This window comes from Ranitomeya imitator, chromosome 2 (assembly GCF_032444005.1).
Source record: "Ranitomeya imitator isolate aRanImi1 chromosome 2, aRanImi1.pri, whole genome shotgun sequence".
Classification (NCBI taxonomy): Eukaryota; Metazoa; Chordata; class Amphibia; order Anura; family Dendrobatidae; genus Ranitomeya; species Ranitomeya imitator.
Genome location: NC_091283.1, coordinates 159,327,597 through 159,438,502, shown reverse-complemented (window position 1 = coordinate 159,438,502; position 110,906 = coordinate 159,327,597). Strand labels below are relative to the sequence as shown.

Genomic DNA, 110,906 nt, shown 5'->3' with positions numbered 1-110,906 from the left:
GCTAAACGAAAGCCATCATTAACACCTAAACAGAAAAAAACAAGGGTACAATGGGCTTAGGAAAAGCAATGGTGGACTGGAAAGTCATATTCAGTGATGAATCGCGAATCTGCATTGGGCAAGGTGATGATGCTGGAACTTTTGATTTAGTTTTCGTCGCCACAGCTGCATGATTTGCGTCTGCCAGACAGGCTGAATACATGTGGGAATTCCATAACAAACAGGCAACCCCCACATGTATTCAGGCTGTCTAGCAGTCACAAATCATGCAGCTGCGGCGACGAAAACTAAATCTCCGAGAACATCCAAATACTATTAGGGGTGTGTTGGGGTTAGGGTTGGAGTTAGAATTGGGGGGGGGGGTTCCCAATGTTTAGGCACATCAGGTGCTCTCCAATACGACATGGTGTCCGATCTCAATTCCAGTCAATTCTGCGTTGAAAAAGTAAAAAGGCTGCTTTCCTTCCCTTCCAAGCTCTGCTGTGCACCCAAACAGTGGTTTACCCCCACATATGGGGTATCAGCATACTCAGGGCAAATTGGACCACAACTTTTGTGGTCCAATTTCTCCTGTTACACTTGTGAAAATAAAAATTTGGGGGCTGAAAAATCATTTTTGCGGGGAAAAAATTTTTTTTTTATTTTCACAGCTCTGACTTTAGTGAAACACTTTGGGGTTCAAAGTTCTCACAGCACATCTAGAAAAGTTCCTTGGGGGGGGTCTAGTTTCCAAAATGGAGTCACTTCTGGTGGGTCAAGGGCTCTGCAAACGCAACATGATGCCCGCAGACCATTCCATCAAAGTCTGCATTCCAAAACATCACTACTTCTCTTCCGAGCTCCGACGTGTGCCAAAACATTAATTTTCTCCCACTTATGGGGTATCAGCGTACTCAGGACAAATTGCACAACAACGTTTGGGATCCAATTTCTCCGGATACCCTTGGGAAAATTATAAAATTGTGGGCTAAAAGATAATTTTTGTGGAAATTTTTTATTTTTTTTTTAATTTTCACGGCTCTACATTATCAACTTTAGTGAAACAATTGGGGGTTAAAAGTGCTCACCACACATCTAGAAAAGTTCCTTGGGTGGTCTAGTTTCCAAAATGGGATCACTTGTGGGGGGTTTCCACATTAGGGGCTCTCCAAACGCGACATGGCGTCCGACCTCAATTCCAGCCAATTCTGCGTTGACAAAAGTCAAACGGCGCTCCTTCCCTTCTGAGCTCTGCCATGAGCCCAAACAGTGGTTTACCCCCACATATGGGGTATCGGCATACTCGGGACAAATTGTACAACAACTTTTGGGGTCCAATTTCTCCTGTTACCCTTGGTAAAATAAAACAAATTGGATCTGAAGTAAATTTTTTGTGAAAAAAACTTATGTTCATTTAAAAAAAAAAAAAAAATTAGAATTGAGAGTCATCAGTGGTTGATACCTTTTAATGGATAACTGAATAGATGGTAACAAATTGCAAGCTTTCAAAACTACTCAGGTCCCTTCATCAAGCACAGATTAATACAAATTCTGAAGAATCACATTTAAGGTACCGTTACACTTAACGATTTACCAACGATCATGACCAGCAATACGACCTGGCCGTGATCGTTGGTAAGTCGTTGTGTGGTTGCTGGGGAGCTGTCACACAGACAGCTCTCCAGCGACCAACGATGCTGAAGTCCCCGGGTAACCAGGGTAAACATCGGGTTACTAAGCACAGGGCCGCGCTTAGTAACCCGATGTTTACCTTGGTTACCATTGTAAATGTAAAAAAAAAAAAAAACCAGTACATACTCACATTCCGGTGTCTGTCACGTCCACCGGCGTCAGCTTCCCGCACTCATTGTGTCAGCGCCGGCCGGCCGTAAAGCAGAGCACAGCAGTGACGTCACCGCTGTGCTTTACGGCCGGCGCTCGCAGTCAGTGCGGGAAGCTGAAGGCGAGGGACGTGACAGACACCGGAATGTGAGTATGTACTGTTTTTTTTTTTAAATTTTACAATGGTAACCAGGGTAAATATCGGGTTACTAAGCGCGGCCCTGCGCTTAGTAACCCGATATTTACCCTGGTTACCAGTGAACACATCGCTGGATCGGCGTCACACACGCCGATTCAGCGATGACAGCGGGTGATCAGCGACCAAAAAAAAGGTCCTGATCATTCCCAGAGACCAACGATCTCCCAGCAGGGGCCTGATCGCTGGTCGCTGTCACACATAACGATTTCGTTAACGATATCGTTGCTATGTCACAAAAAGCAACGATATCGTTAAAGAGATCGTTATGTGTGACGGTACCTTTATGCACAATACAGCCCAGAAATAATGCCATAGATAAGACAGGTGACGTGAAGTAGAACTACCATTATGTGAGAGTGATAAACAGTTGTGTCCATAAATATTGGAATAGTTCATAGATAAGGAGTCTGAATGTTTTATTGTCCTCTGATTGAGGCACCTGGGGCATCTGTGTTATGATGCCCCCAGACGGTCTGGGGAGCAAATTCCTTAATTGATGTAAAAAAGGCATAAATCCATGCGACACATTCATTGCTGCACTGAGTGTGTCAAAGGTTGTCAGCAGTTTATATTCCCAAACTCTTTTGTCTCTCTGAGATTTGAAATGACCCTTTAATACAAGTAATCTCATGTCCATAATGCTGTGATCAGGGAGATAAAAATGTATTGCCCCACAACTTTTAATCCTTATAACTTACTAACAAAAAAAACTTTTGGTTCCAAAATTGTGCTGATATAAAGTAGACATGTGGGAAATGTTACTTAAGAAGTATTTTGTGTGACATACCTGTGTGATTTAAGGGCATGAAAATTCAAAGTTGGAAAATTGCGAAATTTTTAAAAATGTTTGCCAAATTTCCGGTTTTATCACAAATAAAGGCAAGTCATATCAAAGAAGTTTTTCCACTATCATGAAGTACAATATAAAAGTAGATAAACACGGCACTATACAATATGTCACAAGAAAACATTGTCAGATTCACCGGGATCCGTTTAGGTGTTCCAGAGTTATAACCTCATAAAGCACAGTGGTCAGAATTGTAAAAAATGGCCTGGTCATTAACATGCAAGCCACCCTTGGGGTTAAAGGGGTTAAAAAAAGACATTGAAAAACTGGAGCAAGTTCAGAAAAGAGCTGCCAGGATGGTGAGCGGACTGCAAAGAATGTCCTACGAGGAACCATTAAATGAGCTGGGAATGTTTAGCTTGCAATAATGGAAGACTTAATGGACTACAAATATCTGAAGGGAGGTCACAGTGTAGAGGGATCATCCTAAGGCTACTTTCGCACATCAGGCTTTTTGTTTCAGGCACAATCCGGCAACTTTTGGAAAAAACAAATCCGTTTTTTTTTTACGCCGGATCCGTTTTTTTACCCATAGTTGTATTAGCGCTGGTTTGTGCCTGATGGCCAGATGTTTCATCCGTTTTTTTCTGGATCCATCCAAATAGTCGTTTCCGGCGGATGGGGGAACATGTCCACTGCAACGTTTTTGTGTCCGGCGGAAAAAAACGCACACTGACGGAATCAGCCAAAAACACATGAAACGGAGATGTGAAACACTGAATCCGGCGCCCGGATCAAGTTTTCAAAGCATTTTCCATACAAATCATGCAGATTTTCCTTTCTGGGGTCGGTGTCTTTCTCTCTCTCTCCTTCCCCGGAGTCAGAAAGTCAAAAAATCCATGCGCATTAAAGAAGACCAGATCCAGCTAAAAAAACGGATCCGGCGCATCAGTTTTTCACAATTTGCGCTGGATCCGTTTTTTACAAATTGGCCAGGTTTAGCCTGAAAACAAAAAACGGATGTGTGAAACTAGCCTTATTCTCATTTGCACATGGAAACAGGAGAAGCAATGGAATGAAACTAAAAGGGAGAAGATATTAGAAAAAATATAGGGATTTTTGTGTTACTCACCGTAAACTCTTTTTCTCCGAGACGCTCATTGGGGGACACAGGACTGTAGGTGTATGCTATTGCCGCCAGGAGGCTGACACTAAGTAAACATGAAAAAAAGTTTAGCTCCTCCTCCGTCGTACACGCCCTGACAATGGCCACCGGAGAACCCAGTTTGGTGCAAAAGCAGTAAGAGAATAAAAGAAAAAAATACATCAGCATTAATACAGAAACATCAGGTCTAGAAACGACCCCACCGACTGAAAAGTCAGAAACAAAACAAGAAAAAGGGGCCATCTGGTTAACAGGGAGGGTGCTGTGTCCCCCAATGAGCGTCTCGGAGAAAAGGATTTTAACCCCTTAATGACCGCCAATACGCCTTTTAACTGACCTTACATATAAGAGAATATCATGCCCATACAGGTATCAATCCGGCATCTGTTGGTTGTGCACTATAGCTGACAACTTTCTGCATCAGCCACGATCAGTGTTTGCACCGTCCAAATCTGTTTAACCCCTTAGATGCTGCTGTAAATAGTGACTACATCATTATATATGGTTAACAGAGTGTGGGGGCTCCCTCTTTATCCCAATTGGTGCCCTCAGATCATGATTTTGTGGTCCTGATGTTTGCCATGGCAATTCATGACCAAATAGCGGCCTTCGAGTCTGCCGGGTGTAGTAATCTGTTCAGAAGTTAGAGGCATTTAGGTGGTAAAAATGCCATACCACTTTGCATTAATTCCTGTAAAGCACCTGAAGGGTTAATAAATTACCTGACAGCAGTTTTTTATATGTCAGGGGGTGCCGTTTTTAAAATGGTATCACGTTTGGGGGTTTCCCAATATATGAGACCCCTAAAGTCACTTCAAACATGGATGAGTCCCTAAAAAATAAATTTAGTAAATTTCCTTGAAAAAATTAAAAATTGCTGCTACAATTTTAAACCTCCTAAAATGCTAAAAAAATAAAATATCATTTTACAAATGGTGCTGATGTAAAGCCGACATGTGGGAAATGTTATTTATTAATGTTTTGCTGTGGTATGACTATCTGGATTAAAGGGATAATCATTCAAATTTTGAAAATTGCAAATTTTTTAACATTTTTCTAAAATTTTTGATATTTTTTATAAATAAACACAAAACATATTGACCTAAATTTACCATTTTCATAAAGTATAATGTGTCATGAAAAAACAGTCTCAAAAATCACTGGGATTTGTTGAAGCGTTGCAGAGTTATTACCACATAAAGTGACAATGGTCAGATTTCAAAAATTTGGCTCTGTCACTAAGGGGTTAAGGTGAGTAACACGAAAATCCTTATTTCTCCTTCACCTCATTGGGGGACACAGGACTGTGGGATGTCCTAAAGCAGTCCCTGGGTGGGGAATTAACTCACTGGTATAGTATCCAGGCAACTGCCGGTCACAAGTGCGCTACCGCTGCCTGAAGAATCCTTCTACCCAGACTTGCATCTGCAGAAGTCTGAGTGTGGATATTGTAGTGTTTGGAAAAGGTATGCAAACTAGACCAGGTTGCAGAAAGAAGTACAGTCTCTAATAATCCAAAATTAGTATCAAAACGAAAAAAACAAAAAACAACTAATATAAACAATATCTTTATTTCAAAACCATTGGATTAAAAATTAGCACGACACCCAAACCCCTTGGAGTGGGAGTGGGTCCATAAAAGCCTGGCTTGGTAAAAGTAGGGCAGAAATGGGGGGAGAAAAAATGGGATAAAAAATCCTAGCTATCCCTATAAAATACTCCCTGCCTGTCTGCGGAGGTTGGCACCCTCTTGGACGCAATATGGCGCCCCCGCTCCTCGACGGCTCACCCTATACGCCCTATGAGTCCCTTGATGTGATGATGCTATATGACTATTAATGCACCTAAATAGCCCACACCACAGGGCCAAAAGAAAAAGAAAAAATGCACACACATAGACCAAACACCAGGTGGTAATTCACCAACGACAAACAAGCCCACACGGGCTGGTCTGACCGTACAAAGCCCTACGACCTAAAGTACTCCGTAAATAGCTAAGACTAGTACACCCTAAAGAGTCCCTAGCCAAACGTCCCTGCCTTGGTTATACTATTAATACTAATATATCCTTGTTCATGTGTATATGCCTAGGTGTTGGAGGTGCAATATTCATCCGCCACCTTACGTAAAAGTCGCCTTTCTTTAAAAAGTACTTGGTTTATCGTAGTGATTATCAGTTTAGGTGTCTTTATATAGTGTGTATTTTTTTCTTATGGTCTGACCGAAGCTAGAGGGGTTCATGATTACGGGTCACCGCTTTAGCCCCTCAGGCACCACCTGTGTATAGGATCCCCCTACTTTTGTAGGGACTTAGTGAGGGTTAGCAGGGACAGCCGCCGAGGAGCGGGGGCGCCATTTGCGTTCAAGAGGGTGCCAACTTCCGCTGATAGGCAGGGATGTTTGGCTAGGGACTCTTTAGGGTGTACTAGGCTTAGCTATTTACGGAGTACTTTAGGTCGTAGGGCTTTGTACGGTCAGACCAGCCCGTGTGGGCTTGTTTGTCGTTGGTGAATTACCACCTGGTGTTTGGTCTATGTGTGTGCATTTTTTCTTTTTCTTTGGGCCCTGTGGTGTGGGCTATTTAGGTGCATTAATAGTTATATGGCATCATCACATCAAGGGACTCATAGGGCGTATAGGGTGAGCCGTCGAGGAGCGGGGGCGCCATATTGCGTCCAAGAGGGTGCCAACCTCCGCAGACAGGCAGGGAGTATTTTATAGGGATATCTAGGATTTTTTATCCCATTTTTTCTCCCCCCATTTCTGCCCTACTTTTACCAAGCCAGGCTTTTATGGACCCACTCCCACTCCAAGGGGTTTGGGTGTCGTGCTAATTTTTAATCCAATGGTTTTGAAATAAAGATATTGTTTATATTAGTTGTTTTTTGTTTTTTTTTCGTTTAAACTAGACCAGGTTGCAGCCCTGCAAATCTGCTCTGCTGAAGCCTGGTGCCGAAGCGCCCAGGAAGCCCCCACTGCTCGAGTGAAATGAGCTTTGATTCCAGCTGGAACTGCCATTCCCTTAACGCGGTAGGCCTCCTGAATAGCCGAGCGTATTCATCTGGCCAAGGTAGACCTTGAGGCAGCGAATCCTCTCCTGCGACCCTTCGGGAGGACAAACAGTGCGTCCGCCTGCCGAAAAGGAGCCGTCCGAGAAATGTACCTCCTCAGCGCTCTCACTAGGTCTAACGTATGGAGAGCTTTTTCCACCCGGTGCGTCGGCGCCGGGCAAAAAGAAGGTAGAACGATGTCCTCGTTAATGTGAAATGAGGAGACTACCTTTGGCAAAAAGGAGGGTGCTGGTCTGAGCACCACCTTATCCTGATGGAAACGTAGAAAAGGAGCACGGCAGGATAGAGCTGCCAGCTCTGATACCCGCCTAATGGAAGTTATGGCCACCAAGAATAAAACCTTCCAGGAAAGATAAGTTAAAGAGACGTCCTGAAGGGGTTCGAAAGGAGCCTCCTGCAAGGCACCTGAGACCAAATTAAGATCCCAAGCATCCAGAGGAGTCCTATAAGGAGGAACCTTATGAGCGACTCCCTGCAAGAAAGTCTTTACCTGTAGATTAATAGCGATTCTGCGCTGAAAAAGAACCGACAAGGCTGATATTTGTGTCTTAAGAGTACTTGGTGCCAGCCCTGAATCCAGGCCGGCCTGGAGAAAAGCAAGAATGTTAGGGATGGAGAAACGTAGTGGAGGTAGTCCACGCTTTCTGCACCATGAAAGGAAAACCTTCCAGGTGTGATAAATACGAGCCAAGACGGATTTACGGGCGCTAATCATGGTAGCGGCTACCTCTTGGGAGAACCCGGCCTGTGTTAGAACCCAAGATTCAATGGCCAGGCCGTTAAACACAGGGCCCCTAAGTTCTGGTGGTAGATTGGGCCCTGAGATTGAAGATCCGGGCGGTTTGGAAGCCGCCATCGAACTCCGGCGAGCAGCTGCACTAGGTCTGCGTACCATGACCGACGCGACCAATCGGGGGCGACCAGAATAGCCGGTACTCCCTCTGTCTTGACCTTCCGGATAACCTTCGGGAGCAGCGCCAGAGGGGGAAACAGATATGGAAGACGAAATTGGTTCCAAGGTAGAACTAACACATCCACGGCGATTGCCTGTGGATCTCGATACCGGGCGACAAACCTGGGCACCTTGGCATTCCTCCTGGAAGCCATTAGGTCCACATCCAGAGTCCCCTATTGCAGACATATTTGTTGAAATACTTCAGGATGGAGAGACCATTCCCCGGACGCCAGGCCCTGCCCGTTGGGAAGGGATAACAGTGTTTTAGAGGCCAAGCGAGATACCGGAGGATCTAACAAAGGGGATTCCACCCATTTATTACGTAGCTCAGAAGCAAAAGGGTATCTTGCCTTCAAGGCCTTTTGACCTGAGAAACGTCTATCCAAATGTTCCCGGTGACGTTGGACCAAGTCCTCAAACTCAGGGTGAGATGAGAAAACCCTATGAGACTGCTTGGCCCTCTTGAAAGAAACCTTGTGATCCGAGGTCAAGGCGAGTTCGTCTTCTATTCCCAGGGTCTGGTTGATGGCCTCAATTAGGCTGTCTACTGACTCCTGAAAACCAGGTGTCTACTGACTCCTGAAAACCAGGTGTCTCCAAATTAAGGGACTCTTCAGTATCATAGTCCAAACCGAGATCACTGCTCTCTACTGGGGCAGGTGAACGAGAGGCGGAACTCCAAGATGCAGGGGCACCTGATGGACCGGGAGACGCTGTGAGGGTTCGCTTCCCCCACATCTGCCTAGTGCGAGCGCAGCCCCTGCAGGCCGAAGGCTCTTGAGAGTCAGAGGATCTCTCTAAGACAGATGAACCACTGTCCCTGACTCCAGCCAGGGTCTGAAGGGACTCGAATGCCTTAATTAGGGAAGCCATGGATTGCGACAAGGACGTGACCCATTCTGGTGGAAGCACCGCAGTTTCTGTCTGAGTCACAGGGGAAATCGCGGGGGGGGGGGGGGGGGGGGCTCCTGAGCGCGTTCAGAATCGCAGGCCTCACAGATACGATTACTCTGGGCATGCGGAAAAGCAGACCGACAGGTTACACATACGGTATATAAGACCATGTGAGATTTGGTCCTTCTAGACATGGTGCTCTGCAGATGCTATAATCAGGGGCTCTAGACCGACTGGAGGAATGCAGATATTGCTGCTGTCAGGCTGGGGGGAGTAGCACTTACCCCAGTCATGTGTCTCCGCATGTACTGTGGAACCGGTCTCAGAGAGATGAGTGTGCGCTGTCTTTCTCTTTTTTTAAAAAAGAGCGCCCTCATCAGTGGGCGGAGCTACCGGAAATGCAGCGTCCCTTCGGCCTACAGCAGGCCAAAGCCGAGGCCTGGATTTTTCCTCGGCGAGGAAAAAAGGGGGCAGACCCGGAAGATGACGCGCAGGAAGGGACAGGGCTTCCGCCCGCGGCCTACCCCAGTCAGAAGCCCGGGAGTAAATTTAATAATTGCCCCGGAAGTGACGCCGGAATACCAGCCCATGGCGCCACCCGCAAAAGACACACCGCCTGACGCCAGGGAGGTCGCGGGGCCGACAGTAGACAAAAGATTGCAGCACTGCTGGATGCCGCAAGCCGCCGAGAGAAAGCGTTGCCCGCAAATCCGTCCTGCCAGGTAAAAGATGCGCTGCCACAGGAGCCCCCTTTAGCCCCCCTCTGGATGTTAAGGTCAGGGGGGTTGTAAAAAAGACGGTGCAGGCACCCTAACTCCATCTTCCATTCAAAGGATGAGGAGAGGGACCGTCCGCTACCCTTCTATCAACGCTGTCTAGCACTGGTGATGCAATGGGGGCCGCACGGACAATCCACAAGCACCTGTACGGCCTATGGTTCTGTTACCTTAGGGTGGTCAGGGCTAAGTCCGGAAAAGTAATCCCACATGGCGGGAAAGGATACGTGGAGGAATACTCACACGTGCTCGCCTGTTGATGGTTTGGGGAGATCGGGCCCCTTCAAAAGGGTCCGTTGCCCCTGTCTTACTGCCACGATGTAGAGGAAAAAAAGGGGTTCAAAAAGGTCTGGACCCAGACGTGTGCCTCCTTCAGACACTAAGCACGAACTGGGTTCTCCGGTGGCCAGTGTCAGAGTGTATACGACAGGAGGAGCTAAACTTTTTTTTCATGTTTACTTAGTGTCAGCCTCCTGGTGGCAATAGCATACCCCCACAGTCCTGTGTCCCCCAATGAGGTGAAGGAGAAAACTTTTTTACAGTTAGGGTGATCAATGAATGGAACAGGCTGCCACGAGAGGTGGCAAGTTCTCCTTCAATGGAAGTTCTCAATCAGAGGCTGGACAGACATTTGTCTGAGATGGTTTAGTGAATGCTGCATTGAGCAGTGGGTTGGGCCAGATGACCCTGGAGGTCCCTTCCAACTCTAACATTCTATCATTTTAGGGCTCTATGACACAGAAACGTGCTCAGAGCAGTACTCCCTTCCCCGCCTCATTTTTGGTTCAGTTCGATTAATGTAAAGCGAAGTTCACAATTAAATTCTGATAACAGCAGAAGGAAACTTCATATAAAAATGTACTAGGGTCTCACTTAAAGATCAAGATCACTATATGAAAATACCACCAGGACCCAGTGGCGTAACTACCGCGGTCGCAGCGGTCGCCACTGCGACGGGGCCCGGCAGGTCAGGGGCCCGCCGCCCGGCAGGTCAGACCGGCAGCGATTTTACTACATAGCGCCGGCCGGCCTCCAGCCGGCCCTTTAAATGTTCCTGTGTTAAGTTGCCCGCACTGACAAGGGCCGCCCACGGCGGCCGGCGTCAGTGCGGGTCGCGGGAGCAATGAGCATGGTCGCGGTCCTTGATCCTGCCGCCTGCGTGTGCTCGTCTGCTGCTGCCCTTGCGAGCGCGAGCAAGCAGGAGACCCCGTGATTTGAAAAAGCTTGCGTGCAATAGGGCGCGCGCCTCCACCTGTGTCTGACGCTGGCCGGCCCGAACCAGCGTCAGAGAAGACTGCTCGCCACGCCAATGCTGCCTGCGGGTCCGGGATCCTCTACCACCGACGCTGGGACGGTCCTCCACCTGTGTCTGACGCTGGCTGGCCTGAACCAGCGTCAGAGAAGACTGGTGTACACCAATGCTGCCTGGCTGCGGCCTGGATCCTGTACCGCCGACGCTGGGACCTCCACCTGTGTCTGACGCTGGCTGGCCGGCCTGAACCAGCGTCAGAGAAGACTGCTCTGCCTCTCACCAATGCTGCCAGCCTGCCTGGGATCCTCTACTGCCGATGCTGGGACCCGACCCACCTCAGCCCTTTATCCTACCGACCTCCCCCCATCTCAGGGACCTGGGTACGTCCCAAGATGATTTTTTTTAAATGTGTATATACAGCAGTTGCACCTATATAATGTGTAAAGTCTGCTATATATACATTATATAGGTGATACTGCTGTATATAATCACCGTACCACCTATATAATGTATGTATAGCAGTTTATATACATTATATAGGGAATGCTGCTACTGATGTATATAGATTGTATAGGTGACACTGCGGTGTGTGTGTGTGTATATGTATATGTATATATATATATATATATATATATATACACACACACACGTACATATATACACAGCAGTATCACCTATATAATGTATATACACATCAGTAGCAGTATTCACTATATAATGTATATAGACTGCTATACATACATTATATAGGTGATACAGTGATTATATACAGCAGTATCACCTATATAATGTGTATATATATCAGTCTATATACATTATATTGAAAATACCACTATTGATGTGTATATTCGTTATATAGGCCATACTGGTGTGTGTGTATATATACACACACATGTACATATATACACAGCAGTGTCACCTATATATAACGTATATACACATCAGTAGTAGTATTGCCTATAGAATGTATATATACTGCTGTATATACAATATATAAGTGATACTGGCTGCTTCTGTATATAATGATAGTATCACCTATATAATGTATATACAGCAGTCTATATACGTTCTATAGGCAATACTACTACTGATGTGTATATACGTTATATATAGGTGATACTGCTGTGTATATATGTACGTGTGTGTGTATATATACACACACACCAGTATGGCCTATATAACGAATATACACATCAATAGTGGTATTTTTAATATAACGTGTGTGATATCTATAGTGTGTGTGTGATATCTGAAGTGCGTGTGTGTGTGTATGATATCTGTAGTGTGTGTGAGGCAGGGGCGTAACTACCACAGTCTGGCAAGTCAGGGGCCCAACAGGTCAGACGCACCCAACTCCCCCCGCCGCAGTGAACTATACCGGCGTTTATGATGCCCCATGTCCTAGTAGGTCCCCAGGTTCAGGTCATTGTGCTCCTCCGGGCCCCCCGTACACACCTTGTTCCTCCTCCCCTGGTCTCCCAATGCTCCTCATCTCCCAAGCATTCCCTGCCCATTGTCCCTGTGTGACTCGTCTGCCCTGCTCTCAAGTCTCCCCTGTCCCCTTTCTCACCATGTGTTCTCCATCTACCCTGTCCTTGTAATCCCTGTGCCCCCTTCTTCCCTCCTCCCCAGTCCCCCCGTCTTCCTCTGTCCCCTTGCAGCCCTTGCGTCCCTATCTACTCTGCCCTCTGAGTCCCCTTGTGTCCTCTTGTGCCTGTCTCCCTTGCACCCTAGTTCCCGTGTGTCCCATTGTGCCCTTCTCCCCTTCCTCCTAGTCCCTATGAGTCCCCTTGTGCTTCTATCCCTTGTCAGTGTCCCTTGCCCACTAGTCCCTGTGTGTCCCCTTGCGCCTGTCTCCCTTGTCCCCTTATGCTTATGTCCCTTGTCCCCGTGTGCCAGTTTCCCTTGACCATTAGTCCCTGTGTGTCCCCTTGTCAGTCTCCCTGGCCATCTAGTCCCCATGTGCCCCTTGTGTCAATCTGCCTTGTCCACTAGTCCCCGTGTGTCCCCTTGTCAGTCTCCCTGGCCAACTAGTCCCTGTGTGTCCCCTTGTGCCAGTCTCCTTTGTCCCCTTGTGTCAGTCTCCCTTGCCCACTAGTCCCCTTGTAACCTTCTCCCCTGCCTCCTAGCCCCCATGTGTCTGTCTTCCTTGCTCCCTAGCCCCCCTATGTTACCCTTGTGCCTGTCTCCACTAACCCCCTTGTGTCCTTGTCCCCTGCCCCCTAGTCACCATTTGCTCATGTCTTTCTCACTGCCCCTGTATGGAGGGGCTGCATTACACTATGAGGAGGGCTGCATTATATTCTATGGGGGTTACATTGTATTGTATAGCAGGGCTGCAGTATACTCTGTGGGGTGGATGTATTATACTATATGTGGGCTGCATTATACTGAATCGAGGACTATGGGGAATATATTATACTATATGAAGAACTATGGTGCATCATACTATGGGAAGTGAATTGTACAACATGGATGACGATGGCGGTGCATTATACTATATGGAGCACTATGAGCAGTGTATTATACTATACGGAGCACTACGAAGATTGTATTATGCTATATGGAGCACTATGAGGAGTGTATTTTAATATACGGAGGAGTGTATTATACTATATGGAGGACTGAGCAGTGTATTATGCTATATTGAGCACTATGAGGAGTGTGTTTTAATATACGGAGGAGTGTATTATACTATATGGAGGACTGAGGAGTGTACAATGCTATATGGGGGACTATGGGGAGTGTATTATACTATAAGGAGTACTATGGGGGTGCATTATACTTCTTATATGGATCCCCATGACTTCTATGTTAGCCCCTGATGAGTATAATGGTTTATTTTCTTTTATACATTACATAACAATGGCAGTACAGGGGACAAATATATGCCAGGATGCGGCACTGGATAGTTATGCAACTGAGGTCACACTATACAACTTTGCAATAAAGCTATAGTGTGCAACATTAATAGGGAAAATGTGAATTTGGGTGGAAAACATTTTGGCATGGTGGGGGGCCCCATTTGAAAGTTCGCACCGGGGCCCATAACTTTGTAGTTATGCCACTGCCAGGACCCCATCCTCCTCTAGTTTGTTTCTCATCTGCAGCAGTTGATATTTTGCAGTCGTCTTGAAAGGTTGCTGTAAAATGTGTTTATGGACGATATCCAGTTATTAATGTGATGTACAGTACAGGGCAGCGCCGGATCCAGCGGGACAATAATCAGTAATTGATGGTAGGACGGATGCCCGATGTAATGTGCCTCCTCAATCCTACATGTTTATTGCTCTGCTGTTTATTGAATTTGCAGTAAACTGAGATTCATCCCAACAATGCATCTCATTAATATACAATGTGCTCAGAGGATGCAGAAAACCAAAGAGAGCAACAATGCGGACATCTAATATGTAAAATGGAGGAAGCGCATAATATACCAACCAACATAGACACAAGAACATACCAGGTACAAAAAAATGTATAAAACCACCCTGTGCAAAAGAAGTATGATTACTATAATACTGCCCCTATGTACAAGCATATAACTACTATAATACTGCCGCTATGCACAAGAATATAACTACTATAATACTGCTCCTATATACAGGAATATAACTACTATAATACTGCCTCCTATGTACAAGAATACAACTACTATAACACTGCTCCTTAAGTACAAGAATATAACCACTACAACACTGCCCCTTATGTACAAGAATATAACTACTATAACACTGACCCTATGTACAAGAATACAACTACTATAACACTGCCCCTATGTTCAAGAATATAACTACTATAACACTGCCCCTATGTACAGGAATATAACTACTATAACACTGCCCCTACGTACAGGAATATAACTACTATAATACTGCCCCTACGTACAAGAATATAACTACTATAACACTGCCCCTATGTACAGGAATATAACTACTATAACACTGCCCCTTATGTACAAGAATATAACTACTATAATACTGCCCCTATGTACAAGAATATAACTACTATAATACTTTTCCTATGTACAAGAATATAACTACTATAACACTGCCCCTATGTACAAGAATATAACTACTATAATACAGCACCTATGTACAAGAATATACACTACCGTTCAAAAGTTTAGGTCACCCAGACAATTTTGTGTTTTCCATGAAAACTCATACTTTTATTAATCAAATGAGTTGCCAAATTAATATAAAATCTAGTCCAGACATTGACAAGGTTCGAAAAAAAGATTTTTATTTGAAATAATTTTCTCCTTCAATCTTTGCTGTCGTCAAAGAATTCTCCCTTTGCAGCAATTACACCATTGCAGACCATTGGCATTCTAGCAGTTAATTAGCTAATCTGGAGAAATTTCACCCCATGCTTCCAGAAGCCCCTCCCACAAGTTGGTTTGGATCGATGGGCAATTTTTTGTACCATATGGTCAAGCTGCTCCAACAACAGCTCAATGGGGTTGAGATCTGGTTACTGCGCTGGCCACTCCATTACAGATAGAATACCAGCTGCCTGCTTCTTCCCTAAATAGTTCTTGCATAATTTGGAGGTGTGCTTTGGGTAATTGTCCTGTTGTGGGATGAAATTGGCTCCAATCAAGAGCTGTCCACAGGGTATGGCATGGCGTTGCAAAATGGAGTGATAGCCTTCCTTATTCAATATCCCTTTTACCTTGTACAAATCTCCCTCTTTACCAGCACCAAAGCAACCCCAGACCATCACATTACTTCCACCATGCCTGACAGATGGCGTCAGGCACTCTTCCAGCATCTTTTCAGTTGTTCTGCATCTCACAAATGTTCTTCTGTGCAATCCAAACACCTCAAACTTGGATTCGTCTGTCCATAACACTTTTTTCCAATCTTCCTCTGTCCAATGTCTGTGTTCTTTTGCCCATATTAATCTTTTCCTTTTATTAGCCAGTCTCAGATATGGCTTTTTCTTTGCCACTCTGCCCTGAAGGCCAGCATCCCGGAGTTGCCTCTTCACTGTAGATGTTGACACTGCCGTTTTGCGTGTACTATTTAATGAAGCTGCCAGTTGAGGACCTGGGAGGCGTCGATTTCTCAAACTACAGACTCTAATGTACTTGTCTTGTTGCTCGGTTGTGTAGCGGGGCCTCCCACTTCTCTTTCTACTCTGGGTAGAGCCTGTTTGTGCTCTCCTCTGAAGGGCGTAGTACACACCGTTGTAGGAAATGTTCAGTTTCTTGGCAATTTCTCGCATGGAATAACCTTCATTTCTAAGAACAAGAATAGACTGTCGAGTTCCACATGAATGTCCTTTTTTTCTGGCCATTTTGAGAGTTTAATGGAACCAACAAATGTAATGCTCCAGATTCTCAACTTGCTCAAAGGAAGGTCAGGTTTATAGGTTCTCTAATCAGCCAAACTGTTTTCAGCTGTGGTAACATACTTGCACAAGGGTTTTCAAGGTTATTCTAACCATCCATTAGCCTTCTTACACAGTTAAACACAAAGTACCATAAGAACACTGGAGTGATGGTTGTTGAAAATGGGCCTCTATACACCTATGAAGATATTGAATTACAAACCAGACGTTTGCAGCTAGAATAGTCATTTACCACGTTAATGTATAGAGTGTATTTCTGAATCATATAATGTTAGCTTCATTGGAAAAAAACAAGCTTTTCTTTCAAAAATAAGGAAATGTCTAAGTGACCCTAAACTTTTGAACGGTAGTGTAACTACTATAATATTGCCCCTTATTTACATGATATAACTACCATAATACTGCCTCCTATGTACAAGAATATAACTACTATAATATTGCTCCTATGTACAAGAATTTAACTACTATAACACTGCCCCTATGTACAAGAATATAAATACAATATTGCCATTATATACAAGAATATAAGTACTATAATGCAGCCCCATGTACAATAATATAACTACTATAATACTGCCCCTATGTACAAGAATATAAATACTGTAATACTGCCCCTTTGTACAAGATTCTAACTACTCTAATACTGCCTCCTATGTACAAGAATATAACTACTATAATTCTCATCTCTATGTACAAGAACATAACTACTATAATACTGCCCCTATGTACAAGAATATAACTACTATAATACTGCCCCTATGTACAAGAATATAACTATTATAATACTGCTCCTATGTACAAGATTCTAACTACTATAATACTGCCTCCTATGTACAAGAATATAACTACTATAATACTGCCTCCTATGTACAAGAATATAACTACTATAATTCTCATCTCTATGTACAAGTATATAACTACTATAATACTGCCTCTATGTACAAGAATATAGCTACTATAATACAGCACCCATGTACATAAATATAACTACTATAATACTGCACCTATGTACAATAATATAACTACTATATTACTGCCTCCTATGTACAAGAATTTCAAGAATACAACTACCATAATACTGTCCCTATGCACAAGAATATAACTACTATAATACTGCCCCTATGCACAACAATATGACTACTAGAATACTGCCCCCTATGTACAATATAACTGCTATAATACTGCCCCTTATGTACAAGAATATAACTACTATAATACTGCCCCTATGTACAATATACTGTAACTACTATAATACTGCCCCTATGTACAAGAATATAACTACTATAATACTGACCCCTAAGTACAATGACTACTATATTACTGCCCCTATGTACAAGAATATAACTACTATAAAACTGCCTCCTATGTACAATATACTGTAACTACTATAATACTGCCCCTATGTACAAGAATATGACTACTATAATACTGCGGAAAAGAAGGAAAGTTCAAGCTTTACAAACATACAAATGTTTGTGGACAAGTACAAAAAAGCCATGCAAACAAAAACTACTATAATACTGCCTGCATATAAAAGACTATAACTAATACTGCCGCCTATGTACTAGAATATAATTACTATACTCTGCTCTATATTAATACTGAGAACTGCCCCTTGGTATAAACTGGAATTAAATATAAAAGACCCATCCCTGCAACCATATGGCTGATTTTTTATTTAAATAATAATTTAAAAAATATGTAATAGTTTGGGGGGGGGGGGGGGGAGGGGTAACGGGAATAAAATAAAAGCAAAAACTGGCCACTTTTGATATGGTGACAGGTCCTCTTTAAACAGAATTTATTCCTGATGTAGACGTCACAGCTGACTGAATTTACAAGTCTTCCGCTCTTCTCCCCAATGTGGGTGAAGATGAATTAGTCAATAACAGTAATTTTCCTTAAAGGTTACAGTGTTTTCGTGCCGCTCTCTGTGTACACAGCTCGATGTGGAAATGGTATAAAAAACAGATTAGAGGTTGTTTATGGAGAAGAGGATGAGGAGCATTCAGGGCGGTTAGTAAATGGCAGAATTAGAATAATGCATCGATTGGCTTCTCTTTAAATGGCCACAACCACAGGACTCAACTTGTTTGTTTTTTTTATGTTGGACAGAAAGTCTCATATTGTTAGAACATCCACCATTCGGTGTTGATTTATTCCTTACTATTTAATTGTAGATTTTCTGATACGCAGCAGCAAATCCCTTGCATAGTGATATATGATAAAGTTCTGGTTACATGCATTCCCCACTAGAGGGCGCCCAGGAACTAACTGCAGTCAGATTCAACTCTAGCGCTTCCCCTAGTGGTGGCTGCATGTAACAAGAATCTATGACAGAAGATTCTATGACATCAGAAGATTCTATGACATCAGAAGATTCTATGACATCAGAAGATTCTATGACATCAGAAGATTCTGGAATCTTTGCCTGAATCTTCCATAAAGAGGGAAGAGGACATAGCACGTGGACTGTCACTAGCCCAAGTCTTTAGCTATGAAGTTTTCAGTAGTCACTGCAGTCCTCGTGCTTTTCTGTCTCTATGTTGAAAAGTTCGGAACAAGAAAACATGATACAAGAAAATTTAAAAAATCAAACACATCTCTGGAAATTGCCCTGATAGGGTTAAACACCCACATCAATGATGGAAATGGTACAGAGCATGATGCCATGGAGGGGCCCAATGCAACTGAACATAGGCGACCCATCACTATCGCTGCCAGGTGGAGGGCCCGACCCCACGGAAGAAGTCACCTGGGGCCCACCAGCAACTCCACCAGGCGCGGTCACCAGGAGCTACAGAACAGGAAAGGTCTTCTGTGGCGCCTCCTGATGGCTATGAATATACCTCCAAGGCTTCATGGAGAGAAGCAAGATGCAAAGGAAGAAAAATAAGCACCTGATGCCAATCACCAAGTATCACATAGTGGTACCACGTACCCAAGCTGCACCCGCAATATAAGAATAAACATCACTGGTCTTATAACCTGCAACCTGGAGAATTATTACTGCACGGCAGAACGGATGATGGGAGGTGTAGTACTGTAACGCACTCTGGTGATATAGCATACATGACAGGATTAGATACACAGCTCAGCAGACAGGATCACACAGGATATGATTAGATACACGGCTCAGCAGACAGTATCACGCATGACCCTATTAGATACACAGTTCGACACAGTAGAACTCAATGGGATTAGATACACTCTAAAAAGACTATCACGGGATAGGATTAGATACAGAACTCAGCAGACAGTATCACAGATGGGATTAGATACACAGCTCAGCGGACAGTATCACACAGGATAGGATTAGATAGACAGCTCAGCGGACAGTATCACACAGGATAGGATTAGATACACAGCTCAGCGGACAGTATCACACAGGATAGGATTAGATACACGGCTCAGCAGACAGTATCACACAGGATAGGATTAGATACACGGCTCAGCAGACAGTATCACACGATGAGATCAGATACGTTGCTGGCTTATTTTCTCTAGCTATGACGTCCTGATTACATTACTATACCCGGCCTGTTTCTTGCTCGGGGTAATGGCGGCAGATTACTCACGACTTTACCATGTGCGTCTAGCACTTACTAAATACCTACTAAAGTGACAACGACCCGATAACTCGTCACGACTCTCACATTACGCAGGGCGGCTTCTCAGGAACACGGCAGACACTGTGTACCTAATCATTGCGACAGCAGCAGATGTATCTCCCACATACTGTAGGTCTGTCAGTCAGGAAATAAGGCAGCTAATATAGCTGTCACCCAGCTTTGTGAGAGGCCAGACCGGCCTGGCTATAGTGGCATGTAATGTAGGAGTTTACATTGTGGTAAGACCTTGCAATCATTGGTGTGCAGCAACATGGGTTCCCCTCAGCCTTCCTGGCATTACTGGGAGGCCTACAGGCCTGAGCTCACAGAAAACTCCGGAGCTACTCATGGCAACCAATCAGATTCCAGAACTTATTTTCACAGAGCAAGTAAGAATATGAAAGCTGCATTATGATTGGTTGCTATGGGAAACCTATTCCTTGAGGCCCAAGGCCTGTGTAAGGGAAATAAGGACAACACCAAATGGTGGAATCAATCAGCAGTATAAAAACATGGCTGCCTATACAAAAAATAGAAACAGCGCCTCCCCTGTCCACAGTGCGTATGGTTTGCCATGGTATGTAGGGACGTAGTGGAGTGTGTCACCGCCATTAGCATGTGGAAGGGCTTCATAGGAGATTCTGTAAGACGCAATGCTATAACACTGCAGTATTAGTCCCATAGAGGGACTGAAAGGTAAAGTGAGAGATAATTAAAATCATAAATAAAATAGAAGATTGAATGCCAATCCAAAAATACAGGAAATGACCCCTGAGGTACAAATTCTGCTTCCGCACCCTTGTGATATCGCCACCTGGGCTTTATGGTTGATATTTCCTGGGAAATACATTTTCTTTTAGCATTGACCATGGTTGTGACCCCATTTTCCATCCTCTTTAGGGGTCGCATTAATTACACAAATCAGCAGCGTCTGCTTTACATTTATGCTGTAATTAGGTTTATTATTCAGCAAGATACAGGGACACCAGACGCGCCCGTCACCATCAGTGACTGCCAGCGATGAGCTTCAGTCCTAAAAGTGGAATTAATGACCCCACCTATAAGGACCCCTCAGACGTCCATTTTCCTTGCACACGTCCCATTCATGTCTTTTTAAGCATATAACACAGAGGCATTATAGAATATGAGGCTGTCCACACCTCCATTTTCCTTTCTAGGACCAACAGTCTGTTTAAGAAGAAGAAAAAAAAAAAGACACGTCCATTTTTGACCTGAGTCACTGGGTCTGTGGAAAATCAGAAAACCTGAGATACCAGAAAAGGAGACATTTTGAATTTTTTTTTCCTGCAAGAAAACAGAACAAAAATGGATGAAAGTCAGATCTAGCGCACTGACTGAAAACGCTTTGTATTCAATACAAATGGAGGTCTGAACGCGGTCCGACGATGGCGTGATTGGGAGGAATAGGGATGTTTTAGTCTTGCCCCCAAGCCTCGCAGTAATTCCTCAGCATGCATTAAGGTGGGATTTATAGAGATCTCGTCCGTATTACATCAGAGACACTTTAAATTTTGGGGGTCATGGAAATCCTTTGGGCTCTAACCAAAGCCCCCTTTATTTGTCAAAGCAAAAAGGAAGACGGGTATTAATTTTCTATGAGTGACATTGGGGGCCCAGAATATGAAGCCGTACATGATGGGGGGCACCTGGGGCATAGGACGTATCCTGCCCGTCACAGTTCCCTCTCACATTTCCCGGTGATGAACAGGTTCAGCGTCGACCTTTTCTTATTGGGAACGGTCAGACTTTCCTCTTCTTTCTCCTCTTTCTCGATCATCCCATTAGGTAATCTAATGGCACATGACGCGTGGTCCACCAGCGCTCGCGGCAGGGACCCCGTTTTCTTCCAGGCCTTGTACTCTGGGTCGTACACAAAGACGCCATCTTCCTTATTCATACGTCTTAAGGAGCCCCCGCCAGTGATGAAGAGCTTGGAATTGTGGGTGGTTATACTGAACTGGCAGCAGTCGAAGGGAGAGAGCTTGAGGGCGCTCCACTGGTCGGCGGCCGGACAGTAATACTCCGTCTCGTTGACGTGGATCCATTCCTTAGCCTGTAAAGAACAGTTGCAGTAGCATTTATTGCCGCTAATTAATTCAACATGAATAAAATTGATCACTTTTACAAAACTCTAATTTTCTGCTACGCACCGCGTTCAACGTGCGTCCGCCAACGCAAAAGATTTTATCTCCAACAGCAGCCATTCCGTGATCGCAGCGAGCAAACGTCATGGCGCGGTTTACCACCCAGCGCTTCAGTCTTGGCAAATAGCTGTATACTTCATTAAGGGTCTTACTGGTCGAATACCCCCCTGTCAGCAAGAGATGATGAGATCAGAGTGATAATGGGAGCAGATACAGCTGCACAGAGTATTTCAGGAGTGCACTTCCCTTTGTGGGTAGAAGAGGTTTGTCTGCCCATTTCTGTTAAAAATTACACTGATGGCAGTGCTGCATCGTGTAAAGCAGCATCATAATGTGAATAGGAGTCAAATAAAAGTCTACAGTAGCACAGAGTGTTTCAGGAGGAATGTGCTGATCTTTGGGCAATGTGGGGGGCGGGGGATTCAGAGACCTTTCCATTCCCGTAATGATGTCAGAGAACAGGGGCAGCATCAGTATACGAGTTAGGGTACGGGGAAACACATAGCCATGTCTACAGCAGCACAGAGTGTTTTAGGAGAGGAGTTTGTTCGTCCTATGGGGTGAGGGTTTGGACCTATCCACAGATCTATGTATGACTGAAGCAGTTAGAATGTGGTGTATATCCAGTGGGAAAACTCAGGCTGGGAGGCAACAGTGCAGTTTCCCAGCAGCACAGAGTATTTCTGGAGAGACGTACTGATTGTGTGGGGGGCTGTGAACTACCCACATAGCAATATGTGACCAGAGCAGTGGCAGAATGTAGAAAATAAAGTGGTAAATTGCAGACTAAGGGGTGAGGGGGAGAGGAAAGTTTCGCAGCAGCACAGAGTATTTTAGAAGCAGTACATTATCATCTTGAGAGAGGTCAGTGTCTTGGCGTCCGCTCTTGGGAGAGGGATAGGGCTGTCAGTCACTGGAGGAAAGTGGAGAAAAGTAAGAGGTCATCGGTGCCAGCAGCACAAAGTACTTGATTTGATGATCAGGAAGCAAAGACTGCACGAGATGTCCATGTGAGGAAGTGAATAGAGACAAGTGGAAGGTCATAGTCTGAGCAGCACAGAGTATTTTAGGTGGATGAGTTTAAACCTCATCCCCCTAAACATTTATACCTAGTACCGTATTTACCGGAAATGTACATGATGCCTTTATGGGTGGTGCCGGCGTGATCGGCCACTGGGATGGGGAAGGGGGCGGTATACTCCCACTTGTTTTCGGCAGGATAATACTCTTCCACACTCGGGGTGAGATGTCCCAGCAGGGAGCCTCCACCCACAGCAATGATACGCTCGCCAATCACTTCTGTGTGGAAGCGGGTTCTTCTCTCTAACATGCCGGCAACTTGTAGCCATGAGCCGCAGCGTGGATCAAACCGGAATACCTGCAGGGATTACACGACAAGAAATAGGATTACTTATAGGCAACAGGAAACAGATGCCAGGGTGGCGGGCATGTGGTTATCCCAGGCTTACATGTCAAGTCGTCAGGAATGGGCCTGGGGCCGGGTCAAGGTTACCCCAGGAGCAATAATCATCAGCTAGTACACCTGCAGCGCCTCCTCCATGCCTGAAGGTGGAGACAGATCACAACACAACCCAAACTACCATCAGTGATCAATCACTATCATTAAAGGGCCGGTGTCCAATTTTCTAGAAAAAAAAAAGTTTAAAAGCGCTTTCTAACTTTCTAATTTACTATAATGTGTTTCATTTACTTTTCAAGAGCTCCGATTGCTGTCACTGAAAGGACACATACAGAGGCCGAAAACCTATTTTGATCACATTCTAAATTCACACTGGTGCAGTTTGTTGCAATGCTTCAGTGTAGACAATCCTGTACGAATCAAACAAGTCATCAGTACCAGTCCAGCTCCTGCCCTGATAATTTGTTACAATGTAGCAGCGCAGGGAAAAATTCAGGAATCCAAACTTTTAGCAATGTACCAAAATTCTGTGGAAAAAAAATCTGTGGGTTTTCATTCACAGATAGCAAGCAAAGATCTTGGAAAAGGTGAAAAATTGTAACACAGAGTATGTTAGAAAACTGAAGACCTAACCAATATATGATTTAAAAAAACAGAAGAAAAATGAAAAGATCTTATTAGACCAATGTAGTGCCCCTCCATGAAGGACAATAAAAATGTCTTTACCTCATTCGATGGATGTTTGCCCGATGGGTCGAAGCGGGTTTGTCCTCCGATGACGTACAGGAAGTCATTGATGACCGCCACGCAGTGATTGTAGACCGGAGAACACATCTCCCCCAGCTCAGACCACGAGCTGCCATCGTCATCTTGCACCCAAATACTCCCCAGTACTTGGTTATCATTCGTCCTCCCGCCCAGAACCAGGAGCTTGTCAGAACTGGACCTGATGGTGGCGCCCTCACAGTGCAGCGTGGGCTGAGCGTACACCTGAGAGTGGTACTTCAAAGCCTCCTGCAGGTAGCGGAAACAGCTGGAGTCTGTTTTCATGATGGCCGCCTCCTTCACGCATCGCTGGAGATCTTCTATAGGAATCAGGGCGAAGCGAACCCTCTTGAGAACATCCCCCGCTTCCTTTAACCGCGCACTGTCGTGCTGCAGCCAAGACACCGCCACGTGGAACAGATCTAGCTCGCTGCAGCTCGGGATGTCGTCCCTGTCCAGGATTTCACACAGTGTCGTTTTATCCACTAGATTCAGGTCCCCCGAGTACCCAGGGACATGTTGGTACTGATGGCTGACGTAGCTGCTTGCCTTCTTCCTCAGCTCCTCCGGGCCCAGCCTCTTGGCGATCTTCAGTACGTCCAAACAGGTGTTTCGGTTCAGGCCATCCTCCAAAAAAAGGAAGCAAAGTTTTACCGCCTCCCGGACGAGTAGGACCTCTGCCGCCTTTAGGGCATCCTCCACATTGTCCCAAGACAGGTGAAGCTTGTTGGAGTAGATGAAGTCCAGGATGCTCTGAAGCCCTTTGGAGCTGACCTCCTTCAGTCTTACGGTGTCACCGACTTTAGGATCTGTAAACAGCAGTTGAAAGTAGGAGCTGGCTGAGGCCAATATTAACTTGTGAGCCGGGAAGAGGGCTCCATCCACGACCAGCGTCACGTCGCACAGTTCCCGCTGGGATCGGAAGAGCCGCATCCTCTCCAGCAGTTTCTCCGGGTAGCTGTCAGATGTGAAGGTGCTGTTGACGGATCCGTTATGCATATTGACTATGGACACTGATGATTCCTAATGTATCAGTTCAGCTACATCGCCGTCGGCAGCTGATATTCTCCAGGTAGCTGCTGCTGCCACCAGTAAGAGTTCACATTGTGTACTTGGCGTCGTCACCTACAACACTCCCCCAGCGCCTGGCAATATCCCATATCTGACCCCTGCAACAATAACACAACTGACCCCTGGGGCCGGTGGCTTCACGCCCCATTTCCTGAGCAAGCCCAGGCTTGTACACCCTAGTAACTAAAGACCAAAGGAATGTAAAAGGCCAACAGCAATAATAATAATACAGGTGCAATATACCTAATGCAAGACGGAGCTAGTTCCTTCTCATATTACCACAGTATGACAGCTTACTGCAAGAGACACACAGACTGCAGAAATATCTGAACCCAAGCTCTCCAGTATGGAGCATTGTTTATCCTGAGCCTTCTGATGCATGGATAGAATGCCAGAGCTACAGTGCAGACTGACACAGATGTAACTGCACACAGAATCTCACATGTATGTTGCCACCAGTCACCATCACACCTTTCCTAGAGTTCTACAAATCATCCTAACGATATCGTCCTTTCTTTGCAGCGTTTACCTAACAGGTTAAATCACTAGATTTTCATAAATTTGACTTTTGTGGTCATTGCGATACCAAATATCTTTTTTTTTTATACTGAAACGTTTGAGAGGGACACTGGGTGCCAAAACGGATCCCTCACTGGGTTCATGCTACTTAGAAGCCACTGCTAAGAGACCGACAGCGCCATTTACATGGTTAAACAGCAGGGATCAGAGCTAGCTCCATTACTTCTGTCAAACACAGCTGGCACTTGTCCTACCCAATGGAAAAACTGTACAATTCTAGGTTGCTTTAATCACCACTAGAGGGAGCTGCACTGTTACTATTGAGCTCAATGAATACTTTGTGCTGTGAGCTCCCTCTAGTGGTGGCTGCAGGAAGCTAGAATTGCATTGTTTAACCCTAAGTATATGTAGGGGGGGTTGGAGCTCTGCATCAGATAAAAAGAGCACCAATGTCAGGAAGGACGGTTGAAGAACTTAATTAGTGGACAATAATCATCACAACACGACAGTTTAACTCAATGTGATCTTTACTGGAGCCAGTGAGAAAAACTTTACAAGAGGATACAGAGGGTTCAACAGAATCTTGTGGACTGGTTATAAGCAAAATAAAAAAAGAAATGTAAAAAAAATACATATATATATAATTGGCAATTATTTCACAGTTTTGATGAAAAATAAATTGCAACCTCCAGACCTGCTTTCTCCATCATAAACCATAACAGGGAATGGAGCGCAGTGGATTTTTGCACTTGTATAACCGGAATGATAGGATTAAGTATTCGACAACTGCATAAAAGGCAACTCCCTCATTTACAGCGGTCTTGGAAATCCCTCCCTTTGGAAATAAGGGAAGAGGAGGGAAGTCGCAGTCATGAGCTGTACTTCACACCAATGAGTTGTGTACTCCTATTAACCCTATGGAATGCCAGCATGCAGTACCTGCCACTACCACCACTGTCACCAGCGAGCAACGGTGCCTCCACCACAGCAGATTTGTAGTTTTTAATGCTGAACCCTTACAAAAAAAAGAATTGACAAGTGTGTTATGGCCGTATGAACTGCTGGAGATCGGTGATATGCTTAGTAAACCAGAAAACTCTGAGCTTTCGTTTTGTACACACTCCACTCACATCAAAACTAGCATTTATCATTGGCTAAAAAAAAACCCCACACACAAAAAAACTAAAAAAAACAACTGATCCCTGTTGCGTGTGCTGTTCACTGGTGCATCGTGGGAGATGTAGTCCTCAGTATAAATAGGAGTAATAGGAGAACCTAGCTCACTTTAAGCAGCAGCGATACAATGCAGATTTGGATGTGACTGGAGTATGAACACGTAACCCAATATACAAAGCTCTGCTTCAAGAAGAACGGACATAAAGGAGTCTGAAGCGTGACGCTTCCATGTTTCACCAGCAGGGGGAGCAGTATTTTATATAATTACAGCGATTGTTCATTATTGGCCCCGGAGGAAGGCGAGATGCCTGTAAACGAGGAGCTAATATATACATATGCACATATATACAATAATCACCCAAATAAACTCTCTATATATACACATAATAAAGATGAATATATGAGATGAGCCCTCTTGTACAATATATAACACAGATCCTCCTTATATCGGGCGCAGTGAATGAATCGCACAGTAACTGGCTCCTGAATTGCACTTTACCAGTAATGGCCACTTTGGTTAATGAAGAGCAATCAGGGTGCCGACAGACCCTGTTGGCACCCCCGCTCCGTCCTTTAATAGCCCCCCATCCCTGACTATGTACACATTGCCTCCCAGTATGTCAGTACTGGGGGGTCTCACAATTACCTCTTCACATTGGTTTGGTTCAGTATACGAGTAAGATCATCCTCAAATTTACAAAAGGGGTGCCCAATCATAGAGAACCCCATTTATTTACCACTGGCCTCCCCCCCAAAAAAATATAGAAAAGATTTGTCCAAAGTATTCAGCTTCCCCGCACATATGAGAGTTGGGACTGCTGTCGCTTTAAGGGCTCTTCTCCACTTGCGAGATAAAGGTCTGTGTCTCGCATGTGAAAACCAAGCTCTGGCGCCGGCACTTGGGAGCGGAGCGTGCAGCTCCATGTATTGCTATGCAGCCGCACGCTCCGCTCTGGAGTGCCGGCGCCAGAGCTTGGTTTTCACATGCGAGACACGGACCTTTATCTCATGACCGTGCAGTATTTCCTATGAAAGTAAAGGGCCCCCTGCCGCTTGTTGCCAGGTCTGCTCTAAGAATTATGTAAGCTCCCAGTATTTACACGTCACAGCTATAGTGGGATTTAGTCACAGTGTTCCCCAGCAATCAAGTGGGACGGTTTCCTGGCCTGACGAAAATCCAATCCGGCAATTTACTTTTTGCCAAAAGCACATTTCTTAAAACGTAGTCATTCCTGAGTTATAAAATGAAAACAATTAAAGTTTTACCGATCAGTGGTTGTTAAAAAGATCCAGAATTCAGCCCTAAACATATTTATAAGGCATCTTTACAAGCGTCAGAGCTCCAAATCCCCTAATCACAGCCACCACATACATACCACCACTAGGGGGAGCTCCCTGTATACAGAGATACATGAGATTCTGCCTGCAGTCACCACTAGGGGGAGCTCCCTGTATACAGAGATACATGAGATTCTGCCTGCAGTCACCACTAGGGGGAGCCCCCTGTATACAGAGAAACATGAAATCCTGTCTGCTGCCACCACTAGGGGGAGCTCCCTGTATACAGAGATACAGGATATAATTCTGTCTGCAGCCACCACTAGGGGGAGCTCCCTGTATACAGAGATACATGAAATCCTGTCTGCAGCCACCACTAGGGGAAGCTCCCTGTATACAGAGATACAGGATATAATTCTGTCTGCAGCCAACCTCTAGGGAGAGCTCCCTGTATACAGAGATACATGAGATTCTGCCTGCAGTCACCACTAGGGGGAGCTCCCTGTATACAGAGAAACATGAAATCCTGTCTGCTGCCACCACTAGGGGGAGCTCCCTGTATACAGAGATACAGGATATAATTCTGTCTGCAGCCACCACTAGGGGGAGCTCCCTGTATACAGAGATACATGATAAGATCCTGTCTGCAGCCACCACTAGGGGGAGCTCCCTGTATATAGATACATGAGCTTCTGCCTGCAGCCACCACTAGGGGGAGCTCACTGTATACAGATACATGAGCTTCTGCCCGCAGCCACCACTAGGGGGAGCTCACTGTATACAGAGATGCATAAGATCCTGTCTGCAGCCACCACTAGTGGGAGCTCCCTGTATACTGAGATATAAGATTCTGCCTGCAGCCATCACTAGGGTGAGCTCCCTGTATAAAGAGATACATGATAAGATCCTGTCTGCAGCCACCACTAGGGGGAGCTACATATATATAGAGAAATAAGATCCTGTATGCAGTCACCACTTGTGGGAGCTCCCTGTATACTGAGATATAAGATTCTGCCTGCAGCCACCACTAGGGGGAGCTCCCTGTATACAGAGATACATGATAAGATCCTGTCTGCAGCCACCACTAGGGGGAGCTCCCTGTATACAGAGATACATAATAAGATCCTGTCTGCAGCCACCACTAGGGGGAGCTCCCTGCATACAGAGATACATGATAAGATCCTGTCTGCAGCCACCACTAGTGACGGCAATAAGACAGACTTATTTCACTTTTTTTTAACTATATATACTTTTGCAACTGTACATTTTTACATTTATTTTAATCATTATTTTCAATATAATATAATTTTGATATTTTCAATATACAATTATGGCCACCATGTTGCTGCGCTTTACAGCAAGTGCTTGGAATTAAAGTGGTTATGTCCCCACGTCTATCCCAAGGTGGCGTGAATTGATGCCAGAAGCCCAATTACATGAAATCCTTGGTAATCTCCTGCAGTGCTGGATCCTCTACTTGGGCGCTCTGCCGAGGCCTCGATAATCATGAGCTGCACCTCGCCCATCCGCTGATGATTGACTGACCGTAATACAGTGCATAGGGAGATAGCTGTCAATCAGCAGAACGCAGGCAGAGCTGAAGCACATGTATACTGACTGTCGGGCAGCATAAACCTGGTGACTAATCCCCTTTAAGAAAGTGAAGTAAGTACCTGACCTATTGATGTCCTTTTGAGAGTGTAGTGGGCATGCTCTGTGCAGAGAGCGATCACGCCCGGCGCAGAGAGCGATCACGCCCGGCACAGAGAGCGATCACGCCCGGCACAGAGAGCGATCACGCCCGGCACAGAGAGCGATCACGCCCGGCACAGAGAGCGATCACGCCCGGCACAGAGAGCGATCACGCCCGGCGCAGAGAGCGATCACGCCCGGCGCAGAGAGCGATCACGCCCGGCGCAGAGAGAGATCACGCCCGGCGCAGAGAGAGATCACGCCCGGCGCAGAGAGAGATCACGCCCGGCACAGAGAGAGATCACGCCCGGAGCAGAGAGAGATCACACAATGGTATGTTATGTGCATGAAATTGCATAAGAGAGCAACTCCTGATGCACAAAGCAAACAAACCTGGAGGGGATTAGGAGAGAGAAAAAAAGTTTGGACCCATTTGAAACCACGACGGATAGGTTAAAAAAGCCAACAAAAACCACAATAGGACACAGAATTGCCTTCTTTACCCAGCGCTCTGTGTCAGAAGGTCCAGGCTAAGTCCTGAGTGGGTTTTGGCAGTTTCTATCCTCACCCCTTACGTGTTGCTGACAGCAGATACCGAGACTAAAGACCTTATAGAAAGTACGACAAAGCAGCACGGAGATAGTCCAACTGCTCGGAGCAGCCCTGGGGAATACAGCATGGTGGATGCAGACCTTTAATAGCCGCCAAGGAGGATGACCGACTAGCCAAGAATGGCGCCATGATACCTCCCTGCTAGAAAGTCCAGACCGGAAGTGGGTGCGCCTCCGTGTTGAAGACAAACTTGTCTAGGTTCAGCAAATCAACATCATCAGAAAAAAGTAGGAATAGGTATTTTAGGGTCTCCCCCAGGAAGAAGCTCTCCATCTTGTCCCGTGGCTGAGTGTTCGTGGTGCTTTGTACGTTGTTAATGGACGAGTAGCCGCCAGATTCGACCTGATGAGAAAAAGTAAGAGCGATCAGAAGAAACAAATCTGGCCTTCTTCCAAAACCAGCACCACCCCTGCCAGCTGGTTATGTCTGGTATTGCAGCTCAAGAGAGTCTGATAGAAGCTTAGGACAGATCTTCTCCTAAAGGACACAAGTTAGAATGGAGCCATTCACAATCAGCAAGCTTCTAATTGTTATCTTTATGTCCATGGCCGGCGTTCGGTGCACACACCGTTATCTGGGAACCATATGCACAGTAACAATAGTGTAATGTATGTTATGGGGGCAAGTTTCCAATACACTTGCCCCCAGCCATAGAAGACCCTGATAATGACGAGCGGTTGACGTATATTCCTTACCCGCGTGTACTTATTGAAGTTCTGCAGTATCTCCCAGCCCCAATCCTGATACTTCGTGTCACCAGTGAAGCGGTACAGGTAGAAGAGGCTTTCCACAGTCTCCGGCCGCAGGAGGTTGTGTCTGTCCGCAGGCTGCAGAGGAAACAGAAGAGGTGAAAACACTTCAAGGGGTTGTCCTATATACAGGATAGGTGATAAATGTATGATCCCTAGGCATTGGATTACAAGAATGGGGGGCCTAAAACCTCCAGTGTGACTAGAGGGGGGTGAGCATGTGCGACCACTGTGGATCGGAATCGAGGTCGCACATTTCACTGCTGCTTCATTCACACAGGGGACATTGGGACCCCTAGTATCAGGATACGTGAGGGTCTCAGCGGACGGCCTCACATTTATGATCTATCTTGTCGACAGACGATGAGTGTGGTTTATGAGACATTTATGGATCTTTTGTCATGCAGGAACCTATATGATGATTTAAGAGGGGGCAGGAACTCACCTTCACGTCGATGTCCTTACTTCCCTTCGATGCGTGTAGGGAGAAGTGGGAGATCTCGGGGCTCAGACCGGTCTCCATCTGCTTGTACATTTGATAACAGGTCTCCATTAGGGCCCCGGCCAACTCCATGTGATCACTCGTGATCCCGTTATGGGCTCCTAAGGCCAATGTCCCCGGGAGGAAACAGACCAAGTGATCCTAAAGCAGAGAGGAAGAGTCACGATCAGCGGTGGCTCATCAATGGTAATGGAGAAAAGGTGCACATATTAGTCAAGGGACTACAGACACTGTCACCTGAAGCTTTGGGGTCTATTCCTCACTTGCATAAACATTCCCGACAACGGGAAGTGGCGGGAAATCGGGATGTGGGACCTCTGCCCTGCTGTCCGGATGATAGAGACCATTATGGACTCTCTAAGAATCATTTGATCACGGAAACCATTAAGCCTTTATGTCATTGGTCTAAAGGTACCTTCACACTGAGCAACTTTAGAACGATAACGATAGCGATCCGTGACGTTGCAGCGTCCTTGATAGCGATATCGTTGCGTTTGACACTCAGCAACGATCAGGATCCTGCTGTGACATCGCTGGTCGGAGCTAGAAGGCCACAACTTTATTTCGTCGCTGGATCACCCGCTGACATCGCTGAATCGGTGTGTGACGCCGATCCAGCGATGTGTTCACTTGTAACCAGGGTTAACATCGGGTTACTAAGCGCAGGGCCGCGCTTAGTAACCCGATATTTACTCTGGTTACCATTGTAAATGTTAAAAAAAAAAAAAAAAAAACACTACATACTTACATTCCGGTGTCTGTCGCGTCCCCCGGCGTTCTGCTTCCCTGCACTGTGTCAGCGCCGGCCGTAAAGCAGAGCACAGCGGTGACGTCACCGCTCTGCTTTACGGCCGGCGCTTACACAGTGCAGGGAAGCTGACGCCGGGGGACGCGACAGACACCGGAATGTAAGTACCGTTTATGTAGTGTTTTTTTTTTTTTTTTACATTTACAATGGTAACCAGGGTAAACATCGGGTTACTAAGCGCGGCCCTGCGCTTAGTAACCCGATGTTTACCCTGGTTACCCGAGGACTTCGGCATCGTTGGTCGCTGGAGAGCGGTCTGTGTGACAGCTCTCCAGCGACCACACAACGACTAAACAGCGACGCTGCAGCGATCGGCATCGTTGTCTATATCGCTGCAGCGTCGCTTAATGTGACGGTACCTTAAGAGGACACCCAGCGGGGGTAACTATTAGCTGCAAGTAAGCAACCCGGTGGCAGCCACATGTGGGGGAATCTGTCTCTTGCACCCCATGTTCTCAGAAATTATTATGGAGGGAAGTGACTGCTAAGTTGATAATGTGCTTGTATCACAAAGGATGGGGGTTGTCTCAAGAAAAAAAATCCCTTTAAATGAAGAGATCATTAAGTTAAAAGGATTTAATCATTGAAGAAATTACCGTAATCATACAGAAAATGCAGAAATCGGGTCAGAAAAATGCTCTCGACGTAGGGGGGTAAGTGTCCACTGGGCAGATCTCGAGCATGAAAGTATCTGGCCACTCAGTCTCCTGACCCCAGATGTCATCCACTGGCCGCCCCAGTGGAATTTGATCATAGTGGTGGGAAGGGTTAATGAGCATAAAAGTGACAGGTTTCCTTTAAGGAGTGCTCCCATATGGCAGTGAGTAAGGTATGACTTTTTCATACTTTGCAGTCCACTCTCCATGATGGACGCTCCTAGTACGATAGGTTTGCTGTACCAGAAGTAAAGCACTGCGATATCTATGTAGGTCATGTGAGTGGTTTATATCAGGTGATCGATACTCATGACCCTAATATGATTGGACATATCATGGACAGATTGGCATCACATCAGCGCTGCCATTGTGTCAGTCCTGGTCCGTGCAGCAGCACCACCGTGTGGTAGATCACCGGTACCACAACTCATGGTAGCTGAATATTTACCGAACGGTTGATAATAAAAGATCTCACCATTTTTGGGCTGAAGTGACCATGAGAAAGTTCCCCAACGAATGTCAGTCTGTTTGGCTCAGATTTCCTCAGCAAGTTTTTCTTCACGCCTTCAATGGCCTGCATGTAATCCTCGAGGAACCTGAGAACAGATAATTAGTATTCGTGGGATATTAAGGAGACAGGAAGCCCCCACATGTAATATAACAACTCTTGTAGGGACTTACGAGGCTTCTTTTTTGCCGCTTTGAATCCACTGCTTAAGCAAATACTCGTAGTAGCTGTCGGCTCTGGCGCCAAGAGTGAAGACGCCAAGATGGCTGAACTGCCCGCTGTTGGTGTTGATGAACATGGGCACCAGGCCGTCACGCTTCCCAGACAGGGTGTGAACATGTTGGGTGACCTGATCCACCACGTTCTGGAAGAAAAGTTTCAACATTTTATATATGCACACGTAGATGGGACATTAACCCCTTTCAGACATAGGAAATCCTGGTGCGCCTTATGCCGCACACGTGTGTATGGAAGAAGCTCAGGAGCTGTGCAGGTGCCGGCCGAGCTACACAGCAGCGCCTGGCGCTAGCTACGATTGCTAATGTTTAAGCATATAAATGATAATGTATAGCACAATCGTTCAATCGCGGGCAGAAGATGTGCGGTGCGGGTAGCTGGGGACGTCACTGGCTGAGCTTCAGAAAGGATGAGTCCTTGTACTATATACTGGAATACTGATGTGTTGTAGTGTGGAACTGCGTAGTACAAGCAATCTAAGCTTTTTAATTTTTTTTTTTTTTACAATTTTACATTGTCCCAGGATGGGACATCACAGTATAGTGTCAGATCGCCGATCTAATACTCTGCAATGCTTCTGCACTGCAGAATATCACGTCAGCACCTGACAGCAGACAGGGAATGAGACAAGTCAGCGAATGATCTCAGCAGGCGCTCACAAGCCACCTTCACTACAGGACCCCGCGGCCATCTTGGGGCCAGGGGTCTCCATGGAGACCATCAGAACAAGGCGATCGCATTGCGATGTTCTGATGGGAGCACTCAAACACTGTGCCATCTCCTCTACCTTGCTGTCACTATTGACAGCGGCATTAGAGGGGTTAAACGCTCGCTATCGGTGCTAGCACCTATCATAGAAGTGGCTGCAGGGTGTCCGCTCTCACACAGACCAGACATTCGCACCCGATCCACGGCGCTCAGCATGAGGCCACACCGTACTTACACTGTGGTTTGCGGGAACGCACCTCCCGCAAAGCAGTATATGTACAGCGCATGTCAGGCAGGGGTTAATGCCATTAAAAAACAAACAAAAAAAACTGGAAGAATTGCGGCTTTTTTTAACCATTTAACAGCAGTACAGTTCTTTTCCCATCTTTAACCCCTTGAACACTGACATTTTCCATTCTTTGCTCCCCTTCTTCCCACAGCCTTAAATTTTTTATATTTTTCCGTCAATATGGCCAAGTGACAGATTGTTTTTCTTTGGCGGGACGAGTTGTACTCTTGAACGACACCATTGATTTTTACCATATAGTGTACTGGAAAACAGTAAAACAAAAGTTGTTGGTGTGGGGAGAGTGGTGCCTTGAAGGGACCTGTCGCCCCGAAAAGGGATCTGTAGTAAACGATGCAGGAGCCGGTACATGGAGGTGACACTCCACATTCTCGCCTGTTGTAGGTTTGGGGAGAGCAAAGCCCTTAAGGGACCCGTCGCCCCTGTAATCCTTTGCAAAAAAAATTGAAAAATTGAGAAAATAAAGGTAAAAATAAAAAGCTATAGAACTGGTTCCGCTGGAGCCAGTGGGCGGTGTATACTGCAGAGGAGGAGCTAATCTTTTTGTATCTACTTAGTGTCAGCCTCCTAGTGGCAGCAATGAGGCAAAGGAGAATAAAAAATCCCAGGGCGGTAAAATAGCAAAAAAAGTGCAATTCTACAATTTTATTTTTTTTACCATGTTGACTAAATGCTAAAACTGACCTGCCATTATGATTCTCCAGGTCAGTACGAGTATTCAGATAGCAGACATGTATAGGTTCTTTCTTAATGGTGAAAAAAAAAAAAGTTAGTGTAACAAAAAATAAAATAAATGGTACCATTTTCCGAGACCCGTAGCGTCTCCATTTTTCGGGATCTGGGGGAGGGTAATGACTTATTTTTTGAGCCGAGCTGATGATTATCAATTTAAGCTAGACACGATGTTTTGATTGCCCGTTATTGCATTTTAGTGCAATGTTGCGGCGGCCAAAAACCCCCATAATTCTGGCGTTTTGATTATTTTTCTCATTACGCTGTTTACTGATTGGGCGATTCTGAATGCGGTGATACCAAATATATGCATTTGAATTTTTTTTATGTTTTATTTTGAATGGGACGAATGGGGGATGATTTGAACTTTTAAATACCGTATATACTCGAGTATAAGGCGACCCGAGTATAAGCCGACCCCCCTAATTTTGCCACAAAAAAACTGGGAAAACTTAATGACTCGAGTATAAGCCTAGGGTGGGAAATGCAGCAGCTACCGGTGAATGTCAAAAATAAAAATAGATGCCAATAAAAGTAAAATTAATTGAGACATCAGTAGGTTAAGTGTTTTTGAATATCCATATTGAATCAGGAGCCCCATATAATGCTCCATAAAGTTTGATGGGCCCCATTAAATGCTCCATATTAAAATATGCCCCATATAATGCTGCATAAAGGGTAATAATGGCCCCATTAGATGCTCCATAGACACATTTGCCCAATATAATGCTGCACAAACGTTATGGCCCCATAAGATGCCCCATACAGTCACTTGCCCCATATAGTGCTCCACAAAAGTTATGGCCCCATAAGATGCTCCATACAGTCACTTGCCCCATATAGTGCTGCACAAACGTTATGGCCCCATAAGATGCTCCATACAGTCACTGCCCATTATAGTGCTGCACAAATATTATGGCCCCATAAGATCATCCATACAGTCACTGCCCCATATAATGCTGCACAATCTTTATGGCCCCATAAGATGCCCCATACAGTCACTTGCCCCATATAGTGCTCCACAAAAGTTATGGCCCCATAAGATGCTCCATACAGTCACTTGCCCCATATAATGCTGCACAAACGTTATGGCCCCATAAGATGCTCCATACAGTCACTGCCCCTTAAACTGCTGCATAATCGTTATGGCCCCATAAGATGCTCCATACAGTGACTTGCCCCATATACTGTGGCTGCGATAAAAATAAATAAATAAATAATATACTCTCCTCTCCGTCGCTCAGGACCCCGGCACTTTCACCTGCTCCTCGTTCGGGTGCGGCTCCGTCTAGCACTGACGTTCAGCAGAGGGCGCACACTGACCACGTCATCGCGCCCTCTGACCTGAGCGGCACAGCCAGAGGACGCTGATGACGGAGCCACACCGGAACGAAGAGAGGTAAATATCGCGCAGCGCTGCGCTCCCCCTCCCCGTATACTTACCTGCTCCTTGCGAGGTGCATTCCCTGCTTCTCCCGGTGCCGCATATTCTTCCTGTACTGAGCGGTCACTGTTACCGCTCATTACAGTAATGAATATGTGGCTCCACCCCTATGGGAGATGGAGTCACATATTCATTACTGTAATGATTAGTAAAAACACACTGGTTACACTGAGGTACCCCAAAGAAGTAAAATAATAAAGATATAGATATATAAAACCCAAAGTCACGATACCCAGGATCACCGAAGTGTGTCAACAACGTAGTACAACACTACAAAAAGAGCTGAAAGGAGTCGTGTTTACACCCCCTGACGAAGGAGTTTAGCGTCCGAAACGCGCGTCGGGGTGCACTGTACACTATCTGGCGACCAGTCCATCTAGTTCATATACCCTAAAGTAAGTGGCTTTATATGTGAACTACTGCACCTTATTTATGTGTTTAGGGGGTCTTTACACCCCCTGACGAAGGAGTTTAGCGTCCGAAACTCGCGTCGGGGTGCACCGTACACTATCTGGCGACCAGTCCATCTAGTTCATATACCCTAAAGTAAGTGGCTTTATATGTGAACTACTGCACCTTATTTATGTGTTTAGGGGGTGTTTACACCCCCTGACGTAGGAGTTTAGCGTCCGAAACGCGTGTCGGGGTGCAACGTACACTATCTGGCGACCAGTCCATCTAGTTCATATACCCTAAAGTAAGTGGCTTTATATGTGAACTACTGCACCTTATTTATGTGAGCTTCTCTCCCTTTTTTTGCACTTTATGCAGTGGCACTTTCTCTTTAGTTTGCACATTTACTGCTTGTATCTTTGGAAGCACATTGCTGCACTTTACTACGAAGTTTTATACACAAATTTTATATAAAAATTTTTTTTCTCTTTTTTTCACCTACCCCCCTTTTTTTCATAATAAGTCCTTACGGGTACTAATACAATTATATAATAGGTCAGCCAATAGGTATGGGCACTAATTGATACTACATACATATATATTAAATGATATTGATTTCTGTTTTTAATATTTTTTGTATACCATGCAATAAATAAAATATGAATTATTTACATTCGTTGCTGTGAATGATTTCTTGGGCTTAAACATGTTATAAGCACGACTCCTTTCATTACTGTAATGAGCGGCACCATGTGACCGCTCAGTACAGGAAGAATATGCAGCGCTGGAAAAGCAGGGACGCGCAGGGACCGCACCAGGAGTAGGTAAGTATAATTAGACAGCCCCCACTCCCTCTCCCCTGCCGACCCCCGGGTATGACTCGAATATAAGCCGAGAGGGGGACTTTCACCCCAAAAAAAATATAGTTCTTACCGATAACAGTATTTCTCTGAGCCCATGACGGCACCACGGAGAGAGGGGATCCGCCCACCAAGGACAGGAAACCTACGGATAAAAAGGCGGTACCACTCTCCTGCATCAATTTGTTTATATAGATAACGATGGGAGACTACTAAGACATTTGTAAAATTTTTAACTGTTTAGCATAACAAGATACCGCGTGGCATTAAACTATAAATGGACTATGGCACTAATTCGAAGTGTGCACCCATAAGTGAAGGGAGGGAATGTACGGGTGCCGTCATGGGCTCAGAGAAATACCGTTATCGGTAAGAACTATATTTTTCTCTGACCGCCCATGACGGCATCACGGAGAGAATTGCATAGATAGTACATTCAGGGGGGGACCACCGCCTCCAGAACCCTTTTACCAAAAGTAAGGTCTGAAGAGGAGATTAGGTCCAATCTATAGTGCCTATAGAATGTGGATGGTGAGGACCAGGTAGCAGCTCTACATATCTGGTCTATGGAAGCTCCGGCCTTCTCCGCCCAGGAAGTTGCTACTGCCCTCGTTGAGTGAGCCTTAACCTCCCCGGGAACGGACATCCCACTGGCTGAATATGATAGACTGATGGCGTCTGTGATCCATCTTGCTATGGTGGCTTTAGATGCTTTTTTCCCCTTCCGGGGACCCTGGAAACACACAAACAGAGAGGAATCCTCCCTACTCTCTCTAGTGACTTCTAGGTAATGTAAGAGACATCTTCTTACATCTAGTGTATGTAGTGTTTGTTCCTCCTTGTTCTTAGGGTTAGGGCAGAAGGAGGGGAGAGATATCTCTTGAGACCTGTGAAATTTTGAAGCCACTTTCGGGAGATATGCTGGGTCTGTTTTTAGAACAACCCTGTCCTCTAGAAATTGTGTGTGAGGAGGGTTGGCTGAAAGAGCCTGTAAGTCGCTGACCCTACGGGCAGAAGTAAGGGCGACTAATAGAGCTGTTTTGAGGGATAGCGTTTTTATTGTAGATTCATGTAATGGTTCGAATGGAGGACTGGTCAGGGCTTTAAGGACCAAGTTTAAGTCCCATTGAGGAACCACTTTTACTGGCAGAGGCCTTGATCTTCCTGCTGCCCTAATGACTCTAGAGACCCACCTATTTGAAGCTAGGTCAAAATTAAATAGGGCTCCTAATGCTGCCACGTGAACTTTTAGGGTACTGGTAGCTAAACCCATATCCAACCCGTTTTGTAGGAACTCTAATATGGAATTGATGGGAATCTCTTTCCCTATTTTTGCACCTGAAAAGGACAGAAACTTTTTCCATATTTTGCCGTACTGTTTTGTTGTAACCGGCTTCCTACTTTTTAACAGAGTTGAGATTAACCCCGAAGAGAACCCTCTGTTTTCTAATATTTTCCTCTCAAGAGCCAGGCTGTCAAGTGCAAGTTCTTGACTTGTGGATGACAGATTGGGCCCTGTGACAACAGATCCTGGAGGTCTGGTAATACCCAAGGGTCGGATATTGACATTTTCCTCATCCATGAGAACCAAGGTCTCTTCGGCCAGAACGGGGCAATTAAGATGACCAGCGCCCCGTCCTCCCGAATCTTCCTCAGCACTGCTGGAATCAGAATGAGGAGAGGAAAGGCATATACCAGATGGTGACCCCAAGGGATCAGGAACGCGTCCACAGCTACTGGGTTCCCCAGGGGAGATAGGGAGCAAAAGGAGGCTACTTTTTTGTTTAAATGGCTCGCGAAGAGATCTATTTTGGGAACACCCCATTTTTTCGTGATCTGGGTAAATATCTCTGGATTTATTTCCCATTCCCCCTGTTTTAGGCTGGATCGACTGAGGAAGTCTGCCTTGTAATTGTCTACCCCCTTTATGTGTAGACTTGTCAGGGATAGAAGGTTGTTCTCGGCTAATTGAAGGATTGAGTTGGCCACTTCCATTAGGCTTTTGGAACGGGTACCCCCCTGATGGTTTATGTAAGACACTACCACCCGATTGTCCGACATCACCCTTACATGGTGAGATTGAAGGACTCCTGAGAATTCTTGAAGGGCAAATTTTACTGCCAGGAGTTCCTTCATATTGGAGGAATTGTTTGCAAGGGAAGGAGACCAACTGCCCTGAGCTACCAGGTCGTCCAGATGAGCCCCCCACCCTGAGGGGCTTGCGTCCGTGGTTAGGACCTTTGATATCGGGATTACCCATGGGACTCACTGGGAAAGATTTTCCTGCAACGTCCACCAAGTCAGAGAGTGATTGGTGCGAGGAGATAATGTTAACCGCCCGTCTAAATGCTCTCCTAGGAGGATTTGCTCTGATAGTAGCTGCCATTGGAGATCTCTTGAATGTAGTTGAGCCCACCGGACCGCAGGGATGCAAGAGGTCATAGAGCCTAACAGGGACATGCCCTGACGGAGAGTTATAGAGGGGAGAGATTGTACTCTTAACGCTAAGCTCATTATCTTTTGTATTTTGCTCTCTGGGAGCCGGCATTCCATTTTCCTGGAGTCTAGAGTGAGACCTAGGTACTCCTGAACCTGAGAAGGCACCAATCTGGATTTCTCTAGGTTTATTAGCCAGCCCAGGTCTTTTAGAGAATGAATCACTAAATCTAGCTGATTCTTGCAATGTTGCGGGGAGGAGCCTATCACCAGAAAATCGTCCAGATATGGTACGATCAGGGTGTTTTCTTCCCTGAGGTGAGCCATTACCTCCGCGACCAGCTTTGTAAAGACCCTCGGGGCTATTGCTAGGCCAAATGGTAGGGCTGTGAACTGGAAGTGGCTTAGGACTCCCTTGATGTGGATTGCCATTCTGAGGAATCTTTGGTGATCCTTGTGTATTGGGACGTGATAATATGCGTCCTTCAGGTCTAGGACCACCATGAAGCATTGAGGAAACAGCATTTTGATTGATGATTTTATCGTTTCCATCTTGAATGCCTGAACCTCTAGGTAATTGTTTAGGTTCCTCAAATTGATAATAGTCCTGAAGGAACCGTCTGGTTTCTTTCTTAGGAACAGAGGGGAATAGTACCCTTGCCCTCTTTCTTGAGGGGGAACTTCCAGGAGTACTCCTTTTTTTACTAACCCCACAATCTCGTTCTCTAGTGTTAACTGCTCTTCTGCCGAGGATCTTGTAGATGTTATCTCGAAAGAGGGACGAGGGTACCTCTTGAATGTTAATCTCAGTCCTGATTTTATGATGTTTAAGATCCATTGACTGGAGGTAATCTTTTCCCAGGCTGGGAGAAAGAGAGATAATCTCCCTCCCACCTGGGGCGAACCTTCATTGTGGAGGTTTCTTGCTGTCATTGAGGCTTTTGTTGAAGATAAACCCTTTATTCTTGTTCTTCTTATCTTCCCACTTCCCCTGGCCTCTCCCTGGGTTCTTACGGAAAAACCTCTTGTTCCGAAAGGGCTTCCTATAAGAGGGGAGACCCAGAGAGGGGAAGGACTTTTTCTTGTCCCCTGCTTTTTCCAGGATGTCATCTAGAGTCGACCCGAACAGAAACTCTCCTTCACAAGGGATGGTACACAGTTTCGTTTTCGTCTGCAGGTCGCCTGGCCAATTCTTAAGCCAGAGGGCGCGCCTAGCCGCATTAGCAAACGCTGCTGCTCTGGCGGACAGCCTGATGGAGTCGGCCGAGGCGTCAGCTAGGAAAGCCGCGGCCCCTCTCATTACGGGTAATGTGTTCAGAATTGAGTCCCGGGAAGTTTTCCCCTTTAATTGACCCTCTAGTTGGTTCAGCCAGATCATCAGCGAGCGTGAAGTACATGCTGCTGCAACTGCCGGCTTCAGGCCTCCTCCTGCTGCCTCCCAGGACCCCTTGAGAAAGGCATCTGCCTTCTTGTCCATGGGGTCTTTTAGAACCCCCATGTCCTCGAACGGGAGGGCGAATTTCTTTGAGGCTTTAGCAATTGCTACATCTAATTTGGGGGCCTTCTCCCAAAAGGAGCACGATTCCTCCTCAAAGGGGTATTTCCTTTTTGGCGTCAAGAGAGTCTTCCTCATGGGTTTCTTCCATTCCTTCTTAATCAAGGCCGCAATTGCTTCGTTAAGCGGGAAAGCTCTTCTCTTTTTCTGTTCTAGGCCCCCAAACATGATGTCTTGTACTGTTTTTTTAGGATGGGAGTCTACCAACCCCATGGTACTTCTCACCGCCTTTATGAGGCCATCAGTATCCTCTAGAGGGAAACAGTTATGTCCCCCTGAGGAAGAAGTAGATGATGCAGATGAATCGGAGGAGATTGATGACATTGAACTCTCACTATCACTTTCGGATTTTGAGACTGGAGATGGGGACCTGTGTTTGGTCTTTCTCCTTTTTTTCCCACTTTTTAGTGACCTAAAGGTGTCCTCCACTTGCTCCTTAATTAGGGTTTTAAGATCTGTTGCAAACCCTGGAAGGTTTTCAGATACAGTCTGCTGAATGCAAGTATTGCATAGTCTCTTATCCCATGTAGGTGGAAGATCCTCTCTACAGATGGCGCAACTTTTGTGCTTAGTTTTAGCTACGCTTTTCCTCCCCTAAAAGAGACAAATAACACTCTTACTGTCTCTGACATTCACGAAGATCCACTTACCACCTCCAGGACCCATAAATACCGGTTGGGGGTTCTCTGCCTCTGGCTTTCTCCCCGACGCCGTACTGGACTCCTTACTGTGTTGAGACCTTTGGCGTTCCTTGCTGGTGTCCTGGTGCCCTTTCTGCTGTCGCCTTTTTTGCTGCTGCTGCTGCTGTGGCGATGCTGCAGGTGGAGGTGATTCGGGCAAAGGTGATGCCTGGTCGCTCATACTGCTGCTGATCTGCAGATGCTGCCTCGAGCTTGGCTGAGCTAGCGCTCCTATCTCTTGAGGCTCCTGCTTTTTACTGCAGAGCCACTGGGAGGATATAGATTCTGCTATTTGAATCCTCCCGCCGCCCGCACCTGCGCAGTAGCGACCGCCGAACGCCGGCGCCTGCGCAGTAACTCCTACATGGTGCCAAGAACGCCCTAACAGCCGTCCCGCCAGCGCAGACCGCGCCAAACTGTCGGCCGGAACCCCGCCGGCGCCTGCGCAAAGCGCACCAGGCGCCCGGCCGGAAGACTCGCCGGCGCCTGCGCTAAGCGTACCAAGCGCCCGGCCGGAAACATACCGGCGCCTGCATGAAGCGCCCGGCCGGAACCCCGCCGGCGCCTGCGCAGGGCGCACCAGGCGCCCGGCAATACACCGGCGCCTGCATGAAGCGCCCAAGCACCCGGCCGGAAGCCCCCCCCGGCGCCTGCGCATACCGGCGCACAAGCGCACCGCGAGACCCCCTAGATCCCGGGCGTGCGCCGAACTTCCAAGATGGCGCCCGGGAAGCAGAATGGCGCTGCTGACCGGCACCCCCGGTCCTATGCAGCCCTGTAGCGCTTTCTCTGCACGCCCGATGGCAGTGCAGCGTGCAGACTTATGCTCGTTTTGGGGAGGGTCGCGCTGCACCTCCCGCAACCACAGAGGGACCCCCCTGGATGTTGCCACTGCTGCATCTTACCTGGGGAGGTGACCGCGAATTCCTTGTCACCTCCCCCGCACACCCTGTCGGCTCACTGGCTCCCAGCGGTGGCGCTTCGGGTCACCACCCTAGCCGAGGCAGAGGGACCCCAGCTGCCTGAATCGGACTGGTTGGCCCCGGAATTCCAACGACGACTGGTAAGTCCGTAGGTCTCCCATCAAGGACAGGAAACCAACTGATGCAGGAGAGTGGTACCGCCTTTTTATCCGTAGGTTTCCTGTCCTTGGTGGGCGGATCCCCTCTCTCCGTGGTGCCGTCATGGGCGGTCAGAGAAAAATGGGCTGAAAATCTTGGCTTATACTCGAGTATATACGGTACCTTTTTTTTGTTTTACTATTTACTTTGCTTCAACAGTTTTCTCAGGAGACTTGAAGATGTGATTTTCTGATTGTTTGTGCTACACATAGCAGCCCCGTTATCTATAGCAGAAATCACCATCTTCTATTAACGCTGGCCACTGGGCAGCACTCATAGCAGATCAGCAATGACAAGCACGGAGGTCTCCTCCAGACCTCCGGTTATCATGCCAACCCAAGGAATGGTCTGAGCTCTCATGTGTGTATGTATGCAGCAAAAAACTATAGTTATGGCCCTTGAAAGAAGTGGAAAAAAAATAAATGTAAAAACATGCCCTGACGGAGCAGAGCAATATACCTTAAACTGTTCGTCCCCTGTCAATCTGGACAACTCTCTGAACTCCAGCTGGACGCTGGTCACTTCGGCCACTGTGCTGTCGGATGTCCAGCGTGGAGGATGGGCAGTGCCCCTGCCAATGTTGACATCAGAGTAAGGCACTTTGGATGGGGTGTTGAAGGCTGGGAGCAGGCGAGTGCCAATGTCTTTCTAGGAACACACAAAAAAAAGGGTAAAAAGTTGGTAAACTTTTGAAGAACTTTCATAATTTCTGTATATGGGGTTAAACAGGGATATACCACCCATCCACCAATCTCCTTATCATCTAGGACCATGACGCAATTTTGCTGAGCGATGGATTCACGTATCCTGTGATCAGGATGTGTTTGCAGGAAGGGTTCTTCTCTGTGAGGGAAGTGACACCCCCAGATAGCGACATGTAAACATTAACGCAAGCAGTAGTTTAGGGGTTAACCCTAATAAATAATCAAGCAGTGGCAATAATATTGAGCCCCTCTAATGTCTGCAGACAGGAATCTGTAACCTGTGCCCTTTAGCTTTCCCAATGTTCTTTGACAGCCTTAGGCATTTGATGCATGCTGGGAGTAATGGTTCTGTAACCGCTGGAGAGGTAGACTAGTTTGGGCACTTCGTAATTAACCTTATTACACTCCTCTGGTCATGCACAATGGCACGTTGGCTGGGGGGGCAGCCCATAGGAACCTCCGGTATGGATGTAACGGAGCGGCACATACCGCCTTCTCAAGGAACAGTGGGTCCTGGGTCAAGTGATATGTGCTCAGCAGCCCCCCCAGGATCCGGATGGTGCTCTCAAACAAGTTGACATCCACATTTTTATCAAACGTCAGCTTGGTAGCCACCCATTCTCTGGCCTCCTGGAATTCTAGAAGAGAAGAGATAAAAAGAAATACATTGAAAAGGGGCAGAAACAGTTTACAAGATAAAATGGGGGGAATGGGATTTGGGAGCAGCAGAGTAACTGATTAATGATTCATGACTGATATAACCATTATAATGCGGATAGGCATCTGCCTCCAATCGCTGCTGTGAACCCCGTAAATGCTGCTATCAATCATTGACATTGGCATCTAAGCCAGGCTGTTCTGCCTGTGCATCCATTCCAGGCAACAAAAGCAATTCTACACTCTCCCCAGAAGCCATCATAGGGTAATAAAGGATAGCCATGACCAGCTGAAGGCCCTGCCACTGTGATCTTGCTCCCTTTGAATCCCAGACAGACTGAGCTTCACAGGAGGCTATGATGAGGCACAGTGCAATACTGTAGTCGTAGGTACAGGTCGCCACATGGATACTAACAAAAAAAAAAAATATAATAAAAATTCAGATTTATGAAAATAAAGTTATTTACCCAATAAGGTTAAAAAAAATACAGAAATTGCTGCAACTAAAAAATAAAATAAATTGCGATCAAAACATGGCATGGGACCAATAAAAATGACATCTCGGCACACGAGCCACAAAACCTCAAACAACTCCATCAACAGAAAAAAAAAGTTACAGAACTCAAACGTCGGCACAAACCAGGTTTTTCTTTATTAAAAAAAATACAGTGCCTTGCGAAAGTATTCGGCCTCCTGGAACTTATCAACCTTTTCCCACATATCATGCTTCAAACATAAAGAAACCAACTGCACATTTTTGGTGAAGAATCAACAACAAGTGGAACACAATTGTGAAGTTGAACAAAATTTATTGGTTATTTAAAATTTTTGTGGAAATTCAAAAACTGAGAAGTGGGGCGTGCAATATTATTCAGCCCCTTTACTTTAAGTGCAGCAAACTCACTCCAGAAGTTCATTGTGGATCTCTGAATGATCCAATGTTGTCCTAAATGCCTAATGATGATAAATATAATCCACCTGTGTGTAATCAAGTCTCCGTATAAATGCACCTGCTCTGTGATAGAACATCATGAAGACCAAGGAACACAACAGGCAGGTCCGTGATACTGTAGTGGAGAAGTTTAAAGCCGGATTTGGTTACAAAATGATTTCCAAAACTTTAAACATCCTGAGGAGCACTGTGCAAGCGATCATACTGAAATGGAAGGAGTATCATACCACTGTAAATCTATCAAGACCCGGCCGTCCCTCTAAACTTTCATCACAAACAAGGAGAAGACTGATCAGAAATGCAGCCAAGAGGCCCATGATCACTCTGGATGAACTGCAGAGATCTACAGCTGAGGTGGGACAGTCTGTCCATAGGACAACAATCAGTCGTACACTGCACAAATCTGGCCTTTATGGAAGAGTGGCAAGAAGAAAGCCATTTCCCAAAGATATCCATAAAAAGTGTTGTGTAAAGTTTGCAACAAGCTACCTGGGAGACACAAACATGTGGAAGAAGGTGCTCTGGTCAGATGAAACCAAAATCGAACTTTTTGGCAACGATGCCAAACGATAAGTTTGGCGCAAAAGTAACAGCTCATCACCCTGAACACACCATCCCCACTGTCAAACACGGTGGTGGCAGCAACATGGTTTGGGCCTGTTTTTCTTCAGCAGGGACAGGGAAGATGGTTAAAATTGATGGGAAGATGGATGGAGCCAAATACAGGACCATTCTTGAAGAAAACCTGTTGGAGTCTGCAAAAGACCTGAGACTGGGATGAAGATTTGTATTCCAGCAAGACAATGATCCCAAACATAAAGCAAAATCTACAATGGAATGGTTCACAAATAAACGTATCCAGGTGTTAGAATGGCCAAGTCAGAGTGCAGACCTCAATCCAATCGAGAATCTGTGGAAAGAGCTGAAAACTGCTGTTCACAAACGATCTCCATCAAACATCACTGAGCTCGAGCTGTTTGCCAAGGAAGAATGGGCAAGAATTTCAGTCTCTCGATGTACAAAACTGATAGAGACATACCTCAAGCGACCTGCAGCTGTAATCGCAGCAAAAGGTGGCGCAACAAAGTATTAAGTTAAAGGGACCGAATAATATTGCACGCCCCACTTTTCAGTTTTTGAATTTCCGATTTTTTTTTTAACCCCTTCCCGACCTCCGCCGTACTATTACTGCGGAGGTCGGGTCCCCTGCTTTGATGTGGGCTCCGGCACTGAGCCCACCTCAAAGCCGGGACATGTCAGCTGTTTTGAACAGGTGAAATCGCGATTCACACGCCGCTATTAACCAGTTAAACGCTGCTGTCAAACGCTGACAGCGGCATTTAACCAATGCTTCCGGCTGAGCGGCCGGAAATAATCGCAACGCCGACCCCCGTCACATGATCGGGGGTCGGCGATGCGTCAGGATGGTAACCATAGAGGTCCTTAAGACCTCTATGGTTACTGATGCTGGCCTGATATGAGCGCCACCCTGTGGTCGGCGCTCATAGCAAGCCTGCAATTCAGCTACATAGCATCGATCTGAAGATCACTGCTATGTAGCTGAGCCAATCCAGCTGTGCCAGCTTCTAGCCTCCCATGAGGCTATTGAAGCATGGCAAAAGTAAAAAAAAATGTTTTAAAAAAATATGAAAAAAAATAAAAAAAAATATAAAAGTTTAAATCACCCCCCTTTCGCCCCATTCAAAATAAAACAATAAAAAAAAAAAAAATCAAACCTACACATATTTGGTATTGCCGCGTTCAGAACCTCCCGATCCATCAATAAAAAAAGAATTAACCTGATCGCTAAACGGCATAGTGAGAAAAAAATTCGAAATGCCAGAATCACGGTTTTTTGGTTGCCGCGACATTGCATTAAAATGTAATAACGGGCGATCAAAAGAACGTATCTGCACCAAAATAGTATCATTAAAAACGCCAGATCGGCACGCAAAAAAAAGCCCTCACCTGACCCCAGATCACAAAAAATGGAGACGCAACGGGTATTGGAATATTGTGCAATTTTTTTTTTTTTTTTTAGCAAAGTTTGGAATTTTTTTTTACCACTTAGATAAAACGTAGCCTAAACGTGTTTGGTGTCTATGAACTCGTAATGACCTGGAGAATCAAAATGGCAGGTCAGTTTTAGCATTTAGTGAAGCTAGCAAAAAGCCAAACAAAAAACAAGTGTAGGATTGCACTTTTTTTGCAATTTCACTGCACTTGGAATTTTTTTCCCGTTTTCTAGTACACGACATGCTAAAACCAATGATGTAGTTGAAAAGTGCAACTTGTCCCGCAAAAAACAAGCCCTCACATGGCCATATTGACGGAAAAATAAAAAAGTTATGGCTCTGGGAAGGAGGGGAGTGAAAAACGGAAAAGGGCAAGTGTTATGGCTGGCAATCAGGCAACACAGCGTGCAGTAATCAGCGCACATACAGAGATCTGGCAATAACCAAAAACAATAGGACGAGCTCTGAGACGTGGAATCTCTGTAGACTGCAGTACCCGATCTATCCTCACACAACTATAAGCAGCAGTGGATTGCGCCTATCACTACCTATGCAACTCGGCACTGCCTGAGGAGCTGACTAGCCTGAAGATAGAAATACAAGCCTGACTTACCTCAGAGAAATACCCCAAAGGAATAGGCAGCCCCCCACATATAATGACTGTTAGCAAGATGAAAAGACAAACGTAGGAATGAAATAGATTCAGCAAAGTGAGGCCCGATATTCTAGACAGAGCGAGGATAGCAAAGAGAACTATGCAGTCTACAAAAACCCTAAAACGAAAACCACGCAAAGGGGCAAAAAGACCCACCGTGCCGAACTAACAGCACGGCGGTGCACCCCTTTGCTTCTCAGAGCTTCCAGCAAAAGATAATAGCAAGCTGGACAGAAAAAACAGAAAACAAACTAGAAGCACTTATCTAGCAGAGCAGCAGGCCCAAGGAAAGATGCAGTAGCTCAGATCCAACACTGGAACATTGACAAGGAGCAAGGAAGACAGACTCAGGTGGAGCTAAATAGCAAGGCAGCCAACGAGCTCACCAAAACACCTGAGGGAGGAAGCCCAGAGACTGCAATACCACTTGTGACCACAGAAGTGAACTCAGCCACAGAATTCACAACAGTACCCCCCCCTTGAGGAGGGGTCACCGAACCCTCACCAGAACCCCCAGGCCGACCAGGATGAGCCACATGAAAGGCACGAACAAGATCTGGGGCATGGACATCAGAGGCAAAAACCCAGGAATTATCTTCCTGAGCATAACCCTTCCATTTGACCAGATACTGGAGTTTCCGTTTAGAGACACGAGAATCCAAAATCTTCTCCACAATATACTCCAATTCCCCCTCCACCAAAACAGGGGCAGGAGGCTCCACAGATGGAACCATAGGTGCCACGTATCTCCTCAACAACGACCTATGGAATACACTATGTATGGAAAAGGAGTCTGGGAGGGTCAGACGAAAAGACACCGGATTGAGAATCTCAGAAATCCTATACGGACCAATAAAACGAGGTTTAAATTTAGGAGAGGAAACCTTCATAGGAATATGACGAGAAGATAACCAAACCAGATCCCCAACACGAAGTCGGGGTCCCACACGGCGTCTGCGATTAGCGAAAAGCTGAGCCTTCTCCTGGGACAAGGTCAAATTGTCCACTACCTGAGTCCAGATCTGCTGCAACCTGTCCACCACAGAATCCACACCAGGACAGTCCGAAGACTCAACCTGTCCTGAAGAGAAACGAGGATGGAACCCAGAATTGCAGAAAAATGGAGAGACCAAGGTAGCCGAGCTGGCCCGATTATTAAGGGCGAACTCAGCCAACGGCAAAAATGACACCCAATCATCCTGGTCAGCGGAAACAAAACATCTCAGATATGTTTCCAAGGTCTGATTGGTTCGTTCGGTCTGGCCATTAGTCTGAGGATGGAAGGCCGAGGAGAAAGATAGGTCAATGCCCATCCTACCACAAAAGGCTCGCCAGAACCTCGAGACAAACTGGGAACCTCTGTCAGAAACAATATTCTCAGGAATGCCATGTAAACGAACCACATGCTGGAAGAACAAAGGCACCAAATCAGAGGAGGAAGGCAATTTAACCAAGGGCACCAGATGGACCATTTTAGAAAAGCGATCACAAACCACCCAAATGACCGACATTTTTTGATAAACGGGAAGGTCAGAAATGAAATCCATCGAAATATGTGTCCAAGGCCTCTTCGGGACCGGCAAGGGCAAAAGCAACCCACTGGCACGTGAACAGCAGGGCTTAGCCCTAGCACAAATTCCACAGGACTGCACAAAAGCACGCACATCCCGTGACAGAGACGGCCACCAGAAGGATCTAGCAACCAACTCCCTGGTACCAAAGATTCCTGGATGACCGGCCAGCACCGAACAATGAAGTTCAGAGATAACTTTACTAGTCAACCTATCAGGGACGAACAGTTTCTCGGCCGGACAACGATCAGGTTTATTAGCCTGAAATTTCTGCAACACTCTCCGCAAATCAGGGGAGATGGCAGACACAATGACTCCTTCCTTGAGGATACTCGCCGGCTCAGATAACCCCGGAGAGTCGGGCACAAAACTCCTAGACAGAGCATCCGCCTTCACATTTTTAGAGCCCGGAAGGTATGAAATCACAAAATCAAAACGAGCAAAAAATAACGACCAACGGGCCTGTCTAGGATTCAAGCGCTTGGCAGACTCAAGATAAGTAAGGTTCTTATGATCAGTCAAAACCACCACGCGATGCTTAGCACCCTCAAGCCAATGACGCCACTCCTCGAATGCCCACTTCATGGCCAGCAACTCTCGGTTGCCCACATCATAATTACGCTCAGCAGCAGAAAATTTCCTGGAAAAGAAAGCACATGGTTTGAACACTGAGCAACCAGAACCTCTCTGTGACAAAACCGCCCCTGCACCAATCTCGGAAGCATCAACCTCGACCTGGAACGGAAGAGAAACATCAGGTTGACACAACATAGGGGCACAGCAAAAACGACGCTTCAACTCCTGAAAAGCTTCCACGGCAGCAGAAGACCAATTAACCAAATCAGCACCCTTCTTGGTCAAATCGGTCAATGGTCTGGCAATGCTAGAAAAATTACAGATGAAGCGACGATAAAAATTAGCAAAGCCCAGGAATTTCTGCAGACTTTTTAGAGATGTCGGCTGAGTCCAATCCTGGATGGCCTGAACCTTAACCGGATCCATCTCGATAGTAGAAGGGGAAAAGATGAACCCCAAAAATGAAACTTTCTGCACACCGAAGAGACACTTTGATCCCTTCACGAACAAGGAATTAGCACGCAGTACCTGGAAAACCATTCTGACTTGCTTCACATGAGACTCCCAATCATCTGAGAAGATCAAAATGTCATCCAAGTAAACAATCAAGAATTTATCCAGATACTCACGGAAAATGTCATGCATAAAAGACTGAAAAACAGATGGAGCATTGGCAAGTCCGAACGGCATCACCAGATACTCAAAATGACCCTCGGGCGTATTAAATGCCGTTTTCCATTCATCTCCCTGCCTGATTCTCACCAGATTATACGCACCACGAAGATCAATCTTAGTAAACCAACTAGCCCCCTTAATCCGAGCAAACAAGTCAGAAATCAATGGCAAGGGATACTGAAACTTAACAGTGATCTTATTAAGAAGGCGGTAATCAATACACGGTCTTAGCGAACCATCCTTCTTGGCTACAAAAAAGAACCCTGCTCCCAATGGTGACGACGATGGGCGAATATGTCCCTTCTCCAGGGACTCCTTCACATAACTGCGCATAGCGGTGTGTTCAGGTACGGACAAATTAAATAAACGACCCTTAGGGAATTTACTACCAGGAATCAAATCGATAGCACAATCACAATTCCTATGCGGAGGTAGGGCATCAGACTTGGACTCTTCAAATACATCCTGAAAGTCCGACAAGAACTCTGGGATGTCAGAAGGAATGGATGACGAAATAGACAAAAATGGAACATCACCATGTACCCCCTGACAACCCCAGCTGGTTACCGACATAGAGTTCCAATCCAATACTGGATTATGGGTTTGTAGCCATGGCAACCCCAACACGACCACATCATGCAAATTATGCAGTACCAGAAAGCGAATAACTTCCTGATGTGCAGGAGCCATGCACATGGTCAGCTGGGCCCAGTACTGAGGCTTATTCTTGGCCAAAGGTGTAGCATCAATTCCTCTCAACGGAATAGGACACCGCAAAGGCTCCAAGAAAAATCCACAACGTTTAGCATAATCCAAATCCATCAGATTCAGGGCAGCGCCTGAATCCACAAACGCCATGACAGAATACGATGACAAAGAGCACATTAAGGTAATGGACAAAAGGAATTTGGACTGTACAATACCAATAACGGCAGAGCTATCGAACCGCCTAGTGCGTTTAGGACAATTAGAAATAGCATGAGTAGAATCACCACAATAGAAACACAGTCTGTTCAGACGTCTGTGTTCTTGCCGTTCTACTTTAGTCATAGTCCTGTCGCACTGCATAGACTCAGGTTTACTCTCAGACAATACCGCCAGATGGTGCACAGATTTACGCTCGCGCAAGCGACGACCGATCTGAATGGCCAAGGACATAGACTCATTCAAACCAGCAGGCATAGGAAATCCCACCATTACATCCTTAAGAGCTTCAGAGAGACCCTTTCTGAACAAAGCCGCTAGTGCAGATTCATTCCACAGAGTGAGTACTGACCACTTCCTAAATTTCTGACAATATACTTCTACATCATCCTGACCCTGGCATAAAGCCAGCAGATTTTTCTCAGCCTGATCCACTGAATTAGGCTCATCGTAAAGCAATCCCAGCGCCTTGAAAAATGCATCAACATTACTCAATGCAGAATCTCCTGGTGCAAGAGAAAACGCCCAGTCCTGTGGGTCGCCGCGCAAAAAAGAAATAATAATCAAAACCTGTTGAATAGGATTACCAGAAGAATGAGGTTTCAAGGCCAAAAATAGCTTACAATTATTTCTGAAGCTCAGGAACTTAGTTCTGTCACCAAAAAACAAATCAGGAATCGGAATTCTTGGTTCTAGCATCGATTTCTGATCAATAGTATCTTGAATCTTTTGTACATTTACAACAAGATTATCCATTGAGGAGCACAGAGCCTGAATATCCATGTCCACAGCTGTGTCCTGAAGCACTCTAATGTCTAGGGGAAAAAAAAGACTGAAGACAGAGCTAAGAAAAAAAAATGATGTCAGGATTTCTTTTTTCCCTCTATTGGGAATCATTGGTGTGGCTCCTTGTACTGTTATGGCTGGCAATCAGGCAACACAGCGTGCAGTAATCGGCGCACATACAGAGATCTGGCAATAACCAAAAACAATAGGACGAGCTCTGAGACGTGGAATCTCTGTAGACTGCAGTACCTGATCTATCCTCACACAACTATAAGCAGCAGTGGATTGCGCCTATCACTACCTATGCAACTCGGCACTGCCTGAGGAGCTGACTAGCCTGAAGATAGAAATACAAGCCTGACTTACCTCAGAGAAATACCCCAAAGGAATAGGCAGCCCCCCACATATAATGACTGTTAGCAAGATGAAAAGACAAACGTAGGAATGAAATAGATTCAGCAAAGTGAGGCCCGATATTCTAGACAGAGCGAGGATAGCAAAGAGAACTATGCAGTCTACAAAAACCCTAAAACGAAAACCACGCAAAGGGGCAAAAAGACCCACCGTGCCGAACTAACAGCACGGCGGTGCACCCCTTTGCTTCTCAGAGCTTCCAGCAAAAGATAATAGCAAGCTGGACAGAAAAAACAGAAAACAAACTAGAAGCACTTATCTAGCAGAGCAGCAGGCCCAAGGAAAGATGCAGTAGCTCAGATCCAACACTGGAACATTGACAAGGAGCAAGGAAGACAGACTCAGGTGGAGCTAAATAGCAAGGCAGCCAACGAGCTCACCAAAACACCTGAGGGAGGAAGCCCAGAGACTGCAATACCACTTGTGACCACAGAAGTGAACTTAGCCACAGAATTCACAACAGGCAAGGTCGTGAAGGGGTTAAATAACCAATAAATTTCGTTCAACTTCACAATTGTGTTCCACTTGTTTTTGATTCTTCACCAAAAATTTCCATTTGGTATCTTTATGTTTGAAGCATGATATGTGGGAAAAGGTTGAAAAGTTCCAGGGAGCTGAATACTTTAGCAAGGCAGTGTATATATGTCCTTAAGGGGTTAGAAGCTCTGCAACTATCTATTACAAACCCTCAGCTGTGAGACTACTTAGGGTACCGTCACACTATACGATTTACCTACGATCACGACCAGCAATACGACCTGGCCGTGATCGTTGGTAAGTCGTAGTGTGGTCGCTGGGAAACTGTCACACAGACAGCTCTCCAGAGACCAACGATGCCGAGGTCCCCGGGTAACCAGGGTAAACATCGGGTTACTTAGCGCAGGACCGCGCTTAGTAACCCGATGTTTACCCTGGTTACCAGCGTAAAAAAAACCAAACAGTACATACTTACATTCCGGTGTCTGTCCCTTGCCGTCTGCTTCCCGCACTCACTGACTGCCGGCCGTAAAGTGAAAGCACAGCACAGCGGTGACGTCACCGCTGTGCTCTGCTTTCACTTTACGGCCGGCAGTCAGTGAGTGCGGGAAGCAGACGGCAAGGGACCTGACGGACACCGGAATGTAAGTATGTACTGTTTTTTTTTTTTTACATTTACGCTGGTAACCAGGGTAAACATCGGGTTACTAAGCGCGGTCCTGCGCTTAGTAACCCGATGTTTACCCTGGTTACAAGTGAACGCATCGCTAGATCGGTGTCACACACACCGATCTAGCGATGACAGCGGGAGATCCAGCGACGAAAGAAAGTTCCAAACGATCTGCTACGACGTACGATTCTCAGCAGGATCCCTGATCGCTGCTGCGTGTCAGACACAGCGATATCGTATGGATATCGCTGGAACGTCATGAATCGTACCGTCGTAGCGATCAAAATGGCACTGTGTGACGGTACCCTTAGGACAGGACTCATTTTCAGTCAGTCGGATGTAAACAAGAAAGTTTCCATTACTGTCACCAAGCAGGGATCTTGCAAACATTGAATGAAAACATGCAGGGTTTTACACGCTCACCTTCTTTCAAGCCAAGGATCCACATGGTGTCCAGAGCATCTATGAGGGTGAGACCGAGTCCAAACCATTCACTGTAGGATTTGGAGATGGGCTTCAGCTCGTCGTGGCCCCAGGCGAACTGCTTGTAGCCCTTCCAGGCGTGACGGAAAGCCTCGATGACGGCCTCCTGACGCTCGCTGATTGGGACTAGGAGAGCACCACAGATTACATTAGGCAGCAAAGAAAAAGCTTGGCTACTTGGTCACCACTTTGTGCATCATTGCCTCCAATTTCAAGGTTGTTGCTTGCTGTCAATGAATGGGAATATTTAAAGAATACATTCCGTGCCTGCTAACCAGGAGCTCTGATACACAGCCATACTCTGTATTTCTGAAGTATCTGGATGTACAATACATGATAAATAACTCCGTACACTGACAGCAAGCAGAGATACTGAAAAGGAAGGTATTAAAATGAGATACAGTACAACGTTGTAATTACTTGCACTTTAATCATTTATTACCATGGACCAAATAAAACTATTTCCTACCGGCCTCCTTTTCCTCTGGGACATTCTGGGGAGGGGGCTTCGTGGGCTCCAGGGCTTTGTTTGGTGATGGGGCCGACGTCTGGACAGGTTCAATCACTGCTCCTCTCCAACTGCAAAAACACACAGAGATCTTGAATGTAACAGGTCAATGGCGGATTACTGAAATAATAATACACTATCAAATATCAGCGACATAGCTAAAGCTTTGACCCGCTCCCGGATCTACCTGATGACTGGCTGCTGGTTATCTGCCTCCTCCGGTCGCTGCTCGTTATCTTCCACCTTTTGGCTCTTGCTGGGGGGCGGCTGTAGGTTCGGTGGTCCACGCTTATTTGGTCTACGTGGCTTCTATTATGAAAAAAACAAAACAAAACATAAAATTAAAAGAATATATAATGAGACTCCATGCTGCTCCCAGACCCCTGGTAACTCCGTTGTACCGGCAGCTGGGGCGGTGGCTGAGGCTTTGGAATCTTGTCATCTGGGTCTTCTGCTTGTTTGGGGGCAGGTAACACGGCCGGGTGTGCGGGATTAAAGCCGGGAACGTCCCGTTCCTCATTACCCCCTTCTATCTGGCTCGTCAGACCTAAGATCAGTCAGTAGTAAGTGATTACAGAATGCAGACAACTCATCACTCAACAATCTGCAGCCACTGCCAGAGTAAGGGCTGTACGGGGCATCAGCCGGGAAATAAGAACCGACATCTACTTTAAAAAAATGTTTGAGTGGTTTCCACGACTATTGGACTTACATGGGATGAATCCAGCAGGACCAGTTCAGAACAAGACTAAAGGCCCTGTTACAAGTCTCACATAATATGAATCTACTCGAGAGCTGCACTCACAATTCTGCTGGTGCAGTCACTGTGTGCATACATTACATTACTGATCCTGTACTGATCCTGAGTTACATCCTGTATTATACCCCAGCGCTGCACTCACTATTCTGCTGGGGCAGTCACTGTGTACATACATTACTGATCCTGTACTGATCCTGAGTTACATCCTGTATTATACTCCAGAGCTGCACTCACTATTCTGCTGCTGCAGTCACTGTGTACATACATTATGTTACTGATCCTGAGTTACATCCTGTATTATACCCCAGAGCTGCACTCAATATTCTGCTGGTGCAGTCACTGTGTACATACATTACATTACTGATCCTGGGTTACATCCTGTATTATACTCCAGAGCTGCACTCAATATTCTGCTGGTGCAGTCACTGTGTACATACATTACTGATCCTGAGTTACATCCAGAATTATACCCAAGAGCTGCACTCACTATTCTGCTGGTGCAGTCACTGTGTACATACATTACTGATCCTGAGTTACATCCTGTATTATACCCCAGCGCTGCACTCACTATTCTGCTGGGGCAGTCACTGTGTACATACATTACTGATCCTGTACTGATCCTGAGTTACATCCTGTATTATACTCCAGAGCTGCACTCACTATTCTGCTGCTGCAGTCACTGTGTACATACATTACATTACTGATCCTGTACTGATCCTGAGTTACATCCTGTATTATACCCCAGAGCTGCACTCACTATTCTGCTGCTGCAGTCACTGTGTACACACATTACATTACTGATCCTTTACGGATCCTGAGTTACATCCTGTATTATACCCCAGAGCTGCACTCACTATTCTGCTGGTGCAGTCACTGTGTACACACATTACATTACTGATCCTTTACGGATCCCGAGTTACATCCTGTATTATACCCCAGAGCTGCACTCAATATTCTGCTGGTGCAGTCACTGTGTACATACATTACTGATCCTGAGTTACATCCTGTATTATACTCCAGAGCTGCACTCAATATTCTGCTGGTGCAGTCACTGTGTACATACATTACTGATCCTGAGTTACATCCTGAATTATACCCAAGAGCTGCACTCACTATTCTGCTGGTGCAGTCACTGTGTGCATACATTACATTACTGATACTGTACTGATCCTGAGTTACACACTGTATTATACCCCAGAGCTGCACTCACTATTCTGCTGGTGCAGTCACTGTGTACACACATTACATTACTGATCCTGTACGGATCCTGAGTTACATCCTGTATTATACCCCAGAGCTGCACTCAATATTCTGCTGGTGCAGTCACTGTGTACATACATTATGTTACTGATCCTGAGTTACATCCTGTATTATACCCCAGAGCTGCACTCAATATTCTGCTGGTGCAGTCACTGTGTACATACATTACATTACTGATCCTGGGTTACATCCTGTATTATACTCCAGAGCTGCACTGAATATTCTGCTGGTGCAGTCACTGTGTACATACATTACTGATCCTGAGTTACATCCAGAATTATACCCAAGAGCTGCACTCACTATTCTGCTGGTGCAGTCACTGTGTACATACATTACTGATCCTGAGTTACATCCTGTATTATACTCCAGAGCTGCACTCATTATTCTGCTGGTGCAGTCACGGTGTGCATACATTACATTACTGATCCTGTACTGATCCTGAATTACACACTGTATTATACCCCAGAGTTGCACTCACTATTCTGCTGGTGCAGTCACTGTGTACATACATTATGTTACTGATCCTGAGTTACATCCTGTATTATACCCCAGAGCTGCACTCACTATTCTGCTGGTGCAGTCACTGTGTACATACATTACTGATCCTGAGTTACATCCTGTATTATACCCCAGAGCTGCACTCACTATTCTGCTGGTGCAGTCACTGTGTACATACATTACTGATCCTGAGTTACATCCTGTATTATACTCCAGAGCTGCACTCACTATTCTGCTGGTGCAGTCACTGTGTACAAACATTACATTACTGATCCTGAGTTACATCCTGCATTATACTCCAGAGCTGCACTCACTATTCTGCTGGTGCAGTCACTGTGCACATACATTACGTTACAGATCCTGAGTTACATCATGTATTATACCCCAGAGCTGCAATCACTATTCTGCTGGTGCAGTCACTGTGTACATACATTACTGATCCTGAGTTACATCCTGTATTATACTCCAGAGCTGCACTCACTATTCTGCTGGTGCAGTCACTGTGCACATACATTACTGATCCTGAGTTACATCCTGTATTATACCCCAGAGCTGCACTCATTCTGCTGGTGCAGTCACTGTGTACATACATTATGTTACTGATCCTGAGTTACATCCTGTATTATACCCCAGAGCTGCACTCACTATTCTGCTGGTGCAGTCACTGTGTACATACATTACATTACTGATCCTGAGTTACATCCTATATTACACTCCAGAGCTGCACTCACTATTCTGCTGGTGCAGTCACTGTGTGCATACATTACGTTACAGATCCTGAGTTACAGCCTGTATTATACCCCAGAGCTGCAATCACTATTCTGCTGGTGCAGTCACTGTGTACATACATTACTGATCCAGAGTTACATCCTGCATTATACTCCAGAGCTGCACTCACTATTCTGCTGGTGCAGTCACTGTGTACATACATTACGTTACAGATCCTGAGTTACATCCTGTATTATACCCCAGAGCTGCACTCACTATTCTACTGGTGCAGTCACTGTGTACATACATTACTGATCCTGAGTTTCATCCTGTTTTATACTCCAGAGCTGCACTCACTATTCTGCTGGTGCAGTCACTGTGTACAAACATTACATTACTGATCCTGTACTGATCCTGAGTTACATCCTGTATTATACTCCAGAGCTGCACTCACTGTGTACAAACATTACATTACTGATCCTGTACTGATCCTGAGTTACAGCCTGTATTATACTCCAGAGCTGCGCTCACTATTCTGCTGGTGCTGTCACTGTGTACATACAGTACATTACTTAGACTGAAGGCCCTGTTACAAGTCTCACATAATATGAATCTACTCCAGAGCTGCACTCACAATTCTGCTGGTGCAGTCACTGTGTGCATACATTACTGATCATGTACTGATCCTGAGTTGCATCCTGTATTGTACTCCAGAGCTGCACTCACTATTCTGCTGGTGCTGTCACTGTGTACATACAGTACATTACTTATCCTGAGTTAGATCCTGTATTATACCCCAGAGCTGCACTCACTATTCTGCTGGTGCAGTCACTGTGTACATACATTACATTACTGATCCTGAGTTACATCCTGTATTATACCCCAGAGCTGCACTCACTATTCTGCTGGTGCAGTCACTGTGTACATACATTACATTACTGATCCTGTACTGATCCTGAGTTACATCCGGTATTATACTCCAGAGCTGCACTCACTATTCTGCTGGTGCTGTCACTGTGTACATACAGTACATTACTTATCCTGAGTTACATCCTGTATTATACTCCAGAGCTGCACTCACTATTCTGCTGGTGCAGTCACTGTGTACATACATTACTTATCCTGTACTGATCCTGAGTTACATCCTGTATTATACTCCAGAGCTGCACTCACTATTCTGCTAGTGCAGTCACTGTGTACATACATTACTTATCCTGTACTGATCCTGAGTTACATCCTGTATTATACTCCAGAGCTGCACTCACTATTCTGCTGGTGCAGTCACTGTGTACATACATTACATTACTGATCCTGTACTGATCCTGAGTTACATCCTGTATTATACTCCAGAGCTGCACTCACTATTCTGCTGGTGCAGTCACTGTGTACATACATTACATTACTTATCCTGTACTGATCCTGAGTTACATCCTGTATTATACTCCAGAGCTGCACTCACTATTCTGCTGGTGCAGTCACTGTGTACATACATTACATTACTTATCCTGTACTGATCCGTTTGTTATACTACAGCGCGGCACTTACTGTGGAGTCACCATGTCCACAGTGCAGATCTGGAGTATAATGCATGATATAGTGCAGGGGTCCCCAACCTCTAGCTTGGGAGCCACATGTGGCTCGCGGTGCCATGAATTGTGGCTCGTGGCAGTCTGCCAGCTTGGTGCATTAGCTCCAGATTTAGTAAACTGGTATGAAGAGCACATCTCAAAATGATGAACTTTGTCAGTAGCCCTGCACAGAAGAGCAGACCTGGGTACACTTCTACTGGTCTTGGGGGTTTAGAGATAATTTAGGTATGGTACGCTGGAGACAGGATGATGTTACCCGTCAGAGGAGGTGCTTGAAGCTGGATGTGACTGTGTTGGGAGTGTGTGATGGGAGAATGCTGAATGTGGTGGGAACCCCTGGATCTTGGTATACTGCTTTGGGGTGATTTGTGTGAAAAAGCTTTAGTTATCATTATACCCATAATGGGGGCTTTGGTTGCCACTACTGTGAGGGGGGCAGTAGCTGGATGTGGCTCGCAGGGTCAGAAAGGTTGGGGACCCCTGATATAGTGTATGTCCCCAGTGACTACAGCTGACTAGTGCAGTACTGCTGTGTGTGATATATGGATTTCCTGCGGATGTCACTTACTCTTCCAGTGCTCGCCCAGGTTGGAGAAGGACACGACCCCACAGACGGCCAGTAAGGTGCACAGGAAGAGGATAATGCTGCGCTGCAACCTCGACAGCTGCTTCCATTTCTGAAAAACAAGACAGGAAACATGGGCCAAAGGAGACGCGGGCCAGCACCACTTACTATTATTATTATTATTATTTATTATTATAGCGCCATTTATTCCATGGCGCTTTACATGTGAGGAGGGGTATACATAATAAAACAAGTACAATAATCTTGAAAAATACAAGTCACAACTGGTACAGGAGGAGAGAGGACCCTGCCCGCGAGGGCTCACAATCTACAAGGGATGGGTGAGGATACAGTAGGTGAGGGTAGAGCTGGCCGTGCAGCGGTTTGGTCAATCGGTGGTTACTGCAGGTTGTAGGCTTGTCGGAAGAGGTGGGTCTTCAGGTTCTTTTTGAAGGTTTCGATGGTAGGCGAGAGTCTGATATGTTGTGGTAGAGCATTCCAGAGTAGGGGGGATGCACGAGAGAAATCTTGTATGCGATTGTGGGAAGAGGAGATAATAGGGGAGTAGAGAAGGAGATCTTGTGAGGATCGGAGGTTGCGTGCAGGAAAGTACCGGGAGACGAGGTCACAGATGTATGGAGGAGACAGGTTGTGGATGGCTTTATATGTCATGGTTAGGCTTTTGTACTGGAGTCTCTGGGTGATGGGGAGCCAGTGCAGGGATTGACAGAGGGGAGAGGCCGGGGAATAGCGGGGGGACAGGTGGATTAGTCGGGCAGCAGAGTTTAGAATAGATTGGAGGGGTGCAAGAGTGTTAGAGGGGAGGCCACAGAGCAGGAGGTTACAGTAGTCAAGGCGGGAGATGATGAGGGCATGGACTAGGGTTTTTGCAGATTCTTGGTTTAGGAATGTGCGGATCCGTGAAATATTTTTGAGTTGGAGGCGGCAGGAGCATAAGGGATGGAGGGATTACTATGGAGCATAAGGGATGTATTAGTAATGAACTCCGGTCTCCCGTCCATATAGCAACCAGCAGCCTGTACACAACAGCGCCCCCACATCCTGAGGATACAAAATGTATCAGACCTGACTACCTGAACTGAAGACTGATTTCTCCCTGAAGGAACCTCAAAAAGAGGCCAAAAATGACAAGCGCCATAACAAGGTGGACCCTGCACACCGGAGGCGAGGCCTCATGTCTCAGGGGTGTCACTGGGGTTTTCCGTTGTGGGACAGAGGGAGAAGGAAGGGAGGGGGATCTCAGGAGAGGGGGTCCCTCAGTCACAGCATTGGGTGGAGGATCTCTGTTACAATATTAAGAGGGGGTTCTTTGGGACTGCAGTATTGAGTGAAGGCACAGAATTGGATGGAGGTCTCTGTGGTTGCTGTATTGGTGTGAGTTTCTGGTATTGGAATATTGGGGTAAGATCTCTGGGATCACAGAATTGGATGGGGGGGGGTCTGTTGTGTCACAGTACTGGGTGGTAGGTGTTAAGGGGGTCTCTGAAGTTGCAAAATTGGGCTCACAGTACCGGGTGCGGGGCGTCTGTGGGCTCACAGTACCGGGTGCGGGGCGTCTGTGGGCTCACAGTACCGGGTGCGGGGCGTCTGTGGGCTCACAGTACCGGGTGCGGGGCGTCTGTGGGCTCACAGTACCGGGTGCGGGGCGTCTGTGGGCTCACAGTACCGGGTGCGGGGCGTCTGTGGGCTCACAGTACCGGGTGCGGGGCGTCTGTGGGCTCACAGTACCGGGTGCGGGGCGTCTGTGGGCTCACAGTACCGGGTGCGGGGCGTCTGTGGGCTCACAGTACCGGGTGCGGGGCGTCTGTGGGCTCACAGTACCGGGTGCGGGGCGTCTGTGGGCTCACAGTACCGGGTGCGGGGCGTCTGTGGGCTCACAGTACCGGGTGCGGGGCGTCTGTGGGCTCACAGTACCGGGTGCGGGGCGTCTGTGGGCTCACAGTACCGGGTGCGGGGCGTCTGTGGGCTCACAGTACCGGGTGCGGGGCGTCTGTGGGCTCACAGTACCGGGTGCGGGGCGTCTGTGGGCTCACAGTACCGGGTGCGGGGCGTCTGTGGGCTCACAGTACCGGGTGCGGGGCGTCTGTGGGCTCACAGTACCGGGTGCGGGGCGTCTGTGGGCTCACAGTACCGGGTGCGGGGCGTCTGTGGGCTCACAGTACCGGGTGCGGGGCGTCTGTGGGCTCACAGTACCGGGTGCGGGGCGTCTGTGGGCTCACAGTACCGGGTGCGGGGCGTCTGTGGGCTCACAGTACCGGGTGCGGGGCGTCTGTGGGCTCACAGTACCGGGTGCGGGGCGTCTGTGGGCTCACAGTACCGGGTGCGGGGCGTCTGTGGGCTCACAGTACCGGGTGCGGGGCGTCTGTGGGCTCACAGTACCGGGTGCGGGGCGTCTGTGGGCTCACAGTACCGGGTGCGGGGCGTCTGTGGGCTCACAGTACCGGGTGCGGGGCGTCTGTGGGCTCACAGTACCGGGTGCGGGGCGTCTGTGGGCTCACAGTACCGGGTGCGGGGCGTCTGTGGGCTCACAGTACCGGGTGCGGGGCGTCTGTGGGCTCACAGTACCGGGTGCGGGGCGTCTGTGGGCTCACAGTACCGGGTGCGGGGCGTCTGTGGGCTCACAGTACCGGGTGCGGGGCGTCTGTGGGCTCACAGTACCGGGTGCGGGGCGTCTGTGGGCTCACAGTACCGGGTGCGGGGCGTCTGTGGGCTCACAGTACCGGGTGCGGGGCGTCTGTGGGCTCACAGTACCGGGTGCGGGGCGTCTGTGGGCTCACAGTACCGGGTGCGGGGCGTCTGTGGGCTCACAGTACCGGGTGCGGGGCGTCTGTGGGCTCACAGTACCGGGTGCGGGGCGTCTGTGGGCTCACAGTACCGGGTGCGGGGCGTCTGTGGGCTCACAGTACCGGGTGCGGGGCGTCTGTGGGCTCACAGTACCGGGTGCGGGGCGTCTGTGGGCTCACAGTACCGGGTGCGGGGCGTCTGTGGGCTCACAGTACCGGGTGCGGGGCGTCTGTGGGCTCACAGTACCGGGTGCGGGGCGTCTGTGGGCTCACAGTACCGGGTGCGGGGCGTCTGTGGGCTCACAGTACCGGGTGCGGGGCGTCTGTGGGCTCACAGTACCGGGTGCGGGGCGTCTGTGGGCTCACAGTACCGGGTGCGGGGCGTCTGTGGGCTCACAGTACCGGGTGCGGGGCGTCTGTGGGCTCACAGTACCGGGTGCGGGGCGTCTGTGGGCTCACAGTACCGGGTGCGGGGCGTCTGTGGGCTCACAGTACCGGGTGCGGGGCGTCTGTGGGCTCACAGTACCGGGTGCGGGGCGTCTGTGGGCTCACAGTACCGGGTGCGGGGCGTCTGTGGGCTCACAGTACCGGGTGCGGGGCGTCTGTGGGCTCACAGTACCGGGTGCGGGGCGTCTGTGGGCTCACAGTACCGGGTGCGGGGCGTCTGTGGGCTCACAGTACCGGGTGCGGGGCGTCTGTGGGCTCACAGTACCGGGTGCGGGGCGTCTGTGGGCTCACAGTACCGGGTGCGGGGCGTCTGTGGGCTCACAGTACCGGGTGCGGGGCGTCTGTGGGCTCACAGTACCGGGTGCGGGGCGTCTGTGGGCTCACAGTACCGGGTGCGGGGCGTCTGTGGGCTCACAGTACCGGGTGCGGGGCGTCTGTGGGCTCACAGTACCGGGTGCGGGGCGTCTGTGGGCTCACAGTACCGGGTGCGGGGCGTCTGTGGGCTCACAGTACCGGGTGCGGGGCGTCTGTGGGCTCACAGTACCGGGTGCGGGGCGTCTGTGGGCTCACAGTACCGGGTGCGGGGCGTCTGTGGGCTCACAGTACCGGGTGCGGGGCGTCTGTGGGCTCACAGTACCGGGTGCGGGGCGTCTGTGGGCTCACAGTACCGGGTGCGGGGCGTCTGTGGGCTCACAGTACCGGGTGCGGGGCGTCTGTGGGCTCACAGTACCGGGTGCGGGGCGTCTGTGGGCTCACAGTACCGGGTGCGGGGCGTCTGTGGGCTCACAGTACCGGGTGCGGGGCGTCTGTGGGCTCACAGTACCGGGTGCGGGGCGTCTGTGGGCTCACAGTACCGGGTGCGGGGCGTCTGTGGGCTCACAGTACCGGGTGCGGGGCGTCTGTGGGCTCACAGTACCGGGTGCGGGGCGTCTGTGGGCTCACAGTACCGGGTGCGGGGCGTCTGTGGGCTCACAGTACCGGGTGCGGGGCGTCTGTGGGCTCACAGTACCGGGTGCGGGGCGTCTGTGGGCTCACAGTACCGGGTGCGGGGCGTCTGTGGGCTCACAGTACCGGGTGCGGGGCGTCTGTGGGCTCACAGTACCGGGTGCGGGGCGTCTGTGGGCTCACAGTACCGGGTGCGGGGCGTCTGTGGGCTCACAGTACCGGGTGCGGGGCGTCTGTGGGCTCACAGTACCGGGTGCGGGGCGTCTGTGGGCTCACAGTACCGGGTGCGGGGCGTCTGTGGGCTCACAGTACCGGGTGCGGGGCGTCTGTGGGCTCACAGTACCGGGTGCGGGGCGTCTGTGGGCTCACAGTACCGGGTGCGGGGCGTCTGTGGGCTCACAGTACCGGGTGCGGGGCGTCTGTGGGCTCACAGTACCGGGTGCGGGGCGTCTGTGGGCTCACAGTACCGGGTGCGGGGCGTCTGTGGGCTCACAGTACCGGGTGCGGGGCGTCTGTGGGCTCACAGTACCGGGTGCGGGGCGTCTGTGGGCTCACAGTACCGGGTGCGGGGCGTCTGTGGGCTCACAGTACCGGGTGCGGGGCGTCTGTGGGCTCACAGTACCGGGTGCGGGGCGTCTGTGGGCTCACAGTACCGGGTGCGGGGCGTCTGTGGGCTCACAGTACCGGGTGCGGGGCGTCTCTGGGGTCACAGTACTGGGTGTGGGGCATCTCTGGGGGTTAAAGTACTGGGTGTGTGGCATCTCTGGGGACACAGTAGTGGGTGTTGGGCATCTCTGGGGTCACAGTACTGAGTGTGGGGCATCTCTGGGGTTGCAGTTTTGTGTGGGTTGTCTAGAGGTCACAGCACTGGATGTGGGGCTCAGTGGTTACAGTCCCCCCCCCATCCTGTGATCCTACCGCATACACTGCTGGGTTACAGGTCACTTGTGACATCTGGACAACCACTGAGTAGTAATGGACTATATTGTCTAAGGGTCACTTCTGTCTGTCTGTCTGTCACAGATATTCATTGGTTGCGGCGTCTGTCATGGAATTCCAAGTCGCTGATTGGTCGCGGCAAAACAGCCATGACCAATCAGCGACGGGCACAGTCCGGAAGAAAATGGCCGCTCCTTCCTCCCCGCAGTCACTGCCCGGCGCCCGCATACTCCCCTCCAGTCACCGCTCACATAGGGTTAATGCCGGCGGTAACGGACCGCGTTATGCCACGGTAACTCACTCCGTTACCGCCGCTATTAACCCTGTGTGACCAAGTTTTTACTATTGATGCTGCCTATGCAGCGTCAATAGTAAAAACATCTAATGTTAAAAATAATTTTAAAAAAAATAAAAAATTAATTTATACTCCCCTTCTGCCGCCTTTCCCGCTCCTCGCGACGCTCCGGTGATCGCTCCATGCAACCGGCAGGTTCCGGTGGCAATGATGGTATGCGACAAGGACATGCCACGACGTCACGGTCATGTGACCGCGACGTCATCACACCCTGGGACCGGAAGCTGCCGCGCGGTGACAGAACTACAAGGGGCCCTCGGATCGGAAGTTGAGTATGTTTATTTTTTATTTTTTAACATGTGACATACGTGGCTGGGCAATATACTACGTGGCTCTGTGCTGTGTACTACGTCACTGGGCAATATACTACGTGACTGGGCAATATACTACGTGGCTGGCCAATATACTACGTGGCTGGCCAATATACTACGTGGCTGGCCAATATACTACGTGGCTGGCCAATATACTACGTCGCTGGGCAATATACTATGTGGACATGCATATTCTAGAATACCCGATGCGTTAGAATCGGGCCACCATCTAGTGGACTATATTGCCCTAGACATGGGCTCCTGACACACACAACCCTAACATATGGGGCCCCAGGACCAATAGCCATTGGGGGCCAAAATTCCCCCATATCATCACGGCTGGGTGTGGGTTCATTAACCCTTTCCCTCCCAGTAACAGGTGACATTAGCCCCTCCTCACCCGCCAGAACGACCTCCGCCTCCAGTGCTTGCTGTTGTTGTAGCCGCCGCTGCCGTCCGCATGGATGAGTGTGACGGACATGAAGTCCCGGCGCTGCGGGGCGTACATGGCCGCTGCGCTTTACCCTCTCCCCATGCCAAGCTTCCCTAAAGAAGGAGGAGCAACTCTAGGGAGGAACGGGAACTACAGCCCGCGGCTGCGGCCTACCCTCCATGTAAACAAGCTGACAAGTGCCATGCGGGTCACTGCGCATGCGCGGCAGGAGCACGACGGCCTCTAGCGCCCAGCTGTCAGTCCGGAGCCGCCATATTGGATGAGGGCACTTTCCATTACCACCGCTGGTGTAACATTATATGTCCGGAATGAGGAGATAGTGCTCAGGAATATATTACAGGGAGTTCCTAAAATCCAGTGTGATACCAACCATGCAGTTTTCGATAACTGCCTATCAGGTCACTGCTTTCGTTAAAAACAATAGACGTGGAATCCATTGGTTACTGAGGGCAGCTGCTGAGTTCTCCATGTGTTGGCTTATTCATCAGAAAACAGAAAAACAGTCTGAATGTACAAACGGCCATTGTTGCCCAGAGTGACCAATCGCAGCGCAGATTGGTTGCTATGGGAAACAAGAGCAGGTTGATAAATGTTCCCCATGGTACTAGGCCCAGACCCTCTAGTTCCCCTGGATGGAGCCTACATTACTCGTATGGGTTTGCTGGGGAGGACACTGTGTCGCCACAGTGGCCATCATGGGCTTTTGGAAAAGGTGATTTGTTTTAACAAATATTATAAGATCAGATTAATTACAAGAACAACAACGTAAAATAAAGAAAAATAACCGACACGATTACCGTCTTTAGGTGACCGCACTTCCCTGGAAAATGCAGTAATCTAAACGTCATGTGTGCCCTAAAATGGTTGTAATAAAAAAAGTCAGCTCGACGGGCACAAAACAATCCCCAACACAGCTCCACCAGGGACAAATAAAAACACTATGGCCCTTGGATGAAGGGAAGGAAAAAAAATGGGGCAGTGGTTGCACATGCTCAGTAGCGGACATTGGGACCCCCGCTCTCATGCCTAGTAGGGGTCCTGTGCATAAGTGACATATTATTTCTGGGATAACCCCATTAACTGTTCGTATGCCATATGTAATATAGGACTAGTGATGAATAAACGTGCCCGGATAAGGTGTTATCTGAGCATGCTTGGGGACTAACCAAGTGACTTTGGATTGCTCAAAAAATATGTTTGAGTCATCACGGCTGCATGTCTCGTGGATGTTCGACAAACAGGCAATCCCTGCATGTGTTGCGGATATCTAGACAAGCAGCCCTGGGGCCTCAAACATATTTTTCGAGCACTCCGAAGAAACTCTGTTAGCACACGAGCATGCTCAGATAACACCTTTTATGGACACGTTCCTCATCACTAATGAGGACCTTCTAAAGTTTCACAGGGCTACATACCACCATAAACCAGCCTGAATGAGACCGCCAAGAAAAGCCATGGGGGTGTCGGTAGTCATACTCGTGCTTTTAGTGCTGAGGATGGTACAGCCGAACAATATGCCAACTTTCCTTCCTCTCCGCACCCCATTTTCAGCTTTGCCTTCATGCACCCTGATATAATGAATACATTTCACCCAGATCTCCATCCTCACAACGTAGCTCTCTGCCAGGCAAGCTGGCATTTGTAGTCCCACACCTGTTGGAGACCCTCCCAGCCCTGCAGTGACTGCCACAACCTGTTGATCCTCTTTACACTTCAATTCTGGGTCAGAGCTGGATGCACAGTATTTGCTGTGAGGAGGAACCACGACTGTGAGAGTCTGCCCCATCGCTCTATAAACTATGACAAATAGTTCTGCAACTCTCTTCCTCGCTGGTTGTTGCCACTTTTTTACAAATATATGCAACTTTTGCGAGAGGCTACATTTAAAAAGCTCCGCTTGTTGTCATTGGACATTTACTGAAATCCTATCCTGTCATACCTCTCATAGCTGAGGGTTTGTTATACTTGCATCAGATATCCCATCATGAACAGAGGCGATCAGTAGGCTATATCAATGCTTTATGATTTGTGGGGTCCAACTTCTAGGATCCACCCCCCACCGCTACTGACATTGAAGGAGACTTAGCACTGCCAGGCCTAAGGCTAGTTTCACATTTGCGTTAAAAAACGCGTTAAAAACGCATCCGCAGGTGGTGAAAAAAACACATGTAAACGCGTTCAAACGCTGCGTTTTTACGCGTTTACATGCGTTTTTTACCGCGTTTGCGTTTTTTAAAAGCATGATGAGAAATTTCACAAGAGAAAAATCAAGATCCAGACACCGCCAATGGGACTACGGAGAGCGTGTGACATGACTCTGTGGACCAAAATATGGAAAAATTGTAGCTATCAAAATGTGGTAACGCAAAAAATATTTTTTGGAATAAAAAGCGTCTTTTGTGTGACAGATGCCAATCATAAAAATCAACTAGAAAACCCACTATAAATAGAAATGGCTAGGGTTAGGATCCCTAGGGTTTGGATCCCTAAATCACCTTGATGGGTTAGGATCCCTTTATCACCTTGATGGTGGGGGGTGGCTTATCAGTGTGTAGACTTGTTTTTCTCTATGGAAACGCATGCGTTAAAAAACGCATCAAAACGCATGTGCTAAAAAACGCATGCGTTTACATAGACAGCAATACATTTTTTTGCCACAAAAAAACGCATGCGTTTTTTTGCGGCAAAAAAAACGCCTCTAGAAATTACTACATGTTGCATTTCCGCAACAAAACGCAAGCATAGAAACGACGCATGCGTCGTCAAACGCGGCAAAACGCATGCGTTTTTAATGTTAAATATAGGAAAAAAAAGCATGCTGTTTTTGCGTTAAAATGCAGCGGCAAAAAACGCACATGTGAAACCAGTCTAAGTTTGCCCTGCAGCAGTACCAAACCATGCAGGAAACTGCTACCGGCCTCATAGAGGGGAAATAGTAGAGGGGATTCAGCAATGCGATGTGCCCCCTTCACAGACATGTTCGTCAGCAGTCCGGACCCTCACCTATTAGAAAGCAATATACCCATGTTATGAGTAAGATAGCTTTGATCATAACAAGGACAGTACCAGTCTCCTTAGGACCAAGAGCAGCTCGATCAGATCAGTCATGGACTGGACATACAGTTGTCGACCGTGTGATAAATGGCTGAGCCGAGCTGGAATCCCCTTCTTCATCTGGTAAGGGGATGTCTTCATGAACCAACACTTATAATAGATGAATGTGGATAAAATCCACGCTGCTGCTACAAATGATGGATCCAGATATAGTTATAGGATGTTCAGGTGGTTTATTCAACACATTTCGAAGCTCATGGCTTCTTCTTCAGGAAGTTTCCACAGAAAGATATTATTATTTTTATTATTATTTATTATTATAGCGCTTTGCATGTGAGGAGGGGTATACATAATAAAAACAAGTACAATAATCTTGAACAATACAAGTCACGACTGGTACAGGAGGAGAGAGGACCCTGCCCACGAAGGCTCACAATCTACAAGGGATGGGTGAGGATACAGTAGGTGAGGAATCAGATATCTTTCTGTGGAAACTTCCTGAAGAAGCCCTGAGCTTCGAAACGCGTTGAATAAACCACCCGAACATCCTATAACTATATCTGGATCCATCATTTGTCGCAGCAGCGTGGATTTTATCCACATTCATCTATTATAACGGTTCTGAGAGGTCGCAGCGCCGACCTGTGGATCTGCAGTCCTGACAACTACACGCTTTTACTGTGTACCACCAGGTGAGCAGTTCTCTCATAATTGATTGGAAACAATCCTGGGGATAAGACCCTATTTGCGCTTTTTTTGTCTCCTACCTTTCTATACATGAACCAACACTGTAATAGCAGTGCTTCAAGGTGGCATCCAGTCGGCAATTTACGGTGCCATTTATCTTGGCCGTTCCCCATTAGGAACATGTTCACAAGCGGCAGCTTTGTTGCAGATGTTTCTGCAGCAGGTCCATGGATTTCTGTCAGCCCCATACAGAAGACTGATAAAAAAAAAAGCTGACCGCGAAACGTGCGTCAGGAGGCCGCTGGTGGAACTGGGAGAATCATTCGCCTATCACATGGGTAAGCTTTGGTAGCTTATATTTGGATTGGGATTTGATATGGAGGTCTATGTCTGTACACTTACGTGCTCCACAGCCCTGTTTTGATCACAGATTTTTTCCCTCCTATATTTATCGGCACTTGCCGTATACACCTTGCTTAGGATGATTAGGTTCTCCCACACCATCTAGCATACAGACAGTTTTTCCTCCACATTTCTCCTGTTTTATATGTGTCATTACAGTGTTTGATCTTTAAATTATTGTTATTGGATCTAATAAAATATACATTGCTTTTAGATATTATGAGTTTTGGGATTTTTTCACTCCGTTCTTTTGTCTTGTGAGAAGACTGATACAGTTGTGGAAATTTCTGCAATAAATATGTCAGGTAATCATACAGAATGGACGCCATAGATATTTTTCCATTTTTGTGCACAAGAAAAGAACACGACCCAATATCAAGAATCAGTCTCCAGTTTATTGGACCATCCTGGACTTAGAACGGACAGGATAGGATTCGCTTCTTTGATCTTGTGCCCCTAAGTAGACAGGTGTGCCAACAAATAATATCATGATTTATGAACGGCAGCATTTTATGGCACTGTCAGTGCAATTCCTATAATCCAGCATTTGATAATTCAGAAGAAAAACCTCATCATGTCTGGACTGTGGTAAGGTAATAAATCACTTTATCACTTCATCTGTAATTTCATACTGCACCCATTTACTTACGCCCTTCCCATGGATCTGGACTTTGTAAAAGGCGGTGGGTTTTAGCAAGTCCCCGTCGATAATTGGGGTGGCGCAACACATCAGTCCTCAATGGCCGCACAAATTCTGCACTTCTGCTATTACTAATGTTTTTGCTTCTGACCCAAGCAGGATGCAGCAGCTGTGCCTACCTATCAGTGTGGTTGATGAAGGGGCAAAGTCTGGTACTGCATTGCCGCTGATCTGCTGACATGGCATCGGTATTGTATTGTGTTGATGTGGCTGCAACTGACATAACGAAAGAGGGCATTTTACACAAATGATATAAAAGCAAGCATGTGGCAGGGTACGGTCCTCTGCATACATCATCAGATACTTAGACTGCAGTTCTGATACCTCCTCCCACATCCATCCTGAATAAGCTGCAGTGTAAAGCATGTAGGAGTAAGTGCATGAGGAGAGGTTTTGACGCAGGAACTGACAATTGTAAAATCAGAGGTAGTGAGAAATGCTGCACAGAGTAAGGCTGGAAAGAAGCCTGTAAATCTACCTAATATCAGGGTGATGTGAATACAGAGCTACAGAATTCACACCACCAACTGCTTGTCCTAAGACGTATACCATGTGTGGCTGATGTCCAGCACCAACCTCGATGGCGACCTCCTTCATTTTTGGTTTTCTAGTAATTTGCTGCCACACAAGGCAGTAATTCTCAGTTCTCCCGAGCCAGGTGGTGACGGATCATAAGGCACAATGACTCCTCTAAGCAGGGATCAGCTCTTCATTTCTTCCTACACCCTCTGGACATCCAGGGTGAAGGGGGATGCGATTTCCTTTTTGCTCAGATGCACATCTAGGCCCTGCAGCAGAAGAGACCGAGTCAGTCACGTCCAATGAGAGAAAGACCAGCAGTAATAAGCTCTGGGGTCTGGACAAATACCCCATATCTGTAAAAGCTAGCAAAATTATATATTAAATGTAATCTACTACAAAAAACTAACTCGCACCTCTGAACAGAATAAAGCAAGTGTGAACAGGTGTAAGCATAATCTACAGGACAAACAACAGAACACGGCAGCGTCTGTAAGTGCTGAGATGCAAACATAGAATGTATGAGATGTGAACTGCATTACCTATAAAAAGGAAGGTAAATAACGCAGGAGAGTCCATCAACCACGACAAGGTGACCTTTTGGTGATGGGACCCTAAACCTAATATTTATCAGACATATCTCTCCTGGGCTAAAAGCTACAAATTTTAGGGGCATGTAGGTTCCAGCACTAATTAAAAACAGGCCTCGCTCATACTGGCGTATAACACAGCTTTATTTTATCTAATAGCACTCAGCCCAATGTTTTTACTATGGGGCAAGTGCAGATCTGTGATTATTTTCTCATATCTATTCAGCGTGAGAAAACAATGGCAGCATGCTGCGAGAACAGACTCACAAGCACCCATACAAGTCTATGGGTGTGTGTGAAACATCGGACTGCAATCGGATGTCATCAGAGTGCAGTCTGATTACTGCGGATGCCAGCAATGGAGGAGATGCACAGTGCACTGACACTCGGCTCACACTCTTGACAGAGTTTGAACTGAGTGTCATTGGCATAATCGTCCCTGATTATCTGGAATGACAGAACATGCGCTTGTGTGACTCCGGCCTTTACAGACTGTGCACCCCATCCATCAGCCTGAGGCTATGTTCCCAACATTTTCCCTGCGTCAAACATTTCCTGCCCGCTGTGCTCCTTTATAACACAGAGTAAAGTGACCCGTGGTGGGTTTTTCAAATCGGCAGCATGTCAGTTTCTCTTGCGGGTAAAAGAAAGTTGTGGGTAAGTATTCTGTGCAGATTTTCACCGTAGACTTACACTGAATGCGAAAATCCGCAGTAAAAAAGCACATGTAATCTGTATCTAAGTATATCAATAAAGTTTTGTCAAAGCAAAAAAATTAAGACTTATCAAAACCAAAGCAGCTTTATTTAAAGCATTGCACACCAACAAGTCAAAAACGCATGTTAAAAAAACGCTGATGGGCTCTAATGAATTGGCCAATTTATGAGATAAGTCCCTTCCTTTTTATAAGTATATTCTATATAGCAGTAATGCGGTTCTGATCTCATATAGTCAGTGCTTGCATCTTAGCCTTACAGAGGCTGCTGTGTTCTTTTGTTTGTATAAAATGTAATCTTCTGTTAATATGTAGGCCCTCCGGTCCGGTGTACGCTACACCTCTGGGCAGGCAGGGGTTGTCTCAGGGACGAGATCAGTGTACGATCAGCGGGGAGCGCTGTGAACCTTACAACTGCATCAGAGGTGCTAGGACATTTTTAGTGAGGTTTTCACTGAAGGCCACATTTGACCCCCCATATTCTATATTTTTTACAGTTTTGGCCTATTTTGGGTATTAGCCTGAATCCAAAGGACTCAGGAGCTGAACCAGCTTCATACTTCTCACCTACTGTATCCTCACCCATCCCTTGTAGATTGTGAGCCTTCGCGGGCAGGGTCCTCTATCCTCCTGTACCAGTTATGACTTGTATTGTTTAAGATTATTGTACTTGTTTTTATTATGTATACCCCTCCTTACATGTAAAGCGCCATGGAATAAATGGCGCTATAATAATAAATAATAATAATAATAATAATACAACACTGGTGACCATTGTGTTATACAACCGGCACTGGAAAGTAAGTGATAAGAACTAGTTTAACTTTAGATGCCGTTGTCAATCATGACAATGGCACTTAAAAGGTTGGAAACAGAAATGCGCCTTTCTGACCCCTATAGTCCCCTACCCTCTACACAAAGAGACTGCGGGGTTTCGATGTAATGGCAGCTGGGAAGATCCTACTGAAGGCCTCTCATGTCTGCCTCTTTTGTACAGCTATGAAGCCTGCGGCAGGTTCCACAGGGGATCGGCAATTATACAGTACACAGTAATACTACAGTGCAGCACTGTATTATAGAAGCGATAAAGTGATTTCACAGCAATCCCTGCATGAAGAAGACCGGCGAAACGCGCGTTGAGGCGGCAGGCTGGGGTGCACGTCTCTCACCATACATAAGGTATACATTTATATATGCACTTTATTTAAATTATGAAGCTCTGCATTACATATGCACTTTATTCAAATCATGCAGCTCTGCACCTTTCACTTTCCTATGCCCTTCATTTAGTTTTCCATGCATTTTGCATTTATTTCGAGGAAAACTTGTGCAATAACTCCCTATTAGGCTAGGTTCACATTGCGTTAATGGGTTAACGCTAGCGGACTCTGTTACATGGCGAAATTGTAGCAATTAACGCCATGCAATGGATCCGTTAGCGCAGTGTTTTTCAACCAGTGTGCCGCGACACATGGTCGGGTGTGCCGCGGGGAACAGGAGTCAGCTGTTCTCTGTGCCGACTGTCAAGCTGACAGCCGGCATAGAGAAGCTGCAGCGCGCCGACTCCCGGAGATCAATTGTACTCGCAGACATCTACCAGCTGCGAGTACAATTGAGGCTCTGACCGCTGGGTCAGAGCGACGCCAGCAGCGTGATCAAGTCATGTGATCACGCTGCTGACGTCACTATCCGGCGCGCAGGAGAAAGAAGAGACCTGGTGGTAAGTGCTCCTGTGCTGTGGAGCTGAAGACACCGAAGATTCAGCGTGGGGTGGGTTTATGGGGAGTATGTGGGGGGATTTATTAAGTGTGGGGGGGGGATTTATTAAGTGTGGGGGGGGGGATTTATTAAGTGTGTGGGGGGATTTATTAAGTGTGTGGGGGGATTTATTAAGTGTGGGGGGGGATTTATTCAGTGTGTGGGGGGGATTTATTAAGTGTGTGGGGGGATTTATTAAGTGTGTGGGGGGATTTATTAAGTGTGGGGGGGGATTTATTCAGTGTGGGGGGGGATTTATTCAGTGTGGGGGGGGATTTATTCAGTGTGTGGGGGGATTTATTCAGTGTGTGGGGGGGATTTATTCAGTGTGTGGGGGGATTTATTCAGTGTGTGGGGGGATTTATTCAGTGTGTGGGGGGATTTATTCAGTGCGTGGGGGGGATTTATTCAGTGAGTGGGGGGATTTATTCAGTGTGTGGGGGGATTTATTCAGTGTGTGGGGGGGATTTATTCAGTGTGTGGGGGGGATTTATTCAGTGTGTGGGGGGATTTATTCAGTGTGTGGGGGGATTTATTCAGTGTGTGGGGGGATTTATTCAGTGTGGGGGGGGATTTATTCAGTGAGTGGGGGGATTTATTCAGTGTGTGGGGGGGGGGGATTTATTCAGTGTGTGGGGGGGATTTATTCAGTGTGTGGGGGGGATTTATTCAGTGTGTACGTGGGGGGGGGGCTGGAATTTATTTAGCATGTGTGGGGCAGGGTGCATTTATTCTGTGGAAGGGGATGGATTTATTCTATCGGAAGGGCAGTGGATATATTCTGTGGGGGTGAGTGGGGAGATGGGGGTGGACACAGTAGCGAGGGGAAAAATGTGTGCTGACAGTACTGGGAGCAACGGTGATGGGATGTGTGAGGACAGTATGGGGAGTCGGGGGAATGTGTCAGGGGGGAATGTGTGAGGAGGAAATATGGAGAGAGCAAAGGGGTATGTTAGCAGGGGGGGATGTACAGGAAGAGGCTATTAGAAATGTGTGCAGACAGTATGGGGGGATGAAAGTGTGAGTGGACACATAATAGATACTGAGTAGTGTGAGGGTAACAGCCAGGAGGAGACAGTATGCCAAGTAGGAGGAGTGTAATGAAGGGGCACAGTAGAGAGACTGGGCTCTCTATGAGGGACACCGTATGAGAAGGCAGTGTGAAGTATGGAAAAGAGAGAGAGGGTAGTGTGGATGGCATGTACCATAAGAGGGACAGTGAGGGTCATATTATGTGCTGGGAATAAAGTGAGGGGCAATTATTTACTCAGGGGCTCAGCCTAGGGCAGATATTGTTATTCTGGAGCATTATAATAACACTGCTATCTTTAAGGGTGTTGTGTCGGGATGTGCTGCAGAAGACAGGAGAAGATGGAAGTCTGCAGAAACGAGCTCTGCCGGTGGATGAGAAGAGTCATCATGGCATCTGGACAAGGTGAAGATGAAAAGAAAGAGGCGACTCCACAAACGTCATCTCTCAGGTACCTGGATGTAAATGTGTTTTTTTTGTGATACTAATTCTCATTTTTATTTGTTAGGAACATTAAAGGGGATGTCCAAGGTTGTGATGAGTCTGCAGTCATACTATGTGACTGCAGACTTCTGAATTCTCACAGTGCACACTGCTATCATAATTCTCTGATGTTGGTGATTTACATACATGCGGTCACGTGCTGACTAGACATGTGTGGCCTCATTCAATGAAAATGAATTGACTGAGGCCGGACACGTCTAGTTAGAATGTGGCCAGAAGTATCCAAATCACATACTTGTGCTGTCATGACCGTCCACTCTGGCCACCGGCAAGGGAGAATCCTGAAAGTGTGCAGTGCTTGCGCTGTGAGAATTCAGAAGCCTGCAGTCACATAGAATGACTGCAGACTTTCATCTCAAACCTGGACGCACCATTTTGTGCCATTTTGGTTGGTGGTGTGCCTCGGGATTTTTTAAGTATAAAAAGTGTGCCGCGGCTCAAAAAAGGTTGAAAATCACTGCGTTAGCGCATCCATTGACGGCAATGTGCTATCGGATCTCTAGCGCATCGCTAGCGCATGCCATTTTCGGCACGTGCTAGCGATGTCCCGTTAGTTTCGGACGGACCGCGGACGCTGCTTGCAGCATCCGAGGTCTGTTCCTCGCTAGCGCAGATCGGGTATCTGCGCTAGCGGAATCGGCAAACGCGATCCTTTTGGGACATTGCGTTAGCGCAGTCCGTAGCGCTATGCGCTAAATGGACTGCCCTAACGCAATGTGAACCTAGCCTTATAGTGGCCATACTAGGATATTAAATGGTTCCTAGTAGCTGTGTTGTAAAATACTCCTGGGCATATGCACTTTATATACCTGTATTGGGACAAATTATGCAATAAGTCTTAATATATTCTAAATTATTTATGGATATACTAATTGTTGATTTGTTGTAGTATCTTGATTATGGTTTTTATAAGTGAGTCTACATTATAATTACTGGATTGTTGCCACACACACAGAAATATTTTATAGTGTGCATAAATCATTCTGATTCACGTGGTGATTGTGTACCTCTCCTATCCTGCTTGGTTAGCTATACTCTGATTATCGATGATTGTAATCTAATTTGTATAATAAAAGTACTATTTTCCATAAAATACTCTGGATTGGGTCTCTTTTACACTTAGAGGTCTTTTTCTTTGTGATCCTGCATATGTTGTAGCTGTCGAACCGCCGCAAGACTTGCAGCCGTGGGGACTCAACCATATTATTCACGCACGCCAAAGACACTCGGTTAGCACATGAGCATGCTCAGATAACACTTTATCCGAGCATGTTAGCTCATGAGTAATAAAAATCTAAAAGAGAAAAAAAAATTGGTATCGCTCATGAGTAATTGTTCAAAGAAATAAAATATTTACCCTGTATGGTAAAAGCCAAAAGAGAGGGTCAAAAAAGGCAGTATCACTGTTTTGGGTGTTTTTTGCCACTGGACTTCCCAAAGAAAAATAGATTAGAAAATTGTATGGATCCTAAATGGTACTAATAAAAGCGTACAAAAAAAAACAAAACAAGTGCTCCCACATCGCGATGGCTCCCAAAATAAGGCAGATGGACCAATTTTGGGGGGCACATGTTTTCTGTAGTAAAACAAAAGCACAAATTTTATACCACCATAATGATACCGACCCGTAGAAGACATTTACTGAGTTACTTTTACCATGAGGTGAATGTTGTAGAAACAGAATCCACCAATCAACGTAAAAATATTTCAATTTTTTTTCAATTCATCGAATTTGGAATTTTTGTTCTTATTTTCCAGCATATTATGCATTCAAATTCATGGTGTTATTCAAAACTACAACTTGTCCAGCAAAAGAAGAACAAAGAAGTCTTCATACGGCGATGGAGACAGAAAACTAAAGTTATGGTTTTAGGAACAGGGGAAGGAACAAATCTCAATAGTGAAAGAGATAGTCTAATGAACAAATGCCAAAGTAGGCCATATGAAGGTAACAGGGGGTGACTAGCTCCAGACCCCAATCTATGAGACAGGTCGGGTACCTAAAACCATCCATACAGGAGAAATAAATGTGCAGCAAGAGGGAAAATTATTCTGATTGCTGCATATTTCTTTCTATGTGTGTCCCTCTAGAGAAAATGACTCTGGTAGTAGAGGGGTGGTCTGGGCCGTGTATGGTGGCATCACCAGCTGATGTGTGCGTTACTCTCACACCACTCACCTCTCCAAAATAGGAGATTAGCGGGGAAATCTCACACACCGCGGGGGGATCTTCCACGTCTGAAACCCTACAAAGAGGAGATGTAAATGAATAATAAGCAGAGGGGCTGTGGTGAAATGCACGGGCGCAGCTCACTGAACACTAACTTGGCGTTCTCGGCTATGGCACAGCCATTGGCATCAGTAAACGTAGCCCCGGCTTCCAGAGCCCAGCGGTAGTGCTGCCATAGAAGCGAGCGTCTCGCTGTAGTCGGGGTGTCCTTATTGGCCGTGTCTGCATTTTTTAAGGGGGAGAATTCCTCTTCCCTGATAACTTCAAATGCCACAAAGTTCCTGCAAATGAAGACAGAAGACTGGCATCACCCATACGGCTTCCGTCCATAGCATCAGGGCAGTGTGCAGAATATCACTCACTTGGCAAACTGGAAGACGTCGAACACAAACTTCTCCATCTTTATCCCGTTCGGTCGCGTGGGCTTCACCAGATTTCCTTCTTCATCCACATAAGGGACTTTCTTGATGGCTACATGGTATCCCAGGCGCTCCCCTAGGGCCCTGAGGAAAGGGGCACAAGGGTATTTAATAGACTGTATTGGTCACATCTGGCATGTTGTTTCAAAGGACGATAAGTGGCTGCCATGAACACTTATCTCTGGATGGCAGTATGATGGTCCACTGGACAGTATGAAGAGACCCTGCAGCAAAGAGCTGTGACCAGAGACTGCGAGACCCTTGAGATAAGCCAGTCACACACGATATACAGACTGGATAACTCCCAGTTACAGGCTGCATTACCATTGTTTGCTATCAATGAATTGGAACGTCACAGAAAAGTACGTACATGGCCCCCACTGATAGCGCACTGACCCGGCTATGTTCTTCAGGAAGTCCAGGGTGAAGAAATGATTGCAGATGTTGCCAGCGCTATAGGTCAAGCTACCATCAGGGTTACGCATCTCAGCTGTGACAGGGCTGACCTCGCTGTACTCCACAACCTGGTAGATGCCGTCCACCTGGCACACGACCCCGACTGGCTCCGACGGGTATGCCTTCTCCACCACCTGAGTTACCAAAAAGACGCATTAATAATGCATACAAGAACAATGACTCCCATCACCCATTGATAAAGGATAAAAGCAGCAAATATAAAAGGTGGCAAAAAGAATGTCCCCTGCTCACAATGAGGGATAGGGGATACACCAGAGACCACAGGGAATTTGGGAACCAGTGGGGTCTCTGTGACCAACTCGCTCCAGACTATCCTTTACAGGTCTACCATAGGAAAACCTTATTCATGGAGACGTCCAGGCCCAATATAAAAAGGGTATGAAAAAGTGCAAGTCCACGAAGGGTGGGGCACATTGTTTAGGCATCCATTCGACGGCCAGCGAGTATTGCACCCAGGCATGATATTTGCTATGGCTGGTTAGTCAGCATATGTAGTGCCCAGCATGAGGATGCATTTCACCGTACCAGACCTGATGTCAGATGAGGCCTCCACAACCCCTTAAAGAGTAATTTGGTCACTAACCTTAGCCCCACAATCAGCCCCTTTGGACACACAGAACCCCACAAACACGGGATCGGCCAGCTTCACCAGTATATTGTCCACACAGTACACGTGGATGTAACAGACGCCTCGCGCCTCCATGTCTTCCAGTATGTGGTTGTCAGCCAGGGCTCTGTACAGGCCGCCATTGCCATCTGGAGTGACACATGTCATGGTAGATATGAGGCAAATCCCCAATATAATATTAGAAATGGTGCAATCAGCGGCAGGTTATGACAGTTTATAGGCTGACTGTAAATAGAAAGATGGAGATATTACTAATTAAGCGACTAGACTCTATATTGGAGGCCAGATGCCCCAGGACTCCGTATAGCACAACCTCCCCCAGCTGCCTTCACAAATTACCGGGAGCCATAGCAACCTTGTCCTTCCTTTCCAAAATGGCCCGACCATCGAACCCGACTGCGGGCAGCATCCTCTGCTCAAACATGACGACATCTGCCCGATCAATGCCGAAGAAGTTGTGCTCCTCAAAAAACTCCTGAGTGGGGTTCAGGGTGAACTCGCTGGTCATGATGTACCTGAGGGGACGAGAGTTCATGTACAGATCACGGACCCTCCTATATACTGGGCCGCTATGTGCATTGTGGGAACGCTGACCCTCATGGATACAAAGCCCCTTACCATGGCACCGTGCACTGCACAGAGTGTTTCTCTCCGGCCAGCTGCTGCAGACGCAGGATGCGCTCCGCCTGGATCTGGTACAGAGTCTTCCCACTGGGCAGCCCCACATTGTACATGCCTTTGGGGTACGTCACTCCCAGACGTGTGCCCTGACCCCCGGCCAGCAGCAGGACGGCCACCTTGTTTTCTGAGATCTGGCGGTAACCTGTAAGACATGATAATTAGACCATGAAGACCACAGTCCAGTGAGCCCCAGCGGCCATCATCAGAATAAAATGGAGGCTTCCGATAATCCGGCACTTCTGTCGCCTCCTGCAGTTAAAGTGGGAGTTTAGTCAGTGCACTATGATTATGTGTATAGTATAGTATGTATATATACGGCACATACTATTAGTGAGTACTGACATCACAAGACACGGCCTGTATCCTGAGCGCCCCTACTAACCAGTAACCCTGCCCCTGGGGGAACAGCGCATACAAGGGTCACACTGGGGGGCACAGGATATAGAATGGCAACACGGGGGGGGGGGGGGGGGGCACAACATATACAAGGGTCACACAAGGGGGTCACAGAGTATAGAATGTCCATACAGGGGGGGCACGGGGTATAGAATGGTCACACTTGGGGGCACAGGGTATATAATGGTCACACTGGGGGCACAGTAGTAGGCTGCGGACTGATTCCCATTTTATTGTATTCTGTAGATTACAAGACATGCAGATATCGCACAATATAAAGGGGGCAGGGCAGCTTATCACACACCATAGTGGCACCAACGGGTACAAGGTCTAAGATTACTGCAGTAAATACAATGTGAGGGGCTCACACATGTGTACAGGGCACTATGCATGGGATTTAGGTGCAGACAGATGCTGAGCGCTGCCCTCACAAATACCCCCCCTATCTTCTGTTATCGGGGCACAAAGTCACTCCCCGTCAGGTCACTCCCCATTCTCCTCCCCCTCTCGGGTCACTCCCCCTCCTCCCCCTCTCGGGTCATTCCCCCTCCTCCCCCTTTCGGGTCACTCCCCCTCCTGGGTCACTCCCCCTCCTCCCCCTCTCGGGTCACTCCCCCTCCTCCCCCTCTCGGGTCACTCCCCCTCCTCCCCCTCTCGGGTCACTACCCCTCCTCTCCCTCTCGGGTCACTCCCTCTCTCGGGTCACTCCCCCTCTCGGGTCGCAAGCATCTTCTCCCACCCCCTCGGGTCACTCCCCCTCTCGGGTCGCAAGCATTTTCTCCCACCCCCTCGGGTCACTCCCCTTCCTCCCCCTCTCGGGGCACTCCCCCTCCTCCCCTCTTGGGTCACTCCTCCTCCTCCCCCTCTCGGGTCACTCTCCCTCCTCCCCCTCTCGGGTCGCAAGCATCTTCTCCCACCCCCTCGGGTCACTCCCCTTCTTCCCCCTCTCGGGGCACTCCCCCTCACGGGTCACTCCCCCTCACGGGTCACTCCTCCTCACGGGTCACTCCTCCTCCTCCTCCCCCTCTCGGGTCACTCCCCCACCTTCCCCTCTCGGGTCGCAAGCATCTTCTCCCACCCCCTTGGGTCACTCCCCTTCCTCCCCCTCTCGGGGCACTCCTCCTCCTCCCCCTCTCGGGTCACTCCTCCTCCCCCTCTCGGGTCGCTCCCCCACCTTCCCCTCTCGGGTCGCTCCCCCTCCCCCCTCTCTCTCGGGTCGCTCCCCCTCCCCCCCTCTCTCTCGGGTCGCTCCCCCTCCCCCCCTCTCTCGGGTCGCTCCCCCTCCCCCTCTCTCTCGGGTCGCTCCCCCTCCCCCCCCTCTCTCGGGTCGCTCCCCCTCCCCCCCTCTCTCGGGTCGCTCCCCCTCCCCCCCTCTCTCGGGTCGCTCCCCCTCCCCCCCCCTCTCGGGTCGCTCCCCCTCCCCCCCTCTCGGGTCGCTCCCCCTCCCCCCCCTCTCGGGTCGCTCCCCCTCCCCCCCTTCTCGGGTCGCTCCCCCTCCCCCCCCTCTCGGGTCACTCCCCCTCCCCCCCCCTCTCGGGTCACTCCCCCTCCCCCCCTCTCGGGTCACTCCCCCTCCCCCCCCTCTCGGGTCACTCCCCCTCCCCCCCCTCTCGGGTCACTCATAGTAACATAGTAACATAGTTAGTAAGGCCGAAAAAAGACATTTGTCCATCCAGTTCAGCCTATATTCCATCATAATAAATCCCCAGATCTACGTCCTTCTACAGAACCTAATTGTATGATACAATATTGTTCTGCTCCAGGAAGACATCCAGGCCTCTCTTGAACCCCTCGACTGAGTTCGCCATCACCACCTCCTCAGGCAAGCAATTCCAGATTCTCACTGCCCTAACAGTAAAGAATCCTCTTCTATGTTGGTGGAAAAACCTTCTCTCCTCCAGACGCAAAGAATGCCCCCTTGTGCCCGTCACCTTCCTTGGTATAAACAGATCCTCAGCGAGATATTTGTATTGTCCCCTTATATACTTATACATGGTTATTAGATCGCCCCTCAGTCGTCTTTTTTCTAGACTAAATAATCCTAATTTCGCTAATCTATCTGGGTATTGTAGTTCTCCCATCCCCTTTATTAATTTTGTTGCCCTCCTTTGTACTCTCTCTAGTTCCATTATATCCTTCCTGAGCACCGGTGCCCAAAACTGGACACAGTACTCCATGTGCGGTCTAACTAGGGATTTGTACAGAGGCAGTATAATGCTCTCATCATGTGTATCCAGACCTCTTTTAATGCACCCCATGATCCTGTTTGCCTTGGCAGCTGCTGCCTGGCACTGGCTGCTCCAGGTAAGTTTATCATTAACTAGGATCCCCAAGTCCTTCTCCCTGTCAGATTTACCCAGTGGTTTCCCATTCAGTGTGTAATGGTGACATTGATTCATTCTTCCCATGTGTATAACCTTACATTTATCATTGTTAAACCTCATCTGCCACCTTTCAGCCCAAGTTTCCAACTTATCCAGATCCATCTGCAGCAGAATACTATCTTCTCTTGTATTAACTGCTTTACATAGTTTTGTATCATCTGCAAATATCGATATTTTACTGTGTAAACCTTCTACCAGATCATTAATGAATATGTTGAAGAGAACAGGTCCCAATACTGACCCCTGCGGTACCCCACTGGTCACAGCGACCCAGTTAGAGACTATACCATTTATAACCACCCTCTGCTTTCTATCACTAAGCCAGTTACTAACCCATTTACACACATTTTCCCCCAGACCAAGCATTCTCATTTTGTGTACCAACCTCTTGTGCGGCACGGTATCAAACGCTTTGGAAAAATCGAGATATACCACGTCCAATGACTCACCGTGGTCCAGTCTATAGCTTACCTCTTCATAAAAACTGATTAGATTGGTTTGACAGGAGCGATTTCTCATAAACCCATGCTGATATGGAGTTAAACAGTTATTCTCATTGAGATAATCCAGAATAACATCCCTCAGAAACCCTTCAAATATTTTACCAACAATAGAGGTTAGACTTACTGGCCTATAATTTCCAGGTTCACTTTTAGAGCCCTTTTTGAATATTGGCACCACATTTGCTATGCGCCAATCCTGCGGAACAGACCCTGTCGCTATAGAGTCACTAAAAATAAGAAATAATGGTTTATCTATTACATTACTTAGTTCTCTTAGTACTCGTGGGTGTATTCCATCCGGACCCGGAGATTTATCTATTTTAATCTTATTTAGCCGGTTTCGCACCTCTTCTTGGGTTAGATTGGTGACCCTTAATATAGGGTTTTCATTGTTTCTTGGGATTTCACCTAGCATTTCATTTTCCACCGTGAATACCGTGGAGAAGAAGGTGTTTAATATGTTAGCTTTTTCCTCGTCATCTACAACCATTCTTTCCTCACTATTTTTTAAGGGGCCTACATTTTCAGTTTTTATTCTTTTACTATTGATATAGTTGAAGAACAGTTTGGGATTAGTTTTACTCTCCTTAGCAATGTGCTTCTCTGTTTCCTTTTTGGCAGCTTTAATTAGTTTTTTAGATAAAGTATTTTTCTCCCTATAGTTTTTTAGAGCTTCAATGGTGCCATCCTGCTTTAGTAGTGCAAATGCTTTCTTTTTACTATTAATTGCCTGTCTTACTTCTTTGTTTAGCCACATTGGGTTTTTCCTATTTCTAGTCCTTTTATTCCCACAAGGTATAAACCGCTTACACTGCCTATTTAGGATGTTCTTAAACATTTTCCATTTAATATCTGTATTCTTATTTCTGAGGATATTGTCCCAGTCTACCAGATTAAGGGCATCTCTAAGCTGTTCAAACTTTGCCTTCCTAAAGTTCAGTGTTTTTGTGACTCCCTGACAAGTGCCCCTAGTGAAAGACAGGTGAAACTGCACAATATTGTGGTCGCTATTTCCTAGATGCCCAACCACCTGCAGATTTGTTATTCTGTCAGGTCTATTAGATAGTATTAGGTCTAAAAGTGCTGCTCCTCTGGTTGGATTCTGCACCAATTGTGAAAGATCATTTTTCTTGGTTATTAGCAGAAACCTGTTGCCTTTATGGGTTTCACAGGTTTCTGTTTCCCAGTTAATATCCGGGTAGTTAAAGTCCCCCATAACCAGGACCTCATTATGGGTTGCAGCTTCATCTATCTGCTTTAGAAGTAGACTTTCCATGGTTTCTGTTATATTTGGGGGTTTGTAACAGACCCCTCCCCTCTCGGGTCACTCCCGCTCCCCCCCCTCTCGGGTCACTCCCGCTCCCCCCCCTCTCGGGTCACTCCCCCTCCCCCCCCTCTCGGGTCACTCCCCCTCCCCCCCCCTCTCGGGTCATTCCCCCTCCCCCTCCCCCCCCTCTCGGGTCACTCCCCCTCCCCTCTCGGGTCACTCCCCCTCCCCCCCTCTCGGGTCACTCCCCCCCCTTGGGTCACTCCCCCTCCCCCCCCTCTCGGGTCACTCCCCCTCCCCCCCTCGGGTCACTCCCCCTCCCCCCCTCTCGGGTCACTCCCCCTCCCCCCCTCTCGGGTCACTCCCCCCCCTCTCGGGTCACTCCCCCTCCCCCCCCTCTCGGGTCACTCCCCCTCCCCCCCTCTCGGGTCACTCCCCCTCCCCCCCCCTCTCGGGTCACTCCCCCTCCCCCCCCCCTCTCGGGTCACTCCCCCTCCCCCCTCTCGGGTCACTCCCCCTCCCCCCCTCTCGGGTCACTCCCCCTCCCCCCCGTCTCGGGTCACTCCCCCTCCCCCCCCGTCTCGGGTCACTCCCCCTCCCCCCCCTCTCGGGTCACTCCCCCTCCCCCCCCTCTCGGGTCACTCCCCCTCCCCCCCCCTCTCGGGTCACTCCCCCTCCCCCCCTCTCGGGTCACTCCCCCTCCCCCCCTCTCGGGTCACTCCCCCTCCCCCCCCTCTCTGGTCACTCCCCCTCCCCCCCCTTTCTGGTCACTCCCCCTCCCCCCCCTTTCTGGTCACTCCCCCTCCCCCCCCCCCTGGTCACTCCCCCTCCCCCCCCCTCTCTGGTCACTCCCCCTCCCCCCCCTCTCTGGTCACTCCCCCTCCCCCCCCTCTCTGGTCACTCCCCCTCCCCCCCCTCTCTGGTCACTCCCCCTCCCCCCCCCCCTCCCCCCCCTCTCTGGTCACTCCCCCTCCCCCCCCTCTCTGGTCACTCCCCCTCCCCCCCCCTCTCTGGTCACTCCCCCTCCCCCCCCCTCTCTGGTCACTCCCCCTCCCCCCCCCTCTCTGGTCACTCCCCCTCCCCCTCCCCCCCCCTCTCTGGTCACTCCCCCTCCCCCCCCCCTCTCGGGTCACTCCCCCCCCCTCTCGGGTCACTCCCCCTCCCCCCCCCTCTCGGGTCACTCCCCCTCCCCCCCCCCCCCCCTCTCGGGTCACTCCCCCTCCCCCCCTCTCTGGTCACTCCCCCTCCCTCTCTGGTCACTCCCCCTCCCCCCCCCTCTCGGGTCACTCCCCCTCCCCCCCCTCTCGGGTCACTTCCCCTCTCGGGTCGCAAGCATCTTCTCCCGCCCCCTCGGGTCACTCACCCTCCTCCTCCCAGGCTCTCCGCTCCTCCAGGTTGTTCCTCCGGACGCTCCCCATGAATTCTGCCGGTACAGGGCGCATCCTGTCGTCCAGCCGTTGGGGGGCGCTGCTCTCCTGCACATAGGCTTGCAGTGCCCGGCCGCAGTGCTCCCGCAGCTCCCGGGCGTCCAGCAGCCTGAGCTCCGATAGTAGTGACTCCCGCTGCCCGGAGCCCAGCTCTTCCCAGAAGCTCAGCAGCTGCTCCTGCTCGGCCTCCTGCAGTCTCCGCCGGATCTCCCGCTCACACTCCATGGCGCTGGTCCGTTACTATAGAAACTGGAGAGACTACGGAGCCCTCCGGTAACTATGGAGACCAGGAGTTCACTGATCACCTGAGGATCCCGGAGCTGGGGCGGAGACGGCCGGAACTGCGGGGGGCGGGCTCTCTGGCGTCACGTGACTAGGGCTCTCCATATGAATTCACTGGGCGGGAACCTCATGAGGTAGAAGCTGCTGCTGAGGTAAGAAGAAGTTACCAGTCACGGGCTGCTCTGCAGCGAGCTGGTGTGTGCGGAGGTGTGTGTCCCCCATATATTACCCACCACAATAATGTCAGTCACCATACCGCCATAACAGTGTGAGCCACAATACCCCCATAATAATGTCAGTCACCGTACCGCCATAACAGTGTGAGCCACAATACCCCCATAATAATGTCAGTCACCGTACCGCCATAACAGTGTGAGCCACAATACCCCCATAATAATGTGAGCCACAATACCCCCACAATAATGTCGGTCACAGTACCTCTATAGTAATGTCAGTCACACTGCCTCTATAGTAATGTCAGTCACACTGCCTCTATAGTAATGTCAGTCACACTGCCTCTATAGTAATGTCAGTCACAGTGCCTCTATAGTAATGTCAGTCACACTGCCTCTATAGTAATGTCAGTCACACTGCCTCTATAGTAATGTCAGTCACACTGCCTCTATAGTAATGTCAGTCACACTGCCTCTATAGTAATGTCAGTCACACTGCCTCTATAGTAATGTCAGTCACACTGCCTCTATAGTAATGTCAGTCACACTGCCTCTATAGTAATGTCAGTCACACTGCCTCTATAGTAATGTCAGTCACACTGCCTCTATAGTAATGTCAGTCACACTGCCTCTATAGTAATGTCAGTCACAGTGCCTCTATAGTAATGTCAGTCACAGTGCCTCTATAGTAATGTCAGTCACACTGCCTCTATAGTAATGTCAGTCACACTGCCTCTATAGTAATGTCAGTCACAGTGCCTCTATAGTAATGTCAGTCACACTGCCTCTATAGTAATGTCAGTCACACTGCCTCTATAGTAATGTCAGTCACACTGCCTCTATAGTAATGTCAGTCACAGTGCCTCTATAGTAATGTCAGTCACAGTGCCTCTATAGTAATGTCAGTCACACTGCCTCTATAGTAATGTCAGTCACACTGCCTCTATAGTAATGTCAGTCACACTGCCTCTATAGTAATGTCAGTCACACTGCCTCTATAGTAATGTCAGTCACACTGCCTCTATAGTAATGTCAGTCACACTGCCTCTATAGTAATGTCAGTCACAGTGCCTCTATAGTAATGTCAGTCACAGTGCCTCTATAGTAATGTCAGTCACAGTGCCTCTATAGTAATGTCAGTCACACTGCCTCTATAGTAATGTCAGTCACAGTGCCTCTATAGTAATGTCAGTCACACTGCCTCTATAGTAATGTCAGTCACACTGCCTCTATAGTAATGTCAGTCACACTGCCTCTATAGTAATGTCAGTCACACTGCCTCTATAGTAATGTCAGTCACACTGCCTCTATAGTAATGTCAGTCACACTGCCTCTATAGTAATGTCAGTCACACTGCCTCTATAGTAATGTCACACTGCCTCTATAGTAATGTCACACTGCCTCTATAGTAATGTCAGTCACAGTGCCTCTATAGTAATGTCAGTCACAGTGCCTCTATAGTAATGTCAGTCACACTGCCTCTATAGTAATGTCAGTCACAGTGCCTCTATAGTAATGTCAGTCACAGTGCCTCTATAGTAATGTCAGTCACACTGCCTCTATAGTAATGTCAGTCACACTGCCTCTATAGTAATGTCAGTCACAGTGCCTCTATAGTAATGTCAGTCACAGTGCCTCTATAGTAATGTCAGTCACACTGCCTCTATAGTAATGTCAGTCACACTGCCTCTATAGTAATGTCAGTCACACTGCCTCTATAGTAATGTCAGTCACACTGCCTCTATAGTAATGTCAGTCACACTGCCTCTATAGTAATGTCAGTCACACTGCCTCTATAGTAATGTCAGTCACACTGCCTCTATAGTAATGTCAGTCACACTGCCTCTATAGTAATGTCAGTCACACTGCCTCTATAGTAATGTCAGTCACACTGCCTCTATAGTAATGTCAGTCACAGTGCCTCTATAGTAATGTCAGTCACAGTGCCTCTATAGTAATGTCAGTCACACTGCCTCTATAGTAATGTCAGTCACACTGCCTCTATAGTAATGTCAGTCACACTGCCTCTATAGTAATGTCAGTCACACTGCCTCTATAGTAATGTCAGTCACACTGCCTCTATAGTAATGTCAGTCACAGTGCCTCTATAGTAATGTCAGTCACAGTGCCTCTATAGTAATGTCAGTCACACTGCCTCTATAGTAATGTCAGTCACACTGCCTCTATAGTAATGTCAGTCACACTGCCTCTATAGTAATGTCAGTCACACTGCCTCTATAGTAATGTCAGTCACACTGCCTCTATAGTAATGTCAGTCACACTGCCTCTATAGTAATGTCAGTCACACTGCCTCTATAGTAATGTCAGTCACACTGCCTCTATAGTAATGTCAGTCACACTGCCTCTATAGTAATGTCAGTCACACTGCCTCTATAGTAATGTCAGTCACAGTGCCTCTATAGTAATGTCAGTCACAGTCACCTTTAAACCCAGGTGAATCCGCATGTGATCACTGAACCGTGCAGAATCACCATGTCCAATACATTGTGTGGGTGATATTTGTCTTACGGAGACGGAGCATCTCTGCAAGATAATAGACGTGCTGCGGCCTGGAAAAAAGTGCCGCATGTCTGTCTACACAGGGAAGCCGCGGGTGCCAGTGTGTGCATATTGTACATGGGATTTCTTGAAATCCCTTCCACTATATGCTGTAAAATCTGGATGCTGCGGATAACACAATGCCCCCATAATAATCACAACTCCCCCATAGTAATCAGATCAACATATGTCCAATAGTACCTAGGGCACTTCAGAATAATGAAACAACCAATCCCATATGAAAATACATATAGGATTAAAGAAGAGATCCCAAAAATAATATAAAAAACAATATTTTATTAATCACTTATTAACCCCTTTACCCCCAAGGGTGGTTTGCAAGTTAATGACCAGGCCAATTTTTACAATTCTGACCACTGTCCCTTTATGAGGTTATAACTCTGGAACGCTTCAATGGATCCTGGTGATTCTGACATTGTTTTCTCGTGACATATTGTACTTCATGACAATGGTAAAAATTCTTTGATAGTACCTGCGTTTATTTGTGAAAAAAATGGAAATTTGGCGAAAATTATGAAAATTTCGCAATTTTCCAACTTTGAATTTTTATGCAATTAAATCACAGAGATATGTCACACAAAATACTTAATAAGTAACATTTCCCACATGTCTACTTTACATCAGCACAATTTTGGAACCAAATTTTTTTTTTGTTAGGGAGTTATAAGGGTTAAAAGTTGACCAGCAATTTCTCATTTCTACAACACCATTTTATTTTAGGGACCACATCTCATTTGAAGTCATTTTGAGGGGTCTATATGATAGAAAATACCCAAGTGTGACACCATTCTAAAAACTACACCCCTCAAGGTGCTCAAAACCATATTCAAGAAGTTTATTAACCCTTCTGGTGCTTCACAGGAATTTTTTGAATGTTTAAATAAAAATGAACATTTAACTTTTTTTCACAAAACATTTAATTCAGCTCCAATTTGTTTTATTTTACCAAGGGTAACAGGAGAAAATGGACCCCAAACATTGTTGTACAATTTGTCCTGAGTATGCCAATACCCCACATGTGGGGGTAAACCACTGTTTGGGCGCATGGCAGAGCTCGGAAGCGAAGGAGTGCCATTTGACTTTTCAATGCAAAATAGACTGGAATTGAGATGGGGCGCCATGTTTCGTTTGGAGAGCCCCTGATGTGGCTAAACATTGAAACCCCCCACAAGTGACACCATTTTGGAAAGTAGACCCCCTAAGGAACTTATCTAGAGGTGTGGTGAGCACTTTGACCCACCAAGTGCTTCACAGAAGTTTATAATGTAGAACCGTAAAAATAAAAAATCATATTTTTTCACAAAAATTATCTTTTTGCCCCCAATTTTTTATTTTCCCAAGGGTAAGAGAAGAAATTGGACCCCAAAAGTTGTTGTACAATTTGTCCTGAGTACGCTGATAGCCCATATGTGGGGGTAAACCACTGTTTGGGCGGATGGGAGAGCTCGGAAGGGAAGGAGCGCCGTTTGACTTTTCAATGCAAAATTGACAGGAATTGAGATGGGACGTCATGTTGCGTTTGAAGAGCCACTGATGTGCCTAAACATTGAAACCCCCCACAAGTGACACCATTTTGGAAAGTAGACCCCCTAAGGAACTTATCTAGAGGTGTGATGAGCACTTTGACCCACCAAATGCTTCACAGAAGTTTATAATGCAGAGCCGTAAAAATAAAACAAAATTTTTTTCCCACAAAAATTATTTTTTTAGCCCCCAGTTTTGTATTTTCCTGAGGGTAACAGGAGAAATTGGACCCCAAAATTTGTTGCCCAATTTGTTCTGAGTGCGATGATACACCATATGTGGGGGGAACCACTGTTTGGGCACATGGGAGGGCTCAGAAGGGAAGGAGTGCCATTTGAATGCAGACTTAGATGGAATGGTCTGCAGGTGTCACATTGCGTTTGCAGAGCCCCTAATGTACCTAAACAGTAGAAACCCCCCACAAGTGACACCATTTTGGAAAGCAGACCCCCTAAGGAACTTATCTAGATGTGTGCTGAGCGCTTTGACCCACCAAGGGCTTCACAGAAGTTTATAATGGAGAGCCGTAAAAATAAAACAAAAAATTTTTCCCACAAAAATTATTTTTTAGCCCCCAGTTTTGTATTTTCCCGAGGGTAAGAGGAGAAATTCGACCCCAAAAGTTGTTGTCCAATTTGTCCTGAGTACGCTGATACCCCGTATGTTGGGGGAAACCACCGTTTGAGCGCATGGCAGAGCTCGGAAGGGAAGGAGCGCCATTTGGAATGAAGACTTAGATGGAATGGTCTGCAGACGTCACATTGCGTTTGCAGAACCCCTAATGTACCTAAACAGTAGAAACCCCCCACAAGTGACCCCATATTGGAAACTAGACCCCCCAGGGAACTAATCTAGATGTGTTGTGAGAACTTTGAACCCCCAAGTGCTTCACTACAGTTTATAACACAGAGCCGTGAAAATAAAAAAATCTTTTTTTTTCCACAAAAAATATGTTTTAGCCCCGAGTTTTGTATTTTCCCAAGGGTAACAGGAGAAATTGGACCCCAAAAGTTGTCCTATTTGTCCTGAGTACGCTGATACCCCATATGTTGGGGTAAACCCCTGTTTGGGCACACGGGAGAGCTCGGAAGGGAAGAAGCACTGTTTTACTTTTTCAACGCAGAATTGGCTGGAATTGAGATCGGACGCCATGTCGCGTTTGGAGATCCCCTGATGTGCCTAAACAGTGGAAACCCCCCAATTATAACTGATACCCTAATCCAAACATATCCCTAACCCTAATCCCAACAGTAACCCTAACCACACCTCTAACCCTGACACACCCCTAACCCTAATCCCAACCCTATTCCCAACCGTAAATGTAATCTAAACCCTAACTGTAACTTTAGCCCCAACCCAAACTGTAGCCCTAACCCTAGCCCTAACCCTAGCCCTAATCCTAGCCCTAATCCTAGCCCTAACCCTGGCCCTAACCCTAGCCCTAGCCCTAACCCTAATGGGAAAATGGAAATAAATACATTTTTTTAATTTTTCCCTAACTAAGGGGGTGATGAAAGGGGGGTTTGATTTACTTTTATAGCGGGTTTTTTAGCGGATTTTTATGATTGGCAGCCGTCACACACTGAAAGACGCTTTTTATTGCAAAAAACATTTTTTGCGTTACCACATTTTGAGAGCTATAATTTTTCCATATTTTGGTCCACAGAGTCATGTGAGGTCTTGTTTTTTGCGGGACGAGTTGACGTTTTTATTGGTAACATTTTCGGGCACGTGACATTTTTTGATCGCTTTTTATTCCGATTTTTGTGAGGCAGAATGACCAAAAACCAGCTATTCATGAATTTCTTTTGGGGGAGGCGTTTATACCGTTCCGCGTTTGGTAAAATTGATAAAGCAGTTTTATTCTTCGGGTCAGTACGATTACAGCGACACCTCATTTATATCATTTTTTTATGTTTTGGCGCTTTTATACGATAAAAACTATTTTATAGAAAAAATAATTATTTTGGCATCGCTTTATTCTCATGACTATAACTTTTTTACTTTTTTGCTGATGATGCTGTATGGCGGCTCGTTTTTTGCGGGACAAGATGACGCTTTCAGCGGTACCATGGTTATTTATATCTGTCCTTTTGATCGCGTGTTATTCCACTTTTTGTTCGGCGGTATGATAATAAAGCGTTGTTTTTTTGCCTCGTGTTTTTTTTTTTTTTTTTCTTACGGTGTTTACTGAAGGGGTTAACTAGTGGGCCAGTTTTATAGGTCGGGCCGTTACGGATGCGGCGATACTAAATGTGTACTTTTATTGTTTTTTTTTTTTTTTTATTTAGATAAAGAAATGTATTTATGGGAATAATATATATATTTTTTTTTTTTACACATTTGAAATTTTTTTTTTTTTACTTTGTCCCAGGGGGGGACATCACAGATCAGTGATCTGACAGTTTGCACAGCACTCTGTCAGATCACTGATCTGACATGCAGCGCTGCAGGCTTCACAGTGCCTGCTCTGAGCAGGCTCTGTGAAGTCACCCCCCTCCCTGCAGGACCCGGATCCGCGGCCATCTTGGATCCGGGGCTGGAGGGAGCAGGGAGGGAGGTGAGACCCTCGCAGCAACGCGATCACATCGCGTTGCTGCGGGGGGCTCAGGGAAGCCCGCAGGGAGCCCCCTCCCTGCGGGAAGCCTCCCTGTACCGCCGGCACATCGCGATCATCTTTGATCGCGGTGTGCCGGGGGTTAATGTGCCGGGGGCGGTCCGTGACCGCTCCTGGCACATAGTGCCGGATGTCAGCTGCGATAGGCAGCTGACACCCGGCCGAGATCGGCGGCGCTCCCCCCGTGAGCGCCGCCGATCGCGCTGGACGTACTATCCCGTCCATGGTCATAGGGGCCCTCCCCACATGGACGGGATAGTACGTCCGATGTCAGAAAGGGGTTAAAAAAACACATATAAACGCTAGAGCACACCATGAAAAAAATGTATTCAAGGGGGAATAATATGTAAAAAAATTCATAGCCATGAGTCTGACCAGACGTGTCTGACCATCTTAGAAATTGCATTTTTAAATTGCAGTTTTTTAATTGCTATGAATTAGACTAGAATTCCATGGGGCATTTGAGCATTCATCACTGCTGTACTTTCATCATCCTCATCACCACCTGTATCCTCTAATCAAGCTGTTTTGTCTACCCACAGGTATGCTGCTGTCCATCTACTCTGCCTTTCCTGCAATGTGTGTTTATGTGAACTGCATGTGATTCCCACCTGGTATGCTGCTGTCCATCTACTCTGCCTTTCCTGCAATGTGTGTTTGTGTGAACTGCATGTGATTCCCACCTGGTATGCTGCTGTCCATCTACTCTGCCTTTCCTGCAATGTGTGTTTGTGTGAACTGCATGTGATTCCCACCTGGTATGCTGCTGTCCATCTACTCTGCCTTTCCTGCAATGTGTGTTTATGTGAACTGCATGTGATTCCCACCTGGTATGCTGCTGTCCATCTACTCTGCCTTTCCTGCAATGTGTGTTTATGTGAACTGCATGTGATTCCCACCTGGTATGCTGCTGTCCATCTACTCTGCCTTTCCTGCAATGTGTGTTTATGTGAACTGCATGTGATTCCCACCTGGTATGCTGCTGTCCATCTACTCTGCCTTTCCTGCAATAATAATAATAATAATAATAATTTTATTTATATAGCGCCAACATATTCCGCAGCGCTTTACAAATTATAGAGGGGACTTGTACAGACAATAGACATTACAGCATAACAGAAATACAGTTCAAAACAGATACCAGGAGGAGTGAGGGCCCTGCTCGCAAGCTTACAAACTATGGGGAAAAGGGGAGACACGAGAGGTGGATGGTAACAATTGCTTTAGTTATTCGGACCAGCTATAGTGTAAGGCTCAGGTGTTCATGTAAAGCTGCATGAACCAGTTACCTGCCTAAGTATGTAGCAGTACAGACACAGAGGGCTAATACTGCATAAAGTGTATGAGAACATGATGCGAGGAACCTTTTTTTTTTTTTTTTTATTATAAATAGGCCACACAGGGATCGTTAGGTTAATGCATTGAGGCGGTAGGCCAGTCTGAACAAATGAGTTTTTAGGGCACGCTTAAAACTGTGGGGATTGGGGATTAATGCAATGTGTGTTTATGTGAACTGCATGTGATTCCCACCTGGTATGCTGCTGTCCATCTACTCTGCCTTTCCTGCAGTGTGTGTTTATGTGAACTGCATATAATTCCCACCTGGTATGCTGCTGTCCATCTACTCTGCCTTTCCTGCAATGTGTGTTTATGTGAACTGCATATAATTCCCACCTGGTATGCTTTGCTTACCCATTGTTTTCTATCCATTCGTATTTCACTTCCCTTGCTTCTTGCTTGCATACCTGAGTGGCCATCTACCCCACCCCCTCTTTATGACCTGGCTTAACTGTGAACATGTGCTCTAGACACACACGCCCACATCCTCCCTCTCAGCTGTGAGCCCTTAGGTGCCCATAAATTCATAGCCATGAGTCTGACCAGACGTGTCTGACCATCTTAGAAATTGCATTTTTAAATTGCTATGAATTAGACTAGAATTGGACTGGAATTGACTGGAAGGTAAAGGAATAGAAAACCACTATAATGTTTCGGTTTCTTTTCACATTCACCCCCATACTACTCTATTTCTTCCTATTTCCTGTAGTCCCTCCACCCAGTAAAGAGCTAGTCATTTCTCCCTCCATCCTCCCCAGTCATCTCACCTCCTCCACAGAACTATTCCTCCACATACAATCCTTTCTCGCCAGGCACACACGGCCACATCATGACCTATCCAGCTCACACCTTCTAACGCTCTGTCTGCTGCTCCTCATTGCTGGCGACATATCCCCAAATCCTGGCCCTCCTCATCACATCCCCACACTCATTTCTAATCCCCTGCCACGATCCTCTACACGTCCTCGCAACCACAGTAACCTCATACCCATTCATCCTGCCCCCACTCCCCCAATTTCCCTATCTGGAGCACTATGGAACGCACGCTCTGTCTGCAATAAACTTCCATTTATCCATGACCTCTTTATCAATAACAAACTCTCCTTCCTCGGCATCACTGAAACCTGGCTCACCCCTTCTGACACAGCCTCCCCTGCGGCACTCTCTTACGGTGGCTTCCACCTTTCTCACACACCCCGCCCCAGCAGCAAGCATGGCGGAGGAGTTGGTTTTCTCCTGTCAGATAACTGCTCCTTCACCCCAATCCCACTGCCACCCTCTGTTATCCTCCCTTCCTTTGAGGTGCACTCTGTGCGCATCTACTCCCCCTCCAACCTCCAACTGGCTGTCATCTACCGTCCCCCAGGGCCAGCCACCACCTTCTTCGACCACTTCACCACCTGGCTACTCCACTTCCTCGCCGCTGACATCCCCACTATCATCATGGGCGACTTCAACATCCCCATTGACACTTCCCTCTCAGCTGCCACTAAACTTCTATCTCTCACTTCCTCCTTTGGCCTCACTCAATGGTCTTCTACAGCCACCCACAAAGATGGTCACACACTGGACCTCATTCTCACCCGCCTCTGCTCCCTATCTAACCTCTCAAACTCACCTCTTCCTCTTTCTGACCACAACCTACTTACATTCTCTTCCCTTTTCCACTCCTTGTCTACAACCCCCACCCCACAAACTCTCACACCCTCGCAGAAATCTTAAACACCTTGATCTTCACTCACTCTCTGAATCCCTCCTCCCTCTCACAGACATAACCTCCCTACACAATGCGGATGATGCTGCCACTCTATATAACACCACAATAGCTGCAGCTTTGGAATCTCTTGCCCCTCTCACACATACCAAAGCTCGCAAAATCAACAGACAACCCTGGCACACCAGCATGACAAAAGAACTGAGGCGAGCTTCCAGAGCTGCTGAGCGCAGATGGAAAAGATCCCACTCCATCGAGCACTTCATCGCATTCAAACAGTCCCTCACTGCTTTCAAAACCATGCTCGCCACAGCAAAACAAACCTACTTCTCATCTCTCATATCCTCCCTGTCTCACAACCCCAAACAGTTATTCAACACCTTCAACTCTCTCCTCCGTCCCCCAGCACCTCCTCCCTCCCCACTCATCTCAGCTGAAGACTTCGCCTCATTTTTCAAGCAGAAAATTGAGAACATCAGAGACAATTTTAGTAAACAACCCCCAGAACCCTTCCTCCCAACTACCCAGCCCTCCACCTCCAAAACCAACTTCTCCACCATTACAGAAGACGGACTCTCCACTCTACTCTCAAGATCGCATCTCACCACCTGTGCACTTGACCCACTCCCATCCCACTTTATCCCAAACCTCACCACAGTCTTCATCCCAACCCTAACCCATCTCTTTAACCTATCACTAACAACTGGCATTTTCCCCTCAAGCTTTAAACATGCCACAATCACACCTATCCTCAAAAAGCCCTCTCTTGACCCATCCTCTGTATCTAGCTATCGCCCTATATCACTTCTCCCCTTTGCCTCAAAACTACTGGAACAACATGTCCATATTGAACTGTCCTCCCATCTATCTTCCTGCTCCTTCTTCGACCGCTTTCAATCAGGCTTCCGGTCACACCACTCCACTGAAACTGCCCTAACTAAGGTCACCAATGACCTATTAACCGCCAAGAGCAAGCGACACTACTCTGTCCTTCTCCTCCTGGACCTGTCCTCTGCCTTTGACACAGTGGACCATTCCCTGCTGCTGCAGACCCTCTCATCCCTTGGCATCACAGAATTGGCCCTATCCTGGATCTCATCATACCTAACTGACCGTACATTCAGCGTCTCCCACTCACACACCACCTCCTCACCTCGCCCCCCCGCAAGGTTCAGTTCTAGGACCCCTGCTCTTCTCCATCTACTCCTTTGGCCTGGGACAGCTCATAGAATCTCACGGCTTTCAGTATCATCTCTATGCTGACGACACACAGATCTACATCTCTGGACCAGATATCACCTCCCTACTAACCAGAATCCCTCAATGTCTGTCTGCTATTTCATCCTTCTTCTCCACTAGATTTCTAAAACTTAACATGGACAAAACAGAATTCATCATCTTTCCCCCATCTCACGCGATCTCCCCAACGAACCTATCCATTACAGTAAACGGCTGCCCACTCTCCCCAGTCCCACAAGCCCGCTGTCTTGGGGTAATCCTTGACACTGATCTCTCCTTTAAACCACATATCCAAACCCTTTCCACTTCCTGCCGCCTCCAACTCAAAAATATTTCACGGATCCGCACATTCCTAAACCAAGAATCTGCAAAAACCCTAGTCCATGCCCTCATCATCTCCCGCCTTGACTACTGTAACCTCCTGCTCTGTGGCCTCCCCTCTAACACTCTTGCACCCCTCCAATCTATTCTAAACTCTGCTGCCCGACTAATCCACCTGTCCCCCCGCTATTCCCCGGCCTCTCCCCTCTGTCAATCCCTGCACTGGCTCCCCATCACCCAGAGACTCCAGTACAAAAGCCTAACCATGACATATAAAGCCATCCACAACCTGTCTCCTCCATACATCTGTGACCTCGTCTCCTGGTACTTTCCTGCACGCAACCTCCGATCCTCACAAGATCTCCTTCTCTACTCCCCTATTATCTCCTCTTCCCACAATCGCATACAAGATTTCTCTCGTGCATCCCCCCTACTCTGGAATGCTCTACCACAACATATCAGACTCTCGCCTACCATCGAAACCTTCAAAAAGAACCTGAAGACCCACCTCTTCCGACAAGCCTACAACCTGCAGTAACCACCGATTGACCAAACCGCTGCACGGCCAGCTCTACCCTCACCTACTGTATCCTCACCCATCCCTTGTAGATTGTGAGCCCTCGCGGGCAGGGTCCTTTCTCCTCCTGTACCAGTTGTGACTTGTATTTTTCAAGATTATTGTACTTGTTTTATTATGTATACCCCTCCTCACATGTAAAGCGCCATGGAATAAATGGCGCTATAATAATAAATAATAATAATAATAAAAAAAAAATACAATAAAGGTATCTCGCATAGTCAAAAGACCTCAATAATACATGTTAATAACATCTGCAAAACCCATATATAGAAATGTTAATAAATATAGCTGAAAATATATCGGTATAAAAAATACTAACAAAAAAACCCTCAGGAATAATGAATTCCACATTGCACATTTACATAATCAATGAGGTATGAACAAGATAGGAAGAAATGGGGAGCGCCCCCGGAAGAAGCAGGCGGCGAAACGCGCGTCAGGGTGAAGGGACGCCACGAGCACCACTACCACTTAAAGGTAATTTTTCCTATCGCCACGACAGCACCCCTACGAGAGAGGGGATCCGCCCACCATCAGGACAGGAACCTACAGGATAAAAAGGGACGGTCCCCCTCGCCCTCCAGTTTGGGTTCCTGTCCGGACGGCGGGAGCCTGCAGGTCAACTTACCCGGGTCCACCAAGCCTCTGCGCGGTTTCCGGAGAGAATGGCAGAATCGGAGGCACTGGAAGCAGCGTCGGCGGTGTACTGCTCGCAGACCCCCGCTCGTCTGGCCGGAGTGAGATGTGTTCCCAGGGGTCGGGGAATGCCGCCCTGGGTCGCAGACGCGCGACGCTTCTGAGTGGATGTCGGCGCTTGTGACCCGGAAGTGGTTATTCTACTTCCGGGGGAGACCGGGAGGAGGCGCGCGGCAAATACAAAATGCAGGAGCCGCTGAGGATGAGTGTGTGCGGCAACATGTCCTCGATTGGGGACGCCGAGCACTTGCAGCTGACAGAGCAGCAAAGGAAGAGCAGCAGTGACATGGTACGCGGGCAGCAGGAGTCTGGCAACACGATGTCATGTGGCACCTCACCTCCTCAGAGACTGGTACTCCATCTTCATCAGCTGTGGTGAGTGTTAATTCCAGCCCAGTAGCTGATTATGCTGTTTTGTACTATGCTTTGTTGTAGGGTAAAAAGGTTACAAAGTCAAAGCATAAACAGTGTGCTTTGTGCAAGGAACCATTGCCAGACAGTTATATAAAGAAACTGTCAGGCTTGTATCTGCCGTACTTTGGAAGAAGAAGCCCCTCTACGTACATCTAATTTGAGGGAGGTCATTAGGGAAGAAATAAGATGTTCCCTTAACCCCTTCCCGACCTGTGACACAGCGTATGCGTCATGAAAGTCGGTGCCAATCCGACCTGTGACGCATATGCTGTGTCACAGAATGATCGCGTCCCTGCAGATCGGGTGAAAGGGTTAACTCCAATTTCACCCGATCTGCAGGGACAGGGGGAGTGGTAGTACAGCCTCTCCCCGTGGCTACGATCACTCTGATTGGCAGTTTCACTTTCAACAGCCAATCAGAGCGATTTGTGATATTTCACCTATGAAAAGTGGTGAAATATTACAATCCGGCCATGGCCGATGCTGCAATATCATCGGCCATGGCTGGAAACACTGGTTTGGCCCCCCACCGCCACTGATTTTTTTTATTTATTTTTTATTTTTTTCCCCCCCAGTCCTCCGATTAGTCCTATACACTGCTCCGCTCCCCTCTGTCCTCCTGTCCGCTCCCCCCCCCCCGTGCTCCAATCCAACCCCTCTGCACTCCGATCCACCCCCCCCCGTGCTCTTCCCCCCCCCCCCCCCCCACCCCTTCATACTTACCGAGCCTCCCGGGGTCCGTCCGTCTTCTCCATGGGCGCCGCCATCTTCCAAAATGGCGGGCGCATGCGCAGTGCGCCCGCCGAATCTGCCGCCCGGCAGATTCGTTGCATGTACATTTTGATCACTGTGATACAACCTATCACAGTGATCAAAATAAAAAAAATAGTAAATGACCCCCCCCCCCCCCTTTGTCACCCCAATAGGTAGGGACAATAATAAAATAAAGAAATTTTTTTTTTTTCCACTAAGGTTGGGGTTAGAACTAGGGTTAGGGTATGTGCACACGTATTCTGGTCCTCTGCGGATTTTTCCGCAGCGGATTTGATAAATCCGCAGTGCTAAACCGCTGCGGATTTATCACAGATTTACCGCTGTTTTTCTGCGCATTTCACTGCGGTTCTACAACTGCGATTTTCTATTGGAGCAGTTGTAAAACCGCTGCGGAATCCGCAGAAAGAAGTGACATGCTGCGGAATGTAAACCGCTGCGTTTCCGTGCAGTTTTTCTGCAGCATGTGTACAGCGATTTTTGTTTCCCATAGGTTTACATTGAACTGTAAACTCATGGGAAACTGCTGCGGATCCGCAGCGTTTTCCGCAGCGTTTTCCGCAGTGTGTGCACATACCTTTAGAATTAGGCTATGTGCACACGGTGCGGATTTGGCTGCGGATCCGCAGCGGATTGGCCACTGCGGATTCGCAGCAGTGTTCCATCAGGTTTACAGTACCACGTAAACCTATGGAAAACCAAATCCGCTGTGCCCATGGTGCGGAAAATACAGCGCGGAAATGCTGTGTTGTATTTTCCGCAGCATGTCAATTCTTTGTGCGGATTCCGCAGCGTTTTACACCTGTTCCTCAATAGGAATCCGCAGGTGAAATCCGCACAAAAAACACTGGAAATCCACGGTAAATCCGCAGGTAAAACGCAGTGCCTTTTACCCGCGGATTTTTCAAAAATGGTGCTGAAAAATCTCACATTAATCCGCAACGTGGGCACATAGCCTTAGGGTTGTGGTTAGGGCTGTGATTAGGGTTATGCTTACAGTTGGGATTAGGGTTAGGGGTGTGGGGGGGTTAGTGTTGGAGTTAGAATTGAGGGGTTTCCACTGTTTAGGCACATCAGGGGTCTCCAAACGCAACATGGCGCCACCATTGATTCCAGCCAATCTTGTATTCAAAAAGTCAAATGTTGCTCCGTCACTTCTGAGCCCCGACGTGTGCCCAAATAGTGGTTTACCAATACATATGGGGTACCAGCATACTCAGGACAAACTGCGCAACAATTACTGGGGTCCAATTTCTCCTGTTACCCTTGTGAAAATAAAAAATTGCTTGCTAAAACATCATTTTTGAGGAAAGAAAAATGATTTTTTATTTTCACGGCTCTGCGTTGTAAACGTCTGTGAAGCACTTGGGGGTTCAAAGTGCTCACCACATATCTAGATAAGTTCCTTGGGGGGTCTAGTTTCCAAAATGGGGTCATTTGTGGGGGGTTTCTACTGTTTAGGCTTACCAGGGGCTCTGCAAACGCAACGTGATGCCCGCAGAGCATTCCATCAAAGTCTGCATTTCAAAACGTCACTACTTCACTTCTGAGCCCCGGCATGTGCCCAAACAGTAGTTTACCCCCACATATGGGGTATCACCGTACTCAGGAGAAACTGGACAACAAATATTGGGGTCAAATTTCTCCTGTTACCCTTGGGAAAATTAAAAAATTCTGGGCTAAAAAAATTTTGAGGAAAGAAAACGTATTTATTATTTTCACGGCTCTGCGTTATAAACTTCTGTGAAGCACTTGGGGGTTCAAAGTGCTCACCACACAACTAGATTAGTTCCTTTGGGGGTCTAGTTTTCAAAATGGGGTCATTTGTGGGGGATCTCCAATGTTTAGGCACACAGGGGCTCTCCTAACGTGACATGGTGTCCGCTAATGATTGGAGCTAATTTTCCATTTAAAAAGCCAAATGGCGTGCCTTCCCTTCCGAGGCCTGCCGTGCGCCCAAACAGTGGTTTACCCCCACATATCGGGTATCAGCATACTCAGGACAAACTGGACAACAACATTTGGGGTCCAATTTCTCCTAATACCCTTGGCAAAATAGGAAATTCCAGGCTAAAAATCATTTTTGAGGAAAGAAAAATTATTTTTTATTTTCATGGCTCTGCGTTATAAACTTCTGTGAAGCACTTGGGGTTCAAAGTGCTCACCACACATCTAGATTAGTTCCTTTGGGGGTCTAGTTTCCAAAATGGGGTCATTTGTGGGGGAGCTCCAATTTTTAGGCACACTGGGGCTCTCCAAACGTGACATGGTGTCCGCTAAAGAGTGGAGCCAATTTTTCATTCAAAAAGTCAAATGGCGCTCCTTCCCTTCCAAGCCCTGCCGTGCGCCCAAACAGTGGTTTACCCCCACATATGAGGTATCGGTGTACTCAGGACAAAGTGGACAACAACTTTCATGGTTCAGTTTCTCCTTTTACCATTGGGAAAATAAAAAAATTGTTGCTAAAAGATAATTTTTGTGACTAAAAAGTTAAATGTTCATTTTTTCCTTCCATGTTGCTTCTGCTGCTGTGAAGCACCTGAAGGGTTAATAAACTTCTTGAATGTGGTTTTGTGCACCTTGAGGAGTGCAGTTTTTAGAATGGTGTCACTTTTGGGTATTTTCAGCCATATAGACCTCTCAAACTGACTTCAAATGTGATGTGGTCCCTAAAAAAAAAAATGGTTTTGTAAATTTCGTTGTAAAAATGAGAAATCGCTGGTCAAATTTTAACCCTTAGAACTTCCTAGCAAAAAAAAAAATTTTGTTTCCAAAATTGTGCTGATGTAAAGTAGACATGTGGGAAATGTTATTTATTAACTATTTTGTGTCACATAACTCTCTGGTTTAACAGAATAAAATTAAAAATGTGAAAATTGCGAAATTTTCAAAATTTTCGCCAAATTTCCGTTTTTATCACAAATAAACGCAGAATTTATTGACCTAAATTTACCACTAACATGAAGCCCAATATGTCACGAAAAAACAATCTCAGAACCGCTAGGATCCGTTGAAGCGTTCCTGAGTTATTGCCTCATAAAGGGACACTGGTCAGAATTGCAAAAAACGGCCAGGTCATTAAGGTCAAAATAGGCTCGGTCATGAAGGGGTTAAATCAAAACGGCATGAAAAAATCAGGATGGATATGATGTCTGATTCAAGCCCTTCCATGCAGGAAGGCAAATGTTCAGAGAGCTCCTTGCCATCCTCCTCGGATGAGGAGGGAAGGCCTTGTTTTTCTATGGAGAATATGGAAACCCTAGTCAAAGTAGTTTGGGCAACTATGGGTGTCGCAGAAAATAAAGAAGCAAAATCTAGCCAGGAAATTATGTTTGCGGGGCTGTGCCAGAGGAATCGTAAAACTTTCTCGGTCGTAGACACGATTAAAGATCTGGTCAGACGGGAATGGGATAAGCAAGATAATGGGTTCTTACCATCCGTCGCAAAAAGAAGATACCCCTTTGATGACTACCTCTTATCTCAATGGATAAAGATCCCTAAAGTGGACGCAGCAGTGGCCTCTACCTCAAAATCAGCCTCACTACCACTGGAGGACGTGAGACTCCTTAAGGATCCATCAGACAGAAAGGCGGACATGTTCCTGAAAAAAGTGTGGGAATCGTCTTCGGGAGCCTTTAAACCCGCAATTGCTGGTACTTATACTGCCAGATCCGTTATGGTCTGGGTAAATCAACTAGAAGAGCAACTCAAGGTGAAGGTTCCTAAAGAGTTGTTGGATTCCCTGTCCCAGATCAGAGAGTAGCCTATTTAGCGGATGCTTCAATAGACTCTTTGAAATTAGCGGCAAGATCAGCTGGTTTTTCAAATGCGGCCCGGCGGGCACTTTGGCTTAAGACGTGGAAGGGGGATGCTCAGGCCAGAGCCAAGTTGTGCACCATTCCATGTAGGGGTGAGTACCTATTTGGCTCGGTACTGGATGATATCCTTGCGAAGGCAGAGGATAGGAAGAAGGGATTTCCTAAAGTGTTTAATCCCACCTTTAGGAACGCCTTCAGAAAACGCATACCTTTCAGAAGATTTCAGTCAGAGCAAGGATATAGTCGCGATTGGGAACCAGCTGAACAAAAGAAAAAAGGTGGATTCTATGGAAGCCCCTCATCTTCTTCAAGATGCAGACGCAACTATAGGTAGAACAAGTCTACCAGTGGGGGGGGGGGGGGGTAGATTGAAATTCTTCCTCAATAAATGAACTAAAATAAATTCTAGTAACTGGATATTAAAGGGAACCTGTCACCCCGTTTTTTGAGATTGAGCTATAAATACTGTTAAATAGGGCCTGCGCTGTGTGTTCCTATAGTGTATGTAGTGTACCCCGATTCCCCATGTATGCTGAGAAATAACTTACCAAAGTCGCCGTTTTCGCCTGTCAATCAGGCTGGTCAGGTCGGGAGGGCGTGGTGACATCGCTGGTTCTTCCTCAGCTTTACGTTGGTGGCGTAGTGGTGAAGACACAGCGCGCGATCTGCGCTGTCATCCCTTTCGTCGGTGGGGGCGGCCATCTTCCTGGGGCCGCGCGTGCGCAGATCGAGTGCTCTGCTGCACGGGGCTTCAGGAAAATGGCCGCGGGATGCCGCGCGTGCGCATTAGAGATCGCGGCGGCCATTTTCCCAAAGCCGAGTTTGCATCTCGGCTTTGGGAAAATGGCCGCCGCGATCTCTAATGCGCACGCGCGGCATCTCGCGGCCATTTTCCTGAAGCCCCGTGCAGCAGAGCACTCGATCTGCGCACGCGCGGCCCCAGGAAGATGGCCGCCCCCACCGACGAAAGGGATGACAGCGCAGATCGCGCGCTGTGTCTTCACCACTACGCCACCAACGTAAAGCTGAGGAAGAACCAGCGATGTCACCACGCCCTCCCGACCTGACCAGCCTGATTGACAGGCGAAAACGGCGACTTTGGTAAGTTATTTCTCAGCATACATGGGGAATCGGGGTACACTACATACACTATAGGAACACACAGCGCAGGCCCTATTTAACAGTATTTATAGCTCAATCTCAAAAAACGGGGGTGACAGGTTCCCTTTAAGGGTAGTTGCGTCGGGGTTGAAGTTGGAATTTTTGAAGATTCCCCCAGATAATTTTGTATTAACTTCGCTTGATTCTCCAGCTCAACAACAGGCCCTAGAAATAGAGATTCAACAGTTACTTAAAAAGCGGGTTATTAAAGAGGTTCCAAAACACCAGGAGAAGACAGGATTTTATTCTCCGCTATTTTTGATTTCCAAACCCGACGGGTCCTTTAGGACTATCATAAATTTGCGTAAATTAAATAAATTTCTTCAATATCGCGCTTTTAAGATGGAATCAATTAAATCAGCAACTCAACTTTTTTTTTTCCCAGGTGCTGCATGTCCATACTGGATCTAAAAGATGCATACCATCATCTGCCCGTTCACAAAGATCACCAACAGTTCCTCAGGATGGCAGTGCGGGTAAACCATCAGGTTAGGCATTTTCAATTTCTGGCAATGCCTTTCGGCCTGTCCATGGCACCTAGGATATTTACTAAAATTATTTCAGACGTAATGGCCCATGTTAGGGAGAAGGATACCCTTGTGATACCCTATTTAGACGATTTTTTTGTTTGTTGGAAATTCGATTTGTCAGTGTAAGGCCCGTGTAAATGCCATAATATCGTCCCTACAGGAACTCGGTTGGATGATCAACATAGAAAAATCAAGACTAGAACCTGCCAGGTGTCAGATTTTTCTAGGGATTCTTGTAAGCTCAGAAGATCAGTCATCTTTTCTACCTGAGGACAAAAAGCAGAAGATTGTTCGTAAAGTCACGGCTGTAAGAAAGGATCCATATTTAAAATTGAGAGACGCAATGTCCCTGCTAGGGTCACTGACAGCGTGTATACCAGCTGTGAGATGGGCTCAAGCTCATACTCGTATGCTACAGTTCGAGATCCTCCTGGCAGAAAAAGAACTTCAGGGTTCCCTAAACGGGAAACTCAGATTATCACCAGCCACTCTTCACGATCTAAAATGGTGTCTCAGCCTGCTTCATCTGTGAAGAGGAGTTAAGTGGAGTATCATACCAGACAGGATAGTTACGACCGATGCCAGTCCATTTGGTTGAGGAGCTCATAAGGGGAGGTTCTGACCCAAGGGCGGTGGTCGGGTCTAGAATCCCAAAGCTCGTCAAATTTTAAAAGAACTCTCAGCAGTCAAACATGCTCTCCTTCACTTGCTACCATCCCTCAAGGGTTCGCATGTACGGGTACAGACCGACAATATGACGGTAGTAGCCTACCTCAATCATCAAGGAGGGACAAGATCGCAATCCCTGATGTCCACTACAGCACAGATACTGTCCTTGGCTGAGAGTCACTTTCGTTCCCTGTCGGCAATTCACATAAAAGGAGACCTCAATATAGAGGCAGACTATCTCAGTCGCCATTCCCTTCGGCAGGAAGAATGGTCTCTAGACAAACGGATATTCAAACAGTCAGGTTCTGGGGATTACCAGTAATAGATCTGTTTGCCACGAAAGAAAACAGAAAGGTCAGGGAGTTTGCATCTCTCCAGATAACAGACCAACCGTGCATAGTAGATTCCCTTCGGGTCCGTTGGGACTTTCTGCTAGCGTATGCATTTCCCCCAATGTGCTTGATTCCGATAGTTCTCAGGAAGATCAGGGAAGAGAGAGCGAGAATAATTCTAATTGCCCCCTTCTGGCCCAGGAGGCCTTGGTTCTCTCTCCTCAGAGCAATGTCAGTGACCGATCCTTGGGTGTTGCCAGTGGTTCTGGAGCTCCTTTCTCAAGGTCCATTTCATCATCCCAATTTGGAGACTCTTCATTTGACGGCGTGGAACTTGAGAGGGAGCTTCTGAGGGAAAGAGGTTTTTCCAAGGCTTTGATATCTACCTTGTAAAAAAGCCGGAAGGAGGTCACTACAAGGATTTATTCTAGGGTTTGGAAGAAATTCCTTATATTCCATCAACAACCCCTAGCGGACAAAGTTCCAATTCCGGCCATTCTGGAATTCTTACAGAAGGGCTGGGAATTGAGTTTGGCAGTTAACACGCTGAAAGTCCATGTTTCAGCCTTAGAGGCCTTATATAACAGTGATGTAGCTGGGAATAGATGGGTTGCTAGATTTATTAAAGCATGTCAGCGTTGTAACCCGGTCCATATTGCAAGATTGCCCCCTTGGGATCTAAATTTAGTGCTCGAGGCATTAACTGAACCTCGTTTCGAACCATTGGATTCTATTCCAATTAAAATTTTGACCCTAAAGACAGCTCTACTTTTAGCGTTAACATCTGCTAGGAGGGTTCGTGATATCCAAGCGTTCAGTTGATCCTCCCTATCTAATAATCCTCCAGGACAAAATTGTCTTAAAACCAGATCCTGCCTACTTGCCAAAGGTAGCATCTAGGTTTTATAGAAGCCAGGAGATATACCTACCATCCTTTTCTGAAAATCCAGCTTCAGAACAGGAGGAAAAATGTCATACTCTAGATGTTAAAAGGGCAGTATTTGAATAGGACACAAAGCTTGAGACAGAGTAGGGCTTTGTTTCTTTCCAGAATCGAAGGAAAGGTTCAAGTGTCGCGAAGAGTTCTATTGCTAGATGGATTAGGGATGCGATATGTCTTGCTTATTCTGCCAAAGGGGAGACACCACCAGAGGGCATCAAGGCGCACTCCACTCGGGCTATGGCATCATCTTGGGCGGAGAAGGCCGATGTCCCCATTGATATATGTAAGGCAGCAACTTGGTCATCACCATCCACCTTCTATAAGCACAAGCACCTTGATCTATCTGCTAAATCCAACTTACACTTTGGCCGTTCAATAGTTAGTGCTGTTGTCCCTCCCAATAAAATAGTCTTTGAAAGTCTCTCGTAGGGGTGCTGTCGTGGCGATAGGAAAACTGGTTTTTACTTACCGGTAATAGGATTTTACAGAGTCCACGACAGCACCCGTACATTCCCCCCCCCTGTATTTAATTACTTATTCTTGCACTCTATTGGAAGGTGTGCCTTTTAGAAATCACTCCATAGAGGTGATGGTATTTAGTATTGTTTAAGATATTGTCATGTACTGATTCAATGGCGGTATCCCTTGATACTCTGGAACACAAACTGGAGGGCGAGGGGGACTGCCCCTTTTTAACCTGTAGGTTCCTGTCCTGATGGTGTGCGGATCCCCTCTCTCGTAGGGGTTTTTCCAGGAGGTTTTATTGACTGCATATGTTGATAGGTCACTTTCACTGGATGGGTTATGGAGACATTGACTTTACTTACTTCTACCTACCCTTTATGAAG

The 110,906-nt window shown here is 47.2% G+C and overlaps 3 protein-coding genes across 4 annotated transcripts; all 3 read right to left on the bottom strand.

Annotated features, from left to right (window-relative positions):
* Positions 1-20,830: 20,830 nt before the first annotated feature.
* LOC138662254 (kelch-like protein 9) lies at positions 20,831-26,005 on the bottom strand. Its single transcript, XM_069747638.1, has 4 exons — positions 24,201-26,005; positions 23,180-23,432; positions 22,061-22,221; positions 20,831-21,963 (listed from the first exon to the last, which is right to left on the bottom strand). The coding sequence occupies exons 1-4, from the start codon at positions 25,236-25,238 to the stop codon at positions 21,583-21,585; spliced, it is 1,833 nt and encodes a 610-aa protein (XP_069603739.1). The 5' UTR covers positions 25,239-26,005; the 3' UTR covers positions 20,831-21,582.
* Positions 26,006-29,537: 3,532 nt separating this feature from the next.
* Positions 29,538-68,175, bottom strand: MAN1B1 (mannosidase alpha class 1B member 1). 2 transcript variants are annotated; one of them, XM_069747636.1, is made up of 13 exons: positions 67,932-68,175; positions 61,734-61,842; positions 56,752-56,897; positions 56,538-56,659; positions 56,312-56,421; positions 55,783-55,968; positions 45,477-45,625; positions 44,743-44,931; positions 33,984-34,174; positions 33,778-33,898; positions 31,782-31,979; positions 31,283-31,414; positions 29,538-30,929 (listed from the first exon to the last, which is right to left on the bottom strand). In XM_069747636.1, exons 1-13 carry the CDS (start codon positions 68,037-68,039, stop codon positions 30,729-30,731), a joined length of 1,962 nt encoding a protein of 653 aa, XP_069603737.1. In that variant the 5' UTR covers positions 68,040-68,175; the 3' UTR covers positions 29,538-30,728. The 2 variants fall into 2 exon arrangements, with proteins under 2 accessions (XP_069603737.1, XP_069603738.1); XM_069747637.1 differs by lacking the exon at positions 56,752-56,897 and having other exon boundaries at positions 30,585-30,929; positions 67,932-68,134.
* A 4,328-nt stretch (positions 68,176-72,503) lies between these two features.
* On the bottom strand, positions 72,504-88,699 carry UAP1L1 (UDP-N-acetylglucosamine pyrophosphorylase 1 like 1). Its single transcript, XM_069747635.1, has 9 exons — positions 88,293-88,699; positions 82,317-82,521; positions 82,038-82,213; positions 81,654-81,826; positions 80,990-81,183; positions 80,537-80,677; positions 80,270-80,455; positions 80,124-80,190; positions 72,504-73,616 (listed from the first exon to the last, which is right to left on the bottom strand). The coding sequence occupies exons 1-9, from the start codon at positions 88,579-88,581 to the stop codon at positions 73,548-73,550; spliced, it is 1,500 nt and encodes a 499-aa protein (XP_069603736.1). The 5' UTR covers positions 88,582-88,699; the 3' UTR covers positions 72,504-73,547.
* Between the last annotated feature and the right edge of the window lie 22,207 nt (positions 88,700-110,906).

Excerpts from the sequence above, each read along its gene's own strand:
- LOC138662254 (XM_069747638.1), bottom strand. The coding sequence starts at position 25,238 with ATGCATAACGGATCCGTCAACAGCACCTTCACATCTGACAGCTACCCG. Across the intron at positions 22,222-23,179 it reads AGGCATCATGTACATTTCCG|GGGGGTATTCGACCAGTAAG; the intron begins GTAAATACGGTA and ends TCTTGCTGACAG. Across the intron at positions 21,964-22,060 it reads GCGGACGCACGTTGAACGCG|GCTAAGGAATGGATCCACGT; the intron begins GTGCGTAGCAGA and ends TGTTCTTTACAG.
- MAN1B1 (XM_069747636.1), bottom strand. The coding sequence starts at position 68,039 with ATGTACGCCCCGCAGCGCCGGGACTTCATGTCCGTCACACTCATCCAT. Across the intron at positions 55,969-56,311 it reads CCCAGAGGAAAAGGAGGCCG|TCCCAATCAGCGAGCGTCAG; the intron begins GTAGGAAATAGT and ends GTGCTCTCCTAG. Across the intron at positions 33,899-33,983 it reads AGCGGCAAAAAAGAAGCCTC|GTTCCTCGAGGATTACATGC; the intron begins GTAAGTCCCTAC and ends ATCTGTTCTCAG.
- UAP1L1 (XM_069747635.1), bottom strand. The coding sequence starts at position 88,581 with ATGGAGTGTGAGCGGGAGATCCGGCGGAGACTGCAGGAGGCCGAGCAG. Across the intron at positions 80,678-80,989 it reads TTCCTGAAGAACATAGCCGG|GGCCCTAGGGGAGCGCCTGG; the intron begins GTCAGTGCGCTA and ends CCCTTTCCTCAG. Across the intron at positions 80,191-80,269 it reads GCCATAGCCGAGAACGCCAA|GGTTTCAGACGTGGAAGATC; the intron begins GTTAGTGTTCAG and ends TCCTCTTTGTAG.